General features: G+C 46.2%; 1 protein-coding gene across 1 annotated transcript; it reads right to left on the bottom strand.

Moving 5' to 3' along the window:
• Window positions 1-5,098: 5,098 nt before the first annotated feature.
• LOC128973651 (macrophage mannose receptor 1-like) lies at window positions 5,099-65,636 on the bottom strand. Its single transcript, XM_054390010.1, has 30 exons — window positions 65,576-65,636; window positions 59,128-59,529; window positions 56,760-56,933; window positions 52,067-52,231; window positions 50,270-50,383; window positions 48,278-48,424; window positions 45,590-45,772; window positions 42,534-42,691; window positions 40,381-40,494; window positions 38,774-38,889; window positions 37,869-38,017; window positions 35,382-35,581; window positions 34,780-34,904; window positions 33,384-33,471; window positions 30,996-31,140; window positions 30,252-30,293; window positions 29,967-30,130; window positions 28,387-28,454; window positions 27,219-27,319; window positions 26,284-26,426; window positions 24,939-25,053; window positions 23,589-23,752; window positions 20,876-20,978; window positions 19,797-20,020; window positions 18,235-18,400; window positions 16,240-16,392; window positions 11,829-11,945; window positions 8,679-8,846; window positions 5,689-5,742; window positions 5,099-5,349 (listed from the first exon to the last, which is right to left on the bottom strand). The coding sequence occupies exons 1-30, from the start codon at window positions 65,634-65,636 to the stop codon at window positions 5,099-5,101; spliced, it is 4,374 nt and encodes a 1,457-aa protein (XP_054245985.1).
• Window positions 65,637-122,513: the final 56,877 nt, after the last annotated feature.

Raw genomic sequence — 122,513 nt, 5'->3', positions numbered from 1 at the left:
TTTAGCAAAGGTAAAGGGAAGAGGTAAAAAAGGAGGTAAAAAAGCAGAGGAGATAAAAAAAGAAGAAAAAGATTTATCTGCATCAATAAATGATGAAAACAAAATCAGAGCACAATCAGTGCTGGATTGGGAAAAACTGCCTGGGGCATGATGTAAATCAGGTAACTATGACATTGCCATCAGACAGGCACAGGATTTGCCATGCCTGCAGTGGCACAGAAAAGAGCAAAGCTGTAGGGAATAGGCCCTGTGTTTTCAGGAGGCCCCTGGCTCTTCTTCTGCTCCATTGCTGGTGATCTGCAGGACCAATGCAACCAAAGAAGATGACAACTGGAGAAATTCTGGACAGCAACCACACAGCTCCAGGAAGAAGAGGGCCTAAAACTGAAAGGTAATGGCTTTCCAGCCACTGCTAGGAAGGAAAACTGCACTGAGAAGAGACAGTCACATCTCCCACCACCCAGCTTGTGAAGCTCTGCCCCCCCTAAAGCACATCCTCCCCTCCCCAGGCATTCTGACTAGCTCCTGGTGTTTATTTTGTCAAAGCTCTCTCCTTCATGGCAGGTAAAAGAATTAGGAATTAGAGGATAGGGAAGAGACAAAGGAGTTGTGCAAATGCTTTCCTGTGGAAGCTGCGCAAAGGTTCTCCTGTGGAAGCTGTGCATCCCTCTTTGCTTATAGCCTTTGAAAAGTCTCAGTTCCCACACTTTCAGGAATGGCTGTTTTGGGATGACTTCTCCAATGTTGTATTTGCAGCAAATGCTCCTTAGGGGCTTTCCTTGAGAAGTGTTGCTGTTGCAGGCAATGAACACCTTGGAGTCCTGCATGTGTGGGATCCTGCTCCTATGGTTCTGACTCAGACACAGATGGATGACTTGCTGGGTCTGAAAAAGTACACAAGGAATTAGAGCAGAAGCAGACTGGAAACAGCAAGAGAAAACAGCAGGAACTAAAGGCCAGCAGGTACAGCAAGACCAAAATCGTGGAGAGAATGGGAGCTTGAGAACAACACTGAGACCTGGGGAGAGAGGGAGGAAAGAGAGAGCTGCCTCAACACAGCAGCAGATGGTCAGGGACCTGGGATGAGATGACTGCACTGAGGCAGGAGTAAAGCAGTGCTGGAAGACCTGTCCCTGGATGTTTTTAAGGCCAGGCTGGATGTGGCTCTGGGCAACCTGCTCTACTGTGAGGTGTCCCTGCCCATGGCAGGGGGGTTGGAGTAGATGATCTCTGAGGTCCCTTCCAACCCTGACAATTCAATGATTCTATGATACTGCTGCTCCCCAGTGTGGGATTGCTACTGACCATCTGCTGAGACAGGCTGGAAAAGAGCAGAGCAGGATAAGGTCAGCTTCATGGAATCATAGAATGCCAGGATGCCAGATTGTAAGGGACCACAAGGATCATCTGCTCCAACCTTTCTGGGTGACAGCAGAGTTGCAAGGAGCTGGCCCAGTATCCTGTCAATCTGAGTCATAAACTCAATGTAGGGGATTCCACCTCTTCCCTTGGGAGATGATTCCAATGCCTTACTGTTCTCTGATCATTCTCCTGGCCCTTCACAGAAGCACAGAGTGTTAGGGGTTAGAAGGGACCTTGAAAGATCATCCAGTCCAACCCCCCACCTTGTTTATGTGTTTGTTGGAGCAGACCCCATCACAGCCCACTAACTAGGAAAGAAAACCAGGAGGTTGCCAAGAAGCACTGCAGCACCTTCCAGGGTAAGGCACAGGCTGAGTCTTTCCAAGTGTGGTGGAAGGAGGGCTGCTGGGTTTGTGCTGAGTCAGCATTGTTCCTTCACATTGTTCCTTCAGTGTGCTCTGCTCCCAGGCAGGAAGTGATGCTTACAGCCTGCAGATTCATCACCTTCCCTCTGAAGTCTGAACTCCTCTGGAGAAAAGGGGAAACAGAGGTTTAGCACAAAGGCATCAAAAAATGTAGCAATGTGCAGGCAAACCTTTATACACAGTACCAGAACAGGTTGCCCAGGGAGGTGGTTGAGGGCCCATCCCTGCAATTATTCAAGGTGAGGCTGGTCTGGGCTCTGGGCAGCCTGATCTAGTGGAGGATGTCCCTGCTGACTGCAGAGGGGGTTGGACTGGATGAGCTCTGGAGGTCTCTTCCAACCCAAACCTTTCTGTGGTTCCAAGATATCACCATGTGCTGGGTTACACCCATCCTGGATGGGGCTGAAAGAACCCAGCCCCCCAGGTGGACAAAAGAAACTCGATCCAGGTGGGACTTGGTTCCTTTTCCCCCAGGAGAAGGGGTCCCCTGGCTCAAAGGTGATCTATTCCACTCCCCCTTCCCCTCCAGCAAGCCTATCACAGGGCAGACATCTCGCTGCTTGCTCTCTTTCCTGCCTCATCCGCTCTGAAGAACATCACTGCTGCCACTGCTGCCTCCTGCACTGAGCAGTGCCCAGGGCCTACTTCCAACTGAATCCATGTGCATCCAGGGCAATACCAGGCCATCCAGGCTTGGGTTTGTATGTTTTCCTATTTACCCTCATTCCTTACCTTTGTGAACCCTCCCTGTTACTGATATATGTATAAATATTTCGTTAAAAATTTACCTCTTCTACTTCCAAACTGATTCCAGACTATTTCTGTCATGAATTTACCTCTCCTGTCCCCTACCCCTTTTTTTCCCCCTCTCTACCTTGCTGGGAAAAAGGGAAGGGGGAGGAATCTCAATCTGTTATCATTTGAGCTCCTCAGCTTCAGTCAGAGCTCAAACCAGCACACACCAGCAAGCCATCCCTTAGCTGCCCATGCAGACACAGAAGTAAGTCCATCCAGGTCCAGCTGGATGCTTTCCTACAGAAATTAAATAATTAATTTTCTAGGAACACTGCTATTGAAATCTGAAAGGAATTTTATGATCCTTTAGCCTTCTGGGACTTTATGCAAGACTTCAACCCAGAATCCCCACGGCCCAAGATCACATTTTACAACTAAAAAAAGAAAGTCAAGGTCCAAACCTCAGCAGAAACATCCCAGTGTAAAAGAACCCAGGGAGGGAACAACCTTCTCATTCCTCCAGTGCTGAAAGGGCAACATAAGCATCTTGTGCTTTCCCTTTGTCTTTTCATGCTGCATAACCAGCAAGGGTTTTTTCATTCATGTCTCTAAAGTACCAAGATCAAATACAAGAAATCTAGGTGGAATTATGGATGTGAATTATTGGTGACCAAGAAAAAACTTCCTCTGCTTTCCTATCCAGCACTTGTATTGACCTATCAAGACCAAGGGAAGGTCCTACACCTAGGTCAGGGCAATCCCAAACACAAATCCAGCCTGGGCAGAGAATGGCTGGGGAGCAGTGCTGAGGAGAAGGACTTGGGGGTGCTGGGGGTGGAGGAGAAGCTCAACATGAGCCAGCAAAGTGCACTCACAGCCCAGAAACCAACCCTGTGCTGGGCTGATCCCCAGCTGTGGACAGCAGCTCAAGGGAGGGGATTGTGTGCCCCTGCTCCACTCTGGTGAGAAACTAACTGGAATCAAGGAAATAACTGGGAGAAAGGGAGCAGAGCCACAGAAAAGCAGTTCCAGGATGAATTGCCCTTTCATCTTACCTACACACCTGTGTAATTCAAGATGGTTACTTTTTTGGGCTCCTGTATCCAGCTTGGTATTCCCCAGTTCAAGAGTGACAGGGATCTGCTGGAGAGAGTCCAGGGGAGTGCTATGAGGATGATGAAGGGACTGGAACATCTCTGCTGTGAAGAAAGACTGAGAGCCCTGGGGCTGTTCAGTCTGGAGAAGAGAAGGCTGAGAGGGGATCTGATCAATGTCTATCAATAGCTGAGGGGTGGAGATCATGATGAAGGGGCCAGGCTCTGTTTGGTGGTGCCCAGTGACAGGACAAGGAACAACAGGGACAAGCTGGAACCGGGGTGTGCAAGGGAGGAATCAGCCATGAGTTACATTTTTACAAGATGTGCAAACATTAGGAATATAAATTCCAGGTGGGGAATCTGGGGCTGCCATCAGTGTCATCTGCTCTGGTCACTTCAGAGAGGGAAATCAACTCTGCAGTGCCTAACACAGTGCTAAAGCTAAAATGCTCTTAGCTTCCAGCACACAACCCACAGACACTTGTGGAGAGGCTGTAGGAGAGCAGTCCCAAGGTGTGATCACCATACCAGGTGCTCCTCTGAACCTTCAGGACAGGCACAAGGAGTGTTCCTCCCTCTCCTCTGTGGTAGTTGTGCTGAGAAGAAGGAAGTTTTGCTGTGGTGTTCATCACCTGTCCCAGCCAAACCCACTGGTGCCCATCCAGGACACAGGGAGTTAACACCACCCACACTTTTCCATCCTAGAAGCCTGGCCCCAGACTTCCCCTGATGAAACCTTAGAACACACAAACTGCAAGACCTGCATGCTTGGTTCTCTGTGCTGTGTGAAATTGTGGCAGCTGAAATTCTATCATAAGAGACTGTTTTCCCCATGTGGTTCACAGGGGATGTGACCAAACACAGACTTGTCATCTAGCAGATACCTGAAGATGGTAGAATTCAAGAGGTGATTGCTGAATAGCTTGGAGAATCTGGTGCAGAACCCTCAGAGCTTTCAAGTTGCTCTATCTGTAGTTGACTCATTTATTGCATCCATTTCTACTGCTTCATTCAATAATTAGTCAATATGATGGTGAGGGAACACTGGAACAGGCTGCCCAGGGGGGTCATGGAGTCTCCCTCTCTGGAGATAATTCCAAACCTGCCTGGATGTGTTCTGTGTGAGCTGCCCTGGGTGCTGCTGCTCTGGCAGGGGGGTTGGACTGGATGATCTCTGGAGGTCCTTTCCAAGCCCCAGCATTCTGGTGTCCTGTGATGATCTCTGAAGGCCCACACTGGGCCATCAAATGGTGAGATCTGAAAACTTCCACATTAGAGAATGGTTCCAAAACCAAGTAACTGCTGTAGACAAAATGACACACACAAACACACACACTGAGCCTGCCTGCATCAGCATTTACACAGAAGAAAAACAGCTTTGGCTTCATTCTAATTGCATAATTTTATTAAAACAAGGCACATTTCCTTTCTGGCATCCCAGTTCACATCCCAGTTCACAACCCCTTTCCTTCTCTCACGTTAGAGGGTGGCGTGCTCGTTGTGCTCGATGTTGGACACAAGATCCTTGGTGTCACTGGTGCCAGAAGCTGCCTCCCCATTGAAGTACAGATTGTTCTCAAAGCTGTCACTTGTTGGCAGGCGAGCCTTCCTCCTTTTGTAGAAGAGGTAGCCTGCCAGGCTGCTGCCAGCCAGGATGAAGATGACAACAATGACTACAACTCCTGTTTTACCGTGGTCCAGAGCAGCAGACTTCTCGTCCTCTGTCATGGCTGAAAACAGAGACAGAGCCATCAGGAGGGCACTGCACACAAGTTCTTTAGAAAGCATGCCCTATTTGATTCAAAATGATGAAACACAAAGATAGCAACATAAAATTAATTGATTTTAATGGGCTAATTAGCTTGCTAAATCACAAATTATTGTTGTCTTACACCTGGATGGTGAATGGAGTAGATGGAATACCACCAGGGAACAATATGCCTCTAGGAAACAGGCCTGGAGCTCGGGTAGAGCAGAAAATGGCAGAGCCATTGTACAGGAGATGGCTCCTTCTCTCTAGCATCTCCCATGGGGCCAGATTTTTCCTGCTTGAAAGGCATCAGTCTTACCCTTGGGAGGCATTTCAGTGGGTGGCATCTCAGCTGCCGGCGGCGTCTCCGCTACTGCCATTTCAAACAAGGAAACAGAGTTCTGTTATTGACTTATTCTGCTATTTACTGCTGTAGTATTTATGTCTATCTTTGGAACAGACTGAAAATCATCTTCAGAGAAGTCTGTGGTGACACAACTCATCAGCAAATAGTGACAGCACGTGGGCTGCATCCATAGAGAGATACAGGCACCTAACAGAGGCACAGCACAAATCTGTGGGGCTCTGGCCTCATATGTACTATCAAGTTGGAAGGGACCATTAGAGGTTCATCTTGTCCAAGCCCACTGCAGTCAGCAGGGACACCTCCAGCTAGAGCAGGATGCTCAGGGCCACAGCAAGTTTGATCTTGAATATCTCCAGAGATGGAGCCTCAACCACCTCCCTGGGCAACCTGTTCCAGTGTTCCACCATCCTCATGGTGCAGAACTTCTTCCTCACATCCAATCTCAATCTGCTCTGCTCTAGTTTGAAGCCATTGCCCCTGGTCCTGTCCCTGCAGGCCTTTGCAAACAGTCTCTCTGCAGCCTTCTTGTAGCCCCCTTCAGGTACTGGCAGGTTGCTCTTAGGTCTCCCTGAAGCCTTCTCCTCTCCAGGCTGAACAGCCCCAACTCTCTCAGCCTGTCCCCACAGCAGAGGTACTCAAGCCCTGTGATCATCTTCATGGCTGTCCTCTGGGCCTGCTCCAACAGGTCCATGTCTCTCTTGTGTTGTTGTTATCTACATAAACTAGCAGAAGAGAAGGAACCTCAAAGAGCTCCATAGAGACAGAGCCTGGATCAGTGTAAAAGCACAAGGAAAGGCAGCCAGCACCTTCAGGACAGAGATGATCAAGAGCAAGTCTCAATGCCATTAGAAATTCTTGCAGCAGTTGTTCTATAGAGAGATTGCAAGTGGGACAAAGGTCATGGCCTATCTACACAGACAATGAAGTCGCTCATGAACTCCAAGATATGCCAGCATGTATCAAAACCAAACTGACCTGTTTGGTGACCATTTAGATTTTAATATCTGGACCATGAAATCTGACTCTGAAGACCAAGGTCCCCATTTTGCTATCAGGACATAAGGTCAGTCTGTAACTAAATCCTGAATCAATGAATCATGGTTCTTTCTGGAGCATCTTTTACATGAGGAAAGGTTAAGAGCCCTGGAACTGTTTAGAGCAGAATAAAAGGTTCACAGGGGACCTCATCAATGTGTAAGTGTATCTGAAAGGGGAGTGTGAAGTGACAGAGCTCTTCTCAGTGGTGCCAGTGACAGGACAGAGGCAGTGGGCACAAGCTGAAACACAGGAGGTTCCCTTTGAACTTAAGGAAACACTTCTGTGTTGTGTAGGCAACTGAGCACTGCCACAGTTATTAGCCAAGAAGTAAGGGTGGTCATTGATCCCAACACTTGTGACCTTCATCTGGGACATGATGGAGAATGAAAATAAAATGCCTTCTTGATTGCCAGGCACAATGGGACAAGACAGGCAAGGGGACTGTAAGTGGATTGCTGCAGTGTTTCCTGGAGGAGATGCAGGGATCAGGACAGGCATCTGAGTAAGGAAGAATAATTCTGCAGGCCAGCAGATTTCTAGAACACATAGCAGAATTTCTCTGCTCTCCAGCCTGGCAGAGGAAGTGGGCATGGGTCAGATACTAGATGTGTTTCACTCTTCCAAGTAAACATTAGTAAGAGTTTGGATTTTGCAATACATGCTGGAAGAAACAGGAACAGATGAGCACTAGATGTCCTTACTGGCAAATCTGCACACTCAGTTCCTTCAGGAAGGTTTAGCATGTCCACATCGTGCTCTTTGCTTTGCTTCTCATTCATTTGTCCTCTCCAGACAGAAAGAGAGCAGAGGGAGGAAAGGCTCACAACTGATCAGGAACTCACAGCTCACAAATACTCCAGTCACAGAAACACTGCTGCACACTCAGGAGATGCAGGCACATGAGACTGCCAGGGGAAAACAGGCAAAGGGCAGAGCAGAGGAGAGACCCTGAGGCATAGCTGAGAGCAATCTGTGTGTGCAAGGCACAGCACTGGCATGGTGGTTACTCAACCATCAGAGATACAGCATGCACCAACTCCAGGGAGGGCAGCAGGTAGTTAGGAGAGGAGCACAAGTTTTGTTTAAAGCCATTCTGAAGGGACTTGAGCACAAGCCAGAGCTTGTATCTCCTGACAACAGTGATTGCTGGGCTGCAGCAAGAAAAGTGTGGCCAGCAAGGTGAGGGAGGTGATTCAGCCCCTGTACTCCACTCTGCTGAGACCACACCTGGAGCTCTGTGTCCAGTTCTGGAGCCTCTGTTCCAGGAAAGATCTGGAGGTGCTGGAAGGTGTCCAGAGAAGGGCCTCGAAGATGAGCAGAGGGCTGGAGCTGCTCTGCTCTGGAGACAGACTGAGAGAGTTGGGGTTGTTCAGTCTGGAGAAGAGAAGGCTCCAAGAAGACCTTCTTGTGGCCTTGCAGTATCTGAAGGGGGCTCCAAGAAAGCTGGGGAGGGACTTTTTAGTGAGTCAGGGAGTGATAGGACTGGGGGGAATGGAGCAAACTAGAAGTGGGGAGATTCAGATTGGATGTTAGGAAGAAGTTCTTCCCCATGAGGGTGATGAGAGACTGGAAGAGGTTGCCCAGGAAGGGAGTGGAAGCCTCATCCCTGGAGGTTTTTAAGGCCAGGTTGGACGTGGCTGTGAGCAACCTGCTCTAGTGTGAGATGTCCCTGACCATAGTAGGGGGGTTGGAACTGAGTTCCCTTCCAAGCCTAACAATTCTCTGATTCCTTCTGTTGGATGCAAATGTGAAACCCTTGGCATTTACAGCACCCAGCTTCAACCCCTCCTAAAGCCTTCAAAGACCCAGCTACTACCACAGTTACACTGTGTGTAATGGGCAGCTACCAACAGCAGCCCCAAAGAGTTCCACACACCAAACCAGCTGCTCAGCACAGCACTTACTTTTGGGCTTTTTACAGACAAAGCTTTTGAATGAAGAGCAGTAGTTATTATTCCAGTAGCCAGAGTCTGCATACATCTCAACACAGTGCTCATTCTGCAGAGAGGAAGGTTCTCCCACGTTCCAGTTGACAAAATCCACCACAGTGTTGTCCAGCCACAGCCATTGTCCTACATTGGAAAAAAAACATCAGACATGAAAAAAACCAAGGCCATGAAAATGCTCAGGGGGTTGGAGCAGCTCTGCTACAAGGCCAGGCTGAGGGAGCTGGGGGTGTTCAGCCTGGGGAAGAGAAGGCTCCAGGGAGACCTAACAGCAGCCTGCCAGTACCTGAAGGGAGCTACAAGAAGGCTGCAGAGAGACTGTTTGCAAAGGCCTGCAGGGACAGGACCAGGGGCAATGGCTTCAAACTAGAGCAGAGCAGATTGAGATTGGATGTGAGGAAGAAGTTCTGCACCATGAGGGTGGTGGAACACTGGAACAGGTTGCCCAGGGCGGTGGTTGAGGCTCCATCCCTGGAGATCTTCAAGGTGAGGCTGGACAGGGCTCTAGGCAACCTGATCTAGTGGAGGATGTCCCTGCTGAGTGCCAGAGGGATTAGACTGGATGAGCTTTGGAGGTCCTTTCCAACCCAGACCATTCTGTTATTCTATGATTTCCACATTGATACCTGTTCCATATTTATTGCCTTCCTGAGAAATCTACTGTGAGCCACTCTTGGAGCTAGGCCACCAGACTCTTTAGAGAGTCTGACACATCCTGCTGCCCTTCAGTTTTCATGTGAATGATACAGTCACAGAATCACCATGGCTGGAAAAGATCTTCAAGATCATAGAACCATAGAATCACAGAATGTTAGGGGCTGGCAAGGACTTCCAGAGATCATCCAGTCCAACCACCCTGCCAGAGGAGGAACACCCAGGGCAGGTCACACAGGAACACATCCAGGTGGGGTTGGAAAGACTCCGGAGAAGGAGACTCCACAACCTCTCTGGGCAGCCTGCTCCAGGCCTCCAGCACCCTCACACCAAAGAAGTTTCTCCTCATGTTGAGGTGAAACCTTCTCTGTTCAAGTCTGTATCCATTGTTCCTTGTCTTGCCACTGGGCACCACCATGAAGAGCCTGTCCCCTTCATCCTGACCCCTACCCCTCAGCTATTGATAGACATTGACCAGATCCCTCTCAGCCTTCTCTTCTCCAGACTAAACAGCCCCAGGGCTCTCAGCCTCTCTTCATAGCAGAAATCTTCCATTCCCTTCATCATCCTCATACCTCTCTGTTGGACTCTCTCCAGCAGATCCCTGTCATTCTTGAATTGGACACAATATCCCAAATGTGGTCTTAGCAGGGCAGAGTGAGAGAAGGATCTCCCTAGCCCTGCTGGCCACACTTTTCTTGATGCAACCCAGGATGCCTTTGGCCTCACAAGTGCACTTTGCTGTCCCATGCAGAACTTGCTGCCCACCAGGACTCCAAGGTCTTTCTCTTTGGAGCTGCTCCCAAGCCCAAGCATTGTCTAAGTCCAGCAGGGCCACTACTACAGCATGTCCTTGAGCACCATATCTACAACATCACTTTTTTGGAAGATGCTCTGGCTCATGATGCCACAAAGGGAAGGAGGTTTCCAGCCCCACCTCCCACAAGGCCTGGCAGTGCTGCACTGCCCATTACTTATCCAATTCAGAGAAGTGAGTGATGTCAAACGAGGACTGAACTTCACCCCACCCTTTTCTCAGGCATCGGTAGGGAGGTTTTGCACTGCCCATTTCAAAGCCCCCACTCCTTCCCCAAAGTCTTTAAAAACCCAGCTTTACCCCATTATTTCCCCAATTTCTCCTCCTTTCCACTCACTTTCCACACATGGTTTTCCTTTTCAAAGCTCTGCTTCAACAATCTTGTGATCACTGTGATTCAACTACGTTGGGGACTTTCTGTCTCTTCCTTCCTGTTCCCTTTTTTCCTTTCTTTCTTTTAATAGTGCTGTTTATTTAGAATGATTGTGTCCCTTGTGACTCTTTGGTTGTACTCAAACAAGCATATTCTTAGGCTCAGCACAAAAGCTCTGCTTTGTTTTCTTTCAAGACTCTTCGTAATTTACTTTTGGGTTTTTTGTGGGTTTTTTTGTTGTTGTAGTTGCTGCTGTTGGTGGGGTTTGTTTGTATTGTTGTTTGGGTTTGGTGGTGGTGGTGGTTCTTTTGGTTGGTAGTTGGTGGGGTTTTTTTTAAGCAAATGACCCTACTACAATCCTCACTATCAGTATAGGCTGGGGCATGAGGTGATAGAAAGCAGCCCTGAGGAAAAGGACTTGGGGTGCTGGTGGATGAGAAGCTGGACAGGAGCAGGCAGTGTGAGCTTGCAGCACAGAGGCCAATGGCAGCCTGGGCTGCATCCAAAACAGCATTGCCAGAGATGGAGAGAGGGGATCCTGACCCTCTGCTCTGCTGAGACCTCACCTGAAGTGCTGTGTCCAGCTCTGGAGCCCTCAACACAGGACCTGATGGAGAGGGTCCAGAGAAGGCCACAAAAATGATGAGGGGGTTGGAGCAGCTCTGCTATGAGGACAGGCTGAGGGAGCTGGGGGTGTTCAGCCTGGAGAAGAGAAGGCTCCAGGGAGACCTAACAGCAGCCTGCCAGTACCTGAAGGGGGCTACAAGAAGGCTGCAGAGAGACTGTTTGCAAAGGCCTGCAGGGACAGGACCAGGGGCAATGGCTTCAAACTAGAGCAGAGCAGATTGAGATTGGATGTGAAGAAGAAGTTCTGCACCAGGAGGGTGGTGGAACACTGGAACAGGTTATTCAGGGAGGTGGTTGAGGCTCCATGCCTGGAGATCTTCAAGGTGAGGCTGGACAGGGCTCTGGGCAACCTGATCTAGTGTTGTCCCTGCTGAGTGCCAGAGGGGTTGGCCTAGATGAACTTTGGAGGTCCCTTCCAGACCATTTTGTGATTCTGTGAACTTTCTGTGCCTGATCTTTCTGTTATCTGTTAGTGGTTATTACTTGATGAGAGCTGCTCAGCTTCCCCTATGATGATAGCAGATAACCTTTTCTCATTTCACTGCTTATGTATTGATGTGACATTTTCAACACCCATCTCAAGCAGCTTGTGACAGTAATTCAATGAACAAGAAGATGTTGAGAGCAAAGAAATTACCATCCACATTTCTGTACATTCCTGTCCAAAAAGCTGATACTTTTCCTTCAAGTGGTGCTATGGCATTTGCCAGGAAGTTAGCTTCAGCTGAGTCTTCAACTGATACCAAAGAGGCACCTGGAAGATAGAGGGGAAAAAAAAAAAATCTCTTAGAGACTTAAGTTTGACAGTGGAAAACATCCTCATGTTCCTGTCAGATGTGAGCCCTGGCTTTGCCCCTGACTCTCTGTGCCAAATTCTAAACAGAGTTTGAGGTTCAAAAGAGAAGCTAACCCTGGAGAGTATCTTGTGAAGCACTCCAGCACTGTTGCTGATGTATTTCTTATCACTTCCATGAAACTGCACTGCTCTTTTGCTTCCTCTGCAACACAACTGAACAACCCTAGGCAAAATTCAACAGACCACTGCTGTATCCAGCATGAACCTCTACTGATGGGTTGCTATTTACAAAAAAAACACCAAACCACTCTTAAAATAGTTCAAACTTTGCAGTAAATGAGTCCAGCTTCAGTCTGTACACAACTTAATCACAGACTCACAGAATGTTAGGGGTTGGAAGGGGCCTCAAAAGCTCATCCAGTCCAACCCCCTGCCAGAGCAGGAGCACCTAGAGCAGGTCACACAGGAACACATCCAGGTAGGTTTGGAATATCTCCAGAGAGGGAGACTCCACAACCCCCCTGGGTAGCCTGTTCCAGGGATCTGTCACCCTCACAGGGTTAAAAAAAATCCTGTTTCCATGGAACTTCCTATGCTTCAGCTTCCCCCACTGCCCCTTGTGCTGGCATTGGGCATCACCCAGCAGAGCCTGGCTCCAGCCTCTGGGCACTCCCCCTGCACATCTTTATCACCAGCAATGAGGTCACCCTCAGGCTCCTCCTCTCCAGGCTACAGAGCCCTCAGCTCCCTCAGGCTCTCCTCATGAGGAAGATGTTCCACTGCCTGCAGCAGCTTTGTGGCTCTGTGCTGGACCTCAGTTTCCTGAGGTCCTTCTTGAGCTGAGGGGCCCAGAACTGGACACAATACTCCAGGTGTGGCCTCAGCAGGGCAGAGTAGAGGGGGAGGAGAACCTCTCTGACCTAGTCACCACAGCCCTTCTAATCCACCCCAGGTCACTCTGCAGGGTGTTCTGGCAAAGCCAAGAAGGGCCAGCATGGAGCTAGCAGACAGAAGGAGGTCCAGAACTTCATAGAGTGGCATTCAGCACTGGAGAATGTGAGCTTCAGCTGTCCACAGTGTGGGGCTGGGACCCAGCCAGCAAGCAGGGAGCAGGTGCTGTGATTGGCACTGGACAGTCTTGGCTGCTGAATTTTTGGCTGTATTTCTGCTCAGGTGAGGAGAGCACAGTGACAGGGAATGAAAATCGAAGTCACTTGAATCTCTGCCCTGCTGAGACCACACCTGCAATACTGTGTCCAGTTCTGGGCTCCCCAGTCCAAGAGAGACAGAGACCTGCTGGAGAGAGTCCAACAGAGAGCTATGAGGATGCTTAGGGGACTTGAGCATCTCCCCTGTGAAGAGAGACTGAGAGCCCTGGGGATGTTTAGTCTGGAGAAGAGAAGGCTGAGAGGGGATCTGATCAATGTCTATCAATAGCTGAGGGGTGGGGGGCAAGTGGAGGGGGCCAGGCTCTGTTTGGTGGTGCACAGTAATAAGACAAGGAACAATGGATACAGACTTGAATGTAGAAGGTTTCACCTCAAGATGAGGAGAAACTTCTTTGGTGTGAGGGTGCTGGAGGCCTGGAGCAGGCTGCCCAGGGGGGTTGTGGAGTCTCCTGCTCTGGAGACTTTCCAAACCCATCTGGATGCATTCCTGGGCAAACTACCCTGGGTGATGCTGCTCTGGCAAGGGGTTGGACTGGATGATCTTTGGAGGTCCCTTCCAACCCCTAACATTCTGTGATTCTATGATTCTATAAATCACTGCTGGGCTACTGACAAATTCTGCTGTGGGTCAGAACTCTGCTATGGCTAAAATAAAACTGGAGAATGTCCAATTGCAAACAGCCCCCAGAGTGCAAGCAGGGACAGCAGGAGAGAGGATAACATGGAACCTTCCTCTTTTTTCACTGCACTGTTTATATTTTTCTGCTTGTTCCTTTTTTGCTGACTGGGATCAGATGTTCGGTTACTTGTAAGGCTCTGTCACAAAGAGCTTCACTGCACATCCAGTAAGGAGGACAGAGAGACAAGAGCAGATGGGGGATCCCTTCCATGGTTACTCACAGGTCCATCACAGAGGTATCACCCCATCAAAGGCCACTCTCTACAAGCCCAGAGGAGAACAGAGGCACAATAGAATCACAGAATGCTAGGGGCTGGAAGGGACCTCCAGAGATCATAGAGTCCAACCCCCCTGTAAAGCAGAACCACTGAGATAGCAGGGGGAGAACCCAAATGATGGGTTCAGAAGATGGGAAATGCTACTCAGACCCCTTCAAGCCTGGCACAGGACACCCTCAGCACTAAAGTCCAGGCATGATGCCCATTTAGATGAGTGGCCACCAGAGCACTTTTCAGATGGAGGGCAGTTCCCTCCTAGGGGTATGAGATCCATGATGGGATACAGAAAATCATTTCAAAACTCATCTCATGGCAACAAAAGAACTGAGAAGATTGGATGCAAATAACTCACACTGCAACACTGGACAACCCTAGAGACTGAGCTACAGCCAGAATGTTCTGTTATGAAGACTATTCTGTAATGAAAAGTAAATGATGAAGTATCTTCATCCCAACACTATGCAAATGTTGATGGGGAGATCATATAAGGTATAAAAACATAGCAAAGCCTGACCCTTCCCTCACAACCACTCCTGTCTCAAACTAGAGATGGCAACAAGGAATCATAGAATGGTTTGGGCTGGAAAGGACCTCCAAAGCTCATCCAGTCCAAGCACTCTGCAGTCAGCAGGGACATCCTCCACTAGATCAGGTTGCCCAGAGCCCTGTCTAGCCTCACCTTCAATATCTACAGGCATGGGACCTCAACCACCTCCCTGAACAACCTGTTCCAGTGTTTCACCACCCTCATGTTGCAGAACTTGTTCCTAACATCCAATCTAAATCTCCTCTCATTTCAAATCATTGCCCCTCAACCTATCACTACAGACCTTCAGAGGCAGTCCCTCTGCAGCCTTTTTGTAGCCCCCTTCAGGTACTGGAAGGCTGCTATTAGTCCAGGAGGACTCAAGAATGTACCTGAGTGCCAGCAGAGAGAGCAAGCTTCAGGTTAGTCAGCTCTAGGTGTCTATTTCCCATTGCTTTCACTGGTAGGTTTATCATGAATGGAGCCCTCAGCCAGCCAGGCATTGAAGTTTCCTATGCTGTAGACATATGAAGTGTAGCAGAATGAATCTTACATCACTCTCCCAGAAAAGGGAGTTGCAAGAATGAAAACCCAACAACTCCACTTCACCAACATATTATTCAGCCTAGAGAGTTGCAACTGTCAGTCCAGTGGCACAGAACTGCAGTAACCAACAGGCAAAGAGCAAGAGGAATACAAAGATATCCATTGCCATTACAGCAAGAGTTAGTGACTGTTGTGCACCAGGCTGGCCACCTCCTAGCAGGGCCAAAGGACAAAGTCTCGGTGCAGCAAGAAAAGTGTGGAGGTTCTTCTCCCCCTCTGCTCTGCCCTGCTGAGACCACAGCTGCAATCCTGTGTCCAGTTCTGGGCTCCCCAGTTCAAGAGAGACAGAGACCTGCTGGAGAGAGCCCAACAGAGAGCTATGAGGATGCTTAGGGGACTTGAGCATCTCCCCTGTGAAGAGAGGCTGAGAGCCCTGGGGCTGTTTAGTGCAGAGAAGAGAAGCCTGAGAGGGGATCTGATCAATGTCTATCAATAGCTGAGGGGTGGGGGTCAAGTGGAGGGGGCCAGGCTCTTTTGGTTGGTCCACAGAAATAAGCCAAGGAACAATGGATACAAACTTGAATGTAGAAGGTTTCACCTCAAGATGAGGAGAAACTTCTTTGGTGTGAGGGTGCTGGAGGCCTGGAGCAGGCTGCCCAGGGGGGTTGTGGAGTCTCCTGCTGTGGAGACTCTCCAAACTCACCTGGATGCATTCCTAGGCAGACTACCCTGGGTGATGCTGCTCTGGCAGGGTGGTTGGACTGGATGATCTCTGAAGATCCCTTCCAACCTCTAATGTACTGTGATCCTGGGATCTCCTCCTCAGGTCACACAGCTCCCTCAGTGTGTTCCCCACCATGAAAGACTGAGTGCCACTGGTGGACAGCTATTTTCCACTTCCTCCCAACTGGAGGCAATAATTGGGATTCAGCTGTCCTGTCCAACACTTAGACCATCCTTGAGATCACAGAAATACAGAGCAGATGCTCAGCTTTCCACAGAGGTGAAAAACAAGGCAGAAGGAGCTGTTCTTTGACAGAGGGAGGACACTCACCTAGTCTGAGACATTCTAGAGATGCCTGGGCCCAGTTTCTTGTAGATGAAGATTCAATGTAGTAGCAGTGACCTCGGAAAGGGATCCAGGACTTGCGTCCTTCTGATTCAGGGCACTTTCCTGGAAGCTGAGGGGGCTCAGTGGGAGCTTGAACTGTTTAACAAGGTTTTAAAAAGAGAAAGAATAAAAAGGTTTTAAACAGAGAAAGCATCAAATGCAAAGAAACAGCTTCATATATATTCTGCTGTAAGGAAGAGAATAATGGAATGCTGGAAAACTCAGTCAGGTCTTCAAAACAAAACCTACCCTTGGTAGCCTCTCCTGCTTACTACGAGGAAAGGGTCTGACATAGCACCATGGAATTGTCAGGGTTGGAAAGGACCTCAAGGATCATTCACTTCCAACCCCCATGCCATGGACAGGGACACCTCACACTAGAGCAGTTTGCTCACAGCCACATCCAGCCCGACCTGAAAAACCTCCAGGCATGAGGCTTCCACTACCTCGCTGGGCAACCTGTTCCAGTCTCTCACCGCCCTCATGGGGAACAACTTCTTTCTAATATCCAATCTGAATTTCCCCATTTCATGTTTTGCTCCATTCCCCCCAGTCCTATCATTCCCTGACACCCTAAAAAGTCCCTCCCCAGCTTTCTTGTATCTTCAGATACTGGAAGGCCACAAGGTCTCCTCAGAGCCACAACAAGGTCACTTCACAGGGCTGTGCTCCAGAGCCCTCCCCAGCTTCTTTGCCCTTCTCTGGACACATTCCAGCATCTCAACATCTCTCTTGAATTGAGGAGCCCAGAACTGGACACAGGACTCAAGGTGTGGTCTAACCAGAGCTGAGCACAGGGTAGGATGACTTCCCTGCTCCTGCTGTCCACACTATTCCTGATCCAGGCCAGGATGCCATTGGCCTTCTTGGCCACCTGGGCACACTGCTGGCTCCTGTTCAGCTGCTGTCAACCAGTACCCCCAGGTCCCTTTCCACCTGGCTGCTCTCCAGCCACTCTGTCCCCAGCCTGTAGCACTGCCTGGGGTTGTTGTGGCCAATGTGTAGAACCCTGAACTTAGCCTTGTTAAATTTCATGCCCTTGGACTCTGCCCTTCCATCCAGCCTGTCAAGGTCCCTCTGCAGGGCCCTCCTGCCCTCCAACAGATCGACTCCTGCTCCTAACTTGGTGTCATCTGCAAACTTACTGATGATGGACTCAGTCCCCTCATCCAGATCATCAATAAAGAGATTGAACAGGATGGGGCCCAGCACTGATCGCTGTGGGACACCATTAGTGACAGGCTGCCAAATGGTCCTTGAGAATCCTTACAGTGAAAAAGTTCCTGTGAATGTCCAACCTAAACCTCCCCTGGGGCAAGTTGAAGCCATTTCCTCTGGTCCTGTGACTTGTTACTACAGAGAAAAGGCCAACCCGCACCTTGCTACAAGCTCCTTTTCGAGTGAGTCTAAGCCTTGCAGAACATATCTGCCATGATAACTGTGAGGTGATTGCTGTCCACAGGCATGCTGGCAACTGCAGAATGTGTGCTGGCCCTCATTTACAAAGGCCTGCAGAGACAGGACCAGGGGCAAGGGCTTCAAACTACAGCAGAGCAGATTGAGATTGGATGTGAGGAACAAGTTCTGCATCAGGAGGGTGGTGGAACACTGCAACAGGTTGCCCAGGGAGGTGGTTGAGGCTCCATGCCTGGAGATATTGAAGGTGAGGCTGGACAGGGCTCTGGGCAACCTGATCTAGTGGAAGATGTCCTGTTGACTGCAGGGGGGTTAGACTGGATGAGCTTTGGAGGTCCCTTCCAACCCAGACCATTCTATGGTTGTATGATTTTACAGCAGCCCCACTCAAGCCAAGTAAATTTAATGATTTCATCTCTTGAAGTAGAAGCCAGCATCTAAGAGTGCACAGCAGAGCACCCTCCACAGGGAGCTCTGAAGAGACACCACCTGTAATCACAGTGGTCAGACTCAAGTTCTTACCATCAGCTTTTTTGCAAACAGAGAAGTAGCTTTCATTGCAGGATCCTGTCTTCCAGTCTCCAGAAACATCTAGATAGACACAGCCTATCTTCTGCTTTGGCTCCCCTTCAGCCCATTTGGTGTACTTCATTCTCCAGTTGTCTACCCATTCATAGCGCCCGTTGGTCTGAGAACACAACACAGCAGTCATGGAATGGCTCAGGGTGGAAGGGACCTCAGGGATCATCTACTCCCACCCACCTGCCAAGGTCAAGGCCACCTCTCAACTAGACTTGATTGCTCAAGGACTCATCCAGCCTGGCCTCCAACACCTCCAGGAAGGAGGCGTCCACAATGTCCCTGGCAACCTGTTCCAGTGTCTCGCCACCTTCATACTGAATGAAGAACTTCTTCCTAAGCTCCAGCCTAACCCTACTGGCCCTCAGCTACAAACCTTGTCCTGTCTCTAGACAATGTCATGAAAAGTCCCTCTGCAGCCTTCCTGTAAGATCCCTTCAAGTACTGGAAGGCAGCTCTAAGGTCTCCCTGGAGTTGAGTCTTCTACAGACTGAAGAACCTCAGCTCCCTCAGCCTATCCTCACAGCAGAGGTGCTCCACGCCTTGTGGATCACCTTTGTGGCCTCCTCAGGGCTTGCTGCAATAGTTCCATGTCCTTCTTATGCTGGGGACACCAGAACTCAATCCTCCTGTAGACAGAACATCCTAAGGATTAGGACAAGGAGGAATTGATCAGTAGTTTGAAGCTACATGAACACCTGGGCAGCTGCAGAAATCTCTCAATATCTGTGGATTTGCTCTCAAACACACAGAGATATTTCAAGATGCCAGCCTCAGACATTGTTTGGAAGTGCCCAGAGTGCAGTATCACAGCAAAGGTGTGAGAAACAAGTGAAATATCTACAATACAAAAAGAATGACTTCAGAGGACAGACTGCTGTCTGTAAATCTTACAGTATATAAAAGTCCTTAGGACCAAGATACAGGCCCCTCAGGTCAAGAAGGACCTCAGGGAACTTCTTGAAAGAGTCCAGCACAGATATGCAAAGTTTCTGCAGGCAGTGGAACATCTCCCTGGGAGGCCAGGCTGAGGGAGCTGGGGCTTGGAGCTTGCAGCAGAGGAGCCTGAGGGCTGCCCTCATTGCTGGGGATAAAGATGTGCAGGGCTGGAGCCAGGCTCTGCTCAGGGATGTCCAAGGACAGCACAAGGGGCACTGGGGGCAAGCTGGAGCAGAGGAGGTGCCACAGGAACAGAAGGGAAAACTTTGCTAGTGTGAGGGTGCTGGAGGCCTGGAGCAGGCTGCCCAGAGAGGTTGTGGAGTCTCCTTCTCTGGAGGCTTTCCAAAGCCACCTGGATGTGTTCCTGTGTGACCTGTCCTGGGTGATGCTGCTCTGGCAGGGGGGTTGGACTGGATGATCTCTAAAGGTCCCTTCCAACCCCCAAAGTTCTGTGATTCTGTGAAGATACAAACTAGGAAGCTAAAGACAAGAGAGCTAACACTTCCCAGCTCCTGAGCTGTCCCTGTGAGAAGCAGCATCCTGCTCAGTTATTTTGATGTTCTTACCACATTACTGTTCAGACCAATCCAGACAGGCAGTCCATACTTCAGCATCTTCAGCCACAGGAAAGAGTGGCTGTAGGGGTCTAGGATGCTGGAAAGGTCAAACTGCTCCTGTCTGCAGTTTTTTCTTGCATCCTCCCACTCCATTTTGGTGTGGATGAACAAATAACTGCTGTTACCATAACGGATAATGCTGGAGGAGCTTGGAGAAGGCTGAAACTCAGCTTCTGTAAAATAAAGGATCGGGGGGGGGGGGGGGGGGCGGGGAAAGGGAGTGATTGACTTGTTCAGAAAGGGGCTTGTGGGCTCACTGTGTTGCAAGCAGAACTAAACTAAAAGCCTTTTCTCTTGATTTCATGCTCCCTGCCTGTTCACAGTATCACAGTATATCAGAGGTTGGAAGGGACCTCAAGAGATCATCAGGTCCAACCCCCCTGCCACAGCAGGATCACTCTCATGGTGCAGATGAGTATCTTCCTGATATTCAATCTCACTCTGCTCTGCTCTAGTTTGAAGCCATTGCCCCTGGTCCTGTCCCTGCAGGCCTTTACTAACAGTCCCTCTGCAGCCTTCTTGTAGCCCTCTTCAGGTACTGGCAGGTTGCTCTTAAGTCTCCCTGGAGCCTTCTCTCCTCCAGGCTGAACACTCCCAGCTCCCTCAGCCTGTCCTCATAGCAGAGCTGCTCCAACCCCCTGATAATTTTCATGGCCTTCCTCTGGACCCTCTCCATCAGGTCCATGTCCTTCCTGTAGGAAGCATTGCACAGAATGTTCCTTCTTGTCAGGGGATTTTTTAAACAGCCCTTTTCCTTTCCACAGCTTTGGGATTGATTTTTCCTGCTAGTGCTGGTTTAAAGAACAACACCTAGCCCACACTGACCAAAAAAAGTGAAACTGCAGCCAGATTCATAGGGGTGCAGGACTTCCTGGTCCACCTCCTGCACACTCTGGACCTCCTGGAGGTCTGTAACTTTGTGGTTCTTAAAGGCAACTCACCCTCAAACTACCACAAAATCCAAACACCCAAGCAATTCCCTGGAAAGCTGTAAGGTCTGCTGGTGGTTTAACTAAGGAGAGAAATACCTGCATTGATCTGGCAAATGTATCCTCTGGTGCTCCCACAAGTCTCATCAGCCCACTTCCCTGCTTTCTTCACAGGGCTGTTCCTCATGACAACACAATCAGCCTCGAGGCAAAAAGAGAGCAGATCAGTTACAGACAGCTAGAAGAAATGAGTAATAAAGCTTTTGTCTTCATTTTACATCTCCAGACACAAGTTAGTGCTGCAGTTTGACATTTAAGGTGCAAGTTGGATGATGTGGAGGTTCTGTTCCTCTTTACGTCACAAATTTCTTCATTTTGCTCTCTCTTGCACAACATTAGGCTGGAGTAAGCAGACCAGAGAACTGTCAGTGTTTTCATATCTCCAGGCACACAGAAGGAGAGAAGGAAAGCCCCAGTCAACCTAAAGAGAAGTGAAATCAACTACTGTGGAAAAGACTGGAGGACTTCACCCCAGAAAGAAACCTGAATGGGCACTGCAGGATTCCTGACACATCAGATTGCTTGCTGCAAGCTGTGATACCATAAACAGCAAAATCAGAGCTGCTCCCGCCCAAAGGCAGCCACTGCTCTGTCAGTGGCTCCCTCACAGTGACATTTCAGCTTCTCTGATATGGACATGACAGGTAGAGACCTTGTTGTGGCCTTCCAGTATATGAAGGGGGCTACAAGAAAGCTGGGGAGGGACTTTTTAGGGTGTCAGGGAGTGATAGGACTGGGGGGGATGAAGCAAAAGTAGAAGTGGGAAGATTCAGATTGGATGTGAGGAAGAAGTTCTTCCCCAAGAGGGTGGTGAGACACTGGAACAGGTTGCCCAGGGAGGTGGTGGAAGCCTCATGCCTGGAGGTTTTTGCAGCCAGGCTGGATGTGGCTGTGAGCAACCTGCTGGAGTGTGAGGTGTCCCTGCCCATGGCATGGGGGTTGGAACTGGATGATCCTTGAGGTCCCTTCCAGTTCAAACCATTCTATGAATCTGTTTGGTTTTGCTGTTCAGCAGGAGATGTGCAGAGAAAAGTTTCATTTGTGAGTGAAATGCCCCAAGATTGAAACCTTTCAAACTGCACAGCTGTAGGATGTTTTCTATCAACTATGATCACTTATTTTCTGCAAGGTCAAGTAAACTTAAAAATAAGTATGGAATGTGTAACACAGTTGCTATTCCAAAAGCCCATTTGTAACCTTGGAAGTTGTCACCAAAGATTTCACAGAAACTCTACTACTTTGCATGGGAAAATGTTCCAGGGGGAACATTTTTAAGATGCTTTCTCTTTTGAACTCCCAATTCTCCTAAATTCAGAAAGGAAAAAAGGATATCACACATACTGGAGCCAGTGCAGAGGAGGGCAAGGAAGCTGTGAAGGGACTAGGGAATAAATCTTCACAAGAGTGACTGAAGGAGCTGGGGATGGTTAGTGTGAAACAGAGGAGGCTGAGGGGAGACCTCCTGGCTGTCTACAGCTACCTGAAAGGAGGTTGTGGAGAGGTTGGTGCTGGTCTCTCCTCACAGGGAATTAGTGACAGAACAAGAGGGAATGGCCTCAAGCTGCAGCAGGGCAGGGTTAGACTGGACAGTAGGAAACATTTTTTTACCAGCAAGAGTGGTCAGACAGTGGCACAGGCTGCCCAGGGAGGTGGTGGAGTCACCAACCCTGGAGGTGTTTAAAGGTGGTTTGGATGTGGTGGTTGGGGATATGCTTTAGGGGTGAACCTTGTAGAGTAGGGTCAGTGGTTGGACTTGGTGATCCTGAGGGGCTTTTCCAACCTGAATGCTTCTGTGATTCTGTGAAAATCAGATTTCTGCATTGGAAATTACACTGAAGAGAACTAGAGCTATTTCTAGCTGTAGCTGCATGGCACAGAAGTATCTAAGCAGGGAGGAACTCTATGACCTATCAGAGCAGTTTGTATGAGAGAGAAATAGGGGAAGTGCTTTTCTTTTTTCCTCTGTAAAACCTGAATGGTTGGCTTTTTATAGCAGCACATCCTTCCCTCCAGTGTGCCTGGCAGGATGTGCTTCTATGTAAAATGTGGCTGTTGAAGGGGAAGGGTTGTAAGTAACCCTCACAAGCCGTGTGCCTACTGAGAAACCTGCTGCCCTCAGGCACAGCTCTGGTCAGGGAGGACTGGGAGGAGCTGCTCTTGAAGTCTGCTTTTGGAGCAAGGAATCCCCCTGGCCTCCTCAGAGCAAGGAATCCCACTGGCCTCTCAGAGCAAGGAATCCCACTGGCCTCTCCACTACAGGCTGTGAGAGAAGGTGTGATGAACACAGCAGTGTAGCCTCCATGGGCACAGAGAACAGAATTCTGAAGGCAGTCTCCACAGCTCCTGCCACCAGCTAAGGCACTAACTGCCCAAGTGCCCAAAGCCATTCCCCCTACTTGGCTTCCTCTTTGACATGTACAGAAGTATGAAAGCAGCAGCCAAGCAGTAATCCTAACATATGCATGAATCACAGAATCATAGAATTGTCAGGGTTGGAAAGAACCTCAAGGATCATCCTGTTCCAACCCCCCTGCCATGGCCAGGGACACCTCACACTACAGCAGGTTGCTCACAGCCACATCCAGCCTGGCCTTAAAACCTCCAGGCATGAGGCTTCCACCACCTCCCTGGGCAACCTGTGCCAGTGTCTCACCACCCTCATGGGGAAGAACTTCTTCCTAACATCCAATCTGAACCTACCCATGCAAATCTGAACTAAGATTTCAGTGAGCAATTTGTGACTGCTACTTACCTGCCCATCATATAAACCCCTGTGTCCTGATGGGAAGCCTTTGGCCCAGTTTGTAAAGTAAACTCCTGTTCCATCTGTCCAGAGGAACTTCAGCTCATGATTTATGTCATTAAGTCCAATCCATACATCAGTAGCAAAATCTTTCATATGGAATGTGAGGAAAGCTGGAGGAAAAAAGGGCAAAGAAGAAGAGGAATAGTTTGACTGGAGGCTAAGTGACATGTCTGCTCTTGCTGAGCTTGGCCAGCATTACATATTGTTATCTGAAATACAGAACACTTCACTATTGACAAGACAAGCAGCTAAGATGAAAATCTTCAGCAATGATCTGCAAGAGGGCATTGAGACACTCTCAGTAGGTTTGCAGATGACACCAAGCTGGGTGGCTGTGTCCATCTGCTAGAGCGTAGGGAAGCTTTGCAGTGGGATCTGGACAGGTGAGAGCCATGAGCCAAGGCTCATTGGATGAAGTTCAACAAGGCCAAGTGCCCATATGAACAGTTCCTCTCCAGCCTTCCTGCAGCTTCCTTTCAAGTATTGGAAGGCAGCTCTAACACCCCCAGCCCCCTCAGCCTGTCCTCACAGCAGAGCTGCTCCAGCCCTTGGATCATCTTTGTGGCCTCCTCTGCACTCACTCCACAGCTCTGTGTCCTTCTTCTGCTGGGGACACCAGAACTGGAGGCAGGATTGGAGGTGAGGTCTGAGCAGAACAGAGTCAAGGGGCACAATCCCCTCTCCTGCCCTGCTGCCCACACTCCTCTGGCTGCAGCCCAGCACACAGCTGCCTGCTGGGCTGCAGGAGGGCACTGCTGGCTCCTGGGGAGCTGCTCAGCAACCAACACCCCCAAGACTCTTTCTTCAGGGTTGCTCTCAACCCACTCTGCACCCAACCTGGATTTATGCTTGAGATAATAAGTTCCTCTAGTGAGAAGAATAGCACAGCTCTGGTGAGTTGTGGGCCAGTGCCTGATCAGTCCAACCTCTGCCCCAGGCTGCCCAAAGGCAGGAAGTTCTGACCTAAAGGAGTCCTGCTGGAGCTAATAGGAAAGCCATGCAGTGAGTTAATGCCACCTAGTGAAACTACTGCATTTGGAATGGAACTTGCTGGGTCCAGCCAGCATCATGTGTAATCAGAAAAAGCACTGCTTTGGCTGCCAGGACAGTATGACTCTCTCTGTGTATAGATATATGAGCAACAGTAAAACTTGCTAGGTTCAGGTGAGGATTTGATGTAAATTTCCATGTTTTGGAACAAAACCCAGAGGTGCGGTCATCATTCTTCCCACAAATAGAGCAGCCATCCTGTGAGGATGAAACGTTAGCTCATTGCTAGAGGGCCAGACACAGTACCTTGCACTTGTGCATTGGGGATGCTGGCCAGGTTGCCTCCCAGGTTCATGCAGGCTGTCCGTGCAGCATGCCAGGTGACACGTTCATCCTCGGCAGAGCCAAAGATCTTGTAGCACTACAACAGGAACAAATTCCCTCTGTGTTATCTCTACCTCAATATCCCTCCCTGATTGAAAAACAATGCTTTAAGCAAAGCAGGGTGGAGAAAAGGCATGCAAAGAATGCTTTTATCTGAAAAAAACCTCACCCCATGTTCAGCTTAAAGTGAGCTAAAAAGGGTCCTCCTTCTAGATAAAATTGAAGGTCTCAAGGTTTAAATGACATTTTGATGCTGGTCCTTGTTCTATATGAATTTAAGGTCTCAAGGTTTAAATGAGATTTGGATGTTGGTCATTGTTCTATATGAATTTAAGGTCTCAAGGTTTAAATGAGATTTGGATGCTGGTCCTTGTTCTATATGAAATTGAAGGTCTCAAGGTTTAAATGATATTTTGATGGTGGTCCCTGTTCCAGATAAAATTGAAGGTTTCAAGGTTTAAATGAGATTTTTGTGATGCTGGTCCTTGTTCTATATCAAATGGAAGGTTTCAAGGCTTAAATGACTTTTTGATACTGGTCCTTGTTCTGTATGAAATTGAAGGTTTCAAGGTTAAAATGACTTTTTGATGCCGGTTTTTGTTCTAGGTGAATTGAAGGTCTCAAGGTTTAAATGAGCTTTTGATGCTGGTCCTTGTTCTATACGAAACTGAAGGTCTCAGGAAGTGTTTTGCTCAACAAGACACATACTGGACTTGATCTGAAATGCCTGGAAAAGGAGCAAAATCTGACTTTCTGCAGTCAGCTAACAGTGGTAAGTCACTGGAAGCATAGAATGGCCTGGGTTGGAAGGGAACTCCAAAGGTCATCCAGTCCAACCCATACCTGACTGATCTCAGCCTGCCTGTTTATTGGTTTGACTCCACCATGCATGCCATGTTAGCAAAATTAAGGAAGACAATGTGGCTAAAGCCCACCAAGACCAAAGTGCTGACAATGCAGGAACTCTGTCTAAACTCCTTAGGAAATGCATATGGAAAGGTTTGAAGAGAGGACTAGAGAATGACTTTTGTCAACTGCAACTGGATATGCTCATCTGGCACTGCATGAGAGGCATCAGGAAAGCACCTTTCCTGCAAAACAGTGGATGGGCAAACAGAAAAGCAGGCAGGTGTCAAGCAGCTCTCTGTGAAAAATAGTAATATTTTACTTTAGTAAGAAATAATATTATTAAATAATCCCCTTGGTAAATAGTTCCCTGATGACTGCTTTGCCCACCACCCAGCACATACTCTATTTGTTGGGGTACCTTATTGTGAAAGGAAAGCCAAGCAGGATGACATCCTCTTGGGCTTGAAGATGTTGTTGGAGCAGCAGTGGCATTAATGGAGCTGTTGTGCCTTTCACATATGTAGGGATTGGGATAACCACAGTTTATGTCATTCCAGTACCCTGGATGTAAGATAAATGGGGAACTGTATGACACCACATCCAGAGCTGGTTACATGGAAGTAATTTTTGCTTGTTCTTACACAAAGTGCTGTTGCAAGACAAGATCAAAGCTTCTGGGTCACTCAGCTCACTACCATTCTACATCTATCTATATCTTTATCTATTTCTACATCTATATCTATTTCTATATCTGTATCTTTATATCTATTTCTATTTCTATATCTGTATCTATATATCTATATTTATTCCTATATCTATTTCTACATCTGTACCTGTATATCTATTTCTATATCTGTATCTATATTTCTATATCTATATCTATGTATCTATATCATCTATATCTGTATTCTATCTAGGAGAAATGTGTCACTCTGTATACACTGCAGTTACAGAATGGGAAATGCAGTGGTATACTAGGTGCTAGAAATAGCAAATTTATGGGGCCACATTAGGCCAATTTTAACGAAAAATATAAACCAGTTGTATCCTGATCAGAACCACAGAACTCACTCACAGCTCCTTCAGAACCCTCTCACAGCTTCTTCCCCAGACTCCTCTCACACCTTCTTCCCCATATCCCTTTCACATCTTCTTCCCCATGCTAGGCTTAAGGTGAACACGAGCACAAAACTCTTGAGTCCTGAATATAACACCAGGGTCTGATTCTTTAATATTTTGCAGAAGAAGAAAGAAGAGGGGGAAAAGGGGTGCCTAGCAAAAGGAAAAAAACAATGGAAGTTGTGAGACAAACCCACAAGGAATGAACTTGAGAAGCAAAGGTGTAAAACTCACCTAAATTCCTGTACATAACCACACAGTTTTCGTCGTTGTTTGCAAAGTTAGGTTCGTGTGGTGCCCAGGCCAGGTAACTCACTGGGGTGCCATCCATCCAGCTTGGGAAAACAAGGCAGGAGAGCACTGCTTTAACAGGCAAGGGGAAGAGCTTCCAGGTTGCTCACTGTCACCCCCAGGTCACACATTCACAGAGTCACAGAAGGTTAGGGGTTGGAAGGGACCTCAAAAGCTCATCCAGTCCATGCCCCCTGCCAGAGCAGCATCACCCAGGGCAGGGCACACAGGAACACAGAAAGCCTCCAGAGCAGGAGGCTCCACAACCTCTCTGGACAGCCTGCTCCAGGCCTCCAGCACCCTCACAGGGACAAAGTTTTCCCTTCTGTTCCCATGGCACCTCCTCTGCTCCAGCTTGCCCCCAGTGCCCCTTGTGCTGTCCTTGGACATCCCTGAGCAGAGCCTGGCTCCAGCCCTGCACATCTTTATCCCCAGCAATGAGGGCAGCCCTCAGGCTCCTCTGCTGCAAGCCCCAAGCCCCAGCTCCCTCAGCCTGGCCTCACAGGGAGATGTTCCACTGCCTGCAGCAGCTTTGTGGCTCTGTGCTGGACTCTCTCAAGCAGTTCCCTGAGGTCCTTCTTGAGCTGAGTGGCCCAGAACTGGACACAATATTCCAGATGCAGCCTCACCAGGGCAGAGTAGAGGGGCAGGAGAACCTCTCTTGATCTTCTCACCACAGCCCTTCCAGTGCACCCCAGGATGCCCTTGGCCTTCTTGGCCAAAAGGGCACATTGCTGGTTCAAGGTCATCCTTCTGTCCACCAGGACCTCAGATTCCTCTCGTTTGCTCTCCAACAGACCAGTCCCCAGTTTCTGCTGCTCCACGGGGTTGTTTTTTCCCAGCTGCCAGACTCTACCCTTGCCCTTGCTGGATTTTATTCCATTTCTCCCTGTCCAGCTCTCAGCCTATCCAGGTCTCTCTGAATGGCAGCACAGCCTGAGGGGCTGTCAGCCATTGCTCCCAGTTTGGTGTCTTCAGCAAACTGGCTGCTAGTGGCTCTGTGCCCTCAGCCAGGTGGTTGATGAAGATGTTGAACAGCTCTGTGCTCTGCTGACAGCAGATTGCTTCATTTGAAAGCACAATACAGTTTTGATGGTTCCAGCTGGCCTACCTTGCTCGTTGGTCAACACTCAGTTGTAAGCCAATGAAGTAGGACTCCTCTTTGCCATTTTTCAGAATCTACAACACAAAGACCAAGCTTGTCTCACATGAATCTGTGACACACATCAGGCTGACACAGGGTGGGAGCTGCTCAGATCCCTGCCTACAGCAGGCAAAGGAAGGCAGCTCACACCTGACAGTCCACAGTGAGGCTTCACCCCTGACCAAAATGTCACTACAGCCACACCTCATAGTCTTGCAAGTCACTGAAGCTGGCATCTCTCTTGCACAGTCTCTGCAGTGAATGCCATGTGACAAATGTCCTGCAAGGGACAAGGCTTCCTACACTTTGGGTATAATTGATCATAGAATGGCTTAGGCTAAAAGGGACCTCAGAGATCATCTACTCCAAGCCCCTGCCACACCTCTAACTAGATTTGGTTGCTCAAGGCCTAATCCAACCTGGCTTTGAACACTCCCAGGGAGGAGACATCAACAACATCCCTGGGCAACCTGTTCCAGAGTCTCACCACCCTCCTGCTGAACAACTTCCTCCTAAGATCCAGTCTGAGCCTACTCTCCCTCAGCTTTAAACCATTGATCCAGCCTGCCCAGGTCCCTCTGTAAAGCCTACCCTCAAGAAGATTAATATATGTATCTAAGTTTGTGTCATCTTCAAACTCAATTCCCTTGTACAGACCATTGAAAAAGATATCAAAGAGAACTGGCCAGTACCAACCCTGGGGAACACCACTTCTAACTGGCCACCAACTATTTAACTCCATTCCCTACCACACTCTGAGCCCAGCTAACTGCCAGTTCTTAGCCCAGAGAAGCCTTCACCCATCCAAGCCATAGAATCAGTCAGGGTTGGAAGGGACCACAAGGATCATCCAGTTCCAACCCCCCTGCCATGGGCAGGGACACCTCACACTACAGCAGGCTGGCCAGAGCCTCATCCAGCCTGGCTGCAAACACCTCCAGGGATGGGGCCTCAACCACCTCCCTGCACAACCTATTCTAGGCTCTCACCACTCTCATGGGGAAAAGCTTCTTCCTCACATCCAGTCTGAATCTCCCCACTTCCAGCTTTATTCCATTCCCCCCAGTCCTATCACTACCTGATAGCCTAAAAAGTCCCTCCCCAAATGAACAGCATTTCTCCAGGAGGATGCTGTGGGAGGCAGTGTTAAAGGCTTTACTATAGTCCAGACAAACAACATCCACAGCCTGTCCCTCAGCCACTAAACGGTTGACCCTCTTGTAGAAGATCAGGTTGGCCAAGCAGGACCTGCCCTTCATGAACCCACGCTGCCTGGGCCTCATCACCTGGTTGTCCTGCATAATGGCACACCAGAGGATCTGCTCCATGACCTTCCCTGGCACCAAGGCCAGAGTGGCAGAGATCTATAGTTCCCCATCTTCTCCTTCCAGCCCTTCCTGCAGACGACCCTCACCTTTGCTAGGCTGCTCATGTAACTGCAATTGCACTGTCACAAAACTTGTAGGGAGAAGGTCATTGTGAAAGGATTTGTGCCCGTGCTGACTCGTCCTGCACGGCTTACTCCATACAGGAAGGGTTTCTCTTACGTATCGCCAGAGGAACTTCCTTTCGCTTTCACCCTCGATGACAGCCAGGTCTCCAAAGTTCCTTCTGCAGAACTCCCGACCTTTTTCCATAGGAACACTCTCTGTGCTGAAATAATACTGTTTGTCTTCATTTATCACCCACCCATCCTCAGTTGTCTTGTATTCTGGAAGACAAAAGGTAAGCTGCCCTGTCTGGTCCTGAGACACAAGACGTTCTCAGCAGCAACCTGCCAAAGCTGCTGTTTAACACAGACACAGCCCAGCAGTGACAGCAGTGACACTTACTGGGGACAGGAGATTCTGTGGGTTCAGGCTTTACACTTGCCCCTGTAAAAAAAAAAAAAACAAAAAACAACAAAACCCCACAAAAATTATGATCCTACACTTAATGCTGTAAGAGAAAATATTTACTCTGATTGCTAGGCAAGTTCTGCTACTGACACTGAATTCTAGAGAATCATAACATTGCTTTGGTTGGAGAAGACCTTGAAGCTCATGCAGTCCAACCATTCTCTAACTCTACCAAGGCTGGGGCTAAACCATGTTCCTCAGCACCGCAGCTCTGCCTCTTTCAAACCCCTCCAGGGATGGAGATTCAACCACCTCCCTGGGCAGCCTGTGCCAGTCTTTGAGAACCCTTTCAGGGAAGAAGTTTCTTCTAATACCCAACCTAAACCTCCCCTGGGGCATCCTGAGGCTATTTCCTCTCATCCTATCACTTGTCACTAAGGAGAAGAGACCAACCCCCACCCGGCTTCAACCTCCTTTCAGGGAGCTGTAGACAGCAATGAGGTCTCCCCTCAGCCTCCTCTTCTCCAGACTGAGCAGCCCCAGTTCCCTCAGCTGCTCCTCACCAGCCCTGTTCTCCAGGAATCCTTAGTGCACTATGCTATTCCACATTACCCAAGGAACCATTCTGATAAACAGGGTTTGAAATGTTTCATTTCTTACAATTAAGGAAAAAAGAAAAACAAAAAAATCATCTGAGAAGCTTTTCTTCTTCTCCCAGTTCCCAGGAGTAAGCAATACCTTTTCTGATCTGGCAAATCCATCCATAGAGGTAATCACAGTGCCTGTCATTCCAACGCATGGGGAAGTCTCCACTGACCTCTGCACACAGTTCAATTCCTTGGTAATTGTTGGGTTCTCCGAAGCCCCAGTTTTCATACCTCACCTACAACAGAGAAAGCCTTCTAAAGATTCTGCTATGTGGTAAGAAAATCACAGAGAAAGAGAGGAGACAGAATCAAACCACAAACTATCAGCTTGAAAGCTTAGGTAAGGGGAAAGCAGCATCTCCCCAAGCAAAAGCTGACATTTCCTACTGGACTGCCTCTCAGATAAGAGTTGTTTCTCATCACTGTTACAGATTTAAGAAAATAGGAGGTCTTAACCATAGAGCCCAGGGGCTGGATAGGTCCAAGGGTGGACCAGAAACAAATCTTTTGTCATTTCATTCCCAGAATGCCTGCATCTCCTCTTCATAAATGAACAGCACAGGCTGTTCTGCCCCTTCTCCTTTCCCTGCCCCCTTCCCAGCATTGGCTCCCTTATCTCTGTGATGCAGGGGAGTGAGGCCTGGTGCTGCTGGCAAGATGATTTTTAGCTGCAGCATTCAGGCCTGGGTAGGGAGGTATAGGGAGGAATGGTGGGGGGTGGCATTTCAGGCCTGGGTTTTGGTCTGGTTTGGGGAAAGGTTGTGGAAAGCTTTAGGCTGAAGGAGGTGGACTATGAATTTGTGCATTGTGTGGATTTGTCCTGTGGTATATAGTTGTGAAGAGCACTTTCTTTTAAATTTCCAGTCCTGTGTGGAGTGTTTCCTTTCACCCTGTTTAGGAGGCATAAAAGAGCAGCTGCCTCGCTCCCTATGAACTCCAGATAATCACACTTGGAAGAATATTGCCATGTTTTATAGGATGTGGATTCTCTACAATTCATCTAATAACAATGGTGGGGCACTAAATTAAGAATACATCCTGTCTGAGTGAAGCAGAAGGGCTGTTACTGAGAACCAACACCAATGCTGCAGTTCTCTCAGAAAAAAAATCTGGCTGCTATTCTGATTTCCCTGCCTGCATTCCAAGTTCAGTGTTCTGTATGCTAAGCTTCCACCAATCTGTTCTGACCAGCCCTACATGAAACACTCTCACATCTCCAAACCCACTTTTGTTTCTAAAGCTTTATGGCTTAGCCTTAAGTACAGTCATAAAATCACGGAGTTATGGAATTGTCAGGGTTGGAAGGGACCTCAAGGATCATCCAGTTCCAAGCCCCCTGCCGTGGCCAGGGACACCTCACACTACAGCAGGTTGCTCACAGCCACATCCAGCCTGGCTGCAAAAGCCTCCAGGGATGAGGCTTCCACCACCTCCCTGGGCAACCTGTGCCAGTGTCTCACCACCCTCTTGGGGAAGAACTTCTTCCTAACATCCAATCTGAATCTCCCCACTTCTTCTTTTGCTCCATTCCCCCCAGTCCTATCACTCCCTGACACCCTGAAAAGTCCCTCCCCAGCTTTCTTGTAGCCCCTTTCAGATACTGGAAGGCCACAAGAAGGTCTCCTTGGAGCCTTCTCTTCTCCAGACTGAACAACCCCAACTCTCTCAGTCTGTCTCCAGAGCAGAGCAGCTCCAGCCCTCTGCTCATCCTCATGGCCCTTCTCTGGACACCTTCCAGCACCTCCAAATCTTTCTTGTAATAGGAAAGGAACAATGGCATAAAACCTTTAGTGCCTTCAGTCCTGTGGGATGTAGGATACTTTAGACAAAGATCAGAAAGGAATACTAAAGGAAATACCAAAGGAAAGAAATACTAAAAATGGACCTTTTTACTTAAAAAAAAAAAAAATCCCTGCATTTGTAAGAACTCCATAGACTCATAGAATCATTTTTGCTTGAAAATGCCTTTTAAGATCATCCACTACAAGCATTCTCTGCCAGGGCTGGGACTAAACCACGTCCCTCAGCACCACATCTCTGCCTCTTTGAAACACCTCCAGGGACAGTAATTCAACCACCTCCCTGAGCAGCCTCTGCCAGGCTTTTGGAACCCTTTCATGGAAGAAATTTCTTCTAATCTCCAATTTAAACCTCCCGTGGTACAATTTGAGGCCATTTCCTCTGGTCCTATTTCGTTACAAGCGAGATCCTTTTAGTCGACCTTAATTTAATGTTCTTGTTGATTCAGTGCACACTTTCTCATCAACAAGCAGCATCTTCTATCCCCCAGCCCCCAAAAAAAGAAAATAACAACAACAAAAAATCAAGCTTTGAAATTGCTATTCAGAAGCTTTCCTGAGAGAGCATGATACAGCAGAAGGCTATACTTAGTTATCAAATGGCACAGAAACATATCCAGCACACACTTGAGAAGCTCAGGGAATTCCAAAGAAGAGCTGGGAAAAGTGCAGTGACTCACTGGGGATCCATCACTCCAAACAAAGCCATCCTCAGGATTCAGGTAGTACAAGCCCATCCAGAAATGCTGGTGCAAAAGGCCATTTTTCCTGAAAGAACACCTCAGAACAATCAGTGTCCCAGTTAGAGGAAGTTTAAACTGAAACCCAAAACTCGTACAGGGCATTAAAACATTTTCAATCATCTATCATCCACAACACTTCATAAGCTTCTCTGAGAAGAATCCTTAAGTTGGTTAGATGACCAAGGTGGAACCGCTGTTGGTTCTTATCACTAAACATCAACTTGGATTTAAATACTGACCAAGAAAATGTCCACATCCAGCCCAGCTCCTGAAAATAAACACCCCAGAATGGCTCAGATTGAAAGGGACCTCAGAGATCATCTACTCCAACCTCCCTGCCACACCTCTTAACTAGATTTGGTTGCTCAAAGTCTCATCTAGCCTGGCCTTCAACACCTCCAGGGAGGAGGCATCCACCTGAGCAATGTATTCCAGAGTCTCACCACCCTCCTACAAGAACTTCTTCCTCAGCTGCAGTCTAACCCTGCTCTCCCTCAGCTTCAAACCATTCCCCCTTGTCCTGTCTCTGGACACCCTCAAGAAAAGTCCCTCTGCAGCCTTCTTGTAGGATCCCTTCAGGTATTGGAAGTCAGCTAGAAGGTTTCCCCAGCAGCTCTAAGGTCCCCCTAGTCTGAATCTGAAGTTGCTTCTGCTTTCTGATCTGTTCATTCCAATGGCCATCAGCATACTGACCAGATTTACACCATGACAGTTCCCTTTTTGTCCACTTGCTCAAGGGAAAGCAGCTGGCACCTGTGATAATTTTGGAGTATCCCCAGCTCTACAGTAGATGTTTTGACACCAGATGAAAGATCTTACCACAGCTAGATAGCTTACCAGTCCCATTCCAGCATTAGCTTCTGGGGTGACTGCAGCTCACCATACAACTGTAGTCATAGAATGGGTTGGGTTGGAAGGGACCTGCAAAGGTCATCCAGTCCAAACCTTCTGCAGTCAACAGGAACATCCTCCACTAGATCAAGCTGCTCGGAAACTTGTTGACCCTGACCTTGAATATCTTCAGGGATGGGGCCTCAACCACCTCCCTGGCAACCTGTTCCAGTATTCCACCACCCTCATGGTGCAGAACTTCTTCCTAAGATCCAGCCTAAATCTGCTCTGCTCTCATTTCCAGCCATTGCCTCCCATCCTATCACTGCAGGGAAAGAGTCCCTCTGCAGCCTTCTTGCAGCCCCCTGCTCTATTTTCTGCTATGTGCTTGATGCAGGTAATGAATCCAGAGTAGCTCATCAAAGCACAAAGTTCTCAGGAAATGTTGCAGAAAGGTGAGAAGGCTGAGTGCAGGGGTGCTGAGCAGAGCAGGGGCACTCACGTGATGGAGCTCCAGATCACGTACTGGTCTTCCTTGCTGGTGATGGAGGCCAGGTCTCCCCCGATAGCTCGACAGAACTCCTGAGATTCAAGCCATGTCTTCTTATGCTCTACCCCTGAAAAAGGCTAAGCAGAGCATTACCCAGTCAGACAAAACACACCACAGAGGTGATAAGCTCAGGACACATCAGCTACTCACAAGCAATTCATTCTCAATGACCTTTTTCTGTGAGGGGCATGGAAACCTGGGCTGTAGGGTTTGTGAGGGTTCACCTCTGTGGAACACAGGCTCAGGGTGGGTGTCTTTGAGCCAAGTGAGCAGGAGTACCTGCTGCCAGACAACAACTAGGAGTAAGGCACTTTTCATGTGAAAGGAGTAGGAAATGCAGTCTTTAAAGAGCAGGACATTAAGATCAGTCCTGGAGATCAGACTTTAACAGAATAAACAAAGCCAGGAGCACTTCGAGAGGAGGGAGCAAGGCCTCTCTAACCTGTCCACAAACTCACGAAAGAGTCAGACACAGCTACACTGACTTTTATTCCATGGGTGTGCAGCAAACAGAACCCCCTCCATGCAGAAAGGAGCAGCAGCAGCAGACTTACCTTGAAACAGAAGCTAAAGCGACGGCTCGAGTCCCAGCCTGCTGGACACCGCGGGACAGGGGTGGTGGTAGGGGCAGGTGGAAGAGTCACTCCCTCTGCCCACACCTTGCAGAGGAACTTTGCCTTTTCTTCACATCTGATTACCTCCCATAATCCACCTGCAGTTCCAGTCCTCATGGCAACGCAGCCTGTCTTCCTGCCTGGGTGTAAACAGGGATGCACAAAAGGAGCAGGGTAGTGATGGTGCTCCTGTGCTGGGCCCTGCTGAGGCCACAGCTTGAGTCCTGGGGTCAGGTGTGGTGCCACAGGATAAGAAAGACCTTGAGGGGCTGGAGGGTGTCCAGAGAAGAGCACTGAGGCTGCTGAGGGGTTTGGAACAGCAGCTGAGGGAGCTGGGGCTGTGCAGTGTGGAGAAGAGAAGGCTGAGGGAGACCTCATTGCTCTCTGCAGCTCCCTGAAAGGAGGTTGGAGTGAGGCTGGGGTTGGTCTCTTCTCCCAAGTCACCAGAGCTAGGATGAGAGGAAATGTGCTGAAGCTGTGCCAGGGGAGGGGTAGGTTGGAGATGAGGAACAATTTCTTTGGTGCGAGAGTGGTGAGGGGTTGGGACAGGCTGCCCAGGGAGGTGGTGGAGTGCCCATGCCTGGAGGTTTTCCAGAAGCTGTAGGTGTGGTGCTGCAGGATAGAGTTTAGTGATCATGGTAGTTGGATTATGGTTGGACTTGATTATCTTTTCCAGCCTTAATTGTGACTCTGTGATTCTATGAAAAGCAACATTTAGAAGGTCACAGGAATTTAGAAAACTTCATATTCTGTCCTGAGGGAAATTCTATCAGTAAGAAATCTCTCTGTTAGAGTAGGTCCAGAGCAGGGCCACAAAATTCCTCAGAGGGCTGGAGCAGCTCTGCTGTGAGGCCAGGCTGAGAGAGTTGGGGTTGCTCAGCCTGGAGAAGAGAAGGCTCCAGGGAGCCCTTAGAGCAGACATTCAATGAAGTGTGGGCTTGTATGGAAGACAGAGAAAGACTCCAGGCCATGTAGTGACAGGACAAAGGCAAAGGTTGTTGTCAAATGAAAGACAGCAGGTTTAGGTTGGACATAAGGAAGAAAATCTTTTTATTATGAGGCTGGTGAGATACTGGAACAGGTTGCCCAGAGCATCTGTGGGTGCCTCAAGGTCAAATTGGAGAGATCTTTGAGCCATTTGATCTAGTGCCAGGGCTCTCTGGCCATGGCAGGTGGGAGGGACTAGATGTTCCTTAAACGTTTTTTCCAAGCCAAATTATTCTGGAATTTTATGATTCTAATTCATGAGAAGAAAAGGAAAAGCCAAACAAAATCTGTGGGTCATCCACATCCATGATACTGAATTCTGCCCCATATCAGATCACCTCCAGTGGCTGACTCCAGCAACAAAACTTAGCAAATAAGGAAATCACAATTAGTGTGGCAAATAAGAAAGGACTAAACAAAATTCTTCCCTCAGCCCTTCTGTCCTTCTCTGCAGTCCCACTTTCTGTAGGAGCAGAGGTGCTGTGTGCTTGCTGTGAGCTCACACAGCTCAGAACAGGCAGTGAGCAAGGGTGCTTTGGAGCATGGATGAAGAGGCAAGGCTTGAGATGGCTCCTCCAGAAGGCTACACACACAGACTGCCCAGAACAGAGGAAAATCAGAAACTTGGTCTCAGTTTAAAGTAACTTAATCTCAGTTTAAAATAATGTGGTCACAGTTTAGAGTAACTTGGTCTCAGTTTAAAGTAACTTTATCTTTTTTTTTTTCTTTTTCTTTTTATCTTTTTTTTCACCATGAGGGTGGTGAGAGACTGGCACAGGTTGCCCAGGGAGGTGGTGGAAGCCTCATCCCTGGAGGTTTTTGTAGCCAGGCTGGATGTGGCTGTGAGCAACCTGCTGTAGTGTGAGGTGTCCCTGCCCATGGCAGGGGGATTGGAACTGGCTGATCCTTGAGGTCCCTTCCAACCCTAAAAATTCTATGACACTATGATCTCAGTTGAAAGTAACTTGATTCCAATTTAAAGTAACTTGATTCCAATTTACAGTAACTTGATCTCACTTTAAAGTAACTTCATTCTATTTTAAAGTAACTTGATCCCAATTTAAAGTAACTGGGTCTCACTTTAAAGTAACTTGATCTCAGTTTGAAGTAACTTAATCTCAGTTTGAAGTAACTTAATCTCAGTTTAAAGTAACTTGGTCTCACTTTAAAGTAACTTCATCCTATTTTAAAGTAACTTGATCCCAATTTAAAGTAACTTGATCTCAGTTTGGAGTAGCTTAATCTTGGTTTGAAGTAACTTAATCTCAGTTTAAAGTAAATTGATCCCAATTTAAAGTAACTTGCTCCTGTTGAAACCTCATTTCAGCAGTAAGGAGGAAGGTGGAGACAGCAGTACCTGCCTGAGAAAGCATCCAGACAGACAGGAGAGCAATTAGTCCTGAAGTGCTCTGCCCCCCTGCAGCAGGCAGTGGTACCTACCAGGCATTTCTGAGTTCCAGTGTGTAAACAAGACAGGTTGGCCATTGGCCCACTTGAAGGTTCCCTTTTCTTCCACATCTGAAAGGCCAATCCAAAAGTATCTCTCTGTTCTCAGCCCCACCAGGCTGGTCAGGTAGGCTTGTTCAAATCTGTTCAGAAGAACACAACCATCACATTAACACTGTTGGGTTTGATTGGAAAGCTGTAAGAGGCTGGTTCAGTTCTCAGGGTGACCACTGGGGCTTCCTGAAAGCACAGCTTGGATGGACTTACTCAAACCAGGCACACACCAAAGCACCACAGAAATACTCTGTGAGCTTCACTGCACACAACCATAGGATATCTTTGGTTGGAAGAGACCTCCAAGCTCATCCAGTCCAACTGCAGGGTCACCACTAAACCACATCCCTGAGCACCAGCTCCACACACTGCTTAAACACCTCAGAGTAGTCTGTCTTCAGTTGTTCAGGAAATAAAGAGACATTGCCTGAGATGAAATGGGGGGAAGAAGAAACCTGGCATGCCTTCTGTGTTCAGTCCCTGAGTTAGCTTTGAGAGTTTCTATCTGCCTTGTATCTGATTGACTTCTTGCTTCAGGTGAAGTCCCAAATGGGAAAAGGCACCTCAGCACAGTTCACTCAAGGGGAACCATAACCCTGCTGTTTCCCTGGACATAAGGACCCTGTCAATGCTGATTCACAGCCAGCACCACCTCTACTAAAACCTGGATTCCTGGAGTTGAGCACACATGCAAAAGCTGTGCCAAGTTCTGTGTGCACACGTGGCTGTGCTCTCAGGCAAGACTTCTGTCCAGATGAGAGTCCTTCTTTTGCTCTTCAGATGCTGCTAGATGTTAGTCACAGAATGGGAGATGTTAGCTCCTGCATGCAGGGAGCCTCACTTACTTGTCTTCAACGGTTACTAAAGAGGCTTGGTGCCTTCCACAGGTCTGATTGGCCTCAGAAAAGGATACAAAGGTGTTGCCGATGAAGTAACAGTAAAAGCCATGCCTCTTCCAGCCCTGCCAAAGGAAACAGGAAACATCTTTAGAGAGGGGAAGGGAGGAGAGGAGGAAGGGAGAAGAAAGGGGGGGAGAGGGAGAAGGAAGGGGGGGAGAGGGAGAAGGAAGGGGGGAGAGGGAGACGGAAGGGGGGGGAGAGGGAGAAGGAAGGGGGGAGAGGGAAAAGGAAGGGGGGGAGAGGGAGAAGGAAGGGGGGGAGAGGGAGAAGGAGTGGGGGAGAGGGAGAAGGAAGGAGGGAGAGGGAGAAGGAAGGGGGGAGAGGGAGAAGGAAGGGGGGGGAGAGGGAGAAGGAAGGGGGGAGAGGGAAAAGGAAGGGGGGAGAGGGAAAAGGAAGGGGGGAGAGGGAGAAGGAGGGGGGAGAGGGAGAAGGAAGGGGGGGAGAGGGAGAAGGAAGTGGGGAGAGGGAAAAGGAAGGGGGGAGAGGGAGAAGGAGGGGGGAGAGGGAGAAGGAAGGGGGGAGAGGGAGAAGGAAGGGGGAGAGGGAGAAGGAAGGGGGGAGAGGGAGAATGAAGGGGGAGAGGGAGAAGGAAGGGAGGGAGAGGGAGAAAGAAGGGGGGGAGAGAGAGAAGGAAGGGAGGGAGAAGGAAGGAAGGGTGAAAGGAAAAAGACCTGATTTACACCACAGTCAGCTAATCACCAGAGAAGGAAAATTCTGCCCAGACACAGGGCAGATCAGAGCTTTTCAAAATAGGAAGAGTTAGCTGTGAGCAGCCACAAGCCACCCAAACATTCTTCTGCAGAGTTTCAGTTTGTCACCTCTGAAAGGCTTCCTGCTATGAGCATGCACCTGGCTCTCTAGGCAAAGAGAACATCCATAAGCATTAGGATCCCTTTGTCTTCTCCAGCAGTTGAATACTTGGGAGGTTCCCAGGTACTCTTTTAAAAACACTGGGAATAAACATCAAAGGCTTGGGATAAAAGGTGATTTCCTCATGGAAGGCAAAATCCCAGGCAGACTCCCTGTGCCATAAGAAATGGCAGCAGGTTTTCCCTGCTGATCCTTCCCAGGAGGCATTACCAAACAAACCATGGAGCCAGTGGCAGCTCTGGGGCACAATGCACCCTGCTCAGACACTCATAACAAACTTCTCAGAGTAGAGAGCACTGCCAGAGACCCCAGGAAAGACTTGAGAGCAGGGTGTAGGCAAGAGCAGCCTTCCTGCTGTGAAAGAAAAGTGTAGGCAGAGCTGAACAGCAGCTGCTGGTACAGGTGAATTCCTCAGCAAGACCTGAGTGTCCCTGCTGCAGGGATTACAGCTTGGTTTAAGTTCTGGAAGAGGAAAGGGAGCACCAAGTGCCAACTGCCAGTCAGAGCCTAGATTCAGCCAGAAGTGCCACCTATTCCATCTGCCAGAGAAACAAGCAGGCCATCTGTTCTGGTGATGACAACACAGAAACCATTTGTCCTGCTTTATCTGCCACCCAGGAGGCATTTTCTCCTCAGTCATTCCCAGAGGCCTATTCAGATCAGACAGCTCCTTTGGCACTTACTCTCTGGCAGCCCATGTCAGCTGCTTCCTCTTCTGCAGGAGCTTCTGACAATGGTTTTCTTTTACAGATGTAGCCAATTTTCTTTTCACAGGAATGGTCTGCCCAGAATCCATCCTGAGGAAGGGATGAGAAGGGAACAGCACAGTCAAGGAGGGTATAGTTTTCAAACGAAAAAGTTGTTTTATGCTTTTAGGTATTTCATTACTTTTTTTTTTTTTTGTTAGCTTTAAAAGAAGCAAAACTTGCATCTAAGTTCAGTAGAGAACTCCAGCCTCACTCTACACTCCAACCTCAACCTCAAGTACTAAAGCTTGTGGCTCCTCATGTGTTAGAAAAGAGCTCACCCTTTGTGTTCCTTGGTCCTTCCTCTTTTTCTCCTTCCTTGAAGGCAAATCATCTGCTGCTCCATCTAGGAGCAGCAGAGAAAGCAGCAGCAGAAAGCAATGGGTGTGGAACACTTCTGTAACAGGTCACAATCTCTGAGAACCAGAGAAATATTTGCTTGGAAGACCTCAAAACATCTTCTAAAGACCTCAAAACATCTCAATCCCTCAAAGTAAGAGAGGAAGTCATTGATGTCAAACATCCCTGCTGGCTTCCATGTAGCCCGTTCTTACCCACCTAAAAAAAAACTCCACTCTAAACAGCTCATTCTGCTCTTCACTAAATAACCAACCAGAAGAATCATTGAATCACAGAGTGGCTCAGGTTGGAAGGGACCTCACAAATCATCTACTCCAACCTCCCTGCCACAGGCAGAGACGCCTCTCAACTAGACTTTGTTGCTCAAAGCCTCATCCAACCTGTTTGAAGTGTTGGAGCAAGTCCAGATGAGGACCACAAAGATGATCCAAAGGCTGGAGCACCTCTGCCATAAGGACAGGCTGATGTTGTTCAGCCTGGAGAAGAGAAGAGTACAGAAGGACTTTCCATCTGTCTTCCAATACCTGAAGGGATCCTACAGGAAGGCTGCAGAGAGGCTTTTCATGAGGGTGTCTAGAGACAGGACAAGGGGAATGGTTTGAAGCTGAGGGAGAGCAGGGTTAGACTGGAGCTGAGGAAGAAGTTCTTCAGTGTGAGGGTGGTGAGACTCTGGAACAGGTTGCCCAGGGAAGTTGTGGATGCCTCCTCCCTGGAAGTGTTCAAGGCCAGCTTGGATGAGGCCTTGAGCAACCTGATCTAGTTGAGAGGTGTCCCTGCCCGTGGCAGGGAGGTTGGGATAGATGAGCTAAGTGATTCCATTTAATGATTCTGTGATACACTGCAGGACCTGACTGACCATGCAAAGTGAGGGTGAGGACACAGACAGGAACAACTCCATTTATTTGTTTGTTTTCTTATCCTGTAGGATTCAATGAACTTCACTACAACCCTTCTCCAAGTAGTTACAGAGTGCAACAGGGTCTCCCCACAACCTCCTCCTGCACAGGCCAAACACCCCCAGCTCCTTCAGCTGCTCCCTGTAAGACCTGTTCTCCAGACCCTTCCCCAGCCCTCTTGCCCATCTCTGGAGAGTCAACAGCAGCTAGCCCTTGAAGTGAGTGGCTCAAACATGAACACAGCATTCAAGGTGTGGCCTCATCACTGAAGGACTGAAGTCTGAAGGAGCTGGGGATGGTTAGTTTGAAACAGAGGAGGCTGAGGGGAGACCTCCTGGCTGTCTACAGCTACCTGAAAGGAGGTTGGGGAGAGGTTGGTGCTGGTCTCTTCTCATAGGTAATTAGTGATAGAATAAGAGGGAATGGCCTCAAGCTGCAGCAGGGCAGGGTTAGACTGGACAGTAGGAAACATTTGTTCCCAGCGAGAGTGGTCAGACATTGGCACAGGCTGCCCAGGGAGGTGGTGGAGTCACCAGCCCTGGAGGTGTTTAAAGGTGGTTTGGATGTGGTGCTTGGGGATATGTTTAGAGGCGACCCTTGCAGAGTGGGATCAGTGGTTGGACTTGGGACCCTGAGGGTCTTTTCCAAGATGAATGTTTCTGTGGCTCTGTGGTTCTGTAATTACAGAGGCACAATCACTTCCCCACTCCTTCTGGACACAGCATTCCTGCTCCAAGCGGTAGCATCCCTCACCTCTGTTGCTCTGGCACAGCAAAAAGCCCAAGGGATGAATGAAATGGTGAGAGAATGAAGTCAGTAGCTTCAGGCCTTTACCTTTCCCTTCATAACAACACAGTCCTCCTGCCTGTTGTTGGCATGGGTGGGCTCTCCCCTCAACCACTTGGTGTAGGTGACAGGTGTGCTGTCGCTCCATTCAAAGTACATCTGAACCTTCAGGTCGTTCAGCCCGAGCCACAGCTCATCAGCAGCCTCTGAAACAAACCATTGGCAGAGGGGGTAACAGGTCTGTTATGCCAACTCAGCTCCTACCTTCCTGCAATAGACAACAATTCTGGCATGGGGCTGGCATGACAAATTAAGGCTCCCGGCTCAGTCCCTGGAGGCTTTTAAGGCCAGGCTGGATGTGGCTCTGAGCAACATGAACTAGTGTGAGGTGTCCCTGCCCATGGCAGCGGGGTTGGAACTCGATGAGCCTCAAAGTTCCTTCCAACCCTGACAATTCTGTGATTCTATGATGCTATGAAGAGGGCAGACAGTTTCTCAGAGAGCCACAGCAGCCAGCAGGAAGCAGCACTCACTGCAGTGGCAACGGACTGAGAGGCTTTAGCCTGGTATAAAGCAGCCCAAAGGCTCTTTGTTAAACTAGGGTGCAACACAAGCAGGTTCATCCTCTGTCTCCAGCTCAAACCTTCTGTAACAAGCTATGAACGAACACCTCCATAAATGCTACTTCCCCTTTTCCTCCTGTCTTTAGTATGGTCAAGAAGGAAGTGCCCTCTCTGTAATCATAGAATTGCAGCCCCTCTGCTACAAGGACAGGCTGAGGGAGCTGGGGGTGTTCAGCCTGAAGAAGAGAAGGCTCCAGGGAGACCTAATAGCAACCTGCCAGTACCTGAAGGTTGCAGAGGGAATTCTGAAAAGAATGCTTCCAACTGCAGCCTGTTGCAGTGAGTGTGCCACATGTCAGCAGCATGGCTTCCTTCAGGATTACTTTTCTTTCAGAAACATTCATTTCTACATGAACAGTGCAGTGCAGCCTGCTCAGGACAGGTCTTTGGAGAAGCATTCAACCATGGAATGTTCTACTTTCAAGGAGTAAGGTGAAAATACAACTAATTCCCTTTAGAGCCTAACTTCTTCATTCAAATGAACTTATGTCTCATCAAGAGGTCCTGGCCTTTTCTAGCTCATAGAATCATAGAATGGCTTAGGCTGGAAGACCCCTCAAAGATCATCTACTCCAACCTCTCTGCCATGGGCAGGGACACCTCTCAACCAGCCCAGGTTACTCAAGGCCCCATCCAACCTGGCCTTGAACATCTCCAGGGAGAGAGCATCCACAACCTCTCTGGACAATCCACTCCAGAGTCTCACCACCTTCCTAGTGAAGAATTTCTTCCTAAGATCCAATCTAAACCTATTCTCCTTCAATTTAAATCCATTTCCCCTTGTCCTATGCATGGACACTCTTGTAAAAATTCCCTCTGCAGCCTTCCTATAGGATTCCTTCAGCTATTGGAAGGTGGCTCTAATGGTCTCCTTTGAGAGAGAAAAACTTTCAAGTTGTTCATGAAAACCCAGCAAATCACTCTCTCAGGAATGAGAGGACAAGCACAAGCTGCCATGGAGTTGGTTAGGATAGAGAACTGAAGCAAATCAGCTCTTTGCTGGCTGCCTCTCCAGGCTTGCTGTTACCCTGCAGCTCAAAGCAGCTCAACACACACCTTAGGGAAGAATAAACTAACCCACAGTTAGCCAGCACCAGAAGCACAGCTGGCATCAGTTACTGAAAAGAACATACAGAGGGGTGAAGGAGCCTCAGCCTCCTCCCTGGGCAACCTGTTCCAGTGTTCCACCACCCTCATGGTGCAGAACTTGTTCCTCACATCCAATCTCAGTCTGCTCTGCTCTAGTTTGAAGCCACTGCCCCTGGTCCTGTCCCACTGCAAACAGTCACCAATCCTGAAGGTATTTAAAAGCTGCATGGATCTGGTGCTGAGAGATATGGTTTGGTGCCAGTAGCTTAGCAGCAGTGATGGAACCGTGAACTCTAGGTGACTGGTTGGACTTGATGATCTCAAAGGGCTCTCCCAGCCTCAACAGTTCTATGATTCTATAATTCCATGAATGTGCACTCAGAAACCCAGCACTTCAGTACCTGATTTCATCTGGAACACATCTGAATGCACACACTGGGAAAGAGAAGTGTTAGGGTTTCAGGCTGTGTGCCTTTAAGAAACCATAGAGTGCTAGCCTCCAGAGGTTAGATAGGTCCAGATGGTGGACTGGAAAGTGTAATTTTTATTATTTCATTTCCAGAATGCCTGCATCTCCCATTTATAAGGGGACAGCACAAGCTGTTCCTCCCCCTTTTCCCCTTCCCCTCCCTCTCTCTCCTTCCCAATGCTGCTCCCTTCTCTTTGCAATGAGGGGAGTGAGCCTTGGGCAGCCTTGGCAAGAGCCTGGAGCTGGGGAGTCCAATTTTAGCTGTGTCACAAGGGTTTGCTAATGGGAGGGGAGAAGAGAGGCATGGGGAGGGGGGTGTGCATTTGAGGCCAGGGTTTTGGCCTAACTGGGGGAGGTTTTGAAAAGGTTTTTTGGCTTCAAGAGGTTGTTGTAAGCCCAGGTCAAAGGACCGGGCTGAGGCTGAATGTGACTTTGGGTAGTTTGTAATTTCTGTGTATAGTTGTGAATAGCACTGCCATTTCACTTCCAACACTTCTTTCCAACCCTGTATGAGAGCCTCTTGATTTTACTTCCTTGGGGGAGAGGGAGAAGTTAAATATAGTTTTCTGTCCACTCCTAAAACTAAGACAAGAAGGAACAGCCTGACTTGGATAATAAGGACATGGCAGGAGCTAGATCTTCCCAAACTGTCTCTGGCAAACAGATTTTGCTTCCTGTGTTTGCAGACCAACCTGTGTTTGCAGACCAACAGTCCAAGTCCTTCCAGATTCTGAAAAGGTCAACAATTGTTTTAATCTGGATTAAAAGGAGATAGAAGCAGAGTTCTGCAGCCCAGGATCAGGACAATTTATTTTTAGGATTTTTAAGAATCTCCTGCTGTTATTAAGAGGTAAGACACAGATAAAACTCTTGGTTTTCTTATATCAATATATATATTATAGTAAAAAAAGAACAATACTCACGGTAGCCAAGCTGAGAAATAACAAAGCTGTACTCTTCCACATTATGGATGCTGGTCAGATCCCCATCCTCTTTCCTGCAAGCTGATAGTGCATCTTTCCACATTTTGGGGTCCCTGTGAATTCTGTAGCAGTGACCAGCATAGGACATCCATTGAGCAGGACATCTAACAGGGACGTTAGTCTCTGGAAAGAAAAGTTCCAGTGAAGGAGTTTCAGAATTCTGTTCTAACTCAAGACTGAAAAGTCACAGCAGGGAAGATTTAACAAACCAGTTCATGATGGATGTTCTTCAGGAGGAACAGCAGAGCTGAAAAATGCCTACAGATAGAAGGATTTGAGTGCATGATTAGAAGTTGAAACCTCCAGACCACAGGAGGAAGTTCTTCACAATGAGAGTGGTGAAATACTGGAACAGGCTGCCCAGGGATATGGTTGAGGCTCTGTCCCTGGAGACAGTCAAGATCAACCTTTCTGTGTCCCTGGGCAGCCTGATCTAGCTGGAGCTGTCCCTGCTGCCTGCTAGGGGGTTGGACAAGATGACCTTTCGGAGTCCCTTCCAACCCAATGCAATCTGTGACTCTATAAAAGGAGAGCAAACACTTTTGCAGACTGCAAGCTTGGCTTCCTGAGGTCTGTTGGATGTCTAAAAGGGAACTAGCAGAATTTTGCCTCATGACTGAGGCATTCAGAGTTCTCTATCTCACGCCCATCCTCTGTGGTCTGATAAGAGAGAGCTCACACAGCAGTCCCAGCAGTCACACAAAGAGGATTTATTTCCTCTCATTGAATGTTTGCAGAAACATTTGAAACAATACTTTCAGAGCAGTCCCCATTGTTGGGTTGGGATGAACCCTGTGTAGTCAGTGCCTTGGTGAAGGCAGGCAGCCAGCATTGCCTTAGGAAAAGTTAAAAACTAAGAAACTTCTGCAGGTGAAATGAAAAGGTTCCTATTAATACACCACAGAATTGTCAGGGTTGGAAGGGACCTCAAGGATCAGCCAGTTCCAACCCCCCTGCCATGGCCAGGGACACCTCACACTACAGCAGGTTGCTCACAGCCACATCCAGCCTGGCCTGACAAACCTCCAGGCATGAGGCTTCCACCACCTCCCTGGGCAACCTCTTCCAGTCTCTCACCACCCTCATGGGGAAGAATTTCTTCCTAATATCCAATCTGGATCTCCCCACTTCTAGTTTTGCTCCATCCCCCCCATCCTACCACTACCTGATATCCTAAAAAGTCCCTCCCCAGCTTTCTTGGAGCCCCTTTCAGAGACTGGAAGGCCACAAGAAGGTCTCCTCAGAGCCTTCCCTTTTCCAGACTGAAAAAACTATTGGAAGGCAGCTAGAAGGTTCCCCTGAGTCTTCTCTTCTCCAGGCTGAACACCTCAGCCTGTCCTCACAGCAGAGCTGCTCCAGCCCTTGGACCATCTTTGTGGCCTCCTCTGGCATCACTCCAGCAGCTCTGAGTCTTTCTTCTGCTGGGGACACCAGAACTGGAGGCAGTACTGAAGGTATAAAGATTTGATTAATTTATTTCTTGACTTAGCAGCCCTGGCCAGGAAAATATCATCTGCCCTGAGTTTTCCTTTACACCCTTGGAAGCTGAGGGCACTTAACACCTTGCATGATCACATGTTTCTTCCTTTATGACTTCCCCCCAGGGGACATTTTGGACAGCACTTTATGAAGTGCATCCCTGCCAGCCCCTGCTTCATCTGTCACCACATTTCATCAGCAATTTCTGTGCATCTGAAACATTTTGTCTCATTTCTGTTCTTCCTCCACATTCCTGGTAAACAGGGGGGCAGGGAGGGGGATTCTAAAGCCTAATGCACAAGAAAGAAATTACCATTAGAGGCCAAAACCCCTGAAATTCAATCTAAATAAGATAACAGAGAGTGCTGAACTGATGGTGTATTGACACAATCCCCTCCCTTGAGCTGCTGCCCAGGCTGCTGGGGATCAGCCCAGCACAGAGTTGGTTTCTGGGCTTTGAGTGCACTTTGCTGGCTCATGTTGAGCTTCTCCTCATTCAGCAACCCCAAGTCCTTTTCCTCAGCACTGCTCTCCAGCCATTCTCTGCTCAGCCTGGATTTGTGCTTGGGATTTCTCACAGGACCTAGCACTTGGCTTTGTTGAGCTTCCTAAGACTGTCACTGAGCCACCTCTGCAGCCTCTCCAGGTCCTTCTGGATGGATCCCTTCCCTCCTGCATGTCAACCACACCACACAGTTTGGTGCCATCAGCAGGCTTGCTGAGAGTGCCACACTCCCACTGCCCATGTAGCTGACAAAGATGTCAAACAGCACTGGTCCCAGTGCTGACCCCTGACCAACCATTCCTCACTGGTCTCCACTGAGACATTTTGTATCATTTTTTTAAACCTTTAAATCATTTCTCTTATGCTTTATGGACAAAATCTGACAGTTCTGCTCGGTTTTTGCAAAGAGAACTCTACCATTTCTGCAGTGAAGGACTCAAATCCACTGAAGCAGAATTGCTGGAGGTGGAGCTGGGAGGCCAGAACACAAAGGAGGTCCACGCTGCTCACCTTAGAATCTTGCTCAAGGCACAGCCTGCAGAGCCCTTTGCTGGCTTACACCATATGCACTAAGAAACAGCCACTGGAAGTGCAGATGAAAGAGAGGTCACTGGTCATCACTTGAGGGGTCAGTGCTAACCCACCTGTGGGAATGATGAAGGACTGCAGGGTGGCATTTCCTCGTTTGCAAACGTAGCCAAGCTTCTGGCTGCATTCCCGAGTCTCCCACTTGGCACCTTTGCCAGGATTCAATGCACCACAGACTTTGCCAGGCTCTGGAGAAGGATGGCCTTGAGAAAACAAACCACAAGAAAACCTTCAACAAAGTGTAAAGACATCATGGTCACCCCCAGTGACTCTCCCACTCATCACAGAATAATGGCTCAGGTTGGAAGGGACTTCAGAGATCATCTATTCCAACCTCCCTGGCAGGGGCAGGAACACCTCTCTAGCAGAATTGGCTGCTCAAGGCTTCATCCAGCCTGGCTTTGAACACCCCCAGGGAGGAGGCATTCAAAGTCTCCCTGGGCAGCCTGTTCCAGAGTCTTACTACCCTCCTACTGAAGAACTTCTTCAGCTCCAATCTAACCCTGCCCTCCCTCAGCTTCAAACCATTCCCCCTTGCCCTGTCTCTAGACACCCTCAAGTTGCACCAGGGGACATTTTGATTGGAGATTAGAAGAAACTTCTTCCCTGAAAGGGTTCTCAAGCACTGGCACAGGCTGCCCAGGGAGGTGGTTGAATCCCCATCCCTGGATGTGTCTGAAAGAGGCAGAGGTGTGGTGCAGAGGACCATGATTCAGCCCCAGCCTTGGCAGAGTTAGAATGGTCAGATTCAAACATTTTAAAGGTCTTTCCTGACCAAAACAATCCTATGACTCTAAGGTAAAGAAGAGCATTTACACAGCAAAACTTCTGACATCTACTTCAAATTACTCTCCAAAAACTTCCTGAGCAGGCAGTAGAAGGCAATGTGGGTCCTGCAAAGAGACCTCTTGAAACAGGCACTCTGAACAGTAAATGAGAAGAGCTTTTCTGCTCTACCAGACTACAGAAGGCAGAGAACTGCCCTTCAACAATGGCATGGGAGTTCAGCACTGCAGCTGCAGGTGTGAGGGTGCTGGGCTTGCTCAACACCTTCAGCTTGAGAGGTTTGACTGCCACAGGTAGCTACATTCCAACTGCAAATGAAAACCTCACCTTTAAGAAATAAGCAAAACAAACTGCAAAGGAATCTCTCAAACAGAAACAAGCAGAAAAAGCCTCACTAAAGACTGGCCAGGCTGGACTCAGAAATGCTCAGCAATGAGCACACCTGGAGCAGCAGATATGTTCTGCAGTCACAACACACAGAGCGTAAACAGCTGGGCTGCAACCACAACTGTGTGACCAGCAGGACAGGGAGGGGATTCAGCCTCTCTACTCCACTCTGGTGAAACCCCACTTGGAGTCCCGTGTCCCATGACACAAGAAGGACATGAACCTGCTTGATCAGGTCCAGAATATGATCTGAGGGCTGAAGCACCTCTGCTGTGAGGTTGAGAGATTTGGGGCTGTTCAGCTTGGAGAAGAGAAGGCTCCAGGAAGACCTTACAGCAGCCTTCCAGTACTTGAAGGGGGTACAGAAGAGCTGAAGAAAGGACTTTTGACAAAGGCTGGGAGTGACAGGACAAGGGGCAATGGCTTTGAGCTGTAAGAAGATGGATTTACATTAGACATGAGGAGGAATTCTTTCCCATGATGGTGATGAGGCAGTGGAACAGGTTGCCCAGAGAAGTTGTGGATGATCCAAGCCTGGAAATGTTGAAAGCCAGCCTGGATAGAGTCTTGAGCAACCTGGTCAGGTAGGAGGTCTCTCTGTCTGTGGCAGGAAAGTTGGAACTGGATGATCTAAACCAGCTGATCTGAACCCAACCCATCCTAGGACTCTGATTCTACAACACTGAAAACTTTCCTGTGGATTTGGAGGCTCCCAGTTCCACAGTGAGCAGTAACTTCAGCCTAGCATGCACCCCCATGCTCACAGCATTGCCAGTCACCACCAGAGCCTTCCAGCAGCAAAAGGAGCTCAACACTGCAGAAGAACAGAAAAGAAACAAAGCACAGAGGTGTTTACCTGAGACATTGCTCCTTACCTGGCAGCCAGTTCAGGTACCGAAAGGGAGCTCCCCCAACCCACTGCCAGCCGCTGTTGAAATTCAAACTGTTGAGTCCAAGCCAGAGAGCAGAGCTCAGCCTGCTGGTCAGACCTAGGGACAGAGACAGGGAGAGGCTGAAAGGCCATGGCTGGAGCAAAGCCTTCTCAGAGCCTGAGGGCTGCTGCATTCCAGCTGCTGCTGCTCCTCCTCCTCTCTGAGTTCAGGTGCCTGTGCTGCACATGCAAACGTGCCACAGAATTGTCAGGGTTGGAAGGGACCTCAAGGGCCAGGATGCTGCTGGCTCCAGTCAGTCATTCACCACTGGCTCACAGAGCAGTTTCAGCAGACAGGTTCTCTGGGCAGCTCCTCAGGTGCTGAGCAGGTTGGTGCATTGCTTAAGAGCTTCACTTAGTACAGATTGCTCAGGGATGTGGTTGAGGCTCTGCCCCTGGAGACATTCAAGCTCAGCCTTGCTGTGTCCTTGGGCAGCCTGATCTAGCCAGAGGTGTCCCTGCTGCCTGCAGGGGGGTTGGACAAGATGACCTTTGAAGGTCCCTTCATGCAATTTGAATCTGTGAACTTTGGAGCTGTTGTCAGAATTCTCAAGAGTCACAGAATTGTCAGGGTTGGAAGGGACCTCAGGATCATCCAGTTCCAACCCCCCTGCCATGGCCAGGGACACCTCACACTACAGCAGGAGTCTCACAGCCACATCCAGCCTGGCTACAAAAACCTCCAGGGATGAGGCTTCCACCACCTCCCTGGGCAACCTGTGCCAGTGTCTCACCACCCTCATGGGGAAGAACTTCTTCCTAACATCCAATCTGAATCTCCCCTCTTCTAGCTGGCATCCATTCTCCCCTGGTCACTATACCTGGGCTTGGAATGGTCAAGTTGTGAGGTGTGGAGAATTCCATCACAACAGAAAACCCAAAGCAACACTTCTGCAAGAGCTTTGCAAACCAAAGAGCATAAAAAGAAAACTTTTCTTTTCCCAGAATAATACAATATTACATTTATGAAAACATAAAAAAAAAATTCCATAATAGTAAAATATTAAATGTATTCAATTATTACATATTTAAATGCCATAATACTGACATTTAATTGAATAATTCAATTTAATTAAATAATAATTTACATTTAATTATTACGAAATAAATTATTTACATTTAATTAATTTAATTTAATGAAATAATAGAATAGTAACAAGTAGTAAGATGTTGATTTTTAAAATAATGTATTAAAATTAAATAATCATTTAAATTTAATTATTATTAAATAAATTATTTACATTTAATTAAAGAATTTAATTTAATGAAATAATAAAATAGTAACAATTTACAGAGTAGGAAGAGGGACTGTTTGCAAAGGCCTGCAGGGACAAGACCAGGGCAAAGGCTTCAAACCAGAGCAGAGCAGATTAAGATTGGATGTGAGGAACAAGTTCTGCACCATGAGGGTGGTGGAACACTGGAACAGGTTGAGGCTCCATGCCTGGAGATATTGAAGGTGAAGCTGGACAGGGCTCTGGGCAACCTGATCTAGTGGAGGATTTCCCTGCTGAGTGCAGAGGGGTTGGACTGAATGAGCTTTAGAGGTCCCTTCCAGACCTTTCTGTGATTCTATGAATATTAAATTAATGACATCATAACTTTTTTTTCCAGGTGAATCATGCCAAGTGATAACCAGAACTGCAGAAGCATCCATTTTAAAGATGGGAGGTGCTGTGGAAGTGTCACTGCTACAATAATGCACTGCTGAAAGAAAACCTGATGGAAAACATCACCCTACCTGCCAGGTATGTTTGCTCATGCAGCTCTGTGATGCTTAGTAACTCTGCCTTCTGTTGTTGACAGCTTTTTCTTGCCTGGTGCCACTGCAGGGCTGCATCAGAGTTTATCTGGTACTGGACATTTGTTAAAGGATCTGTATTCCACAGGGAATCCATACTGTTAACTGTAGGGAGAAAAGGATATGTTGAAACTGGTCATGAAGGTGGAGCCAGATAAAATAGAGAATAAGTTATGAAGCACAACTACACAAACTCTCAGCACTGCTATAGACAACTGGCTTGAAAGGAGTCCTGAGGCTCTCTAAAGAGTTGGGAAATCCAGGGTAGAGCTAAACCATGTTGGACAGAACACAGACAAGAAAGAAGATTACCGTTGTCTCTGGAACATCAAAGCTGCTGTTAAGGCAGAAGATGAGTGGTTAAACCAGCAGCAAAGCAATTATTTGTCACTGTGGAGGAAAACCATGGAATCACAAATGCATTGGGTTGGAAGGGACCTCCAAAGCTCATCCAGTCCAACTCCCCCTGCAGTCAGCAGGGACATCCTCCACTAGATCAGGCTGCCCAGAGCCCTGACCAGCCTCACCTTGAATAATTGCAGGGATGGGCCCTCAACCACCTCCCTGGGCAACCTGTTCTGGTGTTCCATCACCCTCCTCTAGTAAAGAACTTCTTCCTAATGTCCAATGTAAATCTACCCTTCTCTAGCTTAAAAAATCATAAGGATGTGAGCTAATTCTTAGACTGAAGCCAAAAAAGGCTGCACTGAATGCACAATTTGTCCACTACTTTGTGTTTCCCATGAAATATTTGAAATAGCTCAGAGAAGCAGATGAAGCATTGTGTATTCCTGTACAGAGTAAAAACCAAAGCATTCCAGCTCTTGCTCTGAATGGGATTGGAAATTCTAGCAGAGTTTTTGTTGATATTTCACCTCAATACAACTGCTTCCAGAACTTTATACTGAAGCAGACTCCTGCAAGCTCAGGGGTACCCCCAGCTGACCACTTTTCTGAGGGAAAAGCCTCCAGTTTTTGTACTGATTTTGGATGCTGTGTAAAGTGGCCATGCAAATGCCTTGCACTGGTAGCAGGAGCCAAGAGTGTGCACTTTGCAGCACAGAAGGCAAATCACATCCTGGGCTAGTTCCAAAGCAGTGTGGCAAGCAAATGGAGAGAGAGGATCCTGGCCCTCTGTTTTGCTCTGGGGAGACCTCACCTGGAGTGCTGTGTCTAGCTCTGGAGCCCTCAACACAGGAAGAACATGGACCTGATGGAGAGGGTCCAGAGGAGGGAAAAAATGCTCAGGGGGTTGGAACAGCTCTGCTATGAGGACAGGCTGAGGGAGCTGGGGGTGTTCAGCCTGGGGAAGAGAAAGGTCCAGAGAGACCTAATAGCAACCTTCCAGTACCTGAAGGGTCTACAAGAAGGCTGCAGAGAGACTGTTTGCAAAGGCCTGCAGGGACAGGTTCCAAACGGCTCCAAACTAGAGCAGAGCATATTTAGACTGGATGTTAGGAACAAGATCTGCACCAGGAGGGTGGTGGAACACTGCAACAGGTTGCCCAGGGAGGTGGTTGAGGTTTAGTTCCTGGAGATATTCAAGGTGAGGCTGGACAGGGCTCTGGGCAACCTGATCTAGTGGAGGATGTCCCTGATGAGTGTAGAGGGGTTGGACTGGATGAGCTTTGGAGGTCCCTTCCAACCCTGGGCATCCTGTTCCAGGGCTTCACCACCCTCACAGGGAAGAATTTCCTCCTAATGTCTCATCTAAATGCAACTCCACTCAGTGTGCAGCCAGTGCCCCTCACCCTGTCACTGCATGGCTTTGTAAATGATGTTTCAGTGCCATAATCACGGTACCTCCACTGGTCAGATGTCTCCAACTCCACTGAGTATAGTAACTGTTTTAAGGACAGTCTTGCTCCCACTTCATTTGGGAGAACATCTAAGCCACTTCTACCCCCAGCAAAAAAAAAAAAAAAAAAAAAAAAAGGCTGGTTAAACCCTCCCCACTTGCAGTAGGAGCAGCTGGAATAGTTTGCATTGAATGTTTTCTCTCTCCACCTTTGCTCCCCCAGACAGTTTAACAAACAAGAACCACTTCCATCTTACTACAGAAACTTCAACACACAAAGACTTCAGCATTCCACCTGTAAAGATGCTGTTGATGGTGTCAGGTAGTGACAGAACTCCCCCTCTGCTCCACTCTGCTGAGACCCCACCTTAAGTACTGCATCCAGTTCTGGAGCCCCTGTTACAAGAAGGATCTGGAGGTGCTGGAAGGTGTCCAGAGAAAGGCCATGAGGATGAGCAGAGGGCTGGAGTTCCTCTGCTATGGAAACAGACTGAGAGAGTTGGGGTTGTTCAGTCTGGAGAGAAGGTTCCCAGGAGACCTTCTTGTGGTCTTCCAGTATCTGAAGAGGGCTCCAAGAAAGCTGGGGAGGGACTTTTTTGAGTGTCAGGGAGTGATAGGACTGGGGGGAATGGAGCAAAAGTAGAAGTGGGGAGATTCAGATTGGATGTTAGGAAGAAGTTCTTCCCCATGAGGGTGGTGAGAGACTGGCACAGGTTGCCCAGGGAGGTGGTGGAAGCCTCATCCCTGGAGGTTTTTGAAGCCAGGCTGGATGTGGCTGTGAGCAACCTGCTGTAGTGTGAGGTGCTGAGGTCCTTGAGGTCCCTTCCAACCCTGATAATTCTGTGATTCCACATTTGTTAAGTTACCACTCTCCCATACAGAGCATTCTTCTCTCACAGGGCTGACTAAAGCTTCTACTTACCACAGTCTGTCCCTCTTTAAAAGACATGACCCAAACTTGGCTATTTTATAGGCAGCAGTGAAGAGTCAGGAAGGAAGCATGCAGGCAATCAGCAGAAAGCAGCCTCTTCCAACAGAGTCACAGCCAGCTGGATGGATTTCCTTGAATTATGCCCAAGAGTTAAACAAACTTTTAATGATGCCTCCCATTTACTACACTCAAAGAATGCCAGGCAGGGAGCAGCCTTCAGCTGATTTTCATGTCTGGTGTTAATGATATTCCCAACATTATTATGAATATCTTGAAAATCATACAGGCATAGAGACAAAAAACAAACCAAAGCAAAATTCCAACAACCAACCAAAAACCAAACCCAAAAACCAACCAACCCCCCCAAATCCTCACAACAGCAAAAAAAATAAACACCACAAAACCCAACAAACTCCAAACCCAACAAAGCAAACCCTGCATCTTTCTGTGCCTGCAGGAGTGAATGCAGCATTCATGGACATCAGGCAAGACATCACCAATGCTTCATTGCCAGACCAGGTAAGGTCACAGATTCACATTGGTTTGGAAGGAACCCTCAAAGGTCATCTTTTCAAATCTCCCTGCAGGCAGCAGGGACACCTCCAGCTAGAACAGGCTGCCCAGGGACACAGCAAGGCAGGGACACTTCAGTGTTTCCAGGGATGGGGCTTTAAACACATCCCTGGGCAGCCTGTTCCAGTATCTCACCAACCTCATGGTGAAGAACTTCTTCCTGATGTCCAACTTAAATCTGCCCTGCTCCACTTTCAATCCATTGCTCCTCATCCTATCCCCTCAGCCCCTTCTGAACAGTCCCTCCCCAGCCTTCCTCTAGGTCCCCTGCAGATATTGAAATGCAGCTCTAAGGTCTCCCTGGAGCCTTCTCTTCTCCAGGATGGAAAAACCCAATTCTTCAGGGTTCTTCAGCCCTCTGATCATTTTTGTGCCCTCCTCTGGACTCACTCCATCAGGTCCATGTCCTTCTTGTGTTGGGGGCCCCATAGCTGGACACAGCCCTGCAGGTGAAGTTTCAGCAGAAGGACACAGAGCTGTTGGAGCAAGTCCAGAGGAGGACAGAAAGGATGATTCAATGTCTGGAGCACTTCTGCTATGGGGACAGGCTGAGGGAGCTCAGGATGTTTATCCTGGAGAGAATAAGACTCTGGGGGGACCTTAGAGAAACCTTCCACTACCTGAAGGAATTCTACAGGAAGGCTGCAGAGGGACTTTTCCTGAGGGTGTCTAGAGACAGGACAAGGGGGAATGGTTTGAAGCTGAGGGAGAGCAGGGTTAGACTGCAGCTGAGGAAGAAGTTCTTCAGTAGGAGGGTGATGAGACTCTGGAACAGGCTGCACAGGGAGGCTGTGAATGCCTCCTCCCTTGTGGTGTTCATGGCCAGGTTGGATGAGGTCTTGCACAGCCGACTCGAGAGTTGTCCCTGCCCATGGCAGGGAGGTTGGAGCAGATGAGCTCTGAGATGATCTTCCAACCTGAGCCATTCTCTGATGTTTAAAACCCAACTGACTCTCCAAAGCAGTCTTGATTTTCAGTCAAGCTCTACCCCAGCTGCCAGGTCAGCTTCCCAGATTTCTACCATGGCCTTTTGCATTTACTGCTGTAACCTCTTTCCACCTAATTAGTTTCCTATGTAAGTCAATGGTGTAACTACAGATTCCAGCAGATGACTCACACCCTCTCACCTGGATGCAGCTGCTCAGTTTTTTTTTTCATGTTGAGCTCTGTATTTGCATATTTAAGTAGTTTCTACAAGAGGAGGAGGCTGAAGAGAGCAAAATGCACCATTTCAAGCTGTATCTTGCACAGGAAAGCACATGATAAAGAGATCAATTTGTCCAGGCAGCTGAATAACAGCACAGCAGAATCAGGAGCAGACAAAAACTTACATTTCAAGGGGCAAAATCCATACATCTTGTCTGCATCAAAGTTTGAAGTGGTTCCACACCAGAACCAGCCATCAGACCTGCCAGCATCTGTGCAGTCAGCATACCACTGGTCACCAAACTTGAAAGGGAAGACACAAGGAGCTCCATTGGCATTTCCTTTCACTGTGTAGGTATCTAAGGAGACACAAGCATTTCACTATACATAAGCAGCAATAAGCACAGGATATAGATCAGGATATAGAAAAGTTGCCAGCTGAGTGTACAACCTGCACCAGAAATGGGACACTGATCATTTTACCCTCTAAGCTGATCCCCATGCCCACAACAGGACAGGTTTGTATTGCTTAAGGAGAGCACTGACCAGATCTGACTAAGGTGGGACAGGAACATTCCTCTGCTAATTTTTACTGCAGAACAATTAAAAGTATAAAATCCACACAGTTAAGCACAAACAGCTGCTGATTCTTCTTTCAGTAACCCATTGGGCTGTTGGCCATCCTAGACAGGGAAGAGCATGGAAGGACATGGACCTGATGGAGCAGGTCAAGAGGAGGCCACAAAAATGATGAGGGGGTTGAAGCAGCCCTGCTACAAGGACAGACTGAGAGAGTTGGTGGTGTTCAGCCTGGAGAAGAGAAGGCTCCAGGGAGACCTAACAGCAGCCTTCCAGTACCTGAAGGGGGCTTACAAGAAGGCTGCAGAGAGACTGTTTGCAAAGGCCTGCAGGGACAGGACCAGGGGCAATGGCTTCAAACTAGAGCAGAGCAGATTGAGATTGGATGTGAGGAACAAGTTCTGCACCATGAGGGTGGTGGAACACTGGAACAGGTTAACCAGGGAGGTGGTTGAGGCTCATTCCCAGGAGATACTCAAGGTGAGGCTGGACAGGGCTCTGGGCAACCTGATCTAGTGGAGGATGTCCCTGCTGAGTGCAGAGGGGTTGGACTGGATGAGCTTTGGAGGTCCCTTTCAGCTCAGACCATTCTGTGATTCTATGTACATGGAAACTTGGAAGATGCATATCCTAGAGTGACTCCAATATCCCATGCCCAGATAAAATTGCCACTGGCAGCTAAAGATCATTTTTGTTTCATCAGAAACCTGACTCTGTGAAACTGATCAAAGCAACTAAAGGAAGTGCTGAAGTAAGTGGAGCAGTTTACTGTATCTGCACACAGAATGGGGAAGCACTGAAGGAATGACACACAGAGGAACACCATCTGCCAGAGACTACTGGAGAAGTGGCACACCAAGGTCACTGTCTCACAGAGGTTCTAGCAAACCAAGGAGGTAGGAATGGCTTCCCCCCTGCCTCCCTAATCTGCTTTGCTAGGGTCCTTTCCCTCTGGCCAAGGACAAGTTATGTCACCAGCCACTGCGCAAAGCACACAAAAAGCATCCACCCCTTCCTCTGGGACCATTTCTGGTTATCCCAGAATACTACTGGGGAGCCAAAGGTATTCCCAGGGAGTTCCCATCAATGTCTGGTTGGATGCATCAGACACAACTCCTTTCAAACCAAACTGTTTAAAATATCTTCGTTCTAGTGAAACACTTCAGTGCCAACAGGGAGACTCACTTCAAACGTCTAGGAAGGCATCTTCAGCATGCTGGAGGTGCAGATATCAAAAGTTAACTAAAGCCTCACAGCAGAATTAATATTTAGAATCACAGAATTGTCAGGGTTGGAAGGGACCCCAAAGATCATCCAGTTCCACCCCCCCTGCCTTGGGCAGGGACACCTCACACATGATCAGGTTGCCCAGAGCCACATCCAGCCTGGCTGCAAAAACCTCCAGGTTTACTCCCCAAGGAAAAGAGACAAACACATCACCTACAGCCTACACACTTCCACTACACCTTTCTGTACACATGGAAATAGTAACAGGTGTCATTAACTGTTGTGTTGTGAGTAGCTATAGGAATACATAACCATGTCACAGGCTCACAGGATCTTAGTGATGGGAAGGGATCTCTGGAGATCCTCCAGTCCAACCCACTTGCCAGAGCAGGACCATAGAATCCAGTACAGGTCACACAGGAATACATTAATGACTATAAGAATATATTAATGACTATATGAAGATATTAATGACTATATGAATAGCTAGAGCCCTCTTTATTCCCCCTCTTGATACAAACCATGACCACGCTTGGTGAATTACCTACCAGAACTTTGACAGTTTGCACAAAAAAAAGCAAAATGACCTCCTCACAAGACATAACACCCAGACTGAGGGCTTGCTGATTTCAGCAGCAGTCACACTCATTAATTAGATGAGGGCAGTCCTCCTGTGCTTCTCCATATTGCAATCAGATAGGCAGAGAAAAGAGTTGGAAACACAGAAATGAACGCAGAGCCCTTTACCTTGGTAGCCTCGAGAGCACAGATCGTCTGTTGTGCCGTAGACCTTCCACCTACTCCACAAACCAGATCCCTTGTACAGCATAATATTTCTCTCCTGTCTGTTTCCATAGTTGAAGAACAGATCTTCCCCTTGGATTGCAAAGAGAGTCTCATTCCTGCACTCCCAGCGCTGGAGCTCGCTGGCCTTGTCACAGGGGTACAGGGTGATGGGGACCCAGTCTTTCTTCGAAGGCACTCCCAGGCACAGTTTGAATGCTACACTCATCAGCTGGTGAGCTGAGACCCACTTGAATTTCTGTGACTCATTTTCTTGCACACAAGGGGCAGTTGTCACCGAGTTGGAGCTCTGAGCCAGCACACAGCGCTTGTGGTCTTCGTTGTAGATTAAAAAGATGCTAGGATCTGCAAGGCAAAGAACACTGCAATCATTTGGCCTCAAGCAAACTGATGGAGCTAAATGAAAGATGAAGCTGGACACTACTCTTGGGCTTCAAATATCAGCACCTGCTCAGCAAAATACAAACAAAACAACAAAACACAGTGCAGGGCTCCTGGGACCTCCACCTACCAAAGGGACTGTAGAATGCAACTGGTTGAGATGTGAGGGAGGCTTCGACTATTTTGTTGCAGTGCAAAGAGCTACACTGCAAAGTGCAAGGCAGCAGGTGTGCAGATCATAGGATCACAGTACCACAGTACAGTAGAGGTTGGAAGGGACCTCCAGAGATCATCCAATCTAACCCCCTTCCAAAACAGGTTCACCCAGGGCAGGTCACACAGGAACACATCCAGATGGGTTTGGAAAGTCTCCAGAGAAGGAGACTCCACAACCTCTCTGGGCAGCCTGCTCCAGGCCTCCAGCACCCTCACACCAAAGTTTCTCCTCACGTTGAGGTGGAACCTTCTATGTTCAAGCTTGAACCTGTTGTTCCTTGGCTTATTGCTGTGCACCACTGAAAAGAGCCTGGCCCCCTCCATTTGACCCCCACCCCTCAGATATTTATACACATTTATGAGATCCCTCTCAGTCTTCTTTTCTCCAGACTAAGCAGCCCCAGGGCTCTCAGTCTCTCTTCACAGGGGAGATGCTCAAGTCCCCTAAGCATCCTCATAGCTCTCTGTTGGACTCTCTCCAGTAGGTCTCTGTCTCTCTTGAACTGGGGAGCCCAGAACTGGACACAGGATTGCAGCTGTGGTCTCAGCAGGGCAGAGTAGAGGGGGAGCAGAACCTCCCTAGCCCTGCTGGCCACACTTTTCTTGCTGCACCCCAGGATGCCATTGGCTCTCTTGGCCACAAGGGCACATTGCTGTCCCATGCAGAACTTGTTCTCCACCAGCACTCCAAGGTCTTTCTCCATGGAGCTGCTCTCCAGCAGGGCAGCCTCTAACCTGTCCTGGTGCCTGCTGTTATTCCTCCCCAGATGCAGGACCCTGCACTTGTCCTTATTGAACTTCCTGAGGTTTGCCTGCACCCAGCTCTCAGCCTGTCCAGCTCTGGTTGGATGCCATCACAGCCTGACAGTCCAGTGTCTGTGTGCTTTAAAGCAGAGGTTAAACTACAAAGACTCCCTCACTGCATGGCAGCTACTGAACCAAGGGAGCAGAGGCACATCCTGACACTGAGCACCCCAGCAGCTCCTTGATCCTGGCTCCCAGGTGTGAGGAGATGACAATAACCACTGAGCTCTTCAGGCTCCAGTTCCCCACCATAGGGAGTTCTGTTCCCATGAGCTCTGCTGAAATCCTTCAAGTCTGAACTGAGGGAGCTTTGGGGTTTTAAGCTTTGTACACATGGCACTTGCAGGGCTAGAGCAGCACAGTCATTCCTCACCCAGATGCAGTCAGCAGTGTTTGCTTTCTCCTTTCTCACAGCTTTCCATTAGGAATGAAATCCTGACAGCAGTGGCATTTGCCACCACCAGGTATGCCTCTTAATGGCTTAGCAAAGCCTAAGCAGGTCCTCCATAGTTCCCCAAGCTCCACAACATGCATTGTCCTGTGGTCAAGGTTTACTCCAACCCTGTAACCACTAGAAAAGATATTAAAATCATAGAGTCATAGAACATTAGAGGTTGGATGGGTTCTCCAGAGATCATCCAGTCCAACCCTCCTGCCAGAGCAGGAGCACCCAGGGTAGTCCACACAGGAACACAGCCAGGCAGGTTTTGAAAGTCTCCAGAGAAGGAGACTCCACAACCTCTCTGGGCAGCCATTAGATTCCAGAAGCAGCCAGATCAGATTCCAAAAGCAACAGTTATCCATTGTTAGGAGACTCTGGGGCTCCAGAGACAGTTCTAACCATGCTGGGTTTCCCTAAATTCTGTGGCTTAGCTGCCCAGATAGCAAGCATACTGAATACACAGCAAGCATTACTTCATAGTTACGGACCACTGCTCACCTAGAAGTTCGAAAAGCTCACACCTCTTAGACTTGGGAGTGCAACATTTCTCAGCTGGTTTTGCCCCAAGACTGAGAATTTCTCCTCTCTGATCCACCTGGGACACATTTTAGGACAGTGACTTACTAGTTCTCTCTGATATTAGGTCACAATGTTAAAGGATGCATAAGGTCTGAAAATTCTGTTGCAGGTGGGCTCCAAACTAGGAAAGAGAAGAACTGACTTCTGTGACTCTAGGGACTGAAGCTAATGAATAGATTATTTATTTTCAATTTAACAAATTAAGCAAATGCTACAAGAGAGAAATATTTACGGTCAACCACAGAAAACTTTCCCTTCTCTGCTGAGTCTCCAGTGTGGAAATGATCACATTTTCTGCAGGAGAACATTCTGGGAACAAATAATCTCTCTCTCAGAGAAAGAGCTGACCTAGACTGATCTCATCTATGGTTCAGTTTCCTTCTCCTGTCCTTTGGCTTCCAGCTCACTGGGGGAGGTAGTGTGAAACTGATGAGCACTGGGTACAGAAATTGCTGCCTTTTGCCAACCTGCTTTGCTCACAGACAATACAAGGAAATGTATAATTATCACTGCTGCTGATAATTTTTTTCATCCTGCTTTTCTAGAGGCATTTAGTACTATGTTATTGTAAACTGATATATGCAATGCTTGCAACTCTCCTCTTCCTGAAACCTAAAGGCTTGGGGTAAGAGGTACCAGACATTTTCACATCTGGGCAAAACACTGCCTGGGCTTTCAGACTGCTGGAGTTGTGTTTGTGGCCTAAAAGAGAATCATACAATCACAGAATTGTCAGGGTTGGAAGGGACTTCAAGGATCAGCCAGTTCCAACCCCCCTGCCATGGACAGGGACACCTCACACTAGAGCAGGAGTCTCACAGCCACTTCCAGCCTGGCCTCAAAAACCTCCAGGGATGAGGCTTCCACCACCTCTCTAAGCAACCTGTTCCAGTGTCTCACCACCCTCATGGGGAAGAACTTCTTCCTAATATTCAAACTGAATCTCCCCACTTCTACTTTTGCTCCATTCCCCCCAGTCCTATCACTCCCTGACACTCAAAAAAGTCCCTCCCCAGCTTTCTTGGAGCCCCCTTCAGATCCTGGAAGGCCACAAGAAGGTCTCCTCAGAGCCTTCTCCTCTCCAGACTGAACAACCCCAACTCTCTCAGTCTGTCTCCAGAGCAGAGCAGCTCCAGCCCTCTGCTCATCCTCAAGGCCCTTCCCTGGACACCTTCCAGCACCTCCAGATCTTTCCTGGAACAGAGGCTCCAGAACTGGACACAGAGCTCCAGGTGTGGTCTCAGCAGAGTGGAGCAGAGGGGGAGAATCCCCTCCCTGGCCCTGCTGGCCACACTTCTCTTGCTGCAGCCCAGGCTCTGCTTGGCTCTCTGGGCTGCAAGTGCTCACTGCTGGCTCCTGGTGAGCTTCTCCTCCACCAGCACCCCCAAGACCTTTACTTCAGAGCTGCTCTCAGTAACATTTTTTATTTTATGCAGCCTAGGGTGTTGAAGAGAGGGTGCTATGCACATGAGGTACTATGGTACTATGGTGTTGAAGAGAGGATGCTATGCACAGGAGGTACTCCAAAGTCAAAAGCCTGCATTGTTGCACCCAAGCCTAAATGGGTACAGAGTTTTATCTTCAGAAACAAGGTTAGAAAGCTGAACAAAAAGGTCTGGCCAGTGAAACAAACAAACAAAAACAATCATTAAATCCAACAAGACAAATCTTTGCCCCCTGCTATTCTGACTGCACCTTTAGGAAGCATTAGCAGTGAGTAAATGCAACACAGCTGCTTCCAAAAGGGCTCACAGGCCTCTGACAGGATAAGAGGGAGGTGAGTAGCTAAAGGGCAACACAGCCCAGCAGGCACTGCAAATAAATTGGCATCAAAATAGGACAGAGCAAGATGCAGGAGCAACTGTGGCAGAGACTGCAGCTGCAGGACTTCCTTCCCCTCAGAGCTGCTCCTGTCTCAGTGCCCACACAGCAGGCTCAGAGCATGGTCCTGTACTGCTTCATGGCTGTGTTTGTCCTGCCTGCTTGGACACCAAAGGGGATTCCCACACAACACTTCTGTGGGAGTTACCACTCCAGGAGACTATGAAACAAGGCAGGTCCCTGTGCCCTGGCAGCTCTTCTCTATGAACACTTGATGCCACTCCTGCCAACACTGATTGGTACCTGTGAGATGGGCTGAGCAGAACTATTGCCATAACCATTAACTGTGTGCAGCACTGCCCTGCAGCAACGTTTGCACCACAGCTCCTGTGGTAGTTTCAGGCTGTGCCTGGAATATTTCCCACAAATCTTGAATAGAAAGTAGTAGAACATACATAAAGTACCCTTGGATGTAAAAAGGAAAATAATGATAAGCTCTAAACAATCCCCTTGGATAGATAATAAACATAAGGCTAGAAAGGTAAACTAGGGCTAGGGAGGGGAAGCAGGGAAAGGGAAGCTATTATTAGCCTCCTGGTTTGTCCAGGGGGGTCTTGTGCTGTTTGTAAAGTGTAAATACCTGTAAATATTGTAAATACTGTATATTTTGTACATATTCATTGCATTCCATTGTAGATTGTAGTTTTGCTGGTAAATGCAGCTTCATTTGCTTCCAACTGAGCTGCTCTGGCAATTTGATGTTGGGGGGAATTTTCAACCCACCATGCCAGTGGACCACTCCTCACAACAGAGGGCTGCAGGTGGTGCACTGAAAGGTTCACCACAGCCTGACCATGAGTACCACAGGCTCAGAGTTTGAATTATACCAATCGCTAACAAACTAATTCAGATTTTGAAGATTACTCCTGGAAAGAGGCTCTTTAAAACACAGAGGTACATCCAAGCCATTGGAACCAGCTGACCCCACTACTGTAACCCATCCAGGCAGATCTCCAGCATCTTTGCTCTCAACTCTCCCAAGCAGATCCTAATAGAACATTTCTCACAGGCTTTCATTTTTTTCCACCCATCACACTCTGACTTTCTGCCTGCCTCTGACCCTAGTTTATACCTGAAGCATTGTGCCACTGACTGTAAAATCTCACTGGCCAAGTGTCTTTTCCCCAGCAGAGATTTCCAGCATGCCAAGCCAGCTTCACACTCTGCAGCATTTGCAAACCCTCACAGATACTGCCAGTGCAAAGCAAGAAGTAACTCAGAAAGTCAATGAAGTGCTACCAGCGTTAAACACCAGTGCAGAACACCAGAAGAGCATCCTAAAAGCCAGACACAAGAGAGGGGACACCACTGAGGCAGCAAGCAGGGAGGGTGACTGTCTTCAGGCAGAGAGAGCCTACAATGAGTGCTGCTAATTACACCAATCAAGAAAGGTTGCCCAGCAGGGTTACGAAGCTGTACTTCAGCAGACCTCAAACTGGAGGCTGAAGATGCTGAGAGGCTTCCGCGAAAGGTAGACAGAAAATGTTCCCTGCAAAAGAGCAGTGCTGTGACAAACACACAGGGCAGGGGGGTGCCAGCTGCAGCTCTCACCAGGGAACAGCCTTTGTCTATTTTCACAGCTCTAATCCATGCCAACACCTCAGCTACCGGAACGGCCCCACAGAAGCCATCTCCCACAAGCAGGTGCCCAGGCCCACAGAACAGCACTGGGGGAGAGATAGAGAGCCCCAGTGCCAGACCTGTCTGCAGACTGGGGCAGTGAGGAGGTAGTTGAGGGACAGCTGGAGGCTGGTGTGAAACCCATCAGGACCGAGTCCCTGGAGCAGCAGGGAAACTGAAGCGCCACCAGTGACAGCTCTGCTTGGCACACACAGTGCCACCGGTCTAGAGAGGTTGCTTTGTGGGGCAGCTTCGCCCACCGGGCACCGCAGGCTATGGGCGAGGAGAGGCAGGCACCGCGGGCTGAGGCACCTCAGGCAGCACAGAGGGGGTTCAGACGGCCACGGGCTTGGCCCCCTGCGTGGGCGCTTCCCACCCCACGGGGCAGGCTGGGCTGGATACTCGCCGCAGCCCTGCTCTCCTCCCGTCCCGTCCCGTCCCGTCCCGCACGGCCCCGCGGGCACTCACCGGGCAGCGGCAGCACCCAGGGCAGCAGTGCCAGCAGCAGCAGCAGCAGGGCAGCAGCCATGGCCCGGCGCGGAGCAGGGGGGGTCCCGCCGGGCAGCTCCGGCACTTGTGCAGGGCTGGTGGCTCGGGGAGAGCTCTGCGCTGGGAATGATAAGGAAATATCCTGTCACATGGGGCGCTTCGGAATAACAGGAATTTGCTCTTCAAACTTTGCTTTCCTAAGCTGATTTTTTTTTCCCCTCGGCAGAGGGAAGAGCCTCCCTCCAGGCACACGCAGGTGATAAAGCTGCGGTAGCTGCGGGCAGGGCTGGTGTGGTGCTGTCGTGCTGTTGAGGGCTGTGTCCTCTTTGCCAGCCCTGCGTGTGGGTGCCCGGTCCGTTCCCCGAACAAAGTGGCCAAAGCCTCGCCGGGGGCGCAGGGCAGCTCCTGTGCCCTCTGCAGCGAACCCTCAGCTAGAGCGGCTGCGTTCTGCCGGCAGCCAGGGCTGCGGGAGCAGCAGGGACCTACTTTTGGGACAGCAGGATTTGGGTTGCTCCCCCACCCCCTCTCCCCCGTCACCCATCACTCCTCCCCCGGGTGCCGGCAGGTTGATTCAGAACAGCGCCAGGGAGGGAGAGCAGGGAGGCGGCCGCGGCTTGAGCCGGGATCGCGACCGGGGCTGGAGCCGTGGCCGCGCAGGGAAGAGCCGGAGGGGACGCACCGGCTCCAAGGAGGCATTTTCTGAGCTCCAATAGATTAAACTCAATCTATTTATTTCTCCGTTCTCCTGGCTGCCGTGGCTGTATCTGCTGCTACAGGATTCAAATCCTGCTCGTGAATCACAGCATGAGAAAAGCAGAACCTGCCTGGATCTCGTGTAGGTGATCCTGCCCTGGCAGGGGAGTTGGACTAGATGATCTCTCGAGATCCCTTCCAGCTCCTAACATTCTGGGATTCTGCCTCCTAAGCTGCGTTTGCAGGAGCTGGAGCTCCTGGGGGGCATTAAGGAATCTTTCAGTAAAACTGCCTTTAAAGCACAACCTGCCTTGAAGTTTTTATGGCTGCTTGCTGGGTAGGAGACCTCTCCATGTGCTTTTCTGGGGCAGTAGGATGCTAGTCCGTAGAGGCTGTGATCAATACGTGGTCTGAAGGGGCCCAGGTGGATTGGGAGCCTTGCTGCTGTGTTAAACAGCAGTGCAGTATAGGACTAACAGCACTGTGATACACAACTGCCAAGCAGCAAACCTACGTTGTGCTGTAGAGCAGCTCTACCTGCACTGCTGTGCACTCAGCAATCTCTGCTTTGAAGATCTTAGAAAGCCTCCTTTCTGGAAGTTATGGGTGAAAAAGGAGAGCACATCCAGGGAAACTCCATTGTGAGATTGCTGGGGAGGGGAAGGGAGGAGAGGAGAAGGAAGGGGAGGGGAGGAGAGGGGAGGAGAAGGGAGGAGAAGGGAGGAGGGGGGAAGGGAAGGGAAGGGAGGAGAAGGGAGGGGAGGGAAAGGGAGAAGAGGTGAAGGAAGGGGAGGAGAGGCGAGAGGAGGAGAGGGGAGGGAAGGGAAGAGGAGGGAAGGAAAGGGGAGAAGAGAAGGAAGGAGAGGGGAGGGAAAGGGAGAGGGAAGGGAAGAGGAAGGGACAGGCAAGGTGAAGCAGCACTTCACAACTTTTCTTGCTACCTTGCTATCTGTGGACCCATGTGACAGTGAGGGACAGGAGGGGGTAAGAATTTCAGCCATAATTGACAATGTTCTGTGCCATTATGTTGGACGAATTCTTGTCTGGGAAACTTCTTATTTTGCTGTAATATATCTGGCATCTATTTCTTATTTACTAACTGTTTGCAATGGCCTTCATGCTGAACAACTAAAGGGTCTGAGTACTTGGAGTGAGGAGATCTCAGCTAATTCAAATAATCATCATGCAGCTCCCTCCCAGCTGGAGAGGGACTTTTGACAAAGACATGCAGTAACAGGATGAGGAGCAACTGCTTCAAACTGGAAGAAGCTGGATTTAGGTGAGTCATTAGGAAGAAGCTCTTCATGATGGTGATGAGGTGCTGGAACAGCTTGCCCAGGGAAGCTGTGGAGGGTCTAAGTCTGAAAGTGTTGAAAGCCAGCTTGGATGAGGCCTTGAGTAAGCTGGTGTAGTAGAAGGTGTCCTTGTCCATGGTAGGGGGTTGGATCTAGATGATCTTTGAGGTCCCTTCCAACCCAACCCATTCTAGGACTCTGTGCAATGTACTCCTCAACAGCTATGTCTGGATCTGGCTGTTTCTTTGAGAATCATATCACAAATTGTATCTGCTGATCTTTGGAGACAGACTGTTCCCAAAGGCCTGCAGGGACAGGACCAGGAACAATGACTTCAAACTAGAGCAGAGCAGATTGAGATTGGATGTGAGGAACAAGTTCTGCACCATGAGGGTGGTGGAACACTGGAACAGGTTGCCCAGGGAGGTGGTTGAGGCTCAGTTCCTGGAGATCTTCAAGATGAGGCTAGACAGGGCTCTGGGCAACCTGATCTAATGGAGGATGTCCCTGCTGAGTGCTTTGGAGGTCCCTTCCAACCCAGACAATTCTATGATATTGGGATCTGACCAACTGTAAGGGGAAGATTTTCTCTCTTTTGAGACAAAAGGATTCAGCAAAGTCTCAAGCTGCAGTGCTTTGTAGGCAAAGCAGTACCAGAAGCCCAAGCTGCTAACTACCTACTTGCAAGATCCCTGCCCCAGCCAGACATCTGTTTGCAGCTCACTCTGTGGGTACTGAGCCATCTGCCACCACACTTGGAACAGAAGGGCCTGAAAGCCTCTGGAACAGGTCAGACCCTCTCTGCTCCTGGCACATCCAGCTGGTGACCCTTCCTGGCAAAACACCCTGCAGCAATCCTGACCCTGACAGCCAACAGGAAGGTGGAAATTGCATTCCAAATGAAATCACACCCAGACATGAAACATCATCTGTTTGTTTTGTTTGTGCCCAAGCCAAACCACTGGACTATTATCCATTCTCTCACATTGCCATCCAGGTTGGGGGTTGATGTTTCTCAGGTGGCATTGAGTAGTTTTCTCTGCATTTCTGATGTTTGGGTGCTCAGATACAACCAACACACACTCAAGAATGAGACCTGCATCATTTGTATCCTCACCATTATCACACCACCTATCCTGTAGTGATCAGAGAATCCTAGAACCATTTCAGCTGGAGAAGACCTTTAAGCTCACCCAGTCCAACCAATCTCTAACTCTGCCAGGGCTCAGGTTAAACCATGGCCCTCAGTGCCACATCTCTGCCTCTTGGAAATACCTCCAGAAATTTGGGATCCCCTTCCAGTGCTTCAGAACCCTTTCAAGGAAGAAGTTTTTTCTAATGCCCAACCTAAACCTCCCCTGGGGCAACTTGAGGCCATTTCCTCTCATCTTGTCACTTGTTACTAAGGAGTAGAGACCAATCCCCCCCCCAGCTCCAACCTCATTTCAGGGAGCTGTAGAGAGCAATGAGGTCCCTCAGCTGCTCCTCCCCAGCCCTGTTCTCCAGACCCTTCCCCAGCTTTGTTGCCCTTCTCTAGACCTGCTCCAGCACCTCAATGTCCTTCTTGCAGTGAGGGCCCCAAAACTGAACCCAGTACTCAAGGTGTGGTGTCCCCAGTGTGGGTGGAGGGTGGGCAATCCCTTCCCTACTCATGCTGGTCACACTATTCCTGATCCAGCCCTTCTTGCCCACCTGAGCACACTGCCTGCTATTTATTAAGAAGCTCTCTAAACAGGATATTAATCAGATTTTTTAAAAATAGGAATTGGCAGAGTGATTCTTTTCAGATTCCTCTCCAACACTGCAATCTCAGCTCTTCGGAATATTCTAATATCCTCTCTATCTAATGTTGGCTGTTTGGAATGAACCACAGCTAAAGGCACTGAGTGAAGGCACTGAGAACTGCAGCCATGCTGCTAATTTAATGCTCACACCTCCTGTCTTACCTAAGAAACTGCTCAAGACTGTCCTGCCTTGAATTTTTTTCACCATTTTCACCAGGTGCAAGGTCCTGCAGCTGGGTCAGAGCAATCCCAGGCACCAGTATAGGCTGGGCAGGAACTGGCTGGAGAGCAGCCCTAAAGAAAAGGCCTTGGGAGTGCTGGTGGAGGAGAAGCTCACCAGGAGCCAGCAGTGAGCACTTGCAGCCCAGAGAGCCAAGCAGAGCCTGGGCTGCAGCAAGAGAAGTGTGGCCAGCAGGGCCAGGGAGGGGATTCTCCCCCTCTGCTCCACTCTGCTGAGACCACACCTGGAGCTCTGTGTCCAGTTCTGGAGCCTCTGTTCCAGGAAAGATCTGGAGGTGCTGGAAGGTGTCCAGAGAAGGGCCTTGAGGATGAGCAGAGAGCTGGAGCTGCTCTGCTCTGGAGACAGACTGAGAGAGTTGGGGTTGTGCAGTCTGGAGAAGAGAAGGCTCCCAGGAGACCTTCTTGTGACCTTCCAGTATCTGAAGGGGGCTCCAAGAAAGCTGGGGAGGGACTTTTCAGGGTGTCAGGTAGGGATAGGACTGGGGGGAATGGAGCAAAAGTAGAAGTGGGGAGATTCAGATTGGATGTTAGGAAGAAGTTCTTCCCCATGAGGGTGGTGAGACACTGGCACAGGTTGCCCAGGGAGGTGGTGGAAGCCTCATCCCTGGAGGTTTTTGAGTCCAGGCTGGAAGTGGCTGTGAGACTCCTGCTCTAGTGTGAGGTGTCCCTGTCCATGGCAGGGGGGTTGGAACTGGCTGATCCTTGAGGTCCCTTCCAACCCTGACAATTCTGTGATTCTCTTCTAAAACTGTCCCAGGCACACACAGAAGCACAGCTGGAGCTTAGCTGCTTTAACAGTTCTCTTGGATGACAAAAATCACATCCTCTGATAACAGAACAGCCTGGTGCTATCCATGCCTGAAGGGGGCTACAAGAAGGCTGCAGAGAGACTGTTTGCAAAGGCCTGCAGGGACAGGACCAGGGGCAATGGCTTCAAACTAGAGCAGAGCAGATTGGGATGGGATGTGAGGAAAAAGTTCTGCACCAGGAGGGTGGTGGAACACTGGAACAGGTTGCCCAGGGAGGTGGTTGAGGCTCCATCCCTGGAGATATTCAAGGGGAGGCTGGACAGGACTCTGGGCAACCTGATCTAGTGGAGGATGTCCCTGCTGACTGCAGAGGGTGCTGCTCCAGCTGGTGCCGTGTGCCTGCTCAGGAAGAGCCAGGTGGGCAGCCTGCCAGGCAGCCAGCACGGGCACAGGCTGACAACTTTGCCCTCCTTTCATTGCCTGCTGACATTGTCTCTTTATCTCAGCTTTCTGCAGAGCTTGGGCTTGAAATCATGAACTTCAACTATCTGCATTTTCTGAGCACAGCTTCCTCCTGCAGCCAAAAATGTGCCCTTAGCTGCTGCTCCCTGACACACTGCAGGTCCCTGCTGCACGCAGGGCTTGTTGGACTATTCTGCTTGGGAGCCCTGGCAGCTCTTCCTGCCTGTGATTCTGGGAGCAGAAGGGAGCTGAGGTATCAGTTTTTACAGGAAACCAAATCAGCAAATGTCACACAGGCAGCAGAGCAGGATGCAGTAGAGCACGCTCCATACACACATCCCCTGCTTCCTCTGCGTCCTTGGGGCTGGCACCAAAGTGGTGAGCACCAAACGTAGGTAAAGGGAGGAGAGAAAGCTGAAGTGCTTCATAAACCACAGCAGCTGATCCTGCCTGCAAAATAGCTCATGCAAATCACAGAATCACAGGGCTGGAAGGGACCTCCAGAGATCATCCAGTCCAAGCCCCCTGCCAGAGCAGCATCACCCAGGGCAGGTCACACAGGAACACATCCAGGTGGGGTTGGAAAGTCTCCAGAGAAGGAGACTCCACAATCTCTCTGGGCAGCCTGCTCCAGGCCTCCAGCACCCTCACACCAAAGAAGTTTCTCCTCATCTTGAGGTGGAACCTCCTGGGTTCCAGTTTGTGTCCATTGTCCCTTGTCCTAGCACTGGGCACTGCTGGAAAGAGCCTGGCCTGCCCACCACATCAGGAGGAAGAATCCTCTGAACAAACATCCCCTAAGGAGAGTCTTTCAGACAATACCCAGGGCTTCTCCAAAAGCCACCAATCTGAATGTTTCAGTAGCAGGCTTCACTGAGGTGGCTGCTGCTGACCCTGTGCTCTTATAGAGTTCCAGAGGACCACAGCTTTATGACCTCAGCTGAGCTGAGACTTCCCTGTGTCGTTGTGTGGCACATCCTGTGTGTGTCAGTCATTACCTGGATTCCCCAGGCCACAGGGGCTTGCTGCAGGCTTTGTCTGCATGAGGATGAGGGTGGTGAGACACTGGAACGAGTTGCCCAGGGAGGTGGGGGGAAAAGACACTGAAAGGATTCAAATCCCCTGCAGGGCAGAGGCACTAAGAGCCCCTGCTCTGGTGCCCAGTGACAGGACAAGGAACAAGAGGTACCAGCAAGAAGCGGAACCTGCCCTGTTGTTGCCAGAACGCCTTCTAAAAGGTCTTCTCAGCAGTTCCTTCTCCCCCACTCCAGTTATGGCACAAACAATGCCACCACCTAGTGGGGTTAATGGCAGTGTTGTGACAGAATACACAGAGAGTTGGTGGGTTTGGAAAGTCTCCAGAGAAGGAGACTCCACAACCTCTCTGGGCTGCCTGCTCCAGGCCTCCAGCACCCTCACACCGAAGAAGTTTCTCCTAATCTTGAGGTGGAACCTCCTGGGTTCCAACTTGTCCCTGTTGGTCCTTGTCCCATCACTGGGCACCACCAAACAGATCCTGGCCCCTTCATCCTGACCCCCACCCCTCAGCTATTGATAGACATTGATCAGATCCCCTCTCAGCCTTCTCTTCTCCACACTAAACAGCCCCAGGGCTCTCAGTCTCTCTTCACAGGGGAGATGCTCAAGTCCCCTGAACTGGGGAAATGAAAACTTAGAAATGGGAACTAAGTTCACTGAAAATGGTGCTGGATTTTGTAAGTCCACGAGGCCTGTCAGCAGCTGAGCAAGGGCATTACTGACACAGGCAGAAGGGAGTTTTCTGGTGATGTTTGGCTGCATGGCTGCCTTCAGAGCAAGTCACCCTTGATTAAAACCAGTTTCAGTGCAACCCATTTGTAAAAACACCAAAGGGTATAATGCCATGTCACCATGGGTGCTGCAGCACCCCCCCATGAGAAACACACAGAGAACCCCAACCAGCAGCCAGCCAGGGGCCAGGCAGTGCTGTAGCCCAGAAAAATGGTCCTGTCCCCAGTGTGTGAGGGCCATGGACAGAGTCAAGAGATTTACCTGCAGTGACCTCAAGCTGGGTGGCTGTGTCCATCTGCCAGAGGCTAGGGAAGCTTTGCAGCAGGATCTGGACAGGTGAGAGCCATGAGCCAAGGCTCAGTGGATGAAGTTCAACAAGGCCAAGGGCCAGGTCCTGCACCTGGGTCACAACAAGCCCACGGGCAGCTCCAGACTTGGGGATGTGTGGTTGGAAAGCTGCAGCTTGGAGAGGGACCTGGGGGTGTTGGGTGGCAGTCACTGACCATGAGGCAGCAGTGGCAGGGGGCCAAGAAAGCCAATGGCATCCTGGCTTGGGTCAGAAGCAGGGTGGGCAGCAGGGCAGGGAGGAGATCATCCTCCTGTGCTCAGCACTGGGGAGGCCACAGCTGCAGTGCTGTGTTCAGCTCTGGGCCCTCCCTGCAGGAAGGACCTTGAGGGGCTGGAGCCTGTGCAGAGCAGGGCAGGGAGGCTGGAGAAGGGCCTGGAGCCCCTGGGCTAGAGGAGGGGCTGAGGGAGCTGGGGGTGTTGAGGCTGGGAGGAGGCTGAGGAGACCTCAGTGCTCTCTCCAGCTCCCTGAAGGGAGGTTGCAGTGAGCAGGGGACAGCCTCTGCTCCTTGGTGTCAAGCCACAGGAGCAGAGGAAATGGTTCCAAGCTGCCCCAGGGGAGGTGCAGGCTGGATATTAGGAAATCTTTCTTCCCTGGAAGAGTTCTCAGCCATTGGAATGTTGTGCCCAGGGCAGTGCTGGAGTCACCATCCCTGGAGGTGTTTCAGCAGTGTGTGGAGCTGGTGCTTAGGGACATGGATTGGTGTTGAGCCTGCAGTGCTGGGTGGAGGGTTGGACTGGATGAGCTTGGAGGTCTCTTCCATCCAGATGTGTTCTGTGAGTCTGTGATTCATTGCAGCCCTGCAGAAAGAGGGTCTAGGCAAACTCAGAGCCCTGTGAGCTCAGCCAGCAGTTACGTAGACTACACAAGTAACAAAGAGACAGGGTGCATGGGATGACATCACTGAAGCATTTGTGTGCATGGTGCCTCAATTCACCCAAGGCCTTACAGTGAGGTGCTCCTGCAGTTCAATTGTCCTCCGAGAGGTGTGGGGTTTAGTGTTACAATCTCCACAGGTGACGGAGGGGACACTTTGATGTTTCATCTTTGTTCAGACCTTTCCCTGGTTGCCAGAACGTGGCATTAGCCACAACAGTTGGCACAGTTTTACTGTATTTAGATAATGGTCTTAATTCCTTGTTTCTTAATTCTTGTTTCTGGTTACTTTAACCTCGGAGATGCTCCCATCCTCCTTCAGTTTCGGTGGTCTTCCATTCTCCTTATCCTGGTCTCAGACTCCTTGATGATAAACTCATTCACACCGCCACCCTGTGCCTTCCCCTGGCCGCCGAGGCCGCTCTGGGGGGCGGCAGGGGCCGGCGGGGTGGGGTGAGGCTGCCGCAAGGCCTGGTTTGGGGTTGGCTCCGGGGGGGGTTGTGTTAACTTCTCCGCGGGACGGCAGCTTCCTTCTGAGGCAGCACGGATGGGTTTGAGCAGAGGCCCGGCGGGAACGGAAGCGTTTGAGTGTGGGACCGGCGGGCACGGAAGGGTTAGAGACTAGGACCAGCGGGCACGGAAGGGTTAGAGACTAGGACCGGCGGGCACGGAAGGGTTAGAGTGCCGGACCGGCGGGCACGGAAGGGTTAGAGTGCCGGACCGGTGGGCACGGAAGGGTTAGAGTGCCGGACCGGCGGGCACGGAAGGGTTAGAGTGCCGGACCGGCGGGCACGGAAGCCGCCGGAAGCGACGGCATGGGCGCTGCTGGCTCGGCTCCGCGCCCGGCTGCGGGCCGTGGCGGCCGTTCCTCCTCCCGGCAACCGGTAGCTGAACGGCCCGGCGGGGGGAGCGGAGGCAGAGTGATGCATGCTCGCTGTCGCAACGCGGCGATGAGATACACCCTGGCGGTCCCGGTCCCCTCCCCCCGGCCGCCTATGCGGTCTCTGCCGTTCGGAGAGGCCTCTGGGTACTTAGCCTGTTGACTGCACCTGGGGTATTTGCATGTGCACGGCTGGTGGGACCCAGATTTACTCCAGGGCACTCGACTCTTGACGATAGCCCCAGCCGCCATGGGAGTTAGGGCAGTAGGTGTATTTGCAGCCAGAGCATCTGTGAATCACGGCGAGCACAGGATGTTTTCAGTCGCTTTGGCCTGCCCTTATGGCTGGCCATGTGCATTTACTGATCAGTGTGAAATTGCAGAGGTTTGAGAAGCATTTATGCTTTCCTTAAAAGATGGTTACAGTTCAGTTAAACTACTGTAGCTGTTTAGCAGTGCACCTAAAGTTAGAGAGTGAGGAAGGCAGCTCAGGCAGTGTGAGCTTGCAGCACAGGAGGCCAACGGCAGCCCGGGACGCATCCAAAGGAGCATTGCCAGAGATGGAGAGAGGGGATCCTCCTCCTCTGCTCTGCTCTCCAGGTTGAACTGCCTTTGAGAAGCATTGTAGATTTCTCTCCGCCAAGCGTCTTGTCGAGTCGCCATCTGGTGGACAAACGGCGGAACTGCACCCGTCGTTCCTTCAGTTGAAATTAGTTCTGTAAATATTCTGATTGGATGAAAGTGTATATACTAAACCAGTTATGGGGTATGTTTTCATAACCGTGCATTAGAATCAATATATTAAAAATAGTGATTGATCGGTTATTAATAATTTGTAATAATAAAATTAATCTTCATAATCCGTATTTCATAATTCATAAATTAATAACCTCTTCATCACATATGGAAATTGGGCTCTCTTTAATGTCAAAAGAGAGGAACAGATCATTTGTGGATGTGATTTGTCCAGTCCATTTTAGGTGCTCTGTATTAAGGTGAGACTAATTGCACTGCGGACTTCCCTCTCCATTTCTCCATGGCTTACAAAGGAAGCCCACATAGATCAGCTGTGGGCTGATATTTAGCCAGACAATCCTGCCAAGCAAGCTCTTCTACATACAGACAAGTGTCAGAAAGTTGTGAGCATTGCCTGCATCACTGTGCTGACATTTTGTTCAAGACCAGCCTAGAGACTCCTCAAAGCTGGTTCCAATCAGGTGTGATCAGTTTTTCTAGTATCTCACCAGTCAGCTGTTTGGTTTGGAATCCAGAGGGTACCTCATGCATTCACAAGCCCTTTTGTTGTCCTGCACTAGGATGTGTTAGGTCCTCACAGGCTCACATCCAGGAGACTGCTAGAGACATAGATTGGTATGGAATCATGCAATCATAAAATTGTTTTGGTTGAAAGAGACCTTTAAGATCATCAAGTCCAACCAGCCTAGCACTATCAGGTCACCATTTAAACATACCTTCAGTGCCACATCCATACAGCTTTTAAATCCCTTTAGGGATGGGAACTTCACCTCTGCCCTGGGCAGTCTATTCCAGTGCTTGACACCTGCTTTCAGTGAAAAAATTTCTCCTAATGTCCAGTCTAAACCTCCTATGGGACAACTTGAGGTAATTTCCTCTTTTCCTATTTGTTATTTGAGAGAACAGACTGACCCTCACTTCATGCAGACCCCTGAACACATGCTAATCCACCTGCTCTGGTTCAACTCCTCAGCCTTTTCCAACAGCTATGTCTCCATGTGTTGGAGAATGATGTTTTGACCAGTTTTGACCAATTTTGTCACAGATCAGGAAAGCTATAGCCCAGCTCTCTCTGAAGTCTGCTCTTGATGTTGAAAAAGGTTTCCTGGCCGTGTTAAAAATTAAGTTCTAGCCTAGCCTTTATCACCAGTGCAATTGGAGGCTTATTAGCAAAGTGAGTACACCAAATGCCTTTTCACACCTTGACTTCTGTCACTGAACTAGCCAGAAAATCCCAAAGACTTTTCAGTACTCAAACTAAGCAGCTGCTTGCCTAATTTGCTGTCATGTGGCATTCACTTTTCATTTTCTGGCACCTGCATGGTCATAGGACAACATCCAGTGAAGCACCCAGGTGCAAGTGTTGTCTGCCCTCATCCCTTAGCTTTTAATGCATCTCTCTTCCTGAGCATCCTTTCAGAAGCTCAGTAACAAAGGAAAGTAGCTTTTAGCTACTGGTTGGATTTTAATCTCAGTCTGTCTCCTCTTCAAGAGCTTTGGAAAGAAAAATAGAGTGGCTTTTCATAAAATAGCAACTATTGGAACACCAGTAATTTTCTTTCTTTCCAGAGAAACAGTGGAAAATGTAATTTGATTAATTCACAGCTCACATTTAAAGCATTGGGTTGGGTGGTTTTTTTGTTTGTTTGTTTCTCTCTCATATGTTGTTTTTTTTTTTTTTTTCCTCCTTTTCCTTTTCCCCCTACTTTCCTTTTGGCATTTGCATTTATCAGCTATTTGAAAACAATTCAGATGCTTTCAGCAGGAAGTGGTTACCTCTGTACCCAGCTAGAAACCTGACAGAACATTGGTACATTGACTTCTGATACATGATGCAGAAGAATATTTGATGAGTCATATAATGGCACACTGAAATAAAAGGAAGCCAAATTCCCCTAATTTTCCTGCTTTTTCACTTCATAGGTCAGCATTTGGTTATGTACTAAATATCTCTGGGTACTCTTTGTTTATAACTATATATTTGAGCAAAGAAATATTAGTTGCAGAAAGAAAAATACAGAACATGTCCATTAGAGCTGGCTGGACCATTCTTTTAATGCTCTCTTGGTTGGTTTTGGAGGTCAGTATGTGTATCAACACTTCTTCTTCAAGGAAAACAAGATGCTTTGCATAAATTATTGATTTTGAAGGAGGATAATCAAGTTCACTCTGCAATTTTGGATCTGTCTGGAAAAGTAAAAAGGCAAATCCAAGTGTCAGATCTCACCATTCCAATGCAGTTTAATTCCATCAAATAATTTTACAGTTGTAGTTTTTCCTTAGGGCTGATACAAGCTGTGGGAACAGACATTTGCTTAATATTGCTTTAGCTTGTGACATAATGACAATTCACAAAGACAGGCTGTCCTTAAACTATTGAAATTGTTTGAAAATGTTTGAAAATGGGGCGGGGGGGGAGGGTGTGGTGGGGAGGAAATAGGGCTTTTGGTTTATGCTAGGATGCAAAAATATTCTGGAATGCACACTGACAGACATGCATCCTTTTTCCAGAACTGCTTTGCTCAGTATCTATAAAGATGGATTTTTTTCCCCCCTATGTATTCATACAGCTCCACCTCTTCCAAATTACTGTTCTCTTTCATATCTGTTCACTTGAGCACTTATAATATAGTGGAAGTGTAACCACAGGAAATATCTCAATAAAGGGATTCTCACCAGCACCTGTGGCAGTGTGTAGCATCAGCAAAAGGGGATACAGCAACACTGAAATATAGTCTGATACAAAACGTGTCCCCTCTAACAGGCTTTTGAGATTTGGAGTGCTGAAAAGCTTTTTTGATGAGAAAACAAGGCTGTTAGCAGCAAAATTGGACTAACACCAAGCAGCTGATTTCACCCTGGGTAAACATGCATAGGAGAGGGCAGCAGGGGAGCACTCTGCCTTGGCAGCTACTCTGTGTTTACCTTGTAAGTGAAGGAGTTACAGGAATTGACATGTGCCCAGTGAGAACAAAACCTGAGAGCCTACTGCTAGGGGTGTGGGCAACAGGGCAGCCCAAATAATCAAGCAGGGTGAGTAGTCACAGACTGCTCTGCTGTAAATGCTCAGCTGGAGAGTGGCTATTTGGTTTCTGCAGCAGTGGAGCATGAGAGATTTGGGCAGGGAAGGTGTATGGGCTGGCCTCAGGCAATGAGAAACAGTGCTGGTGAGGAGCTCCCTTCTGCAAGGGGTGTTTGTCACAGAATCAAAGATGGGTTGGGTTGGGTTGGGTTGGAAGGGACCTTCATCACCCTGCAATGGGCAGGGAAACCTTCTCTTAGACCCCTCCAGCCTGGCCTTGAGCACTTCCAGGGAGGGGGCATTCACAGCTTTTCTGGGCAACCTCTTCCATTTTTTTACCACCTTCACAAGAGAGAATTTCTTCCTTACATCTAAGCTAAATATGCTGCCTCCCAGTTTAAAAAAAGTGTCCAAATTACAGCATCTGAATAGCAATTCAAGAATCACAGAATTCTGTTTTGAAATATTCTATTCACCTACACACTGCTGACAAATATAATGCAGGAGCTGCATGAAACCTACTGGCCTCCTGACAAGGAGGGTAAGTGGAGGAATTTCTCATGGGAGGTGTTAATTAGGTAATGTCTTAAGATGCTATTCAGTTGCCCATAAAGATCTATTCTAAGGAGCATTATGTGAGATGTTCATCATAGGATTTACTTTAGGGTTTGCAGAGTGGTTAGAAGGAACTGCCAGGTTGGATCCAGGTTGGACAACTAGCACCTTAAAACAGATGTAAAACATCTTCACTGGCACAGGCAGCTGCCTGAAGCATTGCAGATAACACATCCCAGAACCACTGATAGCTAAATGCCTGTTTTCAAAGCTAAATCCCACCACTAGAAGCTGAAATATTAATATCTAGGACATGATCCAATTGTCCACACACAGGACTTCTGTGTTGTTTGAGGTGTCTTGGCTTACTCAAGCTGACAGACATGATTGAGGTGCCACAGGACACCTGTGCTTTTCTGAACCATCTGTTAATGGGGTAAAAATTTGACAGAAGATGTAGGACCAATGCACAAGTTTCCTGAGCTCCCAGATTGTGCAATGATTTGTTCTGTGAATGATCCTGATTTGGGCTTGAAGCTGGGGTTTAATTATCATTACAGTTCTGTAACTTAGGTTCTTAGGTTTTTTTCTTGGTGTCCTGGATAATTTTGAAAACAGTATCCAAAGAGAAACAGAGTTTGCTGGCTGGGACAACTGCCATTTGTGGTATGATGAAGTAGGTATGTTTAACCTTCAGCTATGCAAGGCTCTTTCAACCAAGCTGAATGGCATCTGTGAAGACCTATGATTCTATGATCATAGAATTCATTCAGTGAGATTGTTACTCCCAATGGGAATGTGGGTTTTGGTGTTGCAGTTGAGAAAAACAAATACTTGATTTGTAATGCCTGTCTCAGGGTTAGAAGTTACAGGCAAGACTTCCTTCTGGTCTTTCACTGTGGTGTCTTCTCAGGAGAGCTGAAATGAAAGTGGGAAAACTTCCAACCTTTTAGAGTCCCAGGAAAAGCAAAGACTGAAAGAATGAGAACAGCAGGAGTTGAAGCAGCAGCGTTTTCTTTGCTGAAAATGTTTCTTATGCACAGAAAATGCAGCTTTGTAAAGGGAAGTGAACATCATTCCAGACACTGATGGCAGTGCTCATCACTGAAGGCAAGTTGCTTAATTTGCTCTGCAAATGGAGAGGAATTAATGCAAATCCATGATTCATACAGTGTCACTGTAGTACTTAGTCCTCTTAGATGTTAGAAGGCCTGCAAGCAGAAGCTAGTCCTTGTGTGCATTGCTGCATAGGTGGAGGGGGAGATTTCTCAAAGCTGCATAAGGGATTTTGATGCAGATATCTGACTACATGGCAGATTAAACCTCCATGGCTAATTGTCGTGGGCAGGCTTAAAATCCTCACTTTCTAGTGCATTGTGAATTCTAGACATTGCCTCAGGGGAGGATATGGAGCCAGAAGGAATATGTGCAGGAAGCCTTCATGGAAATAAAAGAAGTATTAGTGAATGATGAAAATAGGTTATGCCAAACAAAACAAGTAAGTAGGTGAAGGGTTTTTACCTTCTCTTAGAGGTTGGAAATCAAATCTAAGCTTATTGTGTGGACCACCTCTAAAATAAATAAAGTGAAATCAAATGCAGAATTTCCCACCTCTACATTATCTAATTTCTGACAGTCACACCTTAAGGGGATTGAATTACATTTGAGTGTCTGTCTCCAATGACTGCCTACACATTTAGGGCACGGCAGGGAACTACAATGATCATCTAATCCAGCTGCCTGACCACTACAGGACAAAACCCACTTCATCCATCTGCCAAAATCAAGAAGGTGCAGTTTGTGGTGCATGAGAGGGGCACACACAGAGAATCTGATTACTTCTAGGTACCAGAGAGCATGAACTCAAAGATGAACAGAAGAGTCCAAGTTTACAAATTGCTTTCACATTCAGTTGATTGACATTTTGCTTCTGAGCTTTCACAGCCCTGAAATGTCTCTTTTTCTTAATAAACCCCCCCTTACTCTGTGTCTAGATTGGGAGTGCTTTAGAAGGTGGGAAATTCTGCCTGCAAGGACAACCAAAGGAAGAGATATACATAATTTATTTTCCCCTGGGTAAGGGGATGAACCAGATTAATTACTTTTCATGAGCAGCTGCTGACAGATTGACCCCATCTATTATTATAACCATTAAGTGTCTAAGAGGAAGACAATCAATCAGTCAGTCTGTTAGACTTGCAGTCTTGGCATCTGAAGTAATCAAGGAGCAGCAGATCAATTCATCTCCCTGCCTGTCTGTCTATTTTTCTACCTATTCATATCTCCTTGACAGCAATATCTATCTATCACCTAATAGCCACTACTTTGTAGGACACATTCTCAGCTGGTAGCACTGTGGAACTGCTCAAACCATTCGAGCATCAGCAGTTTCCTTTGCCTTTTGGCTCAGCCATTATCTTGTCTACTTAGAGTGGAAGCTGAATAAAACTGAAAGCAATTAGCCTTCAGATGAACTGAATCAGGGGCAGTTGAATCAAGCACACAAAACCTCCAGCATTGGAGAGGTGTTCTCATTCTTTCCATCTCCAGAAGATTTTGCACATTAAAGACAAGCACTTTAGTTCCCATTGAAGCAGGACTTAATTACAGATGCAGCCACTAATAAATATCATTGCCAACAGCTGTTTCTGTTAAATACTGCATCAATCACCTCTCCAGCCATTAATCAAGTGGATGGAGTTCTGCTCAGAGAGGATCCTTCCTATCATCTGTTTCTTCTGCCACTCTGGTTAGACTTACTGTCTTCAAGAATGCCTTTTGTGGAGTAAGATGGTCCTTGGTGTCAGAGTAGTAGAAAGAAAAATTCAGTGCTTGTTCACATTCTGGAATGCCAGCAAAGCTTTTCCCTGTGCTATCAATTCATGGAAGAAAGGAGCCATTTATATGCATCTCTATCTATAGCTCTTACTGCTCCTGATGTAAATCAAGCATTTCTCTGTGAAACATCTTCCAAGTAGCCTAAAAAGAGCCAATTTATTTATTCAGTGCTGTTAAGTAATTGAAGAGGCTAACGGAAGCATAATAAAAGGAGCTTGGTAGCTGATGTAAACATGACATTGCAGGCTGGAACGATCCTCCAAAATTATTATTATTATGCATTTTGAGTCATGTATCAGTAAGAAGTACTTCAGCTGGCTCTGTTCTGAAGCTCCCTGTGCAGCCTGTGTCCTGATTTTCTGCAATTTTCCCTCAATGAAATCCATGTCCTGTCAGCCACGATCTTTAGGTTTTCATTGCAGCTCAGCACAAAACCAAGCCATCCTGAAAGCACAGCTGGGGAGGCCTCAGGAGGTTGCCTAGCCTGTAGTGTTTTGTTTTTTTTCTAAGAGAGAAAGACTGAAATCCCTGGAGCTGTTTAGTCTTGAGAAGAGAAGACTGAGAGGGGATCTGATCAATGTCTACAAATATCTGAGGAGTGGGTGTCAAGTGGAGGGGGCCAGGCTCTGTCTGGTAGTGCTCATTAATAAAATAAACAACAGGCACAAGTTTGAACATAGAAGATTTCACCTCAACATGAGGAGAAAGTTCCTTACAGTGAGGGTGACAGAGCACTGGAACAGGCTGCCCAGGGGAGTTGTGGAGTCTCCTTCTCTGGAGACTTTCCAACCCCACCTGGATGCATTCCTGTGTAGAGTACCCTAAGTGATCCTACCTGAAGGGAGGTTGTAGCCAGGAGGGGGTTGGTCTCTTCTCCCAGGCAACCAGCACCAGAACAAGAGGACACAGTCTCAAGCTGCGCCAGGGGAGGTTTAGGCTGGAGGTGAGGAGAAAGTTCTTCACAGAGAGAGTGGTTGGCCATTGGAATGTGCTGCCCAGGGAGGTGGTGGAGTCACCATCCCTGGAGGTGTTCAAGCAGGGATTGGATGTGGCACTTGGTGCCATGGTTTAGTAGTCATGAGGTCTTGGGTGGCAGGTTGGACTTTGATGATCCCTGAGGTCTTTTCCAACCTTATTGATTCTGTGACACAATGTATCTCTTGAGGTCCCTTCCAACCTCTAATGTGATACTGTGAGATGTTTATACAGCCAGCTCCTAATGAAATCCAGAAGTGGATATCTTGCAGTCTGGCTGGAGATACTTCTTCCTAGAAAGCTTTATAACTGATGCCTTTATAATTGCTTGAAACACCTCTGGCTGAGATTTAAGTAGATGCAAACCTGAATGCACAACTTTCCTTTTGACAGATATCTTTAAAAAACTGTTGTGTAGGGATTGTAATTGCAATGAAATATTCTTTCCTTCATTTTCTAGAGGTTTCCTGCTCAGAATGTACCAGAAAGATTTGGAAAATCCCAGGGATTAAGGTACTAACTGCCAGAAAGAGAAACACAGTTGAAATATAACAAAAAACTCCAAACAATCAAAAAACCCCAACCAACCAACTCATAAATGAACTAAAAATCCTTTTGTGTTCTGCTGTTCCTTTTAATTGACCACATAAATGATGGAGAAATAAAGTTAAGGAAAACAAACAGGTTTACATTTGTAATTCTTTTTTCCTGTTTCTTCTCAGTTTTGCTGCTAATTACAAACCACAATTTATTGTTCCTCCTCAAGCTTTGGTTCTGGTTAATTTGTTAATTGATCAGAAGTAATTTCATCATGAGAGGTCTCCATTCAGGCCACTTAATTGAACAACATACTTGAAACATTTGTGCCTGAGGTCCTACTTATATTGCATGCACTTCACCTCTCCTAATTATAAATATTTACAATCACATCTCTCAGTTTATCCAAGTCTCACAGTTTTTGGAGTCACTGGAGAGAAACAGACACCTAAGGAGGTAATTTTCAATCTTCTAATTAAACATACATTCTATAGCAGTTTTTATTTCTCTCCAGTGAGTATAAGGATGACTAATTCAAGCTTTGACAGGTAACCTGCATAAATCTCAAATAAGAACAGGGAAAAAACAACATGTGGACACAAAGTAGATTTAATTTAGTGAAACTTTTCAACCAATGAAGGTGGAATCAAAAGGGGATTTACCCAGAGATATGCTACAGCTCAGTGTCAGAGGCAGGAATCAAATCCAGGTCTCCAGAGTCATCCTGTACTAATACAGAGCCATAATGAATTGTAAATCTCTGGCAGTATGATTAGTTATTTCTCTAGAGTAAAAAAAAGTGAGGCAGGATGAAGTGAGATAAGAAGTAAATGCCAGTGCTAAGGCAGGAGCACTTGCTGAGAAGAAAACCAAAACAACCAGAAAGGGAAAACCAAGAAGTGACTGGGAGAGCAGCACATGTTCTCTAAGCAGCTTATTTGTCTCAAATTTCATCTATGACACTGCCTGTCTTCCTTCAGTACTCATTAGAGAAGAGAAATCTTGTAGCCCTCACTGTAACAGATTCTCAGGGTGATGTATCATCTGAAGGTTATGGTCTGGAATGCACAAAGCAAGACCTGCAATGCTCACATCCTAGCCCTCTTGTAGAAAAAGAAAAACATAAAAGAAAGGGGAAAAAAGAAAAAAAAAAGCAGCAACCATTACCTCAAAATCAGGATGACCTTTTCTTTGCATTCTCTTGGAGAAGGAAATTGTTCATTTCTGCTTTAAAGAGCCTAATGTCTGCAAATATTTCCCCTGCTGAAAGCAGTGTCTGTATTTCTGGGCTCAGTCTCTATGAACAGCATCTTGTCTACACTCTGCAGGCCCCCACTGCTGTTAGTGCACTCAAATGATGCTGGAGATGCCCTAGAATGTCTGAGCCAACCACACTGTGACTTAGAATCATGGAAACATAGAATCAACCAGGTTGGAAGAGACCTCCAAGATCACCCAGTCCAAGCTATCACCCAGCCCTATCCAATCAACCAGACCATGGCACTAAGAGCCTCATTCAGGCTTCTCTTGAACATCTCCAGGCATGGTGACTCCACCACCTCCCTGGGCAGTACATCCCAATGGCAAATCTCTCTCTCTGTCAAGAACTTCCTCCTAACATCCAGCCTAGACCTCCCCTGGCACAGCTTGAGACTGTGTCCTCTTGTTCTGGTGCTGGTTGCCTGGGAGAAGAGACCAACCCCCACCTGGCTACAACCTCCCTTCAGGTAGTGGTAGAGAGCAATGAGGTCTCCCCTGAGCCTCCTCTTCTCCAGGCTAAACAGTCCCAGCTCCCTCAGCCTCTCCTCATAGTGCTGTGTTCTAGGCCCCTCCCCAGCTTCGTTGCCCTTCTCTGGACACATTCTAATACCTCAACTTACTAGCAGCCCCAAGAGACCAAGAGAAAACCAAACCCAACCTGCTGTGGTAGGTACTGGAAGGTAGACATTAATTTACCATCTTCCTTCTGGTGAGTGGAACAGCTCTTTAGGCTCCAGAGTATTGGTCAGATCTTCATTGACCATGATGAACACTTAGATACTTTTCACACACAGATATCTGTTTTTAGAAAACTAAAGAGACATCCATCTCTAAGGAGACTCCCCTCAGAAGTATACAGAAAGTGGCTAGGATGCCCAGCATGGGGAAGAGGAATGAGCATACAAGTTTGGAACAAGAATGTTCCCAAATGCTGGAAAAAAAGAGAGAGATTTGTACTTGCCCAAGAAGAGCTTTGTAAAACAAGGCTCACTGTGAAGATAATTCAGACAATCCCTTGGCAGCTGGACTGCAGTCACCAGATCATTTAACTGCTACCCAGACCCAGGTCATTCCTCTGTGAATCAGTTCATCAGAGATAAGAGATTGATGAGGTAACCCACCTCACTTTGGTAGGAAAAGGGATAAAAGGTAAGGCACACATCAATTTTCATTCTTAAGATTTCTTTCCTACTCCTTCTGGCAATGGATCCATTGCTTTCTGCTTGTCTCCAAGTGAGTGTGCCAGGATCTAATCTGCAAAAGAACAATTACTTGGGGATTTAATTCTATGGGTAGAGAGAATTCTGTTGAGTTTCCTTCCATTAATTAATGATTATTTGAGAGATAGAGTTCTTAATATAAATACATGCAATTCTAAGTAACTCAGACTTCCATCACAGGCAGCTTTTGCTTTAAAGTAAGTCAAGGCTCACCCCAATCTCAATGAACATTTTTTAATTTCTGCATGCACACCAAAATCAGAGAAACATGATCAGGAAGTTACTTAAGATGATTCCATTATGACATCAGTCACTGTATCATTTAATAGACATGTTGATGAATGGTGTCCAGATGTGTAAAATTTAAACTTCAGCAAGAATTTGAAATTTATGACTGTCCTGGAAGAGTGAAAATAACTCAAATATATAGGGTGAGTCCTTGGGATGGGCACTGTACCCACTGGTGTCACTGTGGCATGTATTTCTGCCTCATGGACCCTAAAAAGTTGACTCTTCTTTTGTTCTCCACATGTATATTCATACTGACAAATCTCTTTCTGCCTTTCTATGAATTTTATTGGCTATAATTATTATCAATGTGAGAATTGCATAAAGGAAAGTGAGAGCCAGCCTACTGCTCTTTTTAAACTAGGTATCAAATCACTGTCATTGGCATCTCTTTTGTGCAGAAGCTACAGGGCTGTGATGTTCTCTTTGTGTTGGCAGTTCTTGAGCAGCACATCAGAGAGTGAGATCCCATCTCACACAGCCATAAACATCTGCTGACAATCTGATAGCAAAAAAAAAATATAGGTTGCTCTAAGAACAGCAAAGTCTGATTTCCTTTTCTGAAGAATTAGGGCACTTTAGGGATTCAGCTGCTGCTTTTTGCATATTGAATAAGAGAGAGAGGTCAGCTAAACTAAACAAGTCCTTCAAGTTCATCCTGAGGCTGTTTGGTATCCTAAAATAAATGTTTATTCTTCTGAATTAGGGTTTTGGTACCTTAAGGTTACAAGCTATGTAATCCAGTTAGTTTCACTAGATCCACACAAGGCTGATTGGTTTGTTCAGACTTAAAAGTGTAATAGTATTATATTCTCTAGTGTAGAGTACCCCTGAGTTTGAGGAGTAAGCTCCCCAACATAGAGCAAAATATTAAATACACATGAACTGTTTTGGGAGATGGGGGTAGATACCCATCCCTGTAAACATTCAAGGCCAGGCTGGATGGGGCTCTGAGCAACCTCATCTAGTTGATGATCTCCCTGCTTACTACAAGGTGAGGGTTGGACTAGGTGACCTTTAAAAGTCCCTTCCAATCTAAATCATTCTATGATTCTATTTTTTTTTTAGGCATCCCAAACAATCCTGCTCAGTTACCTTTATTACTACTGAGGGCCAGCAAGCACTGCTGCTATTCAAAATTAATTTCTCATGAACCTTGTGGGAGGTGCTCATGGAATCACAGAATTTGTAGGGCTGGAAGGGACTTCAAGGATCATCCAGTTCCAACCCCCCTGTCACGGGCAGGGACACCTCACACTAGATCAGGTTGCTCATCAGCCTGGCCTTAAAAATCTCCAGGGATGAAGCTTCCACCACCTCCCTGGGCAACCTCTTCCAGTCTCTCACCACCCTCATGGTGAGACTCTGCTGTTTTTCAAGCTTCAGTAACCAGAACAACAGTTCCCTTGCATGTTATGCTTATGAAAAAGAAAGAGAAAACCAAGAAGCAAATAAACAACCAACCAAACAAACAAACCCACAAAACCCCCCAAACAAACAAAACCAAACAACCCTAAAAACAAAAACCAAGAAATAATTCCATCTTATTTCATATGAGGAATGTTTTAGGAAAACAATAATCTTTTCCAATGGAAACAGGGAATAAACTATCACTACACCAAAGAGGAGAATCAAGTTACATTTCATATTACAAAATGCCTATCCATGAAGCATAAACTGGGAAACAGTTGCCTTTGATCCCCCAGATCAGAATTTGACCTGGGCAATATGTGCATGGCTGAATCCTGAGACATTAACATGTAACTGAAGAGCATCTGGTTGTCAGGATTTTGAGAAGTGAAACCCTCAGAGAAAGAATAACCCAGGAGCTAAGATATTACCATGTGATTCAGGGGACAGGTTCAACCTTGCTGTCTGCTGCACACTTCTTGTGTGAGACTCCATAAATCACTTTGGGTTAGATCTGTGAAGGGGAGCAATGTGTCACAGTGCTACTTCTTACAGTGCCTTGGGATGCCAAGGTGGAGAGCTGGAACAGTCAGTTCTGTCCTTGGAAACTGCTCAGGCTGGGCAATAAGCCACACAGAAGAAGGTGTTGTGCCCTAAATTCTGCAGCTCTGGAGGATTGCAGTACTTGATTCTGAACTGCAGGGAGCTGTCTTTTCTTCACAGGGAAATCACAGCTTCATGATTTTGCTGGAATTAAATAACTTAGTCCTCTGTACATTAAAACAAACAAACAAACAAACCCAAACCAAACCAAAAGGAAACAAACAAACAAAAAAAGGCAAACAAAAAATTCCCCCAAAATAGACAGGAATTTTTTATTTCATGGAGGAAGCTCTACACCTTTTTTACTGGGAGGATGATCAACAGAACATCCTCCCTTGATTATGAGAAACAGTGATGTACTTCCAGGCATCAAACCTGTGTGTGTGCAGAGGGTACTCCAGCCAGAAGGTTATCAGCTGCTGTGGGACTTGTCTAGTGTAGATGAAGCAGATGTTCTCACTCTCTCCTTAAGTTGCACCACTTTGCATGAAATAATTCAGCATGAATTGGACCACTGAGAGAAAGAGAGATTAGTAAATGTAATTTTGAACCCCAGAGGGTAGACACTTACTGGAGGGAAGGGAGCTGGGCTTCAGTTCCCCTTCCAATTAATGCAAGCAATGTATGCATTCATCAGAGCATGGTGTAAATACAGCTGCCTGTCTCCTGGGTGCATCAGCTAGCTAACCACAAATCCTCTTCCTTTCTTGAGCTCAGGTAACAGATAACTAGCATACAAATCAGAAAAATAAAATGGTAGGAGGATTATAGAAGCCCACTAGACTGCAGCCTAATGGTTAGGATAGGTTTATGTGAGTTCAGCTCTCCTTGGCTGACAGACAAAATTTCTGACTGTCAGTTACTGGATAAAAAGGAAAAGCCAAAATGCTTCAAGTTAGTGAGCCTGCAGCTGGAGCAAAAGCTTTCTGTTTATCTCTTAAGTGGATTTGGGGAAGGGATTGCTTTTTACACCCTGCCAGCACAGAAATATGTATTACATGCTTAGCTGCTCAGTGCCATCAAAATGCAGTATGGTTCTGGGCATGCTCCAAAGGAAACATTGTTCTGCTCATTGAGGTTGACTGGTGGAAGTGCAATCATTTAAGGAACTGTTTCTGTTAATGGGAAGGCTGATGTTGACCACTGCCTGATGGGGTTGTTTTCCTGCTGTAAAGCCTGACTGGTTGGGAACCAGAGGACTGATTTTGAGTGTGAGGTGAGGGGTTTATATGGCAAAGTGTAGGTGTTTAGAGTGTAGACATCTATACATGACCAGGATCTTGGAGTCCTTCCATGGGCAGTGGAGATTTAGCCAACATAATCAGTATGTCAATATAATCAGATGGAATGATGGATTCATTTCTTATCAAATAAGCATCAAAAATAGATTAAACAAAACATGTCCTAAAATAACTATCACTCTGTTAAGGAAGCCAAGTAGGTCTTTAAAAAGAAGCCCCACAATTTTCACATGAGTTCTGGCCACCGGTTTGCAGCAAGTCCTGCTCCTTCTTTTGTTTGGCATTTGGTTCTGCCCTTCAGATCTCAGCACAGAGGCTGCACAGCCTTGTGGTTTGAACTTGTCACTATATTATAGTCAGCAGGTGGTTGTCACTAACAAGTCAGGATATTAAGAAGAGTCACCATCAGTTGGCAGGGTCTGCTGCTTCTTGGTGGAAAGCTGCAAGGGACTCTGAGATTTTATGAACTCCTTTGTTTCAGTTCACACCACATCTAGTAAGCAGCTTATGCATGGTCAGCCAGCACTTCTTGGCTAAAGGGCACTATCACACACTCACTCATCTTCATCTCTCAGTCAGGGGAAAAAAAAAAAAAAACACTTCAAAAAAGGATGAGTGGAACAGAATTTAGACTTCTAGAAATTAGGCATATTAATTTAGCTATGTCTATCTCTTCTGTGTCTTCAGACTAGTGGCATATCAAAGGTGGCTTAGAAGAGAGTCTAATGAGTCTTAAGTCATCATGTGATAGTCCAACGCTTTCAGTTGTCAGGAAAAATAACATGGCCTTGTAGTTACTGTCAGACAGCTCTTGAAAACAGCCCAGCTATTCCTGCCAAGGAGCTACTACATGTTGTTCATTTGAAGAGTGATGGAGCTCAATTAAAGACCTTGATATACTCCCGCTCCTTTTCACACAGTCTGTCACCAGCATGTTCTTCCACATTCAACTGCCTAATTTTTTAGTGAGAAGAGTGATGTTACCCTTCTGATTCTGAGTGAATATTAAAATGCTCTGCTGTCTGGTTTCAAGAAATCTTTACAGACAAAAAAATGCAGCAGAAGATGCTGTGTGGCTGAAAGCCACGGTATTTCATTAAATGAACACAATATGCACCACAGGTTTGACCTTCTCTTTGCAGCATCTGTTCACTTCAATTACTGTTCACTTCAATTACTGCCCTTCAGATATTATCAAACGTAATAAAGTTTTAGAGGAAATCCTCCAATCCATAATTTTATCTGTTTTCTTTTAGCCTTTAAAAGCTAAAAATGATTGAATTGTCCAGACTGAAATTTTTAAAAGCTTTAACTGAGACTGAAAGGTAATTCCTTCCTGGAAAAGGAGGGTGGTGTGTATTTTCAGGTGTGCATTTCATGTTCTCTGACTTAAGGCTCCAGACTCAGGCAGGTGGAGTGTTGCAGTCCACACTTCCACACATAAGTTAGGTGCCTATTGCAATGTAAATTGTCACAGTGTGTCCAAAACATAGAGAGAGGTGGCAGATGTAGTACAGAACCTGTTGTCTTCTGGGAGGTCAGGTAAAACCCTTCAGTGTACTCACCAGTGAGCAACTGAGACATGTAGAGAAGTGCTCATCCCCCTCTACTTGAGACTGATGAGGGCACACAGAATAGATTCACAGAATCAGTCAGGGTTGGAAGAGACCACAAGGATCATCCAGTTCCAACCCCCCTGCCATGGGCAGGGACACCTCACACTACATCAGGCTGGCCAGAGCCTCATCCAGCCTGGCTGCAAACACCTCCAGGGATGGAGCCTCAAACCACCTCCCTGGACAACCCATTCCAGGCTCTCACCACTCTCATGGTGAAGAACTTCTTCCTCACTTCCAGTCTGAACCTCCCCACTTCCAGCTTTGCTCCATTCCCTCCCAGTCCTATCACTACCTGAGATCCTAAAAACTCCCTCCCCAGCTTTCTTGGAGCCCCCTTCAGATCCTGGAAGGCCACAAGAAGGTCACCTCAGAGCCTTCTCTTCTCCAGACTGAACAGCCCCAACTCTTTCAGTCTGTGCTCACAGCAGAGGTGCTCCAGCCCTCTGATCATCCTGGTGGCCTTTCTCTGGACACCTTCCAGCATGTCCATATCCCTCTTGTAACAGAGGCTCCAGAACTGGATGCAGTACTCCAGGTGGGGTCTCACCAGAGCTGAGCAGAGGGGGAGAATCACCTCCCTTGCCCTGCTGGCCACACTTCTCCTGATGAAGCCCAGGCTCTGGTTGGCTTTCTGGGCTGCAAGTGCACCTTGACAGCTCCTGTTGAGCTTCTCATCCACCAGCACCCCCAAGTCCCTCTCCTCAGGGCTGCTTTCCAGCCAGTCACTGCCCAGCCTGGATTTGTGCTTGGGATTGCCTCGACCCAGCTGCAGGACCTTGCACTTTGTCTTGTTGAACTTCATGAGGTTGTCTTGTGCCCCCCTCTCCAGCCTGTCCAGGTCCCTCTGGATGGCATCCCTTGCCTCCAGCCTGTCTGCTGCACCACACAGCTTGCTGCCATCAGCAAACTTGCTGAGGGTGCCTCAATGCCACTGTCCATGGCACTGACATGATGTTGAACAAGACTCATCACCAAATCAAAGACATCTCAAACACTGTGTTTGGTTTTGGGCTTCTCACTACAAGAAGGACACTGAGGTGCTAGAGCAGGTCCAGAAAAGAGCAATGAAGAGGCTGTATCCATAGATAATTCCTTGAGCATGGAGTTTTAGAGTCTCTAAAGGAAGCCTGCAATGCTGCCCTTTTTTAGGTGACACTTTTCCCTTCAGGCTTAGCTGGTTTAAAACATTCAGCATTTCCACCTGAGGTAAACTAGCAGAGCCAGTGCCCTTGTTAGGTAAAAGGTAATGAGGTCCAGCTAAGAGTCTGTCCCCCTCCCATAAAATTAATTCACTACAGATATAGAAATATTTTCAAGATCTTCTTGGAATAAGGCCAGACAAAACCAGGTTTATTAATAGCCATTATTTCAGTACCAGGCTGAAGGAGCTCTGTTTGCTTTAAACAGGAAAGTGGTATATAGTTTAAAAAAAAATTTGTTTTTATCAGTCAGCACTGCTTTATGGGTAACTGAACACCACTCGGGTTTGGAAAAAAAAAAGAAAACCAGGATAAAATGTTTCTAGGTAATCTAATTAATTTCCTTATTAAAAATCACTGCTCCTGACTTATGCATATTTATTAGCCTTCCTTGAGTATTAAACTATGTTAATGAAATCTTAATTCCATTTCTTACATTACACAGAGGAATGATCCTCAGTATCTAAAGCAACTATCAAGGGGTAAGAGCAAGCATACAGCTTATTTTTAACCCACTGTACTGCATGCTCTAAAAAGTCCTTTTCCTTTCCTCTCAGGTGAAGGATTTAGTGTGGATGCTTATTCTCTCCCTACTTTTGTTTCTCCAACAAGACTGCTCAGTTTACTAAGGAATTTACAGTTACCCATCTAAAATTAATTAAAATCAAAGGAGCATCTCTTCTGAGTAGTTCACACTTCTGAATTTGTTTCTGTACCTAATGAGCTCATATTTAATGTAATTATGCAGAAAAATGTATGTCCATGTTTGTTTTTTTTTTTGCAAGAACAACTTCCAAAATTCCTCTGAAAGAACATTTTTCATCAGCTTTATTTAGCTTTGAGTTATGCCTCTATGTGTAAAGCTGCCTGACATTTCACTATTAATTTAAGAGTGCATATAAAATCCTGGTGAAAGTAACTCATTTGGAAGAGATATGGAACAGACATTAAACTCCTTCCTTCATGTTTTCTCCATCAAAGACAGAGTCCAAAAGCCTAGGTGGCTGCTGCTAAGATAGCTGGCCACCCTCTGCTCTCCTCCATCACTGGAAGCAGTTTCCTCCAGAGCTTGCTCATCTGAAGAATTTCTGTATGGCACCCTGGAAGTGTTTATTTCTTTCCATGCATGTCAAAGCCAGCAGGTGTCTCAAAATCAGACACCTACCTTTTAGAGGATTACATTAGGACACATGCATCATGCCCTGAACTAATCTTCTCTCTTGTGCTGTGAGTTAAGGGGAGCTTAACCCTTCCCAGAACACCCATTAAGCTCTATGTTTCCATTGTGCCTTTGCACATGCAGACTAGTGCTCCCCTAGCTTTTCTTAGTGGTATGCATGGTGCTAAAAAGAGACAAATACCTCAAAAAAAAAAAAAATCAAAAAACCAAAAAACCAGAAACGTAACCCCAAGACTTGGCTAAAGATTGAGATCTCATTTTCCCCACTTGCTAAACAGAGATTCCCCTCACCTCCTTAAGTATTTGGCAATGGTAGACCCCTGTAGTCCTATAGCACAGTGAACAGCACACTCTAATCTTACGGTGTAGCACAGGGTGGCATCTAGTTCATCACAACTGTCTTGAGAGAGTCAAAATGATGTCTATAGGCATGCACCTCATTTTATTTAAGCATCCAGATACAGCAGGAGGGCATTAAAACTCCACTTTTGAGTAACCTCCTTATTCCATTGGCACTGAGCAACTGGAAAACTGGAGAAAATGGGCTGGGAGGTCTATTTTCTGGATTCAATGTGTTTGCAGCTCTGATCTTCCTTATGGCATGATGCCTTCACATCTAGAGGAGTTTGCCAGAGGGTGTTAGCATTTTGTTTGGTGGAACATCAGTTTCTATGTTGTTCAGTATGAAATTACATGATCACTGCACTTGCACGTAGACATTGTTGTTTCCCTCCTTGGCTTTCACTTCTCTCTTGTGAGTCCCTTCAAAAGAGGGAAAAAAAACCAAAAGCACAAACTGTGGTCATCAGTATGGAAACCATAACAGAAATAACCCTTGGAAGTGTGAAAAGAAAAATGAAAAATGAAGAAAAAAGAAAGAAAAGAAGAAAGCCTCATCAATTCCACACATTGTTTTGATCATGGAACAGATGCAGTGCATTTAAATTAGTTTCCTCAAGTTGTATGTGATTCCTGCTTTCCTGACTCTTTTGATGTCAGCCATAATAGGCTATTGGGGGGTGGGGGTGGGGGGGTGGGGGTGGGAAATACCATGTGTTGGCTTCTGAGCATTCTGTTGTCAAGTATAAAATTACTTTGGAGGAGGTGGATACTGCAAATGAATTACACTGGAGAGTAAGTGACAGAATTTCTGCTTTATATTTTTTTTTGCTTTGTGCATATTATGCTGCTTTAAGGGTAACTGAATTGGCCCTGTGGTTTCAGCAGAAATAATAACACCTCTAGCCAAGTCAGCTCGTTTTTTCCTAACAAAAACACTTTCTTCTCAAGTAAAATACAATTTATTTCCTGCTTTGAATTCCCAGAACAGTATCTCATATTATGTTAAGGTGAAAAATAATGCAGAAAATGGCTTTCTGATTCAAGAAGTAGCACAGATTCACCAAGAGATTGGAGCTTTAGTAGGGCAAAAATGGTCTCTGTGCTTCAAAATGAGGGTGGAAGTAGTTGTATCTTTGTAGATACACAGAAGAGTGAATTTTGCCTGAGAATGAGAGTAAACAGGAAACAAAAGATGTGTGCACTTCACAGTTGGAACATGCAGCATCTGCACTCCAGTGGACAAAGGAACTAGCAGGAAGACTTACCTTGCCTTGCTCTCACTGCTTTCTCTGTGGCTTTCACTGGAATGCCAAAACTCTCTGTGCTGTCCTCCCAGTCCCTTGGAGCACCTAAGTTAAAAACCTCTCTGTGATTCTTCTGATGTTCTTTACAGGCTCTCAAAAAGAATATAAACAAGGAAAAAAGGAGGGAGGAATTAATCTCTGGAGATTTCTTTGTGTGTCTGTAACAACAGGAGAAGTTGAGACTCCAGGTGCTGACCTGGAAGTAAGACCACTGGTCCCAGAAAGACTCCTGAAAAAAAAGAATGTTGGAGAGGGTCCAGAGAAGGGCCTCAAAAAGGACCAGATGTCTGGAACAGCTCTTCTGTGAAGAAAGGCTGAGAGCAGGGGTTGTTCAGCCTGGAGAAGAAAAGGCTATGGGGACACCTTGTTGTAGACTCAGAAATTGAAAGAGCCACAAGAAAGATCTAGAGAGACTTGGAAGCTTTAGAGAGACTTTTACTTTTTTCAGCTGGGTCTGTTATGACAGGACAAGGGGTGTTGGTTTTAAACTAAAAGAAGGAGATTTAGACCAGAGAGAAGGAAGACTTTTTTTTTCTCAATGGCACTGCCCAGAAAGATGGAAACACTCCAGGCTGGAGTTGGATGGGGCTCTGAGCCAGCTGATCCAGTTGAAGATGTCCCTGCTGACTGCAATGAGGTTGCACTAAATGACCTTTAAGGATTGCTTTCAACTCAAAGAATTCTATGATTCTAGGAATCTGGGATAAATTAGCATCAAGTCAGGCAGCAATGAAATCAGAACTGAAAAAAGATTGACTAATGCTGCCCTCCTTGGTAAATAAAGATGAAGTGCCAGGCATTCAGGATGTTCAAATTAATCACTGCAGGACAATTTCTCCCAACCCTTTTAAAAGCATAGGGGAAGGAATATCCAAATGGCATTTGTTGCACATAAGGTTTAAAGTACAGCTAAGGATGCAGCACAAACACAGAGGAGCTCAGCCCCAGTAAGGAAGCCCAGCCAGCACCTGTGGATGTTATTGGAGCAGTTGTCAATTCTTCCTAGCTAACCGGGGGGCCTTTTGGGATCCCCATCACCAATCACCCAGTGGGCACCATGGGCACTCACCAGTGATGAGAGGAGGATCCCTCAGCCCCAGATCCTCCGACGTGCCCTTAGCCACTCGCTCATGGCGGAGAGGGGTGTGCAAATCTCTCTTCCGATCTCTCTCTCTCTCTCCGAAAGACCAGGGGATTAAAAAGAACATCATAGTGAACACACACCACACTATAACAACAAACCACTACACCAAAATAATATGTCGAAGTGCCATCTGATTGCGACAAAATAGCTCAAAAATGCACTGATATGGGATTTAGGTGGGTTATTTGGGTAATTATGGGGGTAGAGAGCGAGTGTGCGCGAGTGAAGAATGGGGTTTTGGTGGGTGGGTGGTGGAGAAGAGGGTTTGTGTTTTTTATTATGGTGTGTAGAAATAAAAAGTCAGATGCGCGAGTAGAATCAAATTAAGTAATAACAATGCGTGCGATGTGAAATATAGTCGAGCAGCGCTAGTAACTCTCAATGAAGATTTGAATTTTATATATTAACATACTGCTTGTAAAAGACGTGTTCTTAAAAAATAGACAATATTGGATTTTTATTTTTTAATTTGAATTGGAGTTTGCGAAGTGTTGCGTTGTGGATTTTGAGGATGGGGGATGGGCAGAGGAGATGAGAGCGAGAGTCGAGGCTGAGAGCGAGAGCGAAGCGAGAGCGCGATATACAGATAGGGGACTCGCCGAGTGTAGTGAGCGAAGCGAGAGATATATATCTCTATATATATTGGATGGTCGCTATGTGGAGATGACATGCGAACATAAGCGAGAGGGGAGGGGTGGGGAGAGAGACACACAAACACAGAGAGATCTATCGCAGAGTAGAAATTATGGAGTTGTAATCTTTAAAATAGTGTTGGAGAGAGTGAGAGGAGAGAGTGTGTTAGAGAGAGCTCGAGTGTGTGTGTCGGTCATAGACAATTGGGGAGGAGGGTGAGCGAGTGTGAGCGAATAATGTGAGATATATATATTGAGTCTCTGGCGGGCTGGGATAGATATATTGGGGGCAGAGTGGGGGATTGCTACACACACACATAAATTATGGAATCAAGATTAAGTTTTTAGGAGGTAGGGTGGTATTATTATAGTTATAGTAAATGTTGGGGGTGAGAAGAGAGTTTAGGGATTTAAAATGAGTGGGGAAATGGTAATAGGTTGAGTGGGAAATAGAGATGGGGGGTATAGGGTTAGCATTTACATGAATAAACAGTATGAAATGGTAGGGTGAAGTTTTGTGTGAGGCAGCTAATAATATCATGTAGAGTTATTTATTCTGAAGTTCTGTGGTTGGGTGGGTTGTGTGTAGTAATTACCTTGTGGCAACTTAGAGAATAAGATAATAGTGTAAAGCAGAGGAGGTTTTTTCCTCCATCAAGTCTTGCTGAGGATGAAAAATAAAATGGCTTTATTTTTGTATAGCATCAACAGAGAACTGAATGTTCCTTCTTGGACATTTTTTATTTTAAGTAGAAAGATTCATATCTTACTGAAAACCTCACCAATATGCTTTTTTCTTCTGATTCTCAGACTTCAAACAAGCAAATTAGAGAGCTGTATGTTGTTACTATAGTAATAAATGTTGCAGTGCATAAAAAGAAATTGGGCAGGCTAAGATACAAATCTCCCAGGGAAAATGGAATACAATTTGTCATAATTTTGACCACTCAGTGCTGCTGTGGGTTCTGAGAAATGAATGTCCCCATGTCAGTGCAAATGCTTCCCCACTCATTTGTCATTTTCAAACTGAGCAGACATTTGATTTGAAGCTGAAAGTATATTCCAGGCTGATGGTGCAAGCTAGGAGACAAGGCTTGGAGTACAACACACAGTGACATGCAGCTGGGCATAGCTCATTATATCTGATGTCACAGGCTCACAGGATGTTAGGGGTTGGAAGGGACCTGTGGAGATCATCCAGTCCAAGCCCCCTGCCAGAGCAGGACCAGAGAATCCAACACAGGTCACACAGGAACACATCCAGATGGGTTCTGAAAGTTTGCCAAGAAGCAGACTCCACAACCTCTCTGGGCAGCCTGTTCCAGTGCTCTGTTGACCCTCACACTGAAGAAGTTCCTCCTCATGTTGAGGTGGAACCTCCTGTGCTGTATCTTATATCCATTGCCCCTTGTCCTGTCACAGGCTGCAAGTGAGCAGAGGCTGTCCCCTCCCTCTTGACCCCCAGTCCTCAGATAAATATTGATTAAATCCCCTCTCTGTCTTCTCCTCTCCAGACTCATTTGCAAGCTTTGAGTTGAAGAAATTCAGGAATAAATAGAAAGAAATTTTCAGTTTAGTAGTAAATCTACATATACATAATTAGGTTTTATGTACATTTATACATAAATCTGCCTGTCTGGATCTTCCTGCATGGGTTTGTAGGTATTTAGACAGTGTGTACACAGGCATGGCAGTTGGACTATAAGAATAAATTAGTCTGAATCTAATTAATTTCAAAAAATTGCTACCATGTCAAATGGAATTCCAACATAAAGCAGCAATCCTTGTTCCAAAAAAAAAAAAAAAAAAAAGAATAAATAAGGTAAAAATAAAATGCAATGCACAATTCAAACGGCAAGTAACTGATTAAGGACAAGTACAACACAAGAGAACATGGAGGTGACATCTAAATTTGAAACAGGGAGCTTTTAGTGTTAACAAAAAAGAAAATACAACCCACTTGGGGCTATATTTTAAGCAAACATTAACTCACCAATACCAGGAACTTCTCTAGATTAATGTCTAGCTTGGAGAGATGTAGAATAGGTACTGAGAAAGATGTTTAGCCATGTGGATGGTGAAGGTGGCAGTCAACTTGTCACCTTTTTAGCTCATTATCCAGGAACATCTTCTGCTCAACAGGGAGGTGCAGAAAGAAGATGATCAGTTTAATGACAGAGCAAGTTAGATGAATCATGCCCTCCACGTGTCTGTTCCTCTCATGGACTATAAAAGGAACAGAGAAGGCCTGGCTGAGCTGTCAGTGCCTATGTTTAAAGTTCTATGAGATGAGTCTGATGCTTCACACTCAGGACGGCTGCCAACCATGATGGAGGAATGCCTATTAATTGGGACTTGGAAGAAGGTGTCAGGAATGCAGCTGTCAGGAATAACACCAGGGTGTTTGATCCCATTTGGCATTTGGAGATGGACTAGGTGATCCAGGGGCTAGGGGATTTAATAAATGTTTATCAATATGTGAGGGCTGGGGGTCAAGAGGGAGAGGGCAGCCTCTGCTCACTCGCACCCTGTGCAATGGATATAAACTACAGCACAGGAGGTTCCACCACAACATGAGGAGGGATTTCTTCACTGTGAGGGTCACAGAGCCCTGGAGCAGGCTGCCCAGAGAGGTTGTGGAGTCTCCTTCTCTGGAGACTTTCAAGACCCATCTGGATGTGTTCCTGTGTGCCTTGTGCTGGATTCTCTGGTCCTGCTCTGGCAGGGGGATTGGGCTCAATGATCTCCAGAGGTCCCTTCCAACCCCTAACATCCTGTGAGCCTGTGACATCATCTCACACTCTGGTTTGGATACAGGAGGGCTATCAGTTTGCCAAGAGGCAGGCACAAAGCAGCATATTGCTGACAGAGAAGGTGTCAGTGACACACAGCTGTCGACACAGATCTGTGCCTGCCTGCGTACAAAGCCAGAGAAAACATGGCAGACAGCTTAGGAGAGATTGCTTTGCTTGTGACACTCTGAAATGACTGTTCAGTTCCAGATACCCACACAACTCAGCTCTGGAGCTGTGTGAAATGCGGCTTTGGTGGTTTTTCTTTAGCTAGTGGTGAAAAATGGTCTTCATAACTCAGGTTCTCAAATATATATATAAATATATATATATATGTATATAAAACAGTATTGGGTTTGTGTTTTGTATTTTATTTTATTTCTCTGATGGAAGTTGGTGGCTATTTTGATAAATGATGTTAGCCTAGAAGTCAAGGAACCTTGATTAATTGTCTGATCTGCCACAGACTTCTATTACTTTGCTCATGGCATGACTTATTCTTTTTTGCCTTCTAGCTTTCCATCTTTACAGCAGGGAAAATAATATTAGGATCATAGAATCATTTTGGTTGGAAAAGACCTTTGAGCTCATCAAGTTCAACCATTAACCCAGCACTGCTAGGTCACCACTAAACCATGTCCCTCAGCACCACATCTACACAGCTTTTAAATCATAGATTCATAGAATCAGTCAGGGTTGGAAGGGACCACAAGGATCATCCAGTTCCAACCCCCCTGCCATGGGCAGGGACACCTCACACTACAGCAGGCTGGGCAGACCCTCATCCAGCCTGGCTGCAAACACCTCCAGGGATGGGGCCTCAACCACCTCCCTGGACAACCCATTCCAGGCTCTCACCACTCTCATGGGGAAGAACTTCTTCCTCACATCCAGTCTGAATCTCCCCACTTCCAGCTTTATTCCATTCCCTCCCAGTCCTATCACTACCTGACACCCTAAAAAGTCCCTCCCCAGCTTTCTTGTAGTCCCCTTCAGATCCTGGAAGGCCACAAGAAGGTCACCTCAGAGCCTTCTCTTCTCCAGACTGAACAGCCCCAACTCTTTCAGTCTGTTCTCATAGCAGAGGAGCTCCAGCCCTCTGCTCATCCTGGTGGCCCTTCTCTGGACACCTTCCAGCATGTCCATATCCCTCATGTAATAGGGGCTCCAGAACTGGATGCAGTACTCCAGGTGGGGTCTCAGCAGAGCTGAGCAGAGGGGGAGAATCACCTCCCTTGACCTGCTGGCCACACTTCTGATGCAGCCCAGGCTCTGGTTGGCTTTCTGGGCTGCAAGTGCACATTGACTGCTCCTGGTGAGCTTCTCCTCCACCAGCACCCCCAAGTCCCTCTCCTCAGGGCTGCTTTCCAGCCAGTCACTGCCCAGCCTGGATTTGTGCTTGGGATTGCCTCGACCCAGCTGCAGGACCTTGCACTTTGTCTTGTTGAACCTCATGAGGTTGGCCTGTGCCCCCCTCTCCAGCCTGTCATTCCTCTTGAGCTTAGGTAACTGTTAATGGCACCACCTCATATGTTAGTGCAGGTGTAGCTGGTAACTACTGCCTGAGTTCATATGAACAGAAAGGATGCAGAAGAGGTTCTTCACAGAATCATAGAATTCAGAGACCACACACCTGGGAAACCTGAGCCAATGCTTTGTAACAAAGTCTGCCTTACATCTAGTCTCTCTTCTTTTCTTTTCTTTTCTTTTCTTTTCTTTTCTTTTCTTTTCTTTTCTTTTCTTTTCTTTTCTTTTCTTTTCTTTTCTTTTCTTTTCTTTTCTTTTCTTTTCTTTTCTTTTCTTTTCTTTTCTTTTCTTTTCTTTTCTTTTCTTTTCTTTTCTTTTCTTTTCTTTTCTTTTCTTTTCTTTTCTTCTTTCCATTTAATGACCCTCAGACCTTGTCATTTCTCTTTTATTTATTTGAAGGATTATTTCTGGCTTTTATGAGAAAGTTTTATGAGACCTGATGAGAATTATGGAACAGTCCTCAAAAATGCTACATTATCCCTGATGTGCTGTAATTAGATGACAACAAATTCAGCCTTTTATGTATGCTAGGCTAGCTTAGGAAGGAAAAACCAATAGCCTATTTATAAGGGCTTTTTATAGCTTTTTCTTGAAGCAAGACTAATACATAGCTTGAAACCCTTTGATTTATTTCACTAGGCTTCAGACCAGCATAAAAGCCCCTAAACAATGGATATATTTCCATTTAACAGGCTGTGATATTGTATACTTCCAGTAACTCACTTGCCATGCATTTAAATTGGCACACCAACAAACTGAAGGTAAATCAAGCTTTGCTTTGCTGCTATCTACATGAATAAGTCTTGCAAACAGTGCTTTAGCCTTTATTTGAGGGTATTTGTCTTTACAAAGCTGGTGGTGCACAGTTTATGGTCAAGAGCTGGAAATGTAGGTTACCTTTAAAAAATACAGAATTATCTAGGCTGACATTTTCTTTCTTTTTGACTTTTGGAAAAAAAAAAAAAGAACAAGTGGTGAGAAATGGTCAGAGACATCTATTTGCAGTAAGAGAAGAGAGTACACAGAATTTTAGAACAAAACAAAAGCAAACAAATATCAAATTTATTTATATGTATTTTAATGACATCTTGCTGCCCTGGGACAACTGTTTCCTGGGGGGAAAAAAAAAAATTCTTAATTCTTAACTTTTAATCAGTAGTGACTTTGACAGCAGTGACATCTCACATCTCTTATTGCTAGGGAGGTTCTGATGAGAAACAATTGACAGAAGCCACTAGAATAATCTCCCTAGGGAAGTAGAAGAATCCCCAATATTGGAGACTTTTAAGATTTAGATGGACCAGACTTTTCCCAAGAAAGTTTGGACCAGATGATTCTCGAGGTCCCCTCCTACCTGCTATTCTCTGATGGCTCTGTAATTTGATGACATTTGCTTGTGAAGTTAAACATGAAGAAATTCCAGGGGGCTTAGGCATGAAGAAATTGTCAGGGTATGGTGCAGCTCCTGGAAACTGGGCAACAGCAGGCACCTTGATCAAAGAGTGGCTGTGTTCTCAGCAGCTCTCTTAGTACAGTTTGGAGATTCCTTTATTTTCCCCTCTCCTCCACCTTCATCTCTGGGTTTTTTTGGTGTTGTTTTTCACAATGAATTCTCTTTTTGATTGCTTTTATAAAGTCACAGATTTTGATAAATAAAACTGACAGCACCACTTTCACTGCCTCTCAAACAGAACAAACCCTGCTCAAATATATGATGGAACTGCCTGAGTCTGAGCTTTTGCATTCTTCAGTTTGCACCATCCTAATATTAGTTCTGTTCTAAGGAAATGCATGTTTAAGACAGTGAGCTTGTGGGTTTGGTTTCCTCTGTGTAATTTGCCCCATGGATAGATAGGAAGCAGGAGAAGGGGCAGTGCTTTTCTGGTTATGAATCCAGGTTTTAATAGCCCACTGTCTTTTATATTTAAAAGTAAAAATTATTTCACATAACTATCAACTTTGTCTGCCTAATTCTCTCTTTCCTTCAAGTCCACTTATACCCCAAAGCTTATATCCATTACCCCTCTATGTTTATATATTTATTTTCCAGCTGTCCTTGTCCCTTTTCACACTTTTTCTGATGCATGAAAACCAATTTGTTTCATTTCTCCTAGATGCTACAATGTCCTTCCCATTTGCCCCTGCAAACGGTGATAAGAAAAAAAAGTTTGGCCAGCACTCCAGAATTTGAGATATAAATTTTAACCATGAGTGAGTTTGTTGCTTCTGAAAATAGGACAAATAATTACCCAGGACTGTAGCTGGATGAAATCTCTGGCAGTGCTCTGCTTTCCTGGCACGTCTCAGCCTGTCAGATGTCTTCCATTCCAATTCTCTAGGTACACTGAACTTTTGTTATTTCAATTCTTCTGGGGTTTTTTGTTGGTTTGGTTTGTGTTTTTTTTTTTTTTTTTTTTTTTTTTCTGTTTTTGTTTTTGTTGCCTTTGGCTTCCTCTCTGCTCATCAGGACTCCTCCTGGAGATTCAGAAGCACATGATAGATCAGACAGGCTGAAAGAATAATTCCCTCCACCCCATAGTATGTCTGACCTGTGTCCCCTTCTCCTGTTATAGTCAGATCCTTTACACTTGTTATTTTCCAGGTGTTTAGAAGGACACAGTAATTTGTATCATTTCTCCTGTTATTGTTATCTTCTCTGAAAGCTTATATTACCCCTGGAAACAAAATGAAAAGTTTTCCTGCTTTGTAGCTGTGAACAGTTCCAATAAACCTGCTTTTTTTTGGAGTCTGGTTTTAAACTCATCCATAGAAAATGATATTCAGGATGAGCACCTCATAAAAGCAAAGATTAAAATAGACAGCAGCAAAGAGGAATTTGTAGAAAGCAAAAGGAATTTAGAGAGTCAAAAGCAAAAGGCATTTAGAGAGTAAAATGCAAGAGGGATTTAGAGAGTAAAAAAAAGCAAGAGGGATTTAGAGAGTAAAAAGCAAAAGGGATTTAGAGAGTAAAAAAAAGTAAAAGGAATTTAGAGAGTAAAAAGCAAAAGGAATTTAGAGAGTAAAAAAAAGCAAAAGGAATTTAGAGAGTAAAAAAAAGCAAAAGGAATTTAGAGAGTAAAAAGCAAAAGGAATTTAGAGAGTAAAATAAAGCAAAAGGAATTTAGAGAGTATAAAAAAGCAAAAGGAATTTAGAGAGTAAAAAGCAAAAGGGATTTAGAGAGTAAAAAGCAAAAGGAATTTAGAGAGTAAAAAAATCAAAAGGAATTTAGAGAGTATAAAAAAGGAAAAGGAATTTAGGGAGTATAAAAAAAAAAGGAAGAGGAATTTAGGGAGTAAAAACCAAAAGAAATTTAGAGAGTAAAACCACACTGCTGAAAACTCCAATATGACAAAAGCTAGAATGAATAGCTGCCTCTCTGAAATACCTGGAGAGGCAGTCAACAGCCTTGTGCAGGTTGACAGAAGCAATGCTTTGCCATCTGGTGACCACAAATTGATGGGAAATGAAACCAGTGTGTTCCAGAACTAATGTTTGCAATACAGTGACACACAGCTTCCTCTGGCCCCTTGCTGTGCTCGCAGGGTGTGTGCATTACTTGTCTATCATGAACTTGCATTGAATAATAAACCAGTCAGCTTTGCACAGCCAAGAGACTCGTGTCAAAACACATTCTGTGCCACCAGGGAGCAATAGGCAGTGGCAGTGCAGCATGACTCCCCACCAACAGCTGCATTAGACACGACAACCTGGAGGGTTTTCTCATGCAACACAGATGCTTGTAACTAAATGAGTGAAAAGATTAGCTTCTGTCCTTGAATTATCTGACTCACAGGATCACAACCAGTTTTACTCAGCAGCTATACACTGTTTGCCTTCATGATTTTAGCAAACTGATTATGGAATAAATTAACCAATACCGAAAGAAGGACTTGACCCAAACCTCACTGTACTATTTATGTTGCTTTCTGTCAGCTTTGGGTCATTATTTTCACAAGTGCACTAAATTACTTCAGTAGTGCTGACTGAGGAAGTGTTTGTGGGTGGAGGTAAACACATTTTTTATTAAAGTATTCCTAAAAATAATAATAAAAGGGGAAAACAAAACAAAACATGTTTTCATGGAGTGTTCGTATTATCTTTGTCATGCTGTTACAAATATAGGCTGCTACAAATATGGGCATGGTGGTGTTGGGTTAATGGTTGGACTTGATCATCTTGGAGATTTTTTCCCAACCAAAACAATTCTATGATTCTCTAAGTGGTCTTTTAGATTTGCAAACTGATCCAGCCAGATTTGCAAGCATCAAATTCTGGTCTACTGATGTACTGATGTCACAAAATTGCACTTGAACACGATGGCTTTGAAATGTCTGACAGCTTTGTGTTGAAAGAAAGCTTTGTGTAATTGCGTTAAAGGGTCACAACTGTTAGTGGCTTTGATGAGCCCCTGAAATTTGGGGTCTCTGCAATCTAGGATTTTCTAACCCAAAAAAGGAGTCAGACTATAACATCTTCAGTAGTTATAATTAAGTAAATACACCCCTTGGAAGTGGATGAGGGAAGGAAAAAGATATCTGCAATATCAGTTCTTGGACTGAGAGGCAAGAAAACAAATCTGAAGATAAAGGAGATGTTTAGTGTATAATTAAGCTAGTTGGGGGTATTCAGTATCTATGAGCATTTCAGCAATCAGGAAGTATCTAGGAAGAATTACTCACCTGTTACTACAGGATGAGCAGCCATTTAGTAGCTAAGGAGCTTCATTAACAACGTTGTGGCTGCAAAGAAGTCACATTTCTAATGGGCCAAATGGCAAAGTTTAGAGTTCCACAGTAATTTTAGGAGAACCTCATGGATCTGACATCATCTAATTTTGCTCTGGAAGCTCCAGAATCACTGAATAGCTCCAAAGGTAGGGTTATTTCTTCCTTCTTCTTTGGCAACCTAGTTAAAGATTAAGTAATAGATTTTCCTCTGTAAGACAGAACTTGATAGTGAAACGATAAATGGATCGACGTGGCCTCATCAGTTCCTGACTCTGGGCATGCCATTATTCACCAGCAGTGTGACCAGCTGAAAGACTGAGAAGTGAAAGAAATGAAATAAAATAATGAAATGAAATGAAATGAAATGAAATGAAATGAAATGAAATGAAATGATGAAATGAAATGATGACATGAAATGATGACATGAAATGAAATGATGACATTAAACGAAGGGAAAGAGGTAAAGCTTAATTTCTAAAGTCCATTGAAAGTACAATGAAGCATCAATTATTTTTCCCCTTAAAATCAGCACAAAAGTAACAACTTCTTTTTTTCCTATTTTTTTTACTAGTGAAAAAAAGAAAGGCAAAATTTGTACTATCTTGCGTTTGATTCTGTGTTACTAGACAAGAAGCAAAACCTCAGTTATTCATCTGACTCTCTGATTTTGCTGAATTTCAGGAGAAATGCAGGGAACTCTAAATTGGAAATTACAGAAGCTATATCTTGCTGAAGGAACCTCCAACAAAGTGTAAGACATGAAAATAGAACTGGATGAAGATGGATAAATGGAGAGTAGAAGGAATCAGTGATGTGATATTGGTCACCACAAATAGCAATGTTCTGAGCACTGAAACCATTGACTGTTTGAGGTATGTGGTAAAGAAAAAAAGCATAAGGAGAAATGGAAAGCTGACCCACAAGATAGCTTTATTATGATTAATGAGAAGCCCATCTCAGCTGAGACAGACAGAACAGGCAAAATAAATAAGCCTTTGGCAATTAAATGTTAGAGTCATTGAAGGTGACCTAGCTAATTTAGGTAAGAGTTAACAGCTTGTTATTAAATCATAGATTAGAATCATAGAATCAGTCAGGGTTGGAAGGGACCACAAGGATCATCCAGTTCCAACCCCCCTGCCATGGGCAGGGACACCTCACACTACATCAGGCTGGCCAGAGCCTCATCCAGCCTGGCTGCAAACACCTCCAGGGATGGGGCCTCAACCACCTCCCTGCACAACCCATTCCAGGCTCTCACCACTCTCATGGGGAAGAACTTCTTCCTCACTTCCAGTCTGAATCTCCCCACTTCCAGCTTTATTCCATTCCTCCCAGTCCTATCACTACCTGACCCCCTAAAAAGTCCCTCCCCAGCTTTGTTGGAGCCCCCTTCAGATCCTGGAAGGCCACAAGAAGGTCACCTCAGAGCTTTCTTTTCTCCAGACTGAACAGCCCCAACTCTTTCAGTCTGTGCTCGTAGGAGAGGAGCTCCAGCCCTCTGATCATCCTGGTGGCCTTTCTCTGGACACCTTCCAGCATGTCCATATCCCTCTTGTAACAGAGGCTCCAGAACTGGATGCAGTACTCCAGGTGTGGTCTCAGCAGAGCTGAGCAGAGGGGGAGAATCACCTCCCTTGACCTGCTGGCCACACTTCTCTTGATGGAAGTGGAGGAAAGGGGTGAGCTTGATATAAAGCATTAGAAATAAACCTCAAGTGAGGGGAAGCAGTGAGATGATGTAGTAGAGTGAGATAGAAAGCAGCTTCTGCTGGAGTTTAAAGCAGTATCAGCAAAGAAAAAGATCCACTTGGAATCAGGCTGTGAGAGGCCAAGAAGCAGAGTAAGAATTTCTTGTACACACAGAAGATAGCACCTTCAAAGATGGTGAGAAACACTTAGATATGAAGTATCCTCACATTGATGGAGTTCAGTGGACCAATGGATCAGTGTGATAGTTACATTTATTTAGTGGTTGACAAAGAAAACAGTGAGATGAATTAATGTGAAGGCTAAAAACTCTCCTATATCCCTTTTGAGTTTGAAGCATCAGGTGATATAAAAACAGAGCATAAAAAAATACCCCAAAATTATAAATAATTTTAAAAATTATTTGTTCATCTGCAACCCTTGCTACTCGATACCCTTTGCAGACATGAAACCATGAGATGCAAGAGTATTTCTCCAAAACAAACAAATTCAACTCTCAGGCCACTTCAATCCAGCACAAGCTGGATCCATTCTACAGCCACTTAAACCCGGCACAAGCTGGTGCTCTGCATGGGGCTTTTGTGCTGTACTAGCATCCAGGTGGCTGCACAAAGACACGGATTAGAGGGTTTATCAGCTGGAAACTGATTAAGTCTGTGAGCTTCCTTCAGCTGAACCAGTTCTGTCTGGTTGGAGAAACACAAGTTGTAGGGAAGGGGATGTGAGGAAGTGTTTGTGGATAGCTTTCTCCTATCAGGCCACTAACATGTGCCAAAAATTTTGTCCAAATTTGAGGCAAGCATGAGACTTCAGTTTATTATTCTTGAATTGATCTAGATGCAAAGAGGCTGTGAAATGTGTGAAGATGGAAGACAGAGGAAGGTTTGGGAGTCAGTTTTGAGTGCTACAAGAGCCCCTAAGAGCCCACCTGCTTTTTCCTTGGTTGCTGAGAAAATCTTCACTTTATACTTATTTTGCATCAGGTTTTTATTCAAACACATTTGGTTCAGTTTTATTGTTCAGTTTTATTTTACTACCCCCCTATGTTTGGTTTTCTCTTTGGATTGCTGCTCCTCTATTCTCTTTTAAAGCACAAATGTGGTAAAAAAAAAAAAAAAGACCTAATTAACAAAAGGTATAAAGTCAGAACAGAGAGATCTCTTTGCCTTCTTTTCCATCCTTGAATAAAGTGATATTGTAATGAAGAATGAAGCAATCAGTATGTCAAGGCTGAAAACAATCTTCACCGAATTTACACAAGTAGGGTCCAAAACTGGTACAAAGACTAATTCTGGAAATTGGATTTATTTTTTCATTTTCTGAATAATACTTAACTGTTTAAGTTTTGGGTTGGTTTGTTTTGGTTTTGTTTTGTTTTCTGTCAAATTTCTCCAACAAGAAGCACATAATAACTGCTCTGTAGGTGAAGGGGGGGTGTGGTGGTGGGGAGTGACAGTGCTGTGTTTCAAAATCACTTTTGAGTAACTTAACAGCAGGGATTTGTTACTTGTAGTGCTTTCAAGTGGAAGAGATGTATGGAGAGTATTTTGTGTAGATTTCCTGTTCCTTTTTAGTGCATTCAAATGCAAAAAAAAAAAAACAAACAAAAACAAAAAAAAAAAAACCCCAAACGAACAAACCAAACCAAAGCAAACCAACCAACCCACCAAAAATCCCCAACCACCCTCAATGGACATAAAACTGTTTTGAAATGGGAAAGAGAAAATCCTCTGCCTGCAGCAAGCCCAAACTGTTACCTTATTTTGCCCTTTCACACAGCAGTAAGGCTAGAGAACCACAAGAGGTTGCCTTTGTTACTGCTTCTCATCAGGCAGGAACAGCTACTGAAGCCATTCCTTGCAAAGCTGCACAACCTGCCCTTCAAATCCTAAAAAATCCCTACCTGGCTCACTGCAGTGCTGCAAACTGCTGGATGACCCAGGCTTTGAATCCCAAATCATGCTTTGTCAATAAACTGCTGCAGCACTACTGACAAAAGCTTAAACAGATATCTGCATGATTCTGCTGCTAAAAGCTTGTAGAGCAAAAGACATTAAATGCTGACAAGCTGGAAAGAGTTCAGAGAAGGCCAACAGCTAAACACAGCATTCATACAGGCTGCCCAGGGGTGTTGTGGAGTCTCCTCTAGAGACTTTCCAAACCCACCTGGATGCATTCCTGTGCAGACTATGCTAGGTGCTCCTGCTCTGGCAGGGGGGTTGGACCTGATGATCTCTTGAGGTCCCTTCCAACCTCTGATATACTGTGAGACTGTGATGTTCTGTTAGGATATAGGTATCCACATCCCTGACAACACAGTATTTTTTCTTACTTAGCCACAGTTTGCTGTATCATTCTAAACTCTTCACATAATTGACTATTTCCTCACATTCCCTTGCGTCTGTTGCTAGATAACCAGGATCTTTTACTTTGTCAGCCACTCCTTCTCATACCTCATTTGCTTTTCCCTTTCATCTACTCTTTCCCTTCCAAAATTTCCTATATATTGTCAATATCAGTCAGTTAAGCACTTCAGAAGCTTCATGGGTAAAGATAAATATAGTTATCTAGTTATAATCTTGGCAACACAGTAGGACCAAAAATACCTATAATTCATGTTGCCTCTTCCAGAGGAGATCATTTTGTCATTTCCATTTTTATACTTGAAAGTTTCATTCATGCTGTCAGGCTTGGAGAGCATTTAGATAGAGGTATAGCCACAGGAACAGAATCACAGAATCATAGAATCATAGAATCAGTCAGGGTTGGAAGGGACCACAAGGATCATCTAGTTCCAACCCCCCTGCCAGGAGTGTTTTAAGGATCTTGTTGACAAGGGTAGGAATGATTAGAGTTATTATCTTTGGGCTCTTCCTAATCAGATCTAAAAATTTGCTGGGAAGATCTCAGAACACTGGATACCACATGTAAATAGGAGTCAGTTTATGTCCTGAAGAGCTTCTGTGGTACTTTTTATGGATTTACTGTGCTGGCTGTTTGATTCCTATTAAGTTCCCAGCCATAAACAGAAGAGGTGCCCTCTTCTATTCAAAAATTGCACCCAACCTTGAGGAAGCAGAAAAAAGCAACTAGAAATACTCCAATTATAATGGTTTCTAGGAAGTCAAAGACTGCAGCTGTTTACTGGCAGCCCATCTGTGCCTGAATACACTGACAAATTCCCTTGCCCTTCTCTTTTCTAGATGGATCCTGAGCTGACAACTCTTAAGTGATTTTGGTGTATTAAGTGCAATCAACAATTTGTCTTCATATGCTACTGATATTTACATATGTAGTGGTGAAATAGAGTCAGACTGGTACCTGTAGTGAAATATCCAGAAATGGTTTGGCATTTAGCAGAAAGCTAAACTGCCTACTGTGAGCTACACCAAGCTGGCAGAATGTGGATTTTTAATTTTGTTGACCCACTCTGTATTTTGCCTGAAGTTCTGAACCTTGGGATGAACATTCCACCAGGAGGAGTCTGCTGAAAGTATAGCTGGACAAATAATGTCACATAGCTGTTTGCTTGAATAATAGGAGATTAAAACAGACCCACAATTCTACAAATTTGACTATTATTTTGTCTCCAGCTCTGCAGAAAATGTCTTTCTCCAGAAGATTTTTTTACTGAGTAAGGTTCAGTTCCCTGCAGAAATTGCATCTTACAGCTTGCAGCATATGTTACAGGTTGAACAGTGGACCTCATCCCTACAAATCTCAGGATCTGCTTCCAAAATTGAGTTATGTAACCAATCTCCTCACATTTATAAGTTTACATAACCTTGCTAATTTCCTGAAGTCTTTGGGGTGTTCAGGGAGCGAGCAGACCATTTTCTGCAAGTATATTTTAAGTCTTGTATTGCCACAGTCAAAGCTGCTTCCATAGTAACAGCTAAAAATATTATTCATTTCTAAAAATAAGGAAGGCCTTTAGCTGCTTAACACATGCAGCTCTCCTTTTGTGACAAACAGTGAGATCACCTCTGCTCTAAAAGCTAAACTTTGGGAATGCTGGCATCAAGTTTTGAAGAGATGTAAGTAATTTCCCAGGTAGTTTCACTAACAGAACTCTCCTTGAGCAGTGACAAGAATCACTGGGGATCTTATCAATGCCTACAAATATCTGAGGGGTGGGTGTCAAGATGAAGGTGCCAGGCTCTTTTTGGTGGTGCCCAGGGATAGGACAAGGACCAGAGAGGTTGTGGAGTCTCAGTCATTCCAAGCCTGCCTGGATACGTTTCTGTGTGGCCTGCCCTAGGTGATCCTGCTTTGCCAGGGGGCTTGGACTTGATGATCTCTGGAGGCCCCTTCCAACACCTCACATTCTGTGATTTTTCTGATCATGTAAATCTGGCAAAATACTTCTCCCCTAGTAACCTGAGAGACCCTTTAAGTAAGCACAAAGAGGAGTTCATCTAAATAAAGAGACAAATGCTCTTCCTAGGGAAGTCCGTGACAGGTCTCCACATCCAAACCCCAGTGGAGTGGGAAGAAGAGGTGGGGCATGAAATATGTGCAAAAACAGACCATGTCTTTGCAGTGGAAGGTACTGCAGACCAGAACAGTTGGATTAAAAGTACAAAAGCCACAGAGGACTAGAAGATCTGTGGGTTAGAAACAAGAAGCAGCATAGTTCATGCAAGTATCAGACATAGGATCTCAGCTCAGGGATTTCTGTCAACATTTTCCATCCTAATGCTTAACTACATTGCTCTCTCTTCGGAATGTAGATTTTGGAGTTAGGATGCAGTTCTACAACAGGGAGAAGACTTTAAGTTTTGTATTTTAAATTTGGCTCTCACTTCAAAGCTTCAACTTCCCTGGAGTGGGAGGCTCAACAAGGTGACCTCCAAATAGACCTTTCAGCCTAAATGATTCCTTTATTCTAGCTTTATTACTCCTCCAAAGCCCAGAGATAAATGAAATTATTGTGGAATTAAGTGTCACAGTTTGGAGGTTTCCATGAAGGAGCACCTGAAAGGGAAGCTGGTAGAGTTCTGTATTGCTGATGGAGGATGGATTCTTTGTGGGTTTGGATGGGGACAGAACATGGGCACGCTCTGAGGAATAAAATCATAGCTCAGAGGGACCACTCTTGGGATCCATGGAAGTTAGCTGAAAACAATCATGGGATAAACGTTCTCCAGTTTTGCTATCCTCAGTTCAGAGATACCTAACTCACCATTTACCAAAAAGACACTACAGCTGGTGTTGCATACCTCTCTAGAGTTACCTACAGGCTTGTTCTCACAACAGATTTTGGTCTCATGGTCTTGAATGGGGAGGGTGGGCAATGGTGATGTCCTAAGTTTCCTAATTCTCTGAAGCAAGGAAACCAAGCACATTAATGACAACCAAGTGCTTGACTGCTGCCCTCTCTCCTGGCTGTTAGGACAATTCATTCATGGAAAAGGACAAAAGCTGTTGGAATGAATACAAAAATGTCATATACAAGGTCAAGAAATGCTTCCTGAAAGTGAGAGCTGTTACCCCACTGAACAGTCTTTAGCAGGAAATATATTAGTCTCAGGGATTCAAGAAGCTGCAGCCTGTTAACCTTGGGAAATTGCTCTTAGAACTTGCAGTGTTGACACAACAGCCTCGCAATATTTTCTGTATTTATATGTGCTTGATGCTGTGGCAGAGTAAGAGGAATGGTTTTTCTGAACATCAGATGCTGATGTATAGTGGTCCTTAGTGACCAGGGTATGAGAGGACTTCAAAACAAAGTGAATTTAGGACAGGCACAATGTGTTTGGTTCCAACCTCTCTTCATGAAAAAGAAGGATGTTTTCAAGGCAGCTCAGACCTGAAGCACAGGCTGATACATTTTCTATTAGGACTTTTACAAAGGTATAAAATTTCCAATTATCACTTGAAACTGAGAAGCAGTACAGGAGGTTTGGTCTCCCGTAGAACCACGAAGGTTGGAAAAGACCTCTAAGGTCATCATGCCCAATCATCACCTCAACACCAGCATGCCCACTAAACATGCCCTGAAGTGCCATGGTTTTTGAACACTTGCAGGGATGGAGACTCCACTCACAGCAGTGCATGTTGAAATGTAGCACCCTCAGATTCCCTGAATTTTGCTCCAAATTGATCACTAAATTCTCCTGATTCCTTTCCGTCTTTTCACATCTACCATTATGGTGAGACCCACCTGGAGTACTGCATCCAGTTCTGGAGCCCCTGTTATAGTAAGGATCTGGACATGGTGGAAGGTGTCCAGAGAAGGGCCATGAGGATGATCAGAGAACCTCTGCTATGAGGACAGACTGAGAGAGTTGGGGCTCTTCAGTCTGGAGAAGAGAAGGCTCTGAGGAGACCTTCTTGTGGCCTTCCAGTATCTTAAGGAAGCCTACAAGAAAGGTGGGGAGGGACTTTTTAGGGTGTCAGGTAGGCATAGGACTTGGGGGGGATGGAAAAAAAATAGAAATGGGCAGATTCAGATTGGCTGTTAGGAGGAAATTCTGTACCATGAGGGTGGTGAGACACTGGCACAGGTTGCCCAGGGAGGTGGTGGAAGCCTCATGCCTGGATGTTTTTAAGGCCAGGCTGGATGTGGCTGTGAGCAACCTGCTGTAGTGTGAGGTGTCCCTGGCCATGGCAGGAGGGGTGGAACTGGATGATCCTTGAGGTCCCTTCCAACCCTGACAATTCTGTGATTCTATAAAAACCTCTCTCTCATGTCTCTCATCTTTAGAGCAACACCCTTCCATGCCTTCTGTCTTCCCCAGCTCTCTCACTTCCTTGATGACACCACCTACTAATATTTTTGGGCAGAAGGGAAAGAGATGACAATGCTGGCCAGGGACCTGGAGAGATTGTCTCAACCATTGACATGTAGGTAGTGGGGCTACCTACAATTCTTGCCCTGCATGTCACTCTCACCTTTTGCATGCCAGAACATCTTTGGGATTCTGATACTCTTGGTGAATTTGCCTGAAATTGGCCATTATTCAGTGAAAATGGATGAACACATAGACAGACAAAGAAGATGATTGCATAGCCCTCATCTCTTCATAAAATAAAGCCATCCCCTGCCCACACACAAACAGGCACTCACAGATTCCTGTTTTCAGTAAAATTTGTGCCTCACACAGCTGTCTAGTAACAAGTAGGTTCATGAGAAGTCGTGATTACTCTTTCAAACTGTTGTTAAAAACATTCCTTTGCTGGGCTAAAACAGCCTTTTCATTTTGTAGTCTTTCTACTACTCATTTCTTCCACTATCATCTCCAGCTTCCCTTTATTTCATGCAGCTGTTGTGGCTTAAAATGTTTTTTTTTTTTCTGGTAAGGCCAGTTAGTCTTTATATCTCCATACAGCATCTGTCACAGCAGGTCCCCCAAGTGGAAGGTGCCTCAGGCTGACACCTCAGTATGACAGCAAGAGTGTAAGTTCTAAAAGGACAAGGTTTCTTTAAATATTCATCAGAACCTGACCTCTGAGAATTTGTTGGTGATGCTTCATGAAGGAATTCACGTAGAGGAAGTGGCACAGTTTTTATTATCCCTCTTTTAAATTTTCTCTCTTTTTAGTTTCTTTTCTTTTTCATTTTCTTTCTAAATTTCTTTCTTTTGAAGTCTCTTTTGTTTCTTTTTAAATTCTTTTTCTTTTTAGTTTCTTTTCTTTTTAGTTTCTTTTCTTTTTAGTTTTCTTTCTACTTTTCTTTCTTTTTAGATTCTTTCTAATTTTCTTTCTTTTTAGTTTACATTGTCTTTCTCTTTGGTTTCCTTTATTTTTAATTCTCTTCCTTACTGGTTTTCTTTCTTTTTAATTTTCTGGTTGTTTGGTTTTGGTTTTTTTTTTTCATTTTCTTTCTAATTTTCTTTCTATTGAACTCTCCTTCATTCCTTTTCTTTTTTTCTTTTTAGTTTCTTTTCTTTTTAATTTTCTTTCTTTTTAGAGTCTTTCTAATTTTCTTTCTTTTTACTTTCTTTCCTTTTAATTTTCTTTCTTTTTAGATTCTAAGTTTCTTTTTAGTTTCTTTTTAATTTTCTTTCTAATTTTATTTCTTTTTAGATTCTTTCTAATTTTCTTTCTTTCTAGTTTACATTGTCTTTCTCTTTGGTTTCCTCTAATTTTAATTTTCTTTCTATCTGATTTTCTTTCTTTTTAATTTTCGGGGGGGTTTTGTTTGTTTTTTAAAATTTTCTTTCTAATTTTCTTTCTTTTTAGATTCTAATTTTCATTCTTTTTAGTTTACATTGTCTTTCTCTTTGGCTTCCTTTATTTTTAATTCTTCTTCTATCTGGTTTTCTTTTTAATTTTCTGGGTTTTTTTGTTTTTTTGTTTTTTTTCTTTCTAATTTTCTTTCTTTTGAACTCTCTTTTCATTTTTTTTAGTTTCTTTTCTTTTTAGTTTCTTTTCTTTTTAATTTTCTTTCTAATTTTCTTTCTTTTTAGATTCTTTCTAATTTTCTTTCTAATTTTCTTCCTTTTTAGTTTATTTTTAATTTTCTTTCTAATGTTCTTTCTTTTTGGATTCTTACTAATTTTCTTTCTTTTTAGTTTACTTTGTCTTTCTCTTTGTATTCCATTATTTTTAATTTTCTTTCTGATTTTCTTTCTTTTAAATTTTCTGGGGAGGTTTTGTTGTTTGTTCTTTTTTTTCACTAACCAAATATATCTATTCTGGCAGCTCTGAGTATAAGGCAGTTTTACCTGGCAGCACAGATCATGCTGCTTAAAAGCAGAGTGCTTAACAGCCCTTATACTGATCATGAGCCAGGCAAGGAAGCAGGGAATAAACACTTCCACCATGCCTGGAGACACAATGTTCAGAAAGCTTTGTTTGGCATGTTTTGATAGATCTGTGGAACAGTCCTACAGCAGTGCTGTTGTCAGTTATTGATATTATCATTTAATACACTTCACTAATGAGTGGAGTCCCAGCCTTAATCACCTCCAGACGAACAAGCAACCAAAAAAAAGAGAGGAAAGCAGCTGGCTGGAATGTGGATTCTCTTAATTGGGCTCTCCATTCATTTCATGTGGTAGCTGCCATTCAAAAAGTCTGTAATAATCATAGAAAAATAGAATTCTTTGGGTTGGAAGAGACATTTAAAGTCCATCTAATCTAACCTCCCCCCACTAAGCATAGACATCTTCCACTAGATCAGGTTGCTCACATCCCCATCCCACATGACCTTGAATGTTTCCAGGGATGGGGCATCTACCACCAATATGAACAACCAGTTCCAGTGTTTCACCAAACTCTTCCTTGTATCCAGTCTAATTTTTTGAGAAGTCTTTGTTTTACCCAGATGCAGAGTGGAAATTTTGTCATAATCCTGAAATGTCTCCTGCAATGCTGACTGTCATTATTTCCTCTTCTGTAGTGAAGCCTTCTTAGTGATGTAAGCACATTCACAGTTTCACAGATTGTATTGGGTTGGAAGAAACCCTCAAAGAGCATCTTGTCCAGCCCCCCAGCAGTGAGCCTCCAACTAGATCAGGTTTTCTGGAGACTCAACAAGTCTGATCATGAATGTCTCCAGAGATGGGGCTCAACCACATCCAAAGCCAACCTGTTCCAGTATTTCACCACTCTCATTGTAAAGAACTTCCTCCTCACATCTAACTGAAATCTACCCTGTTCCAGTTTAAAACCATTGTTCCTCATCCTATTGCTACAAGCCCTTAGAAAGAGTCTTTCCCCAGTCTTCTTGTAGGTCCCCCTCAGATATTGAAATTAGCAAAGATGCAAACTCCACAATCTTCCTGGGCAACCTGTTCCACTATTAATTTTGATTAGTAAATGCTAAAGCTCCCTCAGACTTCCCATTTTAAGCCAAATGCAGAGCTGAAAGTGGCAACCCTCTCCGCTCCTACTGCCTTAGCTTGAGACTCTTGCTTAGGGCACAGTTTCCTGCAGGCACAGCTGCAGAAACCTCCCAGTGTTGTCCATTGCATTTTTGAAGAGAGAATTTTCCAGCCATGCCTGAGGGTAACACTGCATTTACAAACCTGCATTTACTCTGTGCTCACTAGTGAGTCTCTGATGCTGCAGGTTTGCTCACACTTATGAAATCTTCACTTCCAAGAAAAAAAAAAAAACAAAACACAAAACAAAAGAAAAGAGGGTAAAGTAACATGTTATCCCTGTTTGCATGGAGATGACACTTTACTGGCTTTTTCCTATTCTTTGGTGGTTGTTCTTTCTTTTAAAACAAAACCAGCTGAGGAAGATTACAACAAGCACAGCCCTAAGTACTCATGTTGACCAGCTGGCCAAGCCTTATTACAGGAAGAGATGAAATGATCACATTTTCAAAGCCAAACTTTTCCAAGAAAAGGAAATACTTGTTTAAGAAAAGAAAAAAAAATAAATAAAATGAAGGACTTTGGAGCATGAGAACAAAGTGAGAAAAGGCCAGGAAAATGGTTGGGACCTTGTGGAAATACAGATCCTGGGGATGACAGAGAAGAAGGAGGTAAATGCCGAGGTAAATGCCAAGGTAAAGACACTGTCAAGAGGCTGCTGCATTACCTGAGCATGGAAAACCTCCTTTGAGTAAATATATCCACTTTCTTTTCAAAAACATTTAAATTCCTGCTGCCCATTTTCTAACCCTCCTGGGAGAGATTCCTTCTTGGGCCCTTCTTCCCCCTGGGAATTTAAAACCAATTCAGATGAAAGGGTAAAATTAGTGCTTGCTTGACTTCCTCAGGTACAGCATTCACACCAATAGCTCTATTGCATACTTCCCTCTCCCAACAAAACACGGAATATTTTTTCCATTCCTTTGGTTTTTTTTTCATGTTGTCTTGGAGAAGGGGTGGGTAGATGCTTGCAATTCCCTTATATTTAACCTACTATTAAAGTCATTGAAATATTTTTAGGTTCAGAGTTTTCTAACTTCAACCATTGTAGTACATTCACACCCTGTTGTAAAATCCAAATATAAACATGAGCTATTTATAAACCCTTGCTCAAACTGCATGCAGAAATTCTTGCAAAGGATACCAAAATCTCTGCATGAGACATAAGGAAATTACTGACTTAACATGTATTTTATGTAAAATTTAGTAATCACAATCCAAGTTTTGCACATCTTGAGTTACCCTCTTCATCAATAGTACCTACTTCATTACAGGACCCGAGGGTGCTCCTCAGTAGTTGTAGGGTTTTTGCAGAGGCCATTTTTATGGCTTCTCAAAGCATTCAACAAGTCAGCCCACATCCACCTCCTTTTCATCTGTAAGGCTCTCTCCCTTTCTTTCAAAGATCATCATGTAAAGTAGCAGCAACGGGAAACACTGGAAGCCAGTATACAGCATCATCTGGGGTCAAGAGGGAGGGAACAGGCTCTGCTCAGTTGTACCCTGTGATAGGACAAGGGGTGATTGATATAAACTACAGCACAGGAGGTTCCATCTCACCACAAGGAGGAACTTCTTTATTGTGAGGGTCACAGAGCACTGGAACAGGCTGCCCAGAGAGGTTGTGGAGTCTCCTTCTCTGGAGACTTTCAAGATCCATCTGGATGTGTTCCTGTGCAATCTGTGCTGGATCCTGTGGTCCTGCTTTGGCAGGGGGGTTGGATTCAATGATCTCCAGAGGTCCCTTCCAACCCCTACCATCCTGTGATCTTCCATCCCTGACATGGGAGTCCTCAGTCTGCTCTTCAACCTCCCGCAACCTTACGTTGCTGTCGCCGTTTTGCAGCTCAGGGTACAGCCAAGCAGTTAATGTCATCTCTCCAAAAGCTGAAATGACTCAATGTAGACATTTACATTACCCAGTCAGCCTGCACTTCCTTAGAATGGATGCACATCAAGTCCACAGAGTCAATATTCAGGGCATGATTCATTTCCTTCTAAAGTAAACGAGTTGTAATAGCTTTGTGCTGCAGAAAAATTATGTGCTTAACTGAACCTCTGAGCAGGTGTTTGGAAACAGGGCACTGATGTATAGCTGTGAGGGAACCTTACCTCTCATGTAAGAGCATGGCTGGTGCACAGTTCTCAAGCTGCAAGCCTTATGCTCAACTTAAAGGGAGTAAAAGGAACACAAATATGTAAAGTTTGGGTCTACTTTTTTCTACTTAATTATTCTCTGGCATATTATTTCCTTGACTGGCTGAGAGCAGGGCAAGGCAGATGTAAAACACTTCCCTTCTGGAACAGCTGATTTACATGTTCAGGGAATTTTAACCTGCTGGAAGGCTGATAAGTGCCAAGATGCATTTGTAGGTTATTATCTTGTCAGCTTGCTGGAATGAAATCAGATGCAACATTTTGGCGTGCTATATCTGGGGATGATCATTCAAACAGGTCCAGCTGCAATCTCTCTCATCCCTGCTGTATGTTTCTCTGGTTCAGACAGGGGACAATCCAAGGACTCTTGGACTCTTAACAGTGACTACAAAGACTCTATAATTAAGATAATCTGGTGACCATTTGCTTTCCCTTCCTTGAGAAACAAAGATGACTCTGTGGAAGTCTGTTGTTGGCTTTCTCAAAAAGACTGAAAAAAAATCCTATCCACAAATAAATGGCATTTGCCAGAATGAGCATTTTCTTTTGCTAAGAACATATTCACCATGCCACTGAGCAGCTGGTTAAAAATTTATCAGGAAAAAGCCAGGAGTGTATTTCTTCAAGATCAAAAGTTGGACTGAGATCCAATGTTCTTCCAACAATCTTCAGCTGAAGTCAGCATCCTGAAGCCACCAGCTGAAAGGTTAAACATTATTTTTAACTGCTATGCCTTGTCACATTGAAATGCATTTAATGGCAGCTCACATCTTTTTTTTTTTTTGCTTGTATTTATCACTTTCTTCTCTTTTCTCTCCACAAACCCTTTCCCTCCCCCATCTGCAAAAACAACCATGCTAGGGATCAATTATCCCCAACCATTAAATTATCAGTAGTACTCCACAGCTGTAAAAACATCTGCATTATAGGCTCTGTTTCTTCCTAAGAGACAGAGATGTAATTGATTCTCTCATTCTGGCGTGCTTGTATGGCTTCTGGTTTCTGTTATGCTGGGGAAGCAGGGTGGGGGAGGTAGGAGGGAGACATCTTGCCTTGCTTTAAACAGATTAAGGTTCATCTAACCATGAAACACATGCCTAAGCTCAGGAACAGAGCACAGCCCACACTGCAGCAAGCAGCTTCACCTCTTTGACATCTTGCAGCCCTTGTTTTCTCTCTTAATATTGCAGGGATAAATAATTTCACACACAGTAAACCAGGTGTTTGTGTGCTCTGAGGAAAGGAAGGATTTGTGAGGAGCTGCTGCCTGGCTGCCATAAGAGAATTGCTCTGTAGAAGCCTTTCTTTCGCCCTCCCTGCTAGTAGTTGCCTTAGTGACAAAACTAATTGCCACTGGTGCCCCTGCTCCACTGCATAGGAGAAAAACAAAGCCATTTGTATTGTCATTCTAGCAATCTTCTGCAGGACTATCTTCAAGATGAAATGTGCTCATTAAAAAGATATGTTGCAGGCACTGGAGTAATACAATGAAAAGGCAGACTGAGGTTCATGATTCTCCACTTGGCTGTGCCTGTCAAACAGTTTCCTGAAGGCAGTGAGTAAATAAATCTATTATAAGCCCACATAAGTGGAAAGTTAGGAATGTCTTCTCTCTTTCATAGCAAAAGTAGAAAGACTTGAAGTAGAAAGATTTGAAGTCTATGAGTTTTGCTGTCATATTCACTTACATCTAACAGCTCTGCACATAAATTACTCTCTCTTTTTTTTTTTTTTTTTTTCCTTTGGGATGTCTATGGACTGTAGACTGCTTGGTAAGAGCAAAGATCATCCAAAGTATTTCCTTTCATTGTGGACTTCACTATTCAGGCTGGTGGTGCAAAATTACTTCCCAATTCTTCTCCCACTTTTGAGATTCCTTGTTTGAAGGGCTCATTTCCAGGATGAGGAAAGACCTCTCGAGCTGGTTTATTTTCCCTCAGGAAATCATACCTGTGAAGATACATGATGGCATCACTTAGAACAGGTATCTAATTTAGAGAGCTCTTTGTCATGGAATTTTCTTGTTAAGGACCAAGTTCAGTCCTGCAGAGTCACTGTTACCAGAACAGCACCTGACCTTAACTTGGCAAGGTGCAGAGCCATCACCCAGAGGTACTCTATACAGATCTGAAGTGGGAGAGTCAGACAACCACACACAAGATAAATATGGAACACATCTCTGTGTTAATTAAGAAAGCCTTACCTGGAGAACCACTTCTAAAAATGCCTTTTCAAATGCACCTATTTAGAAAGAAATATTCTTGTAGACTATGCAATATAATGGACTTAGACTGCAGCTGTGGAAGCCAAGAAGTAGGTTCATCTACTTCACTAGGAGAAGAGAATTTTAGAGTTGTTATTGTAAAAAGCTCAGTTTGTTTTATTTTTGGTTTGTGTGTCAGGAATGCTAACATCTGTGTCCTCTCCTGCAGTGAGGCTATGAAATAAAAGATAATGTAATGCAATGTAATCAGTAGGAACTTTCACAAAAGTCAACCCACAGCTGGGTAATGATTTGACTGCATTGAACTTACCTTACAAAAGAAGTAAAATACTGCCATAGCACTTTAAGACAGGAGGGAAAAATTTAGGAGGTGAAATATGCATATTTTATGAATTAAAAAAATCTCAGACTCTGAGAATCTACCTCCCATGGACACAGGCAAGTTAGTTTTAGAGTTGCAGCCCCAGAAGAAAGCTTTATTTGATTAGTATAGGGCTCAGACTAGAGGAAGTATTTATTTATGTTTTTAAATCTTAGCAGGGATAGTTTAAAATCACAATGCTGTGGTGGCTAAGAGGTTGCATTACCAAGAGGTTTGTTTTTCATCTGTCAGAAATGCATGCATGCAGGAGCAAGATTTTTTGACACCTTAATTTCTCACCAACTTTTAAACTCAACAATCTATTGGAAAATTGCTTAGATCTATTGATTTATCCTCCTTTGTTT

The sequence above is a fragment of the Indicator indicator genome, chromosome 20 (assembly GCF_027791375.1).
Source record: "Indicator indicator isolate 239-I01 chromosome 20, UM_Iind_1.1, whole genome shotgun sequence".
Taxonomy (NCBI): domain Eukaryota; kingdom Metazoa; phylum Chordata; class Aves; order Piciformes; family Indicatoridae; genus Indicator; species Indicator indicator.
This window is presented reverse-complemented; position numbering and strand designations above follow the sequence as displayed.

Coding starts and splice junctions, on each gene's coding strand:
- LOC128973651 (XM_054390010.1), bottom strand. CDS start 65,636: ATGGCTGCTGCCCTGCTGCTGCTGCTGCTGGCACTGCTGCCCTGGGTG. Junction 28,455..29,966: donor GGAAGTTCCTCTGGCGATAC/GTAAGAGAAACC, acceptor TTTGTGTTGTAG/ATTCTGAAAAATGGCAAAGA. Junction 5,350..5,688: donor CACTGAAATGCCTCCCAAGG/GTAAGACTGATG, acceptor CTCTGTTTTCAG/CCATGACAGAGGACGAGAAG.